We start from the raw sequence: 144179 nt of genomic DNA on the forward strand, positions 1-144179 counted from the left end.
TGAAGGGCATTGGTGTTTCCATACCAGGCTGTGATGCAGCCAGTCAATATACTCTCCACTACACATCTATAAAAGTTTTTCAAAGGTTAGATGTCATGCCAAATCATTGCAAGTTCATAAGAAAGTAGAGGCGCTGCTGTGCTTTCTCCATAATTGCACTTGTGTGCTAGCCGCATGTCAGGTACTCCAAAATAATGATACCAACGAATATTACCCCGCTGGCCTTTCCTACCACCGATCCTCTGATGCGGACTGGCTCAGCAACTACAGGATTCTTGTTCCTGAAGTCACTAATCAGCTCCTTGGTCTTGTTGACATTGAGTCAGCGGTTAATGTAGGTAACACTCAGATAGATTTTCAAACTCCCTTCAATATGTTGATTTGTCACCACTTTTGATTCAACCAACACCAAGTGGTGTCACCAGCATATTAGAATATGGTATTGGAGCTGTGCTTAGCCCCTCTGTCATAAGTAGAGCAGAGGCTAAGCACACAGCCTCGTGGTGCACCTGTGCTGATGGAGATTGTGGAAGAGATGTTGTTGCCAATCTGCATTGACTGGGGCCTGCAAGTGAGGCAATTGAGGAGCCAATTAACTACTGAGGTATTGAGGCCAAGATCTTAAAGCTTGTTGATTAATTTTGAGGGAATAATTGCAATGAATGCTGAGTTGTAATCGATAAAGAGCATCTTGATGTATGGTGATTTAAAGTGTTTACAGAGCAAAGCAGTCCTCATCCACTATTGCAACATAATGCTGTCTAGTAACTGTGCTCTCTCATATTACTGCTGCTGGAAAGAGTAATGGAGAAATGTGTTCTTGTTTAAGTTTATGGGATAAGAGATAAAATGTGCTGTGTTTATGTATCTGAACAGAACAGCTCAAGAATGAGGTTTGAATGAAAGACTTAAATCAAGAGAGTAAACATTATTTGTGTCTTGGGACAGAAAAAGGAAGTGTTTGAGGTCAGTCACCGCCTGCTCTATAAAGTTGGAGGTTTATGATGTGTCCCATGTTGTAAACTGTCTGAGCACAATGCTAGCAGATGAGCCAAACCTCTAATGTGACTGGAAATAAGAAGCAAAACTATTGGAATCAGTTGGCTCACAGTGAAACCATGATTCTTCTAGTTAAGGCATCTTCATCATTTGAACCATGGAGCCTTTTAGATGAAAGAGCCCAATCGTCCTTTCCTGCTCCTCTGTTCTGTCCAGTGGATGTGGTCTTCACTGTATGCAGGAGCAGTGCCATGTACTTCATCACCTTCAACCTCTTGGAAGCTCCTGACTCTATCAACAAGATGGAGTCAGATGATCCTTCTCAAATTAGTGGTCCTTAAAAATGTGACGGCATTATCTTCTCCAAGAAGACTGAGGCGCTGTAACTTTTTAGCATCGCAGAGCCAATCCCAGTGCAGACCGAAATAAAACAAAGGTGTGGCTTCTCAACCTTCCTTTCTACACTATGGTATCAGCCCTTCAACCAACTTCTTGCTGGAATGGAATTGGAATAAGTTTACTATTATCACACGTACTAAGAAAGTATCTACTCTGATTTCCTTTACGGCAAGTGATTCCCAGAGAAAATGATTCAACGTGTCCATCACACGTCCTGAAAAATGTAATACTGCACTGATTGGTGGGAGTCCCTGGCCCAAGATAGGCTCGAATAGGGAAGAAGCATTTGGGATGGTGCCGAGCACCTTGAGTATTTGATGGCACAAGAGGGGCCAACCTACTCCCTGACCAACCAAGCAACAGAATCAAGTTCATTATCACTGACATGTGTCATGAAGTGTGTTGAATTGTGGCAGCAGTACAGTAGTACAGTGCAAGAACTAAAAGAATTGCTATAAGTTGTGAATTCTGTAAATAAATAAATTAATGCATAACTTGTGCAGAACAGTGCACTTACCCTTTGCTAAGATCTCTCATGAAATTAGCACACACGGAATGCTGGAGGGACTCAGCAGGCCAGGCAACATTGGTGGAAAAGAGTAAGCAGTCAAAGCTTCGGGCCAAGGGGTTCTCGGCCCAAAACATCGACTGCACTCTTTTCCATAGATGCTGCCCAGCCCGCGGAATTCCTCCAGCATTTTGTGTGTGTTGCTTGGACTTCCAGCATCTGCAGATTCTCTCTTGTTTACCTCATACAATTGTCTCAGACCCACAGAATTATAGTGGAATCAAGCTATCCTTGAACCCAAAGAGCAGAATGTGTCTTCATTACCACCACACACCTTTTGAACATATTTCCGCTTTATGTATTTAGTTGAAGCCCTTCTACTGCAGGGCTTGGTGTTGAGGCAATACTTGAAAGTAGTTTTGGGTCCCTTAGAGTGTGAAAGGGTTAATGTATGAGGAGAATTTGATAACTCTGGGCCTGTACTTGCTGGAGTTTAGAACAATGGGGAGCGGGGTGGTTGTTCTCTCTAAAACCTATACAGAATTAAAAGGCCTAGATAGGAGGACATGGAGATGTTTCCTAGAGCGTGAGAGTATATAATCAGAGGGCAGTCTCAGAAAAGAAGGACATTCCTTTAGAACAGAGATGAGGAGGAATTTCTTGATTAGTACAGATGTCAAAGGTTACAGGGAGAAGGCAGGAGAGTGGGGTTGAGATAGCTAATGGATCGCCATGTTGGAATGGTGGAGTAGACTCAATGGGCCAAATGGCCTTGTTCTGCTCCTGTGTCTTATGGCCTTACTGCTTTAAAGCTATTGGGCCAGATTGTTCTTTCTTTTTTTTAGAGCTGAGTAGCATGAGTTGTTGAAACTAATCCTCAGCACTTAAATTCAGTTTTGGTTATCTGCCATCAATCACCAGTGTAGAGTGGTTGAAGTTCAAGAGCAGTTCTTCTCCTCAGCACTGCTGGAAAAAGTGAAATACGATCTAGCTCAACAGGGCCAATTCACTGTAATCTCCTTCCAAAGCAGAACTTGGTGAACAGAGATACTGTTGTATTGGACTGTGATGCTGTTGTGGCAACCAGGAGCTGGCTGCTGCAATCTAATTTTAATTTCCTTTTGTGGTCTTCTTTAAGCCCAATGCTGCTTCATTTGAGTATTGACATTTCTTTATCTGTGTAATTTCCCAGTTTATAATTTGCACATCAATTTTCTGCAATCACCGTTTATTGCAAAACCATTATGGATTTATACAGTTTTCAAAACAATTTATTGCCTCCTTTTCTCAACTGCAAAAGCAATTATTGTTTTGACAACAGACTCTCATCACTTGAGCAACAGACTTTCTGTTTGCCTTATCACCTGTGTCATTTTGTTGTTTAATATATTGAAGCCAGACCATGTTTCGCTTATTTCCGGCTTGTGGTCATGTAGTAGCTAAAGAGATTGTTGATGGTTTTGGGCCTAATCCATGGCTTGGCTGGTGAACTTCATTTGGCGGACTTGGTAATGGTATTTCTGCTAGTTACCAAATTAAGCTGTTACTGAGTTACGATGTATATAAACTCTTGGTGCCAGACTAAAATTATTTAGAATGTTGTTACTGTAATACAAAAAATGAAGAAATTCATGAGGGGAGATTTGGGAGAGGTATACAGAATTATGAGGGGTATACTGTAGACAGGGTAAATGCAAGCAGGCTTTTTCCATTGAGGGTGGATGAGACTGAAACTAAACAATCATGGACTGAGATGAGGAGGAATTTCTTGATTAGTATGGATGTCAAAGGTTAGAGGGAGAAGGAAGTGGAGTGGGGTGGAGAGGGATAGTGGATTGGCCTTGACAGATTGGGCCGTCTCATTGCAAGTGTATGGTCCTTTGCTGAGACCTTGTCTGGAGAACAGTGTTGATGTAAATTGAAAAGTAGTGTACTTGTCTGAGATGTGGGCCAGTGAATGCTCACCAGATTGATTCCTGCCTTGAGAAGGTAATTTTTTGAGTAAAGATGGACCAGAATGAGCTTTTGGCATTCGTGATAATAAAAGACTCTCTTACTGAAGTGACTTGAGGGACAGAGTGAGATAGGATGTTCTTCCTGCTTTAGAGCCGGGGCGCTGTGCTGATCTGAGGAGGATGGCCTTCTCTCAGAGGTCTGCTAGTCCTCAGAACTCCCTCTCTCATTGACTTGGGCGAAAATGGAGTTGAGCTCAATGTTGAGTTAAACTATTGTCATTTTGATTACAGCAAGTTTGAGAAGTTATCATCAGTGACCACTGTATTGGGGACAGGAGATACCTAATAAAGTAGCCACTGAGTGAATATTCATGGTCTTCTGCTGCTGTAGCTCAATGTAGCTCAACAAAGTCCAATGTGCCGTGCATTCAGAAATACCCTACTGTACACTACTGTTATAATCGAAGGCTATTTGAGATAATGTCACTTTTCTGTCAGCTTGGCCATTCTCCTCTGACCTCTCTCATTAACAAGGCGCATTCTCCCACAGAACCGTCGCTGACAGATTTATTTTTGTTTTTCGTACCACTTCGTACCGTTTGTAAACTCCAGACAGTTGTGCATGAAAATCCCAGGAGATCAGCTGTTTCTGAGGTACTCAAACCACTCATTTGCGTGGCTTCGCACCTTCAATCATTCCACTGTCAATGTCATTCAGATCGTATTTCTTCCCCTTTCTGATGATTGGTCTGAAAATAAACTGAACTTCTTGACCGTGTCTGCATGTTTTTATATATTGAGTTGCTGCCACGTGATTGTCTGCTTAGATATTTGTGTTAATGAGCAGGTGTACCTAATAAAGCGGTCACTGAGTGCATTTGACAACTATGCATCCACATTAGATACTACATAGATATGTTCTCATGGGAAGGACATCATATAGATGGGCTAGAGTTGCAACACCATTATAGCAGTTGTCAATTAGTAGCCACAAAATCAGAGGCAATGTCAGGAACATTTATCATGCAGTGAATTGGTGTGATTTGGCGTCAATAGTCTGGAGAGATAGTGAGGCCAAATTAAAAAGAAACTCCCAACAAGCAGTATGGATAAATACTCGTTTTTTTTTTTGCAAAAGCAGAGGAGACGTGCCACCTGTTTATCGGTGCGACCCAGTGTAGATTGGGAGACTGCTTCGTCAAGCACCTACCAGAAAATGTAGGAACTCCCGGGGGCCACCCATTTCAATTCTACTTCCCATTCCTATTCCGACATGTCAATCCATGGCCTCCTCTGCTGATGCAATAAGGCAACACCTTGTATTCCATTTGGGTAGCCTCCAACCTGATGACATGAACATCGGTTTCTCCAATTTCTGGTAATTGCAACTCCCCCACCCCCCCAGTACCATTCCCCATTCCTGTTTCCCCCTCTCACTCTACCTCCCTACCTGCCCATCACCTCCCTTTGGTTCACCTCCCCTTCCCTTTCTATGATGGTCTTCTGTTCTCTCCTATCAGATTCCCCCCTTCCAACCCTTTATCTCTTCCTCTAATCAACGTCCCAGCTCTTCAGTTCACTCCTCCCCCTCCCAGTTTTACCTATCACTTACCACTTTGTACTTCTTCCTCCCCTCTCTCACCTTCTTCCTCCTACTTCTCCTCTTTCTGAAGAGGGGTCTTGGCTCAAAACGTTGTCCGTTTACTCTTTTCCATAGATGCTGCCTGACCTGCACTTCGTGTGTGTTGCTTTGGATTTCCAGTGTCTGCAGATTTTCTCATGTTTGAGATGATTCGAAGAATTGGCATTGATAAGAGGTTTCTTACTTCATTACTCCTTGATCCTCCAGGAGGCTGTGGAAAGATAGCGTCTGTGCTCCAACTAGATGTACATGACCAAGTCTGAAGGAAAAGTGCAAATCATTAGATATAAGCAGTAATTAAAATTCAATTATTTAATAACTGTTTTAGTCAGGAAATCATTATCATGTTAATAGCTGTCAAGAGACGGGGAAATGTAGTGCTAAATTAAACGTAAGTAAGAAAAATGTATAAAAATTATTAATTATCTGCTCTTAATGAGAAGACACATTTGTGAAGATCTTTGTATAATGGTAGGTTGGGGGTAGAATGCTGGATGGAATCAAATTGGATGTGAATGACTGAGTCATTGAAATGACTCGTGAAGATGGCTTTGATAATGCATATAAAGATTTCTCAAATGGCTAATCTATAATTGATTGCAGCCTAATAGTTGGAATATAAGCCTAAGTCTGATAAGAAATGAATTTTTTTATAATTAAAATTCTTGATGAATTAAAATGGTAACTTTTTCTTGGATACTCCTGAAGGAGGAGGTGAGAGTTGGACGATAATAACATTGCAGGGACTGGATTGTTAAGAAACTAAAGTTAGTTCTGCTTTGGCCACACTGATTTGAGCAAAAAACAATCTAGTAATGGTTGAAATTTAATTACATGCCAAAATCACTTTGATCACAATGATCGGGCGCTGAAATTTCTAAAAAGGTTTAACCAATGACACTTCTTTGGAGCTTGACGCACTCTCTGCTGAGACTCCAGTAAATGAGCAGAAAAACTAACTGAGCAAGAAATCATCTTACACTGAAAATGACTATTACAGTATTGATCTACAACTTGAGATGAAAACAACTTCAAAGCGATAAGGAGTGAGCCGGTTAGAGTTCTCTATCAGTTGGAGGAAGAAACCAAAAGGGAATCTTGAGACCAAATATAATTGCCTTGACATAATGGCCCATGTTTTGCATTTGCAATAATGATGAAACTGATGTCAGCAAATCAAAAACACTGGTCAATGACTTTGGCCTGAGCGGTGGCGCACTGTTCATGTCTACATCAAAGGTGCAGGGATTGAGAGGGTTGAGAACTTCACGTTTCTCCAAGCGAACCTCACCAATTGCCTGCCCTGTTGCAACTATGTAGATGTCATGGCTGAGAGAGGCATAGTAGTGCCCTTATGTCCTCAGGAGGGTCAGGAAATTCTGCGCGTTCCCGTTCAGTCTCACCAGTTTTTATCGATGCTCCATAGAAAGCATCCTACCCAGATGCATCACACTCGGTACGGCAACTGCTCTGCCGAAGGCCACAAGGGGCTGCAGAGAGGTGTGAGCACAGCTCAGCACATCAACGAAACCTGCCTCCCTTCCATGCACTCCGTCAACACTTCTCACAGCCTCAGAAAAGCAGCCGGCACAATCAAAGACCCCATCTGCATCGCGCATCCTCTCTTCTCACTCCTGTCATAAGGCATAAGGCCCAAAAGCCCGAAAGCATGTACCACCAGGCTCAAGGACAGGTTCTACCCCTTTTCGGGCCATCAGTCCTAGAACGTCAACTGTCTATTTTCATCCATAGATGCTGGCTGACCTGCCGATTTCCTTCAGCATTTTGTGTGTGTTGGGAACTCGGGTTCTAATTCCCAAAATCCCTTCACTCACAAGTACCTTCTTTCCCTTTTTCCCCCTCTTACTCACCAGGGCTCTACTTCCAGCACCCACAGTGGTTCTGTTTTTTATGGTCCTTTTACTCGCAGGGGCATTTCCCTGCACTCCATTTAGTGCCAGGAACTCGATTTCCTGTTCAGTCAAAGGCCAGTGGTGTGGACGTGGTCAGATGTTGGGCAGACAGATCAGCAAGGATGAGGACTTGTGTTCCTCCTGCAGGTTCTCCTTACTCGAGGAAGGATATACTGGCCTTGGAGGCGATGCAGAGGATGTTCACCAGAAAGATTCCAGAGATGAGGGACTAGACTGTGAGGACAGTTTGTGTCCCCTGGCACTGCACTCACTGGAATTCAGAAGGATGAGAGGAGATCTTATAGAAACATATAAAGTTATAAAAGGGATGGATAAGATCGAGGCTGAAAAGTTCTTTCCACTGGTAGGTGAGACTAGAACTAGGGAACAAAGCCTCAAGATTCGGGGGGAGTAGATTTAGGATGGGGATGAGGAGGAACTGCTTTTTCCAGAGAGTGGTGAATCTGTGGAATTCCCTGCTCAATGAAGCAGTGGAGGCTACCTCAGTAAATATATTTAAGACAAGGTTGGGTAGATTTTTGCATAGTAGGGGAATTAAGGCTTATGGGGAGAAGGCAGGTAGGTGGAGATGAGTCCATGGCCAGATCAGCCATGATCGTATTGAATGGTGGAGCAGTCCTCACTGGCCAGACGGCCTACTCATGCTCCTATCTCTTACGTTCTTATGTCAGTGAGCCATCAGCTTGTTCTATAACTGAAGTTCTGTTGTGGGCCAGTGATCTCCTGGGTATGTGAACTGGCAAGACCAGAGTTCGAGGCCTGGAATCTTCATTCCTTGTCATCAGTGAATCCTAGGTCTATATTGAAGATTGAAGTCCAAAAGTTGGTTGGAAGTCCAGACTGAAACCCGAAGGCCGAGCAGGTCCAGACTTCCAGACCTGATGGCTGGAGCGCTGAGTCAGTGAATCTCTGTGAGTCCGCTGGGGATGCCCATTTGCCTGCAAATCCATGAATCTTCTAGAGGCTGGAGGCCGAAGGCAGCGTGTTCCGGGGGTAGAGGACTGTGTGAGTCTGTGCCTGGGTGGGTTGGCGGTGGGAGGGAGGGTCAAGCCTTGCTCTGCTGGTGTTCTTTTGTAACTTAGTATGTTTTGTATTGTTCTGCCGAGCAATGTGGGCATGCTATATTGGCGCTGAAATGTGTAGTGCCACTTGTGGGCTACCCCCAGCACGTCCTGAGCTTGTGTTGGTTGTTAACGCAGGTGACACATTTCACTGTAGATTTGGTTGCACATCTGATAAGTAAATCTGAATCCTACAACTCGTTTTTACTCACCGAGCCTTTGTTACCCACCCACACTCCTTTTAAACTCACTGGCATTCGGTTTCCACTCTGTTTTCTTTACAGATATCCGAAAGGACCCAGTAACTAGGGTTAGTCAATGAACACTGTCCGTGTCTTGTGGATGAATTCCTCGAAATGCTCGCCTTTGAGATGTTTGTGTTCTTCAGGCTGATGAAGTCACACTGGAAAATATTAAAGGGAAGTGAGGATTGAAGGGGAGGATATAGCATCTGCGTCAACAATCAACACCAACCAAGTATGTGCTGGGGGCCGCCCGCAAGTGGCACCATAAATTACGATACCAATATAGTGTGCCTACATGACACCATATAGCATCCTTGGAATGATCAGATTGGGGTTCGATTCCCCCCACCGTCTGTAAGGAGTTTCTACGTTCTCCCTGTGATCGGGTGGGTTTTTTCCAGAAGCTCCAATTTCCTTTGACTTTCCAAAGGTTAGGGTTAATAAGTTGTGGGTGCACTGTGTTGGCACCAGAAGCATAGCGCCACTTGCTGGCTGCCCAGCACAATCCTTGCTGATTTGATGCAAACGGTGCATTACACTGTATGTTTCGATGTACACGTGACAAATTAAGATAACAATAAGATCTAAATCACTCTCTTTTCACGCCTCTCCCATCGGGCAGGAGATAGAAAAGATCGAGAACATGTACCACCAGGATCAAGGATGGCTTCTGTCCTGACTCTTAGATGCTGAAAGATGAACTCCTGATGTCCCAATCTGCATTGCTATGGCCATGCACTATTCGTCTGGACCCTCTCCATAGATGCTGCCTGACCTGCTGAGTTCCTCCAGCATTTTGTGTGCGTTACTCTAGATTTCCAGCATCTGCAGAATCTCTTGTGTTTATATTTTATTTTTTTGTTCTGCACCGCACTTTCTCTGTAACTGGAACACCCCAATGTGCATTCTGTTTTCCCGATTCACTACTTCAGTGTGCTATAATCCGTCTGGCATGCAATCCGAAGCTTTTAACTGTATCTCAGTACGTGCACCAATAATAAAACAATACTAAGGATACATTACAGGAAAATAAACCCTAGCAGTGGCTGTTCATTTTGAATGAATGCTCATCAACATGACACATGAGCTCTGTTTCTTGTTTTGTGGGTATCGCTGACCATTTTCTACCTTTAATTCAGAACCTTACCAGATGCAATACTCGTGCTTGTATGAGCTAACACATTCTGGAGGTATTTGGCCATTTGATGGCAGTGTTGGAACAGTTAGTCAGTTGAAGTGGATCACACAGATTTTTTCAGCCTAGCTAAATAAAAACAGTGCATTGAAAGAGCTGTTGCTAACGTTAAGAGGTGAGGTCCCCCCATATTAAGGTTCTCTTCAGTAGCATAACTGAACTACTGGACCTGCCTCAGGATATAGTTTCTATTGATTTTCTAGATATTCATTTTCTGAATTCTAAGACCTTGTAGAAAGGCTTTTAGAACGTGTGGATTGGTCAAAACATTTCCACTTCACTGATAATCAACACTGGCTCACCTCAGGGATGTGTGCTTAGCCCACTGCTCTGCTCTCTCTACCCATGGCTACGTAGCCAAACAGAGCTCAAATGCCATCTATAGTTGTTGGCAGAATCTCAGATGGAGATGTGAGGGCATACAGGAGCGAGGTATACCAGCGAGTTGAGTTGTGTCCCAGCAACAACCTTGCACACAGTGTCAGTAAGATCAAAGAGCTGTTTGTGGATTTCAGAAAGGGTAGGGCAAGAGAACACGAACCAATCAGGAGAGAGTGAGCAATTTCAAGTTCCTGAGCGTCAATAGCTCTGAGGATCTAACCTGGTCCCAACGTATCAATGCAGCGGGAAAGAAGGCAAGAGAGAGCAGCTATATTTCATCAGGAGTTTGAGGAAATTTGAGCAAACTACCATCTGTGTTTCTTTTTTGCATCCACAGAATCGCCTATCTGATCCCCTAACTATAGAGGCCCCTATTGCTGCTGCCATCCTCTTCTGTTCCCTACCCTTCTGAGGCACAGGGACAGACTCAGTGTCAGGGGCATGGCCACTGTTGCTTCCCCTAGCTAGGTCGCCCACCCTGCCCCCAACAGTACTGAAAATGGAATACTTATTGCTAAGGGGAACAGCCACTGGTCATCCCCATTAACAGTAAGTTCTTAAATTTCCATTTCCTTTTTTAAACTTCTGTTTTGCACTACTTATTTAATTTAACTATTTAGTAGACATATAAATATAATTCCATTTTTTTCTCTGTTTATCATGTACGGTACTGCTACCACAAAGTTAACAAATTTCATGACAGATGCCGATGATATTGAACCTGATTCTTATTATTAGTCGTACGAAAGCACCTCTCACCTTGTGTAGAGCTAATTGATTTAAATCATTCTGATTTTAGATTTATTTTATTATTTATTTAAAACTATTTATTTATTTAGAGATACAGCATAGAACAGGCCCCTTCTGGCCCACAAGCCACACTGCACAGCAACCCATCAATTTAACCTCTGTCTAATCCACGACAATTTACAATGTTCAAATAACCTACAAACTGGTATGTAGTTGGAACGGGGGGTGGGGGGGGAAATCTGGAGCATCTGGAAAGCTATGTCTTCATGGGGTGGGGGGAATGTACGAAGTTCCTTACTGGCGATGCCAGAATTAAACTCTGAACTCCGATGCCCTGTGCTGTAATAGTGTTGCACTAACTGCTAGACTACCAATATAGTGCAACATAGTGCAGGTCCACAATCCCTTATCCGAAATTCTGAAATCCAAAGAGCTTTGAAAACCCAAGTTTATTTTGCCAACAGCTGACGTTACTCAGGTGTGATGTGGCAGCACTAGCAGAGGTCGTTGTGGCTCAGCGCTCGTACTGGTTACACGTGCATTTGCTGTTTGCTGATATTTTGTGTTCACTGTTGACTTTGTGTTTAATTTCCCTGTGAAAATGTCAAAAAGAGCTGCAGATACCCCTATGGGTAACAATGAGCAAAAGAGAAGGAAGCATTTATCATTATCAGTAACGCAGAAAGTGGAGTTATTGCAGAAGCTTGATCGTGGTGTGTCTGTGCGGCATCTTACTGAAGAATATGGTGTCAGAAATACCACTGTATATGATTTAAAGAAACAGAAAGACAAGTTACTGAAGTTTTATAGTGACAGTGATGTTCTACATTTATTCCAATAAGTCATTTACCATTTGTTTGATTCGGTTCATTTGAAGCTGTATATTTTTATGTTTTATTGAATGTTTTTGTTGGAAATAAATTTTTTTTCTTGTCATTATTCCCTAAACAATAGAGTATAACAACTATTTACGTAGCATTTACATTGTATTAGGTACTATAGGTAATCTGGAGATGATTTTAAGTATACAGGAGGATGTGCATAGGTCTGGAGCTCCGCACTGAAACAGGTTCAATAAGGAAATAAGGGACTTAATCATACGTGCTTTTTGGTATTCATGGGGGGGGTCCCAGAACCAATAAGAAGGGATTCTAAAATCTGAAAAATTCTGAATTCTGAAATGCAACTGGTCCCAAGGATTTGGGATAAGGGATTGTGGATCTGTACTAACAAAACAGTTTGGTCAATTCATGAAACAATGCTTCATTAAATACAATTTTATCATTTGGAGTAGTGACATCACAGTCACCAAAGCTTCAAAACTGAAGCAAATTTTAAGTTAAGAAGATTACTGCGTTTATATGACATGCTTTTGTAGTTTTAAAGAAAAGGTTAACATGGGTTAATGATGACAGTGCATCATGATGGGTATTTACTCGGAACATAAAGTCAAGGGTACACCTTGTAAAGGCTACAATATCTAAGCAAAGATCCTCTCTTATTCTGTGAGAGGCGTTAAGAATCACAGCAGCATTTAGAACTAATATCTTAGAGCAATGAACAGTTTGTTGGAGGAACTCAGAAGATCAGGCAGCATCGGTGGGGAAGAAATTGTGTCCATTTGGACTCAAAGCATTGACAATTCCTTCCCTCCACAGATGCTGCTGGACTCACTGAGTTCCTCTAGCAAAACATCGCCTGAAATTCCAACATCTGCAGTCTCCTTTGTCACTTTGGAAATACAGAACACCCACTGTTAGGTTTCTAGACGGCCCATGAACACCACCTCATTATGTCTTCTTTTGCACTATTGACTTATTTTGTAATTTATCATACATTTATGTCTTTGCTGCCACAGAAGATCCAAGTTTCCTGTCTAATAAATCAGTGATAACTCCATAAATGGGCAGCCCCAAGCCCAGATGTGCAAGGAGGAAGGTTGGACACGGGGCTAGCTACACATCCAGTAAAAACCCAGTGCTACAGGGATGCCAACAGACGCTCCAAAGACCTCAACCCTGGGAGGGGAGGCTGCTGTCGGAGGCCTATGCCCCAGCTGGGTAAGGGAGTCAGTGATAATAAACCTGATACGGATTCATTCAATGGCCTCCTTGTGATAAGATATGGTAATTCTGAGAAATATAAGACATTTAACTTGAAGGAAAATAATTCTTAGAGTAGATATCCATTTAACAGCTTTTCCTCTTGCTTGTTAATGTTCTAAGACTGACACATTATTGAACAATGTGTGCTGCTAATTTTTGGAGACAAAAGAGTAGATTTTGTCAGTGTGAAGGTCGAAAATTAAATTTTATTGAGGATTTTATGTGGGATGCTGAATTTAGCTCCTTTTGAATACTCTGACATAAAGCCAAAATAGATTATAATTAAAAGATCAAACTACATTCAGCTACCAATGGGAACAGAGCCCTTGTGTGCTTGAGGTACTGTTTAATATTTCCTTACATTTGAATTAGCAAGTACTGTGCTGATTCATGATGTCCTAAACACAATTTACCTTTATTTAACAACTAAAAGCAGGGTGATATCACCACTCATGTCAGCACTTCCAAGCAACAATTTAGTTCTCCGGCGCCACAGCGCAATCGATCGGTTTTCAGTTCAGGTTCTCCTGAGATTAGCTTCGTAATTATGAATAACACAGCGTGCGAGGTTGCTGGACTTGGATTGTGCGTGATGGGCAAGCAAGTCTAGTTTGATTCATAGAAAGATCTTATCAGTGTGTTTGTCAAGTGGAGGTTTAGTCATGCAGCATTTAGTTGCTCCACTGGTCTTCAGCCACAGTAAATGGCTTTCAATCTCGCTTGCTGACACGAGTGAATCATTTCCCATCGTGTTTTGATGAACAAGTGATAAATAAATTGGAATCTGAATCTGAGTCATAACCATGTAGCAGTTGTGTTGAGAGAAACAAAGTCAAAGTCAAGTTTATCGTCGTAAGCACAAGTACAGTCCATGGGTGAGCAGAGACAACAGAAAACTGGCATGCAGCATCATCAAAGACACTTAACCTCATGTAAAATCAAAGTATATTTATTATCAAATAGTGTATAAATTATACAACCTCGAGACTGTTTGCGTACAGGCGGTCGCAAAGTAAGATCTGTGCAAGAACCCAATAATAAAAAAAAAGAGACCAACCTCCAATGTGCAGAGCAAGACAAAAAAAACAAATCATGCAAACACTAGAATGAGCAACAACAACAGTATTCTGAACCAAATTGAGTCAGATCAAAATCCCTGGAGCAGCTTGGAGTAGGCCCAAAGCCTAGGTATCAGTTCATCATATTAGTGAGGCAAACCATCGCTAAGTTTGCAGTCAAAGTTTCACAAAGAAAACATGAATTAAACATAACTTGTGCACAATTTTTACAAGAAGGAACATAATTTGAACAAGTAAACAAAGTTCGTTCCAGTGTGAAATGATCAAGTGGTCATAATGTTGCTAAACTTACGTTTAAGATTTTGCTGGTTGGTTCAAAGACTGAATGGTTAAAGAAAAGTAACTGTTCTTGAACCTGGTGGTGTGGGATTTCGGGCTTCTGTACCTCCTGCCCGAACAAAGCTGTGAGAAGATGGCATGGCTCAAAGGGTTGGGATCTTTGCTGATGGATGCTGCCTTCTTGAAGTAGCACCTCCTGGATTGAATTGAATCCGTTTTTTATTGTCAGATGTATTGAGGCACAGTGAAATGCTTGACTTACTGACATCATACAGATCAATTGTGGATGGTATTGATGGCGGGGAGGGATAGTCCCATGATGCATTGGGCAGAGGTTATACCTCTCTGCAGTTGCTTGCATTCCTGTGTCATGAAAACTGTGGCCTCTGTGGTTTTCTGCAGAGCTTTGAGCTTCTACAGCTTTTGAGCACCTGCATTTGTTAATCTTGTGCTTTTGGTTTAACCTTGTCAAGTTAGTTGTGACTGGCATGGGTTTCCTGCAGTCTATGTTTAAAGAGGACTCTTGTTTAGTGCCTCAGCGGAGTCATTGTGTTGGAGAGAATGAATTATCTCGTGGTGTCACTCAATCACTCCTCCGAGACTCTTCTGATGTTCCTATGTCTAGACTCATGTCTCCATCTCCTCCTGAGGATCCTGCCATTCCTCCACTCTTGGGTCGAGTTGTGAGCCTGCCGTCCACAGCTCCTGGGCCGAGTTGGTGCCAGCGACCTCTGTGACAAGGAAAGCCTGCTGTTCCTCCGCGCCCGGGTACAGTCCACAGGGAGCACGCTGTGACATCCTGTGCATTCAGACCATGATGCAACCAGAGCTAACAGTCTGACAATCGCCAGGGATAGACAAGATGTGCCATAAATGAGTGAGTGGAAACATCGCAAATGGAGCAGGGCAAAGCGATACGGATAGGATGTGTCTGAAGGTCTGTTATGGTGCTGTACTGTTCTGTATGGCATTGTCATCTTGTTGTGGTGGAGAGGCTCGTGAGTTCCTGAGATCCTGAGAGCGATGCCATCCGGTACTCAGCTCCTGGTAGGGTCACCCATAGTGATAAGGTCAAGCAGCTGGTTCTGGACAAAGAGAAATCCAGCCAATAGCTGGCAGAAGATGATGACAGCTCATAACGGCAATGAAGGTGGATGAAGATGGCAGAAGTAAAGAAGTAACGTAAAGTTCCATGCCAATGGATCCTGTCTGTGACCTGTTAAGGGCTGGTCAAGAATGTTCAATCGCTCAGCATTCAGAATAAGGTGTTAAATTGGATTTGACATTGGCTTTGTGGGAGAGGCCAGAGAGAGGTAGTAGTTGATTGCCTCTCTGACAACAGGCCTGTGACTTGTGGAGTGCTGGGTCCTTTGTTGTTTGTCATCTATATCAATGAACTGAATGGTAATGTGGTTAACGGGATCAGCAAATTTGTAGATGACACCAAGGTTAGGGGTATAGTGGACTGCAAGGAAGGCTATCACGGCTTCAGAATCAGAATCAGGTTTATTACCAACAGCATGTGACGTGAAATTTGTTAACTTAGCAGCAACAGTTCAATGCAATACATAATATAGAAGAGAAAAATAAATAAAATAATAATATATAAATATGTAAATCAGCTATAGTATACATACATTGAATAGATGAAAAAATCTGCAAAAACAGAAATATTGATATTAAAAAAGTGAAGTAGTGTCCAAGGGTTCAATGTCCATTTAGGAATTGGATGGCAGAGGGGAAGAAACTGTTTCCGAATTGCTGAGTGCTTCTGTACCCACTCATGGTAACAATGAGAAAAGGGCATGCCCTGGGTGCTGGAGGGTCCTTAATAATGGATGCTGCCTTTCTGAGACACCGCTCTCTGGAGATGTCCTAGGTAGCTTGTGGGCCAGTACCCAAGATGCAGCTGATATTTACAACTCTCTGCAGCTTCTTTTGGTCCCACCCCCATACTAGACAGTGATGCAGCCTGTCAGAATGCTCTCTACAGTACACATATAGAAGTTTTTGAGTGTACTTGTTGACATGTCAAATCTCTTCAAACTCCTAATCAAGTATAGCCACTGTCTTGCCTTCTTTATAACTACATTGATATGTTGGGACCAGGTTAGCTCCTCAGTGATCTTGACACCCAGAAACTTGAAACTGCTCACTCTCTCCACCTCTGATCCCTCTATGAGGATTGGTGTGTGTTCCTTCGTCTTACCCTTCCGGAAGTGCACAATCAGCTCTTTCATCTTACTGACGCTAAGTGCCAGGTTGTTGCTGCAGCACCACTCCACTAGTTGGCATATCTCACTCCTGTACACCCTCTCGTCACCACCTGAGATTCTGCCAACAATGGTTGTATCATCAGCAAATTTATAGATGGTATTTGAGCTATGCCTAGCCACACAGTCATACGTCTATAAAGAGTAGAGCAGTGGGCTATGCACACATCCCTGAGATGCACCAGTGTTGATTTTCAACAAGGAAGATAAGCAATCACCAATCCGGACAGATTGTGGTCTTCCGGTTAGGAAGTCGAGGATCCAGTTGAGAGGGAGGTACAAAGGTCCAGGTTCTTCAAGTTCTCAATCAGGATTGTGGGAATGATGGTATTAAATGCTGAGCTGTAGTCAATGAAATGCAGAGGGATTTGCATCAGCTGGAAAAATGGGATGAAAAATGGCAGATGGAGCTTAATGCTGATAGCTGTGAGGTTTTGACCTTCAGTAGGGCCAACCAGGGTGGATGAATGATAGGGCACTGAGGAGTGTGGAAGACCAAATGGAACTGTGAATACAGGTCCATAATTCATTGAAAGTGGCATCACGGGTAGATGTGATCACAAAGAAAACTTTTGGCATGTTGGCCTTCATAAATCAATGTACAGAGTACAGAAGATGGGATGGTATAAGATAATGGTGAGGCCTAATTTGGGATACTGTGTGCAGTTTTAGTCACTTACCTACAGAACAGATGTAAGTAAAATTGAAAGAGTGCAGAGAAAATTTACAAGGACGTTGCCGGGTCTGGAGGACACGAGTTATAAGGACAGGTTGAATAGGTTCGGACCTTATTCTCTCGATGTAGAAGACTGAGAGGAGATTTGATAGAGGTATACAAAGTGATGAGGGGCCTGGATAGGGGACATGCAAGCAGGCTTTTTCCACTGAGGTTGGGTGGGATCAGAGGTCATGGGTTAAGGGTGAAAGGTGAGAAGTTTAAGGGGAACATGTGGGGAATCTTCTTCACTCAGAGGGTTGTGAGAGTGTGGCATGAGCTGCCAGCACTAGCGGTCCATGCAAACTCAATTTGAAAGTTTAAGTGAAGTTTAGATAGGTACAGAGATAGTAGGGATATGGAGGATATGGTCCCGGTGCAGGATGTTGGGAGTAGGTGGTTTAAATGGTTTTCGGCATGGACTAGATGGGCCAAAGGGCCTGTTTCTGTGCTCTACTTCTCAATGACTCTAAGACTGTATGATGGCTGCTAGTGCATCAGCCTCCTCATGTTAAACAGAGTCCCACACAGGCGTTCTCCATTAAGGGAATCTATCTTAACATTACGCATTATGTGGATCTTGCATTGACCTCTACCACCTGCTGAGAGCACATCAAAAGATACCCCTTAGGAGAACATCATAGTCAACTTGAGTGATCACCTCAGAGATGAAGGGTGCTGAGGGACTGAGGAGATGCAGCCGTGGTGGGGCAGATTAATGGGTGGAGGTGTCGATCAGCCTGATGGCTTGGGGAAATAACTCTTTTTGAGTCTAGTAGTCCTGGCATGGATGTTACAAAGCCTCTTTGCTGAATGTTTCTTCTCCATGAATCACTGGTCTTTGGAGCTCACTGTCTCGAAGGGCAGTGTGCACAGAAATTTTGAATATGTTTAAGGCAGAATGAGATAGACTGGGTGTAAAAGGTTACCATGGGTAGACAAGAATATGGAAATAATGTTACTGTGGTGACACTATTCTTAGCACCCGATTTTCCATTCCATTACAGGAAGGATGTTGATGTTTCGGAGAGGCTGCTGAAGAAATTTACTAGAATGCTGTCAGGATCAGAGAGTATGGGATTCAAGGAATGGTTGAACAAACTTCATTTGCTTTCTCAGGAGCTGCAGAGACAAAGCGAAGACCCGATAGAGGTTTACAAGGTTATGAGAGGTGTAGAGTAGACAGCCAATATCTGTTTCCCAGTGTTGAATTGTCTAATATGTGAGGGAATGCATTTAAGGTGAGATGGGGTAAGTTCAAAGGAGATGTTTGGAGGGCAATTTTATTTTTTACACTGTAGTGGCAGGTGCCAGGAATGGCGGTGGAGGTAAATACAATAGAGATGTACCAGCTCTTAGATTTGGACATGAATGTGCAGGAGGTGGAAGAATAAAGAAATTGTATAGCCGAAGGGATTAGTTTAGTTGGACATTTGATTACTAACTTAATTAATTTGGCCCAACATTTGTACCAGCCCTTCTGCCCTTTATTGTTCTATATTCCACAGTATGTTAAATCCATTAAAGAACATCATCTGGTCTAGGGTCTTGTGGTTGCTGCCAAACATAGTCCAGGCACGTGGTCATTAGGAATGTGCTATATGCAGTATTTAGTGAAGGTCAGTTGCTATAAAAGCAAAAGGGATGCCCTTCTATTCTGAGGCTGTGCCCTCTGGTCGTAGACTCTCCCACCATCCTCTCTATGTCCACTCCATCTCGGCCTTTCAAAAGGTTCCAATGATACCCCTCTCCCCATTCTTCTAAACTCCAGCAAGCTCAGAAGGAGGTTTGGATCCAGTCAGACACAAAGAGGAGATTTTATTTATTTTGATTTATTTAAAGATACAGTATGGTAGCAGGCTCATCCAGCCCAACAAGCCCCACAATGTCCATTTACCCCCCATGTGACCAATTAACCTACTAACAAATGTCTTTGAAATGTGGGAGGAACTGGAAATATGAAATGAAAACAACATGGAAGGGAACTTTTTAGGAATACTGTACTCAGTAAGTCAGACAGCACCCATGGAGAGAGGAACCAAATTAATGTTTCAGGGTGATAATTGCATTGGCATTCTTAAATTGTTACACCAGTGGTCAAGGCTCAGTCTTTTCCAGCCTCAATAACTCTTTCAAATCTTCAACTTCAATTTGTCTCACTCAGTGAAGGTCCGGATGTAGCGGCTGATTTTTTTTTTTACGCAACTGTTTGCAAACTCCTGTGTAGCTCACATGCCATCCAATTTACAGCTTTGCCTATCTTTGTTTTGTTCAACCAAGTCAAGATTTGAAAAATTATAAGATGTTCATCAGAAGAAAATATCATCAAAGCTTTCTGTAATGTTTGGTGTGCCTTTCAGAATTAATCTGAGGCATTTTTTACTAAACTCCAAACAGTTCCATTAAAATGTTATCAGAATGGACAGATCGATATGCCCTAAGTTTTTAGTCACCTGCATAAAGCAGATAAAATACTAAACACCGTGACAACGTGACAAACCAGAGACTAACACCAATCTATATATTAGAAACAGTATTCTCAAGGAATGTAAAAAGATACACTCATTCAACAAAGAATCTCTGCGAAGTGAATGGACATTGAAGACAATGCTAGGTTCTAGGTTAGTTTTTGTTGATTTAGTTGGGTGATTTGAGGTATTCAGCCAAGGGTACGGAAGGATGGGTCACAGAGAACAAAACAGAGGGAGTCCATTCAGTTCATTATATCCATACCAGCTCTTTTAACTCATCCAGCAATTCCACTCCCCTGCTCTATTCCAAGTGATTCCCAGTCTTTAACACTTATCAACAAAATAAATTTGTTAATATTGAGATTTGGGCGCCATGGTAGTGTGGCTGTTGGCATAACGCTTTAGAGCACCAGTGAGCCGGGTTCATTTTCTGCCGCTGTCTTTATGGAGATTGTGCTGCATTGGTTTCCTCCTGGTGCTCCGGGTTCCTCCCACATTTCAAAGACATTTGTTAGTAGGTTAATTGGTCACATGGGGGGTAAATGGACATTGTGGGGCTTGTTGGGCTGGATGAGCCTGCTACCATACTGTATCTTTAAATAAATCAAAATAAATAAAATCTCCTCTTTGTGTCTGACTGGATCCAAACCTCCTTCTGAGCTTGCTGGAGTTTAGAAGAATGGGGAGAGGGGTATCATTGGAACCTTTTGAAAGGCCGAGATGGAGTGGACATAGAGAGGATGGTGGGAGAGTCTACGACCAGAGGGCACAGCCTCAGAATAGAAGGGCATCCCTTTAGGACAGAGATGAGGTGGGATTTCTTTAACCGGAGGGTGGTGAATCTGAGGAATTCACTGCCACTGGATGTATTTAACGCAGAGGTTGATAGGTTCTTGATTGAAAAAGGCATCACAGGATACAAAGAGAAGCCAGGAGAATGGGATTCAGAGTAAAAATAAATCAGCCATGATTGAATTGCAGAACAGACGGTGGGCAGAATGGCCTAATTATGCCCCTATGTCTTACTGTCTAAGGCTTATACGTCCAATCCAATATTCCCTGGCTACTAATCCTGGTTCACTTGATTGTTTTTGGATTTAATCAGTCCGGTACTGGCAGCCATACCTTTAGCTACCATGGGCTTAACTCCTCAGCCTCCCTTTGATCCTATAAGATTTCCCTCAAAGACTGCCTTAGTAACCAAACTTCTATGATCTGCCACAATATTTTCTTGCATTCAGTGCTCTCCCCAAATTGTAACATTGTGGAGACCAAGGATCTCAAAATCAAAGGACTCTACAACGATGCGCTAGATTATCTCACCTGTCAATGTGGCCTTTATCAGCGACCCCATTTGCTCTCTAGCCACTTTTGAATTTCCGTCCTTCCTCTCAGCAACTCTGAGGGTCCTCGCCCTTCCTCTCATTCACTTTGTGGGTCTCCATCTTTCCTCTCAGCCACTCTGAGAGCCTCTGTCCTCCCTTTCTGTCACTCCAGCAGTCTCCTATCTCATTCTCAGAGAGGTGTCCATTCTTCTCATTTTGTCTATCTGCGGTTGGGGCTTGTGGATCATTTACAAACTCCTGACCCTGGACCCACTTGTTCCCTTAGTAAACTTTTACATTGTGATGACATTAATTAAAAGTAAATATTATCTTTCCACAGTGATATAATTCTCATCTGCAGCCCACCACATCTTTTAGTTCTTGCTCCAATTTAGGTGAGGTCTCAGTTATGTAAATCAGATGGGTCACTCCTATGAAATAACTCGGGATATTTTACCATTAGGATATTACATAGAGACAAGTTGGCTCTTCCCATCACCCCCCACAATTTATGCTCCAGATATTTACCCTAGAGAGTAAGCAGTTAATGTCCCATTCTCCCAGTACTGCCCATCCTGTAAGCATACCAAATACTGTTCCCATTATAGCAATTACTGGTAACCCTCAAATGCTTCAAAGTATACCACTTGTATTAGAGCCCCATCCTGTTATGAAAATGTACTTTAGCACTTTTGTCTGTAACAAAATGGAATCTATATTGTACCAGGGTGCTTTGTCAATAGTGTTCGAGCAACATTATGCCGATGGACCTTGAGTATATGACAAACTACAGAAAGAGAAGCAGATATGTTACTGGAAGAATGGCAAGGACACTGATTAAGCAGATGAATGGAATGCACCCTATCCTTGAACTGACATGCAGAAGCTAACACTTGTGTATAAATGAGTGACTATGCTGCCCATTTTTTCAAAGCTATCGCTGGCTCTTGTGCCATGCTAGTCTTCCCTTGCTGCAAGTAAAATAAAAATGCTTATGATTGATCTACTCGGAGTTAATTGTTGTTTGTTGTAAGATATAGCAAAAGGGTGCTCCATGCTTTTGTCTACACCCACAATTCAGATTCATTTTCAGAATTAGATTAATTTTATTTATTTACAAGTACGTCAAAACCTACAGTGAGATGTACCATGAAAGCTAAGAATGTATACTCTGTGACCACTTTAATAGATTCACTTGTACCTGCTTGTTAATGGAAATACCTAATCAGCCAATTATGTTTCAGCAACTGAATGCATAAAAGCATGCAGACATGGTCATGAGGATCAGTGACTGATCACACCAAACATCAGATTGGGGAAGAAATGTGATCTAGTGACGTTGACCGTGGAGTGATTGTTGGTGCCATTTGGGCAGTAGGAGCATCTCAGGAACCACTGGTCTCCTCAGATTTTCACGCACAACAGTCTCGAGGGATTACAGAGAATGATGTGAAAAGCAGAAAAGTGAGCGGCAGTCCTGTGGGTGAAAACACCTTGATAGTGACAGAGGTCAGAGGGGAATGGCCAGACCGTTTCAACCCGACAGGAAAATGACAGCAACTCACGTAACTACACATGACAGCAGGGGTGTGCAGAGGGGCATCTCCGAATGCACAACATGCCAAAGCTTGACGTGGATGTGTTATCGCTGCGGACGTCCATACTGGGTTCCATTTCTGTACAGAATAAAGTGGCTACTAAGTGTAGAACTCCCAAACTCTTGCAATAGGTGAGGCAGGTAGATCTGATCTACTGAAGGGAACTCTAGGCAAGTGCATAAGGAAGAAAGGGATAAAGAGATGAGGTTTGGTGGGTGGAAGCTTGTGTATGGCATAGGCAGTGACACAGATTATTTGGGTGATTGTTTCTGTGTTGGCAGTTCTACTTAGCATGTGGGTGTTGAATTGGGTGTTGTGGAGAAGCAATAGAGAGATGTAATGAGATTAGCTTAGCAAAAGCATTGACACAGACCAATTGGGTGAATGCCTCCATGTTGTAATTTCTATGTAACATGTGATTGTTGGATTGGGAGCAGCTGAGAGGGGTAAGGCTTTAAACAGAGGAGGATTACTTGTATTAAATATACTGAGTGTGCACCAGGAGAGATTTAAACATCTGTTTCCCAAGAAGAAGCACAAAATACAACAAGCCTTCCAGCTCTAGAATTCCTTGTGGATCCCAAGCGCCAGCTGTTTAAAAAGTGATCTTGCCGCTGTTTAATTGCGCACGAAGGCTTCTTTTTCTCCCTTCTGAGTTGGTGCATCAGGGCAAGGCAGCTTTCCGAGATCAAAACCATCTCCTGCTCCAGTGAGAGTGTGTTGCACTCTCAGCCAGTTGCTTGTAAATCAAAGCAGCAGGGAGAGCAATTCGGCCACCATGCAACTAACTAAAACAACCCACCAATGTTCAAAAGGGATTGGTAGAAGCAGATACCCTGAAAGATAGATTATACATTCACCGTCCACTTTATTAGGTACCTCCTGTACATAATAGAAGCCACCGAGTGTATGCTTGCTGTCTTGTGCTGCTGTAGCCCATCCACTTCAAGAAACGATTTGTTGTGCTTTTACACAGCGCTCTTGTAATGCATGGTTATTTGAATCACTCTCACCTTCCGGTCAACTTGAACCAGTCTGGCCATTCCCCTCTACCCTCCCTCATTAACAAGGCTTTTTTATCCACAGAACTGTTGCCCACTGTTTTTCTGTTTTTTTTTTGCACCGTTCTCTGTCAACGTTAGAAACTGTTAGGTGTGAAAATCCCAAGAGACCAGCAGTTTCTGAGATATACAAACCTCAAAATCTGGCACCAACTGTCTTTCCATGGTTAAAGTCACTTAGAACACATTTCTTCCCCATTCTGATGCTTGCTCTTGACCATGTCTGCATGCTTTTATGCACTGAGTTGCGGCCACATGATTGGCTGATTAGATATTGGCATTAACAAGCAGGTGTACAGGTTTGACTAATAAACTGGCCTCTGCAGGTATAATTGAGAAGGATGCAGTCTCAGTCCATTTATAGTCCAAGTAGCCAGGGTTGTTGTGATATCCCATTAGAGAATTTCACTTGCTGTTTGTTAAAGTGGAGGCTTAATGTCGGTTTAATAATTCATTAAGTGTGGAAATTTAAATTTGCTTTGCAACTTGAGAAGAGAAGCATCTTCCATGGATTCTAAGCAATGAAGATAAGCAGGCAGATGAAGAAAAAGGATGTTACTAAGCGGTAGCAGAAGGCAGAAAGGTACGAGGATTTTGTAAACGTGTCTTGGCTGTCATTGATGGATTGAGGAAACCATTTTATTTTTTGTGCCATATAGCCCCTGGGTTTGTGAGAAACATTGTGAAAAAGGCACTTTGAAAGCTGTGATATACAAGGGAGAGATTTAAGTGTGAATATGAGCCAGATAAGTTTAAGGTCAAAAGTAAGATCTACGGGGGAGATTAAAGCACATTGGGCTCTCTGAGAAAGGATATAGTTTAGATTGTAAAATTCTATTGTGTTTCTTTATTTCCTCTAAATCCCTGCAGAAAAATGAATATGCAGTATATGTACTTTGATAATAAATTTACTTTAAACTTTGGAAGAATTTGCCTGAGCGGTGATATTCTAGACCTGAAATCTGCTTATCAGGTAACATTGACTTCTGCCATCCACTATACTACTGAGATTAGGGCTACCTATCTCAGACATCTCAAGGCATTGGAGAGGAATCACCGTCTCTGTCGCCACAAAGTTCTCCAAATCTTCTGTCAGCATAACTGGACCAATCCCACAATCCTCTCAAAGGTCAACGCCCCCTGATCCTGGTTACACTTCCAAGAGCAGACCATGTTATTTACAAGTGTGGCACCTCCAACATACTATTGTGACCTTTGTCATGGGAAGGATTAAAGGAGATTTTCAAGGCCTCCTTGGACATGAGTAGCATCCCACTGACTTTTGCGCACATCTTGTTCATAGCTGCTCGTAAATGATTGATTCCACGTGCTAGCAGCACACCAGTTGTGATGACCAGACAGAACAGGCCAACTCCCAAATTATCTAATGTCCACTCTGCCAAACTTCTCCTGAACCTCCTGTGAAAGAGATAACGAGTTTCACATTGGACGTTGGTCACCTCTAGTCCAGAGAGGAAAACAAATCATCTTTCATTTTGAGGCACTGCTTATGACGAAGAAAAGACTCTTAGAGAGAAATCTGACACTGGATAAAAAGGCAAGGCCTCTTTGGAGTATGACTGAGTTTGTTGGGTCCAGCTAGGAATAACATTAAAGGTTAATTTATTATCAAAGCATATATCCATATACAACTCTGAAATTTGTATTTGTTCAGTTGTTCAGAGAGAAACATCAAACCCCCGCACCCCCATAAAAAAGAACAGCAAACCCGATCATCAATCCCCCAAACCACAAGATGAAACAGGATCATCAATCCCCAAAAACAACCCCTCCCCACACAAAAAACTAACAGAACATCAACCTCCAAACACCCTCCCCCGCACAACAAAACAGAAAAGGAACGCATAACTTAAAATCACTGAATATAAAAGCCAGGCCTGAAAAAAAGTCCGCAGTCCATAAACACAATAGTCCAATCCACAAACGCAGGTTCTGTCACTACGATATCATCGACATTCCTCTTAGAGAGGGACACCACACGAGGCAGAGGGGCCACACTGAGTCACACAGCGACAGGCCGCTCACAGACTCCTTCTCTGGCACTGATCAAAGGGCAGGCAGACGACGCTGAAACTCTTGCTCGCCTTCTGCATTCGCCTCGATGTCTCAGTCTTCCTTGGTGCCTCGAATGGCAATTTCTGGGCGCTTTAAACGGTGAAATGGAATCGAACATCGGCTCACGGCCTGTCTCAAAGTTTCTTCGCATCGAGTCCATCCGAGTACGTGCTTGCTTCCCGGGATTTTCTCGGGGAAAGCCAAGTACTGGATCACTCAAATGATCTCCAGACTGTAAATCCTGGGTTCTAACAGTCCCAGAAAGACATTTAAGGTGAAAAACAGACACCATATGGAATGATTCTGGCTGGGGTAGAGCTACGATGGCAATTATTAGTGACTGCTTCAAGCTCAACTGTGGAAACAGAGTAATTTGTACCTTTGCTATCTCTCTTTTTCCCTTTTCAAGGTGGATGTGGTTTTGTCGAAACCCCTAACCTACAGTTACACTCAGACTTCAGTTTCTTGTGATGGTGGGACACACTCCTAGGGCCCATGACTGGCTGTTGTTTGAGATCCGAAGGACACGGCCTAGAAGGCGAACACAGCTTCAAGGTTCAGAGGCTTTGAGGCCAAGTAGACAGCTATCTGCTGGTGCCACCGACTGAAGCGTCATGGGAGAAAATGGAACATTGGGGAACAGTGGATCAGCTGTCGGGGGCTCTGTACTCAGTGAATCGCGCACTCTCTCTCTCGTTGGCGGGGCAGAGTTTGTTGCCAATTCTCGAGTCAGAGAGCTCAGAAACAAAGCGACACGGAAGACTTCAGCATCGGAAATCAGCGGGTTGTTTTATTTATGTCTCTCCTCTCGCTGTGAAAGGATGACACTTCTCTGTCCCTATAAAAAGGAGAGAGAAAGAGAGCCTGTGGTATGTCGAATTGTCGGGTGAACAATCAGGTTTTGTCGTACGGCAGATCATGGTCTTTCTTGGGGGCTTTGCATTTGTTTGGTGGGTGGAGGGTGCTGATACTTTTTGCTGAGGTAAGTGGGGAGGGGGAGGGTCGATGCTTTGCTGCTGCTTGTGAGTGGGAGGTGGTGGAGGGGGGCTTTGGATTTCTAATGTTTTTACTGTCACTCTTTCTTTGGGGCACCCTTCTGTTTTCATGGATGCCTGTGAAGAGCAAGAATTTCAGGTTGTATATTGTATACATTCTCTGATATTAAATGGAGCTATTGAAACTATTGAATTATTGAAGATAAATAAACAAACAGATGGAAGCTCCATGTAGTGCCAGGTTTCTATGAAATATTTTAGGGAATTAATATTTGCCTTCATAACTTGCCATAGACATTACCTATCAACAGTTTTACAGTGCTATTAGGTTTTTGAGGTCACTTATTGTTTTCATATCTTCCACTTAATTCAAGAGCATGGAGGCAATGACTACTGAATTATGATTACCAATGATAAAATGTCACCTTTTGTAATATGACTATGCATTTCAAAGGTAAGATTAAAGAGTAGATTAAATGGTCAGCACAGCATCATGGGCCGAAGGGCCTGTACTGCGCTGTGGAGTTCTAAAAGTGGAATTTCTTCCTGGTAGAGTGGGTTTGAACATGGTTGATGCACTGTTCTCCTTCATCATCCTTACCATGTGAAATGTTCACCGCTGGTCCAGCTCATTCCAACATAACTCAGGGATGGACAAGACAAGCCGTAGGAAGAATGGGTGATGGTGTCCTTGCCGCAGATCCTACAAAGAAAATTCATTGCTCATCCACGTGTGGCCCAAGAGGACTCCAGACATTCCTCTTTCCATTCCCCACATGGGTAAATACCCTGCAACTCTCAAGGATTACGACAGAGCATGGAAATGCATTAGTGATCTCATGCTTGAAGGCACACTCATTATCAAGCAAGCTGTCCTGCCATTTAGACTTATTATTTCTGAATTATCTGGTTACGATTTAAGAGTGATCCTGATGGTAAATTGAGGCAGGCTGCATGCAGCAACGTCTGATAGAATTCCATCACGACACAGTCTAGTGGCTTTATTATATTGTGTGACAGCCACTTCCATTACCTTTTCTCCTTTGTGGTCTAGGTATACAGCGCTGTACATTCTAACCTTGCTTTTCAACGTGGATTTCCTCCAATTATTTGCTAAGATTTACAGTACCGAGGTATGCTTTATCTCCTAGATTTCATAATTTTATTTACTTATTTAGTGAGATAAAACACAGAATAGTCCCTCCTGGGCCTTCGAGCCATGCTGCTGAACAACCTCGATTTATGCCCAGCCTAATCACGAGTCAGTTTACAATGACCAACTAACCTACGGACTGTGGGAGGGAACCAGAGCATCCGGGGAAAACACGGTCACGGGGAGAACATACAATGTCCTTACAGACAGGGGCGGGAATCAAACCCAGGTCGATGGTACTGTAAAGCATTGCGCTAACCGCTACGCTACCGTGTCGTCCCAATAAGAGTGCTCATTTGTCTGTTGTCTTCAGGGTAGTTATTGATTTATTTTATCTTTATTTTCTTGATACAATGCAGACCAGACACTTCTGGACCACTCAGTGACCCACCTATTTAACCCCAGCCTAATCACAGGACAATTAACAATGACCGATTACCCTACTAACTGGTACTTCTTTGGGCTTTGGGAGGAAACCAGAGCACCCGGAGGAAATCTGTGCTCTCACAAAGGGAGAACATGCAAATTCTTTACAGACAGTGCCAGAATTGAGCTCCTAACTCCAGCGGCCTGAGCTGTAGTAGCATCACGCTAACCTCTACGCTACTCTGGTGCCCTAGGGGTGCTATTTAATTTGAGGAGAGGAAGCATCAAGACCTCTTTAGAAGAAGGCAAGACCCCTTCTTTCTTTTGTTTCCTTGTTTTATGTGGTGCTTTTCATTGGACAAGCATCTAAAGGTGGTGAATGGGGGGAGGGTATCCGTTCTTCTGGTTTCCCCAACACTCATAGTCACAGATTAACGCCGCATGGAAACAGGCCCTTGTCTGAGCCGAACGTATTGCCTACGAAGCCAGTCTCATCTGTAGTAACACATACAAAATGCTGGAGGAACTCGGCAAACCAGACGGCATCAAAGGAAATGGATAGACAGTCGACATTTCGGGCCGTGACCCATCTTCAGTCCCATCTGCAACGATTGGCATATATTCTTCAAGTATCCTCCTTATGTATTTTAAATACTGTTAATTTTCCAGCCTCAATCGCTTTCCTTCATTCCATTCACGAACGTCCCTCTGCATGAAAAAGTTGCCCCTTGGGTCCCTTTTAAGTCTTTCACCTCTCACTTTAAGCTTATTCTGTCCAGTTTCCCTCTTCCCTGGGAACAGAGACTACATGTGTTTATCCTATCAATACCCCCTCACTTTATACACTATAAGGTAACTCTTCCATTTCCTTTATCCAAGGAATAAAGTCCCAGCTGCAAGAAACTCCCTATAGCCCAGGCACTTGAGTCCAAGCAGTGTCCTCATAAATCTTCTCTGTGCTTCTACCAGCTTAATGACGTTGGTTCAATTGGAGGCACCGTCTTTTGATCGAGACAATGAATCGAGGCGATGCCTGCTTCCTCAGGCAGGACAGTGACAGGACACAAGAGGGTGAGTCCTCCCTCCTGACAGGTTCCACAGCAAGAAAAGTGGAGGCAGGGCAGGGAGCTGTTGCTGCTACCCTGGATGATTTTACTTCACCTGATTACTTGGCTGCGACCTCATTGCTGGGAGTTTGCCGTGCACGAGTTGGAAGTTGATTTGTTTTCCCCCAGCATAGTAACTGAGCCCACAATGTCCAACGATGTGACTAATTTACCACCATCGTTAGAATGTGGGAGGAAACCGGAGCACCCGGAGGAAACCCAAGCGTTCATGGGGAGAAGGTACAAACTCCTTACAAAAGAAATGCAGGTGACTGGTATTGTAATGGCAGCACACTGGACTTGGGGGGGGGGGTGGTGGGTGTCCCAAAAGAGGAGTGAACAACACTTGGAAGTGGCACAATGGTGCAGCTGCAGCATTTTCCTCCCTGCTCCACCGAGTCGGGTACAGTTCTGACATCCAGTGCTCTCTGTGTGGAGATTGTAAATCCTCCCAGTGCCCAGGTGAGTTTCCCCAGGTGTTCCCGTATCCCCTTGCATCTGAAAGGCATGCGGGCTGGTAGATCAATTGGCCCTTGTGTAGGTGGATGGTGGAATTTGGGAAAGCTGAGCAAATCTAGGATTTTGAGAGATAAATCACAGGGAAATTTACAAAGAAGACAGAACAGTTGGTCCACAATTGTGCCAACTTATATAGTCAGTTCACAATCAATCTCATCCTTCCTTTCTACACAGCCCATAACCCTCCAATAGCCACCTACAACAACCTTCCGTACTCTCTATAACACCACCAACCAAACTCAGTGGGGGATGGGATGTAATTTCACCCTCCAATTTTTTTCTTACACTCAGGTGCCTGTCTGAGAGTCTCTTCAAATGTCCCTACTGTATTGATCTCTACCACCAACCCTGGCAGAGGGTTTCAGGCAGCCACCGTTCTCTGTGTAAAAGAAAACACCCCTGATATCTCCCCTAAACTTTCTTGTGCTCAACTTAAACAGATGTCCTCTGGTATTAGCCATTGGCTCCCTGGGGACAAAGGCAATAGCTCTCTATTCTATCTATGCCTCTCATAATCTTATACACCCGATTATCAAGTCACCTTGCATCATCCTTTGTTCCAAAGGAGAAAGCCACAGCTCCCAGCTCACTCAGCCTTGACTCATAAACCATAATCTTTAATCCAGACAGATTCCTAATAAATCTCCCGTGCACTCTCTCTAATAAAGCATCAACTGGAATTCAATAGGTTTCAATAGGTACGTTTAATGTCAGAGAAATGTATACAATATACATCCTGAAATTCTTCTTCACAAACATCCACGAAAACAGAGGAGTGCCCCAAATAATGAATGACAGTTAAACGTTAGAACCACAAAGCCCACCCCCCAGCTCCCCTTCCCTGCAAAAGAAGCATCAGAACAACAACACCCCCCACCAGCAAAAAAGCTTCGGCACTCCCCACCGAGCACCCAAGCATGCTGCAAAGCATCAATAAAGACACAGACTTGCAGCACCCCAAAGACTACTTGTTCACCCGGTAATTCGATGTACCACAGGCTTTCTCTCTCCCTAATAAGGGCAAAAGAGGTGCCCCCATTTCACAGCAAGAGGGGAGACTTAACAAAGTAACTCACTGATTTATGGTGTTAAAGGTCTGTTGCGTCGCTTCTTCCGAGCTCTGTGCCCAAAGAGCTTGAGTCTCTGGGCACCCAGCCAGCTCGCTGCTTCCGATCTTCCGTCTCCCACGATGCACCAGGTGGCGGCGTCACCGGCCTGGAATCCGCCTGTCTCCAGAGCCATGAAAATCCGGCACCCTGAAGGTGCACTAATCTTCCAGGCTGCATTCTCGGTATATCGAAAAGCAGCCGGTCGTGAGGCCCCGAGAACTGAAGTCAGTGTGTCACTCCAGGTCAGGGTCTTCAGAAAAACCTTGAAAAGGAAAAAAAAAGAGATATCAAAGATAGAAATAGAGATATTTTCAAGGATGCAAGCAAAGGAGTTGCCGTTAGGCGCCATCGTCCTCCTAGGCTAACTGAAAACAATGCTCTAAGTGTGGTCTAACCAAAGTTCTGTGGAGTTGTAACATGACCTTGTGGCTCATGATCTCAACCTCCCACATGGCCAACACATGATACACTTTCTTCAGTACCCAATCAATTTGTGCAGCAACTTTGAGGGGTCTGTGGAACTTGACATTGAGATCCCTCCATTCCCACTGCTAGGAATTCTGCCTGTAACCTTGTATTATGCCTTCAAGTTTGATCTTTTAAAGTGTATAACTTCATACTTTTCCATTTGAACTCCATCCACCATATCCCTGCCCAGCTCTGCTTCTCATCCATATCCCTTCGTAACCTACAACAGCTTTCCATATTATCCAAATGGAATGGGATTGTAATGTGAGCCCTGAAGGGCCAAAAGGCTCCTAATGTCTTAAGGAAGGACTGAAAGAATATACTTGTGAATAGACTTTTTGATAACTGCACTTGGTGGTGGCATCCGTCGGTCTCGAGAGACCATGGATTTGCACCTGGAGTTTCCAGGGCGCAGGCCTGGGCAGGGTTGTATGGGAGACCGGCAGTTGCCCAAGCTGCAGGCCTTACCCTCTCCACACCACCGATGTTGTCCAAGGGAAGGGCACTAGGACCCATGCAGCTTGGCACCGGTGACATCGCAGAGCAATGTGTTGTTAAGTGCCTTGCTCAAGGACACAAACACACTGCCTCAGTGACCTTCAGGTTACTAGTCTGATGCCTTGCCCACTAGGACACGTACCAACACATTGCACTAACTAACGATAACTGCACTAAAAGGGGAGTAATTAGTCAGCACAGAGAACTGCGGTTAAAACAATGAACTTTGATTGATCAAGTAATTTTTTGGTGATCAACAGTATTGGATTTAACCAGCAAACACCTCATACAGTCAAGTGGTACTGGAACAATATTAGATGGAGACTTCTGTGGGATGTACAGAAGTGTACATGGGTTGATTTCAGAGAAAAAGATGGATCGACTAAATGCCACTAAGTTTGTTTTTTATCCAAGTCATCTTTGTTTGAAAGTGTGTAGCTCCTGGATGCTACTTTCTTGTGGCATTGCTCCTTGTAGAAGTGTTCAGTCCTGTCGATTCTGGAAATCCAGAGCATTACACACAAAATGCTAGAGGAACTCAGCAGATTAGGCAGCATCAATGGAGTGGAATAAACAGCTGACATTCCAGGCCAAGACCCTGCATTCCTCAAGCACTTGTGTGTATTACTAAGGCCAAGGTTGACCTAGTTTATTGTTCAGATCCTTCACATGGTTTGAACATTGCTGACAAGGCCTACATTCTCTTTTCTTGTGCAGAATGGCTTCCCAGGCAAATCCATAGCATTCTTAGTTGAAGTTCAAGTTCAAGTTTACATGAATATAGCCAATGTTTCTCTGGGACCAAGATGCAAAACACAGTACCAACAGTACGCAGAACACTGTGAATACAGTAGCACATATGGTTATGATTTCAGAAAACCATACAGTCACAAAGAAAAAAAAATGATATAGCCCAATTCCCTGAGTGGCATCACAGTAGATTATCCTGGTCCAGCTTGCTCTTCCACTGAGCAAACACTGGAGGACAGCACTGAGCAAATACCAGAGAGCAGCACCGAGCGAACACTGGAGAGCAGCACTGGCAGAAGGGACCAGCTCTAGCCCAGCATTGATTCGAGTGCACCCATCAGAGATCCTTGCTCTATCCCACACTGCCTCGGCTTCACCTTCCCTAGATGAATGCAACAGGCCACTGCGTCTGTGGTGACTCCATGGCCTAGGGTTAGTCCTCGCCTCAACCTAGGCAATGCAGTTTCCTCGCCGTTGGTCTCACAATGAAGCAGTGAACCGGACTTGCAGTATCTCTTGCTACTAATGTCCAACAGAGTCTTGCGATCCTATTAAAAATATCCAAAACGATCACTTGCTATGTTTGTTGAATTGGGCACCATCTTGGCACAACAGTATGCAACAAGTTCAGGCGACACACCAACAACGTGCAATAAATCCAGTTTCAGCACAATTGAGCACCTTGCTGATGCTATAGTCCTGCAATACTTGGTGTTCTCAGTATCCGACAGTGGCTTGCGATCGTAAAAATCTTACAGGATGAATAAGTGCACCTTTGATTAGACCTGGAGTTACAACTGCGTCAGAGCACGCTGCCATCTAACTGGAAACAGGCTGCAAATTTTGTAACACATCCCAGTGCAGTGTTGTTATTTCAGAACTTTGCAATTGAAATTCTTCTTCCCATAGCGTGCCGACTATTCCCAATTTATTTTGCATTACTATAGAAATTTCTTTTCAATCAAGATAATAGCTCCAGCAAACGTGCAGTAAATTACAGCCTTTATCTTCAATGCTCTTCTCATTGTATGAGCAATTAGATCCCAATCTCTGTTAACAGTATGCCTATTGTTAAGCAGTCCCGGGGTAACTAGGTTCTTGTAGATTGGCTATCCACTCAGGTAAATGCAGACACTGGGAACATGATGATGTTCCTGTCTCACTGGGGCATGAGGCCTGCTGGCTACCCTCATCTGGTTTACCTGTTGAAGCGGTATACTCGGGAGTGAACTGCTATTGCATGCAAACAACTAATTGGAGCTGCAGGTGAGAGCTGAATGTCCGGTGGGACCAGAGATGAATGAGTGAATACGATAAGTCCGTTCATCAGACACACTATCCTTCCAGGGACACCTCATAAGACCATAAGACATAAGAGCAGAATTAGGCCATTTGGCCCATTGGTTCTTCTCCGCCATTCCATCATGGCTGATTTATTATCCCGCTCAACCCTATTCTTCTGCCTTCTCCTCATAACCTTGACACCCTTACTAATCAAGAACTCTGGTTTAACTACTGTATACCCAATGACTTGGCCTTCACTGCCGTTGGTCCCACAGATTCACTATCTTCTCGCTATAGAAATTCTTCCTTATTCTGTTCTAAGGGACATTTTTCTATTCTGAGGCTATGCCTTCCGGCTCTAGACATTCCAACTATTGGAAACATCCTTTCCAATTCTACTCTATCTAGTCCTTTCAATATTTGATAGGTTTCAGTGAGATCCCCCAATCATTCTTCTAAACTTTAAGGAATACAGGCCCAGAGCCATGAATTACTTCAGCATCTTTCTTGTGAGCCTCCTCTGGACCCTCTCATACAGCTCATTTGCATCTAAAACAAGTATTTAGAATATCTTTAAATTATTAACCCTCCTCAAGGAAATTTTAAGTATGTGAAGCAAAGGCACAATACGACATGACACTGGTTCTGCCAGTCTGCCAATTCGAAGGTACTTACCACTGTGCTCCTTGAGTGTGCCACCAAGAGTTTTGCTCTCCAACCACCCAAAGGCACACTCCTGACACATTGCACAACTTCCACGGATAGATGAATTCAGACAGATTTCTCAGCGAAGACCTGCTCACTTTTATTGACGAGGGGTGTGTGAAAGGGAAGGGAAGAGATGATTTATAAAAATCAATGGTTCCACCACCTTGTCCATAGTAGATAAACAGAGCTAGCCCTTGAGAGAAAATTGTACTTGATATGTGTTCCTACAGAAACAGACGTACAGTTAATGAACTTGCACACACATAAATGGACATATATACAGTACTTTGGCACATCTGCACATTTACACAGACACTTGCAAACAAGGACATACAAAACCCTGTAAAAACACAGAATTATAATCAGATTCAGGTTTAATATCACTTGCATTTGTCATGAAATTTGTTATTATGCGGCAGCAGCGCAGTGCAATACATAATGAAAAAATAAATTACAGTAAGAAATAGTGCAAAAAGGTAAGTGGCAGGGTGGAGATACATCTTTACCAAAGGAGGTGTTCGGTGCTCATTCCCTCTGCTAGCCTGCAGGTCACACTTGGGCGAGGTGTGGCACCTGCTTAACCCCCCGATCAGGATCATATGAAGCCATGGGAGCAGCTGGTGCATGGTCATATGGGGCATATCACGTCCAGGTTATGCGATCGCTGACACTAGGCAGACAGTCTCTGAAGAGTTTCTTCAAGGCATCATTTCTTGAAGATGTCCGGATGCTGGGGAGGCCATTGCCCATGATGGAACTGACTGAGGCTACATCCACACTACACCGGATAAATCCATAACCGAAGCTTTTTCTCTTCATTTTTACCCTTCGTCCACACTAAAACAGCATTTTCATCCCCCGAAACCAGAGCTTTTCAGAAATGCTCTCCAAAGTGTGTAATTTTGAAAACACCAGATTGGCTGGAGCAGTGTGGATGGGGTAATCAGAGAGATCTGAAAATGTTGTCATGACTTGCCGGAACAGATGCTGACGGCAGCGCGCCATTTCATTGTTTTCTCAAACGCAACCTAACAATTTTAGAACAGACGGCAACGAGACTGCAGCCAGAAGAGTTAGAAATGTACTCACCAAATACTTTGGCCCATAACTTACTGAATAAATAAATATACTCACTTTGCCCTGTTTTCTGTCCTTGCTTATATGAAGGTGGTTTACCTATTTATGCAAGTACTTCTCTGACAATAGATGTGTAACAACCTAATGTAACATTGTATGGAAATACAAGATAACACTGACGCAGACATGTTTTACACATTTAACAAGGTGCTTTATTAATGCAACAGAGTTAGTCAGTTTTTTAATGTTCATCGTCAGCCGGGTCAATCTGTCCGTGAACTCCCTGCCGGTTGCCTCCGTACACTCGAGTATTTGTTTTTTTTTAACTTTTAAGTTCTCCTGTGCGAGAGCCAACAGCTATCCGTCGTACACAAACGCACACTTTCACAGCGAGACTCGACACCAAACCTGTCGCTTGTTTTTGGTAGATGCGTCCTGCGCATGTGCAGTAGGAGGAGATTGGCCAAAATCTCCGTTTCAATGTGGACAGAGATATTTTAAAAAAACACATAGTGTGGACGCCTATCATTATTACACGAAATCGGCGTTTTCAAAATTATCCAGTCAGTGTGGATGTAGCCTGAGTCTCCAACTTCCTGCAGCTTATTTCAATCCTGTGTGATTCCCCACCACCCACACCAGATGGTGATTCAGCCAGTTAAAATGCTTTTCATGATACATCTGTAGAAATTTGCATGCGTCTTTGTTGATGTGCCAGATCTCCTCAAACTGCTAATGATGTATAGCAGCTGTTGTGCCTCCTATGTAATTGCATAAATATATTGGGCCCAAGATGGATCCTTAGAGATGTTGAGACCCAGGAACTTGAAATTGGTCACCCTTTCCACTTCTGATCCCTTGTTGGGGACTGGTGTGTTTTCCCACATCTTACCCTTTCGGAAGTCCACAATCAGTCAATCCTTTGGCATACATATTCAGGTTCGCACACTTCGATGCAGGCATACACACAGCCACACGTGCTCAGAATCAGAATGGCAAAGAGCAGTGTGTTGTTAACAAGCAACAGTACTCCGACAGAGGAACTGCATCTGCAGAGACTGAGAGAAAAACATAGCATCACAACTCTGTCTGCCTCAAGCTCTGTGGATGTTGTCTTTCATGCTTCTGCCAAGAGACTGGTTGCCAACAAAGACTGCTGTGCCTGAAATTTGACTGCTGATACGGCAATGTGTTTGATGATAGACAACATCGCAGGAATCCGATTAGGTCTGAAAAGACTTTACAAAGGAAACATTACCCTCATTAGAAAATTCGGATCATTCCTTGCTCTCCGTGTTACAACAGTAAGCTAAATGACATGATTATTGAGTTTATATAGAATCACACAGCACAGAATGGGCCCTTTTTACTGACAGTGATGTTTATCTACATTAATCCCTTTTGCCTGCATAATGCCCATTTCACTCTCTGCTGTTCCTTTTCAAGAACTTGTCCAAATGCCTTTTGCAATTTGTTAATGTCACATGAACTGAGATACAGTGAAAAGCTTGTCTTGCATACTGTTCGTACAGATCAAGTCGTTACACAGTGCACTGAGCTAGAATAAGGTAAAACTAATTGTATCTGCCTCTACTAATTCCTCTGACAGCTTGTTCCAGAAAACCATCTGCCTTCACCATGTGGAAAAACTTGTCCCTCGGTTCGTCTTTAAATTTACCCCCCCCCTCACCTTAACCTTGTGCCCTCTTGTCCTAAACTCTCCCGCTGATGCACAAAGACTTTGAATATCAGTCCCAAAGAAGGTTCTCAGCCAGAAGTGTCCACCTTTTATTCATTTCCACAAATGATGCCTGACCTGTTGAGATCCTCCGGCACTTTGTGTGTGTTGCTTTGAATATCTATCCTATCTGTGTCCCCCATAATTTTATAAACCTCTATAAGGTCACCACTCAACATTTTATGTTATGATATGAATAAACCAAGACTATGTAACCTCTCCTCATAGTCACAGCTCTCCGTTCCAGGTGACATCCCTGATGAATCTCTTTTTGCACTCTCTCTATTGGTTCCATTGCCTTCCTGTAGTGTAGAGACCAGAAGCGTACACAATACTCTAAGTGATTTCTAAACAATGATTTGTATAGCTGAAACACGATGTCACAACTCATACTCAATAAATGAACTTATGAACCGTTTGTTTAGCAGTATTCATAGGTATTCAAAGTCCAAAAGTTCAAAGTACATTTATTATCAAGTTGTATATACAATATACAACCTTGGGATTTGTCTCCTTACGGGCAGTCTCAAAGAAACCCAACAGAACCTATTAAAAAAGTGAAGACCAACGAACACCCAATGTACAGAGAAAAGTAACAAACTGCGCAAACAAGTGAGGTAGTAGCATTCAGAACTGAAGGTCATGGAACCGAGTCCACAGACGCAAAGCCAGCCGCTGATCCGATTGCAGGCCACATCTTCAGACGAGTAAACCTCGTGGAGCAATGAGTTGAACCAGCCTGTCCCGCTGTCTCTTGCCTTTGACCCCGACACTCTGACCTTTTCAGTCTGGCCCATGCTTAAATCATCCAATCTTCAGGCTATTCCTCACTCTCGAGGCTTCTATACGCTCTTGGGCCTGGACCCTGCCTCCTTGATTCGCTCTGTACCCGACCTTTCCAATTCGGCCTGGCGCTTAAATCGATCAAACTTCCGGTCTTTCCTTGCACTCAAGCCCGGGCTCCACCTCGATTCTGCTTCGCCTCGGTTCTGCCGCATCGAATCACCTCCAAGTCCACTCCAGCAACGGTCAAACATTGGCTCATTCCCCGCTCTCGTGCCCGGGCCCCATCACCTCAATTTGGTCCATACACATCACACGGCAATCGTCCTGTGCCTTTAAGGCTTCAGTTCCCACCGCAATGATAGCAGGTCCTACAGACGGATCAAAAGCATGTGACAATTAAACTGGAACTTAAACAAACATAAACTTGCAAAAAGAAATAAAACTGCTTACGTTTCTTCATCAGATCAATAGCAAAAGTCAGCAGCTGAATTGGAGTCAGAGTTAGGTTTATTATTACTGACATATGTTGCGAAATTTGGCGTCATGTTGCAGCAGTACGGTGCAAGGCATAAAAAATTACTCTAAGTTACAATAAATAAATAAACAGTGCAAAGTGGAATAATGAGGTAGTGGGGATGGGTTGATGGATCATTCGTAGTGGAGGGGAGAGAGCCCAGGACAGATCAGCTGTTGTGCTATATAAAACTCCGGTTAGACTGCATTTATGTACAGTTCTGGTCACCTCATTGAAGGAAAATGTGGAGGTTTTAGAAAGGGTGCAGAAGAGGATTCAGCCTGGTTTCGAGGATATGACCTGTAAGGAGAGGTTAGACAAACTTAGATTGTTTTCTCTGGAGTGTCAGAGTGTGAAGGGAGATCTGAAATAAGGGAAGCCCCCTGGTTTCCTTGTCTGCGTAAGTCTAGGGAATCTACACTCCGGTCCCGCCAAACCCATCAGAATGAGGTGGCTCTCCCACCCCAAATCTTGGTTTGTGTGGATGCTGTGTAATTTGCTACCCTGATACAAATTAGTGCTGTGAAATGACAGACAGCATCCCTCATACAATGAAAGGAATTATATCTGTGAATCTTAACTAAAGGGTTAGTAAAGAATAACAAAATGAGGTGGGCCCATTTTAATTAAACAGTCAAACGTGCACACGTTGGAGCTCATCTTGAACCTCCCTGTCACTCACACACTGGCCCCTCGGTCAGCGTGAAAGCCCACACCACCTTCTGAACATCGCTCACAATCCACCTCGAGCAAACGGGTCTCCCACCAGGTCTTATCCCACCGACTTCCCCCTTCAGCTCCTCTCGAGCAAAAGGGCCCAGCTCACACCAGGCACACAACACAAAAACATGCTCCCCTTACTGGACGGCTCACCCGTAATCTCTAACTATAACCCAAACACTGCTTCTACAAAAAGACCATTACCTTAGCAGTGAAACCTGGGTGCGACATAAGTTTATAACATTGTGAGAGGCATTGATGGGGGTGGACACTCAGAATCTTTCTGCCAGCGCAGAAAAGTCAGGTACTAGAGGATATGCATTTAAGAAGAGAGGGGAAAAGTTTAATCGAGATGTACGGGGCAAGTTTTTTTTTACCCTGTTATGGATTCGGCAGCAACAAATATATAACTGAGGCAGGTTTTTTACAACAAATAAAACATTTATTAAACACTGAAAAAAAACCCCAAAAGTAAACAAAACTAACGCAAGCGGAAGTCAGCTGCTCTGCGGCAGCTCAAAGAGTTCTTAAAGTGATAATGCAAAAAGAGTTCTGAGAAGTAGTAGTGCAAAAGTCCAAAGTTTTACTCAGTTCCTTAGGAGAGACTACTTTCCTTTGAAATAACTTAAGTTCTCTTTTGTGGCGTTACTGCTGATTCCCGTCGAAGAATACTTACCCCGGAGGACATACGATCAGAGAAAATAAAACGGCTTAAAGGCACTGACCTTTCCTTGGCGACACTTTACCCAACCTTCTATTCTTCTGGCAGAACAAAGGTTATCATGGGCACAGCTAACGACTTCCTTCCGAATGAGGATTAAACAAGGTCGACCCTGCTTCAGCCGTCGAAATCAACCTTCCCGATTCTTCTGGATTTCCGAACTCCAACGAATCTTCACTCTCCACTTCTAAAATGGCAGTATTATAGCGAAACTGCCGGCAACAACCTTTTAAAACTTAAGGCAGAAAATAAAACTCCATTTTTAAACAAAACTGTGTCATAACATCAGAATACACAGCAGCATGGCGTCACCGGTGAGGTCAACCACTGACTGCCCCACCTCACAGGGAAGGGTCCTCCTTTTACACCATGTTGAAAAAAACCTATCACATGACCTCTCACTAGCGGGAAAATGACGTCACTCCACCATCACATGCCCATTACCTCACCTCCAGCAGCTCAACACCACGGTCACGTGACAAGTACATGATACCCACGAGTACGTAACAACCCACAGTGGTAGGTGCCTAGAAGGTGCTGACAGGGGTGGTGGTGGAAGTGGATACAATGGTGGTGTTTAAGAAGCTGTTAGAGAGACACATAAGTGTGCAGTGATTGGATGGATACGAATCATGTATGGAGGAGAACTGGTTTAATCTGACATCATTTTCATCGCAGATATTGCAGGCTGAAAGGCCTGGGCTCTGTGTGGTACTGTTCTATGTCATCTTGCATTCCATATGTTACGCCTGTGCCCAACACTGAGGGGCTGAAGGGTCCAAAGTAGCCCCCTCCTTTTTGAGAATCAAAAGATCACTATTAATTCAGGTCAGGAGACTCAGGAATTGAGAGAGAGATGTTTGGAAAGTCCTGGCCCTCAGTGATACAAAGCCACAGAAAACGGCCATTGTCTCTTGGAGACGGAATTGTGTATTGAGTACTGTACTTCATGGAAGCCCTCAGGGAATGATCAGAGGGGGGTTGGTTGAGGGATTGCATCATCCCGACCTGATTGACATCTGAGACCCTGTGAGTCAGGATAAAAGAGGGTCTGGGGAACAGCCCCGTTAGACGCACCAGAATAAACGCTAGAAATCCTGTAACAGCGTAATAGCGACAGCCAGTGGAAAGCCCACGTGTGTCCTTTTCCATTTGCTTTGGAATTGGTGGGCCTTACCACAGAAGAACGGTTTTAGCTAAAACAAAGGAGAAATCAGCCCCAACGACTCTCGAAGGATTGACATCCTAAAAGGAATGGGCAAGTTTTAAACTCTCTCTCTTGACTCCAACCAAAGGCTGCAGCCTGCATGAATTTGAGTGACTTTTATATTTCCATCGGACAATACATTATCCCCTAGACAATGACAGAGCTATTTCTTAGTGATTATTATTATACCCGTGCTTTTAGACCTAGTAGTGACGACGTATATTATCTGTATGTTTGCATTGATATTCTTTTTGTGCATTTTTATCAATAAATACTGTTAAAAATAGTACCATCAGACTTCAACGGACCTCTCTATCTTTGCTGGTAAGTGACCCAGTTACGGGGTACGTAACAACTTGGGGTTCTCATCTCGGGATTTGACACCAAATTGGGAGGCCAGTGAATTGGGCTTGTAAGTCCAAACTTGAATCTGGTACGCGGGTAGCCAGATGGGAAACCAGCAAAGATGGATGTGGATGAATTTATAGAAAACCTGACACTGAAGGCACTAGAGGCGGCCACCAAATCGGACTTAATAAATATGGCGAAGGGACTAAACCTCGCAGAGTTGAGGTTGTCAATGAAAAAGCGGGAGGTGTAAAGGGCCATAACTCAGTATAATATTGAGAAGAATGTGTTTGCAGCTGAGCTATTGGAAAATATCCCTGAAAAGGTACCAGCTAGTGGGACGGCTCAGTTAGAGTTGGAGAAATTAAGGTTGGAACATGCAATTAAGTTAAAGCAGCTGGAAGCGGCTGAGAAAGAAAAGGAAAGAGCTGAGAGAGAGAAAGAAAGGGCAGGGAAAGAAAAGGAAAGAGCTGAGAGAGAAAAAGAAAGGGCCGACAAGCAAAGGGAGCATGCGCTCCAGCTAAAGGAGTTAGAGGTGAAACGGGAGCAGGACAGAGCTGAGAAGCACAGAGAGCATGAAATTCAGGTAAAACAGCTGGAAGCAGCTGAGAAAGAGAAAAAGAGGCAACATGACTTGGATATGGAGAAGTTAAGGCAAGAGCAAAGAGTTCAAGGGTCAGAGGAGCGGTTTAATGTTAGTCGGGAGTTAAGGTTAGTACCTCCATTAGAGGAGACAGATGTTGATAGTTATTTCTTGCTTTCTGAAAAGGTGGCAGTGAACCAGAAGTGGCCCAAAGAGCAGTGGGTGGCGTTGTTACTGTTACGAAACCCCATAACTGGTTCACTTACCAGCAAAGATAAAGAGGTCTGTTGAAGTCCGATGGTACTATTTTTAACAGTATTTATTGATAAAGTTGCACAAAAATAAGATCAATGCAAACATAGAGATAATATACGTCGTCGATACTAAATCTAAAAGCGCGGGTATAATAATAATCAATAAGGAATAGCTCTATCGTTGTCTAGGGGATAATGTATTGTCTGATGGAAATGTAAAAGTCACTGTTAGTTCCTTCAAGCTGCAGCATTTTGGGGTTGAGAGAGGGATGGGTTAAACTTACCCAGTTCTTTTATGATGCCAATCCTTCAAGTCGTGGGGAGTTGGTTTCCCCGTTGTTAGCTAAAAGCCGTTATTCTGTGGTAAAAGCCACCGGTTCCGGGCAAATGGAACCGAATGTATGTGGCCTCCTCTCAATGGCTTCCGCTATTACAGGATCACTATTGTTTCTTCTGGTGCGTCTGAGAGGCTGTTCCCACAGACCCTCTTTTATCCTGACTCACAGAGTCGCAGATGTCAATCAGTTTGGGGGTGATGCAATCCCTCCCTCAACCAGCCCACTTTGCCTGAGGGCTTCCACGTAGCACAGTATTGTAATACACAAGTTTGGCTTCAAGAGACAATGGCCGTGTCCCGTAGCTTTATATCGCCGGGGAACGCGACATTCCACACGTCTCTCTCTCATTTCCTGGGTCTCCTGACCCAAATCAATAGTGATCTTGCAATTCTCACAAAGGAGGGGGCTACAGGCGTAACACCCCCTTTCTTCAATGCATTTTCACCAGCGGTTAAAACGAAGTAGTACAGAGTCTTACAGGATTGTGGAATCTAACACAATACAAAAGCTTTTCCTTTTCACTACAGAGTAATACAGTTATACATTCAATTCAGCATCTAAACAGTTAACGATCACAGTGTCACTTCCTTTAATATCTTAACATCTTGTACCTTACTAAAGTCTTGTAGCATCAGACTTCAATTTAATAACCACCTATTTTTATTTCTTTCCTTCAGCAAACAAAAACTAAGGAGTGGTGATCTTAGCTTATGTGTATCCACAAAAGTTCATGCAAATACTAATCCTTCTGTTGCTTTCAAACTTAACAGGCAGGCTTCCATGGGGTTGTCTTTATTATTCACATGCTTTGTCGAAACCCCGTAAAACCGGCTTTTGCTATTTAAAAATGGCGTCCCCATTAACTGTCATCTCTGTTCCGGTGCGAAATAAACTCTCACTCACTTCTTTCATAGGAGTTATTTTATCAACACCGTGTCCCAAACAGACCATCTTCTGAATTTCCACCCAATTCTTTAATGTTACACAGGTGGCTAGCCCTCTCTTCAGGACCCTTCGGGCTATGTGTTTTCAGTTCGAACTCTTTGTTCAAACAGCATTTCAAATTCTGCCTTTTCACACCACACTCTGGAATAACAATAGCACGCCCCCCCCCCCCCCCCCCCGTCATCTCCTGACTTAATCTGTAAGTGATCTGCAGGTTTTAAAATTTCTTCATTCCATTTGGGAACTACATATTTCCCATTTCCTTCAATAATAATATTTATCTCCCCATTTTTGAGCTCCACACTAACCTTTAACACACCTTCGAGCATAAACACCTGGGAACTCTCACTTCCCACTATTACCAAGGTTAACCCTTTCTTCACTGAACCAAGTCTATCTGACCCACAAGGACGGCCTTCCCTTTCAACTGAATCAAATACCTCAGACTTTTTCTGAGCTCCGTTACTAGGTTCAGTATCATGTGCATCCCCATCTTGGACACACTCAAACGGGACATTGGCCTCTTTCAGGCTTTCAATAACCGTACCAGGTCCACGTTCTAAATTCCCCTGATTCTTCTAGCTACTCTCTGGGCAACTCCCTTCCAGAGTAAACTCAACCTCATCTGCCAACCCAGCAGACTTCTTCAAGGTAAGGGCACCCTTTTCATCTAGGACTGCCCTCATTTCATTATCGGGAACACCTCTAGCATTTTCAACTTCTTCAAACAGTTCTGCCAACCCAGACAGATCATCCAGGTCCAACCCTGGACCTTTTAACAGCTCTAGGTGTTTCTCATCTTTATCTTCTGCCTCTAAAACTTTTCTCCTCACTAAGGGCAGGTCTACCTCCTCTCCCTTACCCTCTTTCACTTTACTACTCTTCGTTTTACCACCCTCTAAACCCTCGTGGTACAGGGTCGGTAAAAACGTCTCGGCCAAATCGAAACTGGCCGGATTTGACCTGCTCTCGTTCTCAGCTGCCTCGCTCGACATGCTGCGAGTGACCGTGCATGCAGGATAGATATTGGAACCTAGGGGCGGGGCCGCAACACTCACCGGCCGGCTTGTCAACGTCATTGCTGCCCAAACCTTACCACCTGCTAAATCGTTACCAAGAAGGACGTCCGCGTCAGTTCTCCGGAATTCTGATCGCACCCCTATTTCAACTGGTCCAGACACCAGCTCACAATCCATAATGACCTTATGTAAGGGCACCATTTCTGTCCCTTTACTTATTCCCTTTCACAGCTACCATTCCCGTCTTGCGACCAAAATCGAGTACCTTACTGCTGATCAACAATAGCTCAGCCCCCGTGTCTCTCCAGATCCGTACTGGAACAGGTGTGTCTCCCTCCCTCACAGACACGGTTCCGTTTGACAGACAAGTCTCGGACCCTTCTCGTACTCTGTCTACCCGGGGCTCTCTTGTCGATTTACTGATTACCACGGCACATCCAATAGGGACTGCTGCTTTCCCTTTTCCTGTCTCTTTCCTCGGAGCAAAGCACCTAGATGCAGTATGCCCCCCCGTTTCCACAATTAAAACAGGTCAAGCCTGGAAATCTCTGGCCGTCTGGCCTTACCCCCTCAACCTTACCACTATCTCCCAGCGGGACCTCTGCCTCAGCCGGCGGACTTTCTTGATTGTTCCCATGGTCTCTCTGGGAACTTTTATTCTAGGAAAACTTTGTCTTGTGGGTTAGGGCATATTCATCTGCGAACCTAGCAAATTCTGAGATGGACTTATTCGGCTTCTCATTCAAATACATCCGGATATCCTCCGAAACACAACCTTTAAATTCCTCAATCAGAATTAACTCCCTGAGATGCCAATAATCCTCCCCCACTATCTCTGCTGTGCACCAACAGTCCAAGAGCAAAGGGATACGTCTGATTCCACCCTTTCTTTAAAGTTCTGAACTTTTGTCTATACGCTTCAGGTACTAGCTCATAACTCTGGAGAATGGCCACCTTTACTTTGTCATAACTCTCCTCCTCTTCCTTCTACATGGCCAATGCCGTATATACCCGCTGTGCCTTCCCTTTTAACACACTTTGTAACAGCACTACCCACTGATCTTTGGGCCACTTCTGATTCACTGCCACCTTTTCAAAAAGCAAGAAATAACTATCAACATCCGTCTCCTCGAACGGAGGTACTAACCTCAACTCTCGACTAACATTGAACCGCTCCTCTCGGTCTGACCCCTGAACTCGTGGCTCTTGCCGTAATTTCTCCATCTCCAAGTCATGTTTCCTCTGTTTCTCTGCCTCCCTCTCCTTCTCAGCTCTTTCTTTCTTTCTCTTTCTCAGCTGCTTCCAGCTGTTTTAACCGAAGTTCATGCTCTCTTTGTTTCTCAGCTCTTTCCTGCTCCCGTTTCACCTCTAACTCCTTTAGCTGGAGCGCATGCTCCCTCTCTCTCTCGGCTCTTTCCCTCTCTTTCTCTCTCTTGGCTCTTTCATTCTCCTTCTCAGCTGCCTCCAGATGCTTTAACTTAATTGCGTGTTCCAACTTTAATTTCTCCAACTCTAACTGAGCCGACCCACTAGCTGGTACCTTTTCAGGGATATTTTCCAATACCGCAGCTGCAAACACATTCTTCCCGATATAATACTGAGTTATTGCCCTTCGCACCTCCCGCTTTTTCATTGACAACCTCACCTCTGCGAGGTTTAACCCTTTCGCCAAATTTATCAAGTCTGATTTGGTTGCCGCCTCTAGCGCCTCCAGAGACGGGTTTTCTATAAATTCACCCACTTCCATCTTTGCTGGTTTCCCATCTGGCTACCCATGTAACCAGATCCACGTTTTGGACTTACAATCCCGATTCACTGGCCTCCCAATTTGGTGTCAAATCTCGAGACGAGAACCCCAATTTTGTTACGAAACCCCATAACTGGGTCACTTATCAGCAAAGAAAAAGAGGTCCGTTGAAGTCTGATGGTACTATTTTTAACAGTATTTATTGATAAAGTGGCTCAAAAATACGATCAATGCAAACATACAGATAATATACGTCGTCAATACTAAATCTAAAAGCGCGGGTATAATAATAACCAATAAGAAATAGCTCTATCGTTGTCTAGGGGATAATGTATTGTCCGATGGAAATATAAAAGTCACTGTTAGTTCGTTCAAGCTGTAGCATTTTGGGGTTGAGAGAGAGACGGGTTAAACTTGCCCAGGTCTTTTATGATGCCAATCTTTTGAGTCGTGGGGAGTTGGTTTCCCTGTTGTTAGCTAAAAACCGTTTCTCTGTGGTAAAAGCCACCGGTTCTGGGCAAATGGAACTGAACGCACGTGGCCTCCTCCCAATGGCTTCCGCTATTACGGGATCGCTAGCATTTCTTCTGGTTCGTCTGAGGGGCTGTTCCCACAGACCCTCTTTTATCCTGACTCACAGGGTCTCAGACGTCAATCAGGTTGGGGGTGATGCAATCCCTCCCTCAACCAGCCCACTTTGCCTGAGGGCTTCCACGTAGCACAGTATTGTAATGCACAAGTTCGTCTCCAAGAGACAATGGCCGTGTCCCGTAGCTTTATATCACTGGGGAACGTGACATTCCGCACATCTGTCTCTCATTTCCTGGGTCTCCTGACCCAAATCAATAGTGATCTTGCGATTCTCACAAAGGAGGGGGTTACAGGCATTACATTACAAAGTATGCTAAAAGGGAAGGCACAACGAGCATATGCGGCGTTGTCCATGGAGGAGGAAGAGGCGGAGAATTATGCCAAATTAAAGGAGGCCATTCTCTGGACTTATGAATTGGTACCTGAAGTATATAGACAAAAGTTCAGAAATTTAAAGAAAGGGTGGAATCAGATGTATACCAAGTTTGCCTATGAGAAGAGTGTGCTCTTGGACCGTTGGTGCACAGCAGAGATAGTGGGGGAAGATTATTGGCGTCTCAGGGAGTTAATTCTGATTGAGGAATTTAAAGGTTGTGTTTCGGAGGATATCCGGATGTATTTGAATGAGAAGCCGAATAAGTCCATCTCTGAATTTGCTAGGTTCGCAGATGAATATGCCCTAACCCACAAGACAAAGTTTTCCTTGAATAAAAGTTCCCAGAGAGACCGTGGGAATGATAGAGAAAGCCCGCCGGCTGAGGCAGAGGTCCCGCCGGGAGCTAGTGGTAAGATTGAGGAGGAGAGGCAAGATGGCCAGAGATTTCCAGGCTTGACCTGTTTTAATTGTGGAAAGGGGGGACATACTGCATCTAGGTGCTTTGCTCCGAGGAAGGATACAGGAAAATGGAAAGCAGCAGTCCCCATAGGATGTGCCGTGGTAATCAGTAAATCGACAAGAGAGCCCCGGGTGGACAGAGTACGAGAAGGGCCTGAGACTTGTCTGTCACACGGAACTGTGTCTGTGAGAGAGGGAGACCCACCAGTTCCCGTGCGGATCTGGAGAGACGTAGGTGCTGAACTGTCATTGATTAGCAGTAAGGTACTGGATTTTGGTTGCAAGACGGGAATGGTAGCTGTGAAAGGAATAGGAAAAGGGACGGAAATGGTGCCCTTGCATAGGATCATTATGAATTGTGAGCTGGTATCTGGACCAGTTGAAGTGGGGGTGCGATCAGAATTCCCGAGAACTGACGCGGATGTCCTTCTGGGTAATGATTTAGCCGGTGGTAAGGTTTGGTCAGCAATGATGCTGATGAGACAGCCGGTGGAGGTCCCGCCCCTAGATTCCAAGATCTATCCCGCATGTGCGGTCACTTGCAGCATGTCGAGAAAGGCAGCTGAGAACGAGAGCAGTTTAAGTCCGGCCAGTATCGATTTGGCTGAGACATTTTTACCGACCCTGTACCATGAGGGTTTAGAGGGTGGTAAAACGAAGAGTAGTAAAGTGAAAGAGAGTAAGGGAGAAGAGGTAGACCTGCCCTTAGCGAGGAGAAAAGTTCTAGAGGCACGAAGTAAAGATGAGAAACAGATAGAGCTATTAAAAGGTCCAGAATTGGACATGGATGATCTGTCTGGTTTGGCAGAACTGTTTGAAGAAGCTGAAAATTCTAAAGGTGTTCCCGATAATGAAATGAGGGCAGTCTTAGATGAACAGGGTGCCCTTACCTTGAAGAAGTCTGCTAGGTTGGCAGATAAGTTTGTTTCAGCCCGCAGGGTTGAGATTACTCTGGAAGGGAGTTGCCCAGAGAGTAGCTGGGAGGATCAGGGGAATTTAGAATTTGAACAGGGTACAGGTATTGAAAGCCTGGAAGAGGCAAATGTCCCATTTGAGTGTGTCCAAGATGTGGATGCACATGGTACTGCACCTAGTAACGGAGCTCAGAAAAAGTCTGAGGTATTTGATTCAGTTGAAAAGGAATGCAGTCCTTGTGGGTCAGATGGACTTGGTTCAGAGAAGAAAGGGTTAACCTTGGTAATAGTGGGAAGTGAGAGTTCCCAGATGTTTGTGCTCAAAGGTGTGTTAAAAGTTAGTGAGGAGATCAAAGGTGGTGAGGTGAATATTATTATTGAAGGAAAAGGAGAATGTGTAGTTCCCAAATTGAATGAAGAAAATTTAAAGGCTGGACTGATACCAGAAACAGCAACCAGGCTACAGAGACAATGGCTTGGTACCACAAAGCCTGTGAATCAATTACAGGTTGAGTTGGAAGGTAAAGGGGCCCCACACGCTATTGTTATTCCAGAGTGTGGTGTGAAACCGTAGAATTTGAAATGCTGTTTGAACAAAGAGGGATCGATGGCATTGAGACCTAATAGCCTGAAGGGTCCTGAAGAGAAAACTAGAACCTTGCATTAAATTAAAGAATTGTGTGGAAATTTGGAAAATGGTCTAAGTTTGGAACACATTGTTGATAAAATAACTCCTATGAAAGGAGCGGGTGAAAGCCTATTTCGCCAGGGTGCACAAGCTCCCCACGTGGTAATTAACCGGAAAAGAGGCGAGGGTTAATGGGACACCATTTTTAAATAGCAGAAGCCGGTTTTACGGGATTTTGGCAAAGCATGTGAATAATCAGGACAACCCCCATGGAAGCTTGACTGTTAAGTTTGAAAGCAACAGAAAGATTAGTATTTTGCATGAACTTTTGTAGTATACACATAAGCTAAGATCACAACTCTTTAGTTTTTGTTTGCTGAAGGAAAGAAAAAATAGGTGGTTATTAAATTGGAGTCTGATGCTACAAGACTTTAGTAAGGTACAAGATGTTAAGATATTAAAGGACGTGACAATGTAATTGTTAACTGTTTAGATGCTTAATTGAATGTATAACTGTGTTACTCAGTAGTGAAAAAAAAACTTTTGTATGGTGTTAGATTCTAAAATCCTGTAAGACTCTGTATTACTTCGTTTTTACCGATGGTAAAAACGCGTTGAAGAAAGGGGGTGTTACGCCTGTGCCCCACTCTGAGGGGCTGAAGGGTCCAAAGTAGCCCCCTCCTTTTTGAGAATCGAAAGATCACTATTAATTCAGGTCAGGAGACCCAGGAAATGAGAGAGAGACGTTTGGAAAGTCCTGGCCCTCAGCGATACAAAGCCATGGAAAACGGCCATTGTCTCTTGGAGACGGAATTGTGTATTGAGTACTGTACTTCATGGAAGCCCTCAGGGAATGATCAGAGGGGGATGGTTGAGGGTTTGCATCATCCCGACCTGATTGACATCGGAGACCCTGTGAGTCAGGATAAAAGGGGGTCTGGGGAACAGCTTCTTCAGACGCACCAGAAGAAACGCTAGAAATCCTGTAACAGTGTAATAGCGACAGCCGGTGGAAAGCCCACGTGCGTCCTTTTCCATTTGCCTCGGAATTGGTGGGCCTTACCACGGAAGAACGGCTTTAGCTAAAACAAAGGAGAAATCAACCCCAACGACTCTCGAAGGATTGACATCATAAAAGGAATGGGCAAGTTTTAAACTCTCTCTCTTGACTCCAACCAAAGGCTGCAGCCTGCATGAACTTGAGTGACTTTTATATTTCCATCGGACAATACATTATCCCCTAGACAATGACAGAGCTATTTCTTAGTGATTATTATTATACCCGCGCTTTTAGACCTAGTAGTGACGACGCATATTATCTGTATGTTTGCATTGATATTCTTTTTGTGTATTTTTATCAATAAATACTGTTAAAAATTTTACCATCAGACTTCAACGGACCTCTCTATCTTTGCTGGTAAGTGGCCCAGTTACGGGGTTCGTAACACATGCCTCTGAACGCCAACCCTGGTCTGTCAAGCATCATGCGGTGCCTGCCTCTCCATGTTAAACCACGTCAATGGCCAGTTATATGGACCCTGGATCGACCTCTACAGTCATCTAAAGCCCACCAATAGCAAATCTCTTAGGAGAATGTTGTCCCTGAATCTACAGAATGCATGACTACTACGATTCTATTTCCTTGGAGTTGTGTGCGGAGGCTTTCCTTTGGTTCCTCATCCAGATGGTAGTCAGTGGAAACAGAACTTGGTCAAGGAGAAAGTGGGTAGCCTGCCCACCTCTCACGCTCTGCACCTTCACTAAGGTGACTTTCAATCCCACTAAATCAACACAGATCATTTGTTATGGAATCCTATAGCACAGAAACAAGGACTTCAGCCCATCATCAACCACCCAGTTACACTTTGAGGTCCTCCACTGGCTGGGGTTGACTGTGGATATTGTGTCCTAGCTGTCTACATGATACACAAGCCAGGCCATAATGATATGGGGAGCAAGCTGTTGCCCATGCCGCAGGCTCCCCTCTCCATGCAGCTGAGAAATCCAAAAGAACGGCAGAGATCAATACGGTTTGGCACCACTGGCAATGCCAGAGCTGTCAGTCAGAGTTGAACTCAATGTAGGACAGCCTCAGGGACTCCAGCTCTGGATCTTTCCCTCGGGATTTACTCCTAGAGCCATCCCCATGAGTGGGTGTGGTCACAAGGCAGTGGAACTTTGAGATCAGTGCTTTTCTTCTCCTAGATGAGCTGCCAATCAAGCAGACGAGCCCCATCTGCTTGAAGCCACTGGTTTTAAGGCACCAGTAACCCGCTTTCTCTCCCCACCCTTCCCTTCCTCTCCAATCCCCACCCTTACCCTCCCCTCCTCTTGTCGTCATCTTATCAGAGAAGTTCCCTTTCCCCCTCTCCCCAGCTTCTCTGCTATTCGGACAAATCAATTTGCTACATTCAGTGAAGGGCCTCAGATCTGCAAAGTTAACTGTCCATGGGTTTTCAGCTTTTTGTGCATTTTCTATTTTTATAAACGTTTCTCTTGTTGACAATAAAAGGTGTCACTAGTTAAATATTCAATAATGTCTAAAAAAAGAGCGATTAATTTTAGCTGGAAATTCCTCGGTATGATCTAATGCTGACAACGCAGTTACTCCATCACTGTAATATGCTATGAATAAATCTTCCCACATGGCAATTTTCAAATAGCTCATATTGTTAGGGTGCTAATTAATTGTGTTTACAAAGCAACAAAACCACAATGTATTATGCTTATTTTTGCTTGGCTGCTTATTCAGATTAATAAATCTTAAAGATTTTAATTAACATGTTGGTAAGGCAAAGTGTAAGCAATGCATCATTATTGACTGGAAACTGACTTAGCAATTGAAAATCTTAAGATAATCAACAGAAAAGGTTTAATTTGAAGGTCACTTAATTGTGAGGTTTGCAGATCTACACATTAGCTATATATTGTTTTGTAAGGGACACCAGGTTATTCATAATATTGTCCAAAATTCTAATTCTTCCACATTCTTTCAAATGAGGAAGTTCAGATAGCACTTTTGAAAGAACAGCTCTGTAATCGCAAGGGATGTGCTTCCATACTTTCAAATTGGACAGCCACAGGACATAATCAAACATACCGTGTGGGTAGAGCAGTATCGTAGCGTCTAGAGCGACGTTTTTTCTGCGGCAGCATTCAGGGTTCACCTCCGTAAGGAAGTCGTCCTTTTTCCCCTTGGCCATGTGGGTTTCTCCAGGTGCTCCGGTTTCCTCCCACGTTCTAAAGACTTAAAGGCGGGGCTATGCTATGAAGGTGCTGGAAGCATGGTGACACCTGCAGGCTGCCCCCAGAACATCCTCGGACTATGTTAGTCATTAATTTGCACTTCACTACATGTTGTGCTGTTTCAATGACCACGTGACAAATAGAGGTAATCTTTAAAATCTTAAATTCTTAAATGAAACCAAAACCTGGGAATAGAGAGCTCAAAACCAGAAGTGTCAAATGCAAAGTCCAAACTCTCCATGTGTAGTATGGGGGGATGGGTGCTTGGGGAGAGGGCTACCACTCAGAAGCAAGCTGTAGCGAGTTGTAAAACTAGTCAGCTCCATCACGGGCAAAAACCTCTGTCGTACCCAGGACATCGTCAAGGAGTGATGCCTCAAAAAGGTACCATCCATCATTAAGGACCCATCACCCTGGTCATGCCTCATTCTCATTGCTACCATCAGAAGGTACAAAGCGTGAAGGCACACACTCAACGATTCAGGAACAGCTTCTTCCCCTCTATTGTCCGATTCCTGAATGAACATTGACGCCATGAACACTATCTGACCACTTTTTTATTTCTATTTTTGCACTACTTATTTAATTTAGCTATTATATGTATATATAAATTCACTTTTTATAATTATGTATTGCATCGTACAAATTCCATGACTTATGCTGCTGATAGTGAACCTGAAAGACCCTCTGACTCTGAACATTCTCTCTTCACCCCCTCCCCACCCCACCCCTTCCCCTGAGCAGGAGGTACAAAAGCTTGAACATGTGCACAACTGGATCTAAGAACAGCTTCTATCCCACTGTTAGAAGATGATAAAGAGGACACTTTCATCCCTTGGATTACGACCTTGGCATCTTGTTGCCTGCACTGGAATTTCTCTGTAACTGTAACATGATATTCTGCATTTTATTATTGCTTTCTCCCTGTGCTACCTCAACATGATTATGTTTTGATATGATCTGTATGGGTGGCATGCAAAAAAAATGTTTCATAGTTTTTGGTACATGTGACATTAATAAGACAATTACAAATCTATGAACTGTTCTCAGGGACGCATGCTGAGGCAAACATCAGCTGTTGCTTGAAGACAATCAACGCAGCGAAAGATGTAATTTGCTCTGTCTGAAACCTGTTTACCTTCCAGTGTCTATGAACGAGTGCTGCCACCTGGCACATTTCAAGGTGTCGGAGTACCTGCCAAGAGATGCCTGGAGCTCAGTGAGGCCAGTTGAAGACTCTGTGGGAAGGGCCTCTGTTAATTACCTCACTTTAGCGTCCGAGCACTACAGGACACTTGGGGATTGGTTCCTCTCAGCACTTCATTAGAATATTATATAAAGATGAAACAAGGCATTATTTAAAGAGTGCACCATGGTGGTGCAGCAGTTAGTGCGACTCTATTTCAGCTGGGGCATCGGGGCGTGGAGTTCAGTTCTGCCGCTGCCTATAAGGAGTTTGTATGTTCCCCCTGTGACTGTGTGAGTTTCCTCAGGGTGCTCTGGTTTCCTCCCACAGTCCAAAGACCTACTAATAGTAGGTTAACTGGTCATTTGTAAATTGCCCTGTAATTCGGCTAGGCTTGAATATAGGTGGGTTGCTGTGTGATCATCTTGTTGGGCTGGAAGGATCCGTTCTGTGTTGTTTCTCTCAATAAACAGACAGAACCTGAGGTATAATTAATACATTGTAAATGGAGTACGTTGATTTAATGGCACAACAAATGTAAAGAAAGATGTATGCCAACTGCATTTTCTGTATACTTACATGAATAAAATATACATTATATGAAATAAATAAAGATTTGCGAACATTTCATTTAACTTAACCTGCACTTTTGATTTTGCTCTTTAGGAAAGGTGAGAGAGGAAACCAGGGAATCATGGCCCTTTTAGCATGGTATGTAAAGTTAGAACCTTTTTAGAGTTTTAAGGACACACCATAAGAGCATAAGACACACGAGAAGAATTAGGCTATTTGGCCCATCAAGTCTACAGTGCCACTCCATCAGGGCTGATTTATTACCCCCTTCAACCCCATTCTCCTGTCTTCTCCATGTAACTTTTGATGCTCTTATTCATCTTGGGACTTGGATTAATTTGCAGGTTGAGTCAGTGGTGAAGGCAAATGCAATCTTAGCATTCAAGACTAGAATACAAAAGCAAGGATGTAATATTGAGGATTTATAAGGCACTGCTGAGGCCTGACTTGTTATCTTGTGAGCAGTTTTGGGTCCCTTATCTAAGAAAGGATGTGCTGACATTGGAGAGAGTTCAAAGGAGGACCGCAAAGATGATTCCATGATTGAAGGGCTTGTCATATGAGGAGTGTTTGATGGCTCTGGGCCTGTACTCACTGGAATTCAGAAGAATAACGGGGGATCTCAGTGAATCCTATTGAATGTTGAAAGGCCTTGGTAGAATGGATGTGGAGAGGATGTTTCCTATGGTGGGGGAGTCTAAGAACAGAGGACACAGCCTCAGAACAGAATGATGCCACTTAGAATAGAGCTGAGAAAGAATTTCTTTATCCAGAGACCGGTGACTCTGTGGAATTTGTTGCCTGTGGAGACCAAGCCTTTATGTATATTTAAGACAGAAATTGATAGATTCTTGATTAAACAGGGCATGAAGGGACATGGGCAGAAGGCAGGAGATTGGGATGTGAAGGAAATGGATCAGCCATGTTGGAATGGCAGAGCAGATTAATTCTGGCCTAATTCTGCTCCTATGCCTTATGGTCTTAAGGTCTAATCAAGAAGCTATCAACCTCTGCTTTAAATATACCAAAGGACTTTGCCTCCACAGTGTCTGTGGCAATGAATTCCACAGATTCATCATCATCTGGCTGAAGAAATTCTTCCTCGTCTTCTGTTCTGTTCTGAACAGAAATCCTTCTGTTCTGAGGCTATGCCCTTTGGTCCTTGACTCCCCCACTGTAGGAATCTAAAGCAGGGATCAGGGACAGAATGAGAACTCCTAAACAATTCCAGTTAACCTGAGAATGCAAGCACAGGACTGATGAGACAAATATGAAAATAACTATGGACATTATTTGCATGGTCTCCTAGAAGATTTTATGGAAGCCTATATTGGCTGAAGTTGAAGATCATGGAAATGAAGAGTAATTATGGTTAATGCATGATAAAACTTTTGAATAGCAGGGATCATGGATAAAGACAGGTGGTCAGATTTGTAGGATGTAGCTTGTAGTATATCACAAGGACCTTACATTTCATAAAATTAACACAGTTACCTAAATCAATTAAGGATGCAAATAGAACCTCAGTCTCTATTGCAAGAGGTTGCAGAATGATGAGGAAAGTTTTACTAGAGACCTGAAGAAGGGTCTCGGCCCAGAGCATCCACTATTTATTCATTTCCATAGATGCTGCCTGACCTGCTCTAGCATTTTCTGTGTGTTGCTTTGGAGTTCCAGCATCTGAAGACCTTCTTGCATTTATAAGTACAGATCTAGTGGTTTCTGAGCACAAGAGAAATGGATGCAGAGCAGTATCGTGGAATCCACACTACAAATACACTAGGTCTCACTGGTGTTCTCTGATTTAGAAGCAGAAGAGATCCCGCAGATACTGGAGGAACTTGCACATAAAATGCTGGAGGAACTCAGCAGGTCAGGCAGCATCTATAGAGTGGAATAAATGGTTGACATTTTGGGCTGAGATCCTTCATCCCTTGTTGCACAGGCAAACTCAATAACTTTCAGCATCATTACAATCACAGTGTAACTGCATCAGTCCAATGAAATAATGGCCATGCAACATACAGATGCCCTTGAAGATTTATTTTTATTTCTCTCTCTTTCTTCTGTAGACACCATGAAAACTACAAGAAAATAAAAGTCATAAAATAGTCATAATAGTCACTGCTATTCTAGGAATAACAGTGCATAGTTCCCTGAAGGTGGAGTCTCATGTAGATAGGGTGGTGAAGAAGGCTTTTGGAATGCTGGCCTTTATAAATCAAAGCATTGAGTACAGAAGTTGGAATGTAATGTTAAAATTGTACAAGGCATTGGTAAGGCCAAATTTAGAATATTGTGTGCAGTTCTGGTCACTGAATTATAGGAAAGATATCAATAAATTAGAGACAGTGCAGAGACAATTTACTAGGATGTTACCTGGGTTTCAGCACTTAAGTTACAGAGAAAGGTTGAACAAGTTAGGTCTCTATTCATTGGAGTGTAGAAGGTTGAGGGGGGGATTTGATTGAGGTATTTAAAATTTTGAGAGGGATAGATAGAGTTGACGTGAATAGGCTGTTTCCACTGAGAGTAGGGGAGATTCAAATGAGAGGACATGATTTGAGAGTTAGGGGGCAGAAGTTTAAGGGAAACACGAGGGGGTATTTCTTTACTCAGAGAGTGATAGCTGTGTGGAATGAGCTTCCTGTAGAAGTAGTAGAGGCCAGTTCAGTTGTGTCATTTAAGGTAAAATTGGATAGGTATATGGACAGGAAAGGAGTGGAGGGTTATGGGCTGAGTGCGGGTAGGTGGGACTAGGTGAGATTAAGAGTTCAGCACAGACTAGGAGGGCTGAGATGGCCTGTTTCCGTGCTGTGATTGTTATATGGTTATATGTTATAAAAGCTTTGAAACATACATCTCTCAGTCTTTTAAAGTCTCTCAAGCTAGTGTCCACCGATAAATAGGCCCAAACAAGTTAGCACTTCAGAAGTGTGCTGAAATCAAATAAATCACTAAAAGCATATCACACTGTTCATAGAAAGGCACATCAACATCATTGTACACAATATAAAACAATAAACAGTTACCATGTGCGCCTCTTGGACCACATGCAGAAAAAGGTTATTCTAAGGCCATATGTCTTTCTCTGCTTCCATGTTGGTTCTAACCCATAATACCACAGTCATACTGTTATTAACCTGTGGTCATGTGACCTGTTAAAATCTGGTCACGTGACCTGTTAAACGCTGGTCATGTGACCCATTAAACTCTGGTCCTTAAATAAAACCTTACATAGAATATTTTAGGATGATAAAATAATCATGAATTTGTGACAAAAACATGTAAAATAAACAACTCAATGAAACATGTCTCTGAGACCTTAAACACAGCTTCTCACTGTCTTCCCCCTAAATGGACTTCTAGTTCTGAAATCCAGGTGAATTGTAATGGACATCAGCTCCATGAACCCAATTTCTCTCAAAATTCATCTCTCCTATCTCTCATTAAGTCCCACAGTATCTGTTGGTTACTCCCTAGTTCCTCAGCTTCCCCCCCTATTAAGATACAGATTTTAATGTTCTAATTAAACACTTTTCCCTTGGCATATAACCTCATTGTGTGATTTCTAATTTATCCACTCCCACATCCTTTCATTTGCTCTCTGTTTTTCCTTCTCTACCTCATTGTCTCTGGCAAATTATTCCCAGTTTCTAATGTTCCTTCTTGCTAATCCCGTTTCCTTACTGCTCTCCCAATCTTTATTTGACTATTTTTCAGCCCCCTCTTCCCAAGACCTGTTCTTAAAATCTCTCAGCAAAATTTGGTTTTCTCAACTCAAAGACATGTTGTAAATATAAATTTACATTATCGCTTTGGTGGGGGATGGATGGAGGAACTGCATGTAGTCAGCTCTTTGTGTACTTGGAATATTGAAAGTGGTTTGACTTTCATAGTTCAGTTGAGCATGTCCTACAAATGCTGAATGACAGCCTTAACATATTTGACTCAAATGACAGTCCCATCAGCATCATGTAGTAAAGCCTCTCAGCCATTCCATCAATTATGACTGCTAATACTGATCCAGTGGGGAAGATGATTAGTAAGATTAACCATCAATGTCACCTGGGATTTCAATGCTGCTAGGTACTTACAAGTTGCCAATTCATCTACTTTTAAGACAAATATGATATAACTGATTTAATAAATTAGTTTTAACCTAATTTTGCAGGTATGAATCCCAAAGACTGGACGGAAAGGTACTTTTTGCAGATTGCACTAAATAGAGTAAAAGCCAGTGAGGTGTTAAGCCAGCATTTGACCTTTATACTGTCCATTTCCCGATGAACAGGTACTGTTAATAAAGCCTGAGATTTTGGTCTGAGAATTTATGTTTAATATTTGATTTAGTTTTCACCAATGATTTGGAATTTCCCATAAGCAGGTCAAGCCTGAGCAAATGTGCACCATTATCTATTGCTTTCCTGCTACAGAGGGCTCAGAGAATATCTATTTTGTACAAATTGACAGATATTTGTAAAATCATAGTATAGCTCCAGCACAGAAGGAGGCCATTTTGTTTATCATGCTTGCACTGATAGTCTCTGTTTCCACCCACCAGTCCTTTCTCTGTCGCCTTGCAAATGTTCCTCCACCATATATTTATGCAGTTCCCTCTCAAAGTTGACAGTGAAACCTACAGTACCTCTTCCAGATCTGCAGGCATTGTGCTTCAAATCCCAACGACATGCAGCGGAAAAAAGAATTCTCATGCCATTTTTTAGTCCCGCCCCCCCCCCTTTATTTTATAGCTATGGCCTCTAGTCCTTGACCCCTTCATAAATATAAATGGTCACTCCCACTATCCTCTCTGTCCAAATCTTTTATCCTTTCACAGATTATCAAAGTTCCCCTCAGACTTTGCTTCTTCAAACAGGCTCAATCTCTACAATCTACACTTGTAAATGTAGCTCCTTGTCCCAGGAAGTACTCTCAGAAATCTTTTCTGGACCCTCACTAATGCCTGTGCATTCTTTTATAAAATGGTGACCAGCTTTTCAGCTTTAGTGGTTCAGAATATTTACAGAGGTGCAACAGGAAATGAAGTGGCATGGTAGATTAGCAGTTAACGCAGTCATTTTACAACGCCAGCGATCAGATGCTCTCTGTAAGGAGCTTATACCTTCTTCAGTTTCCTCAGTTTCCTCTGAGTGAGGGGTAGTCTAAAACCAGAGGACACAGCCTCAGAATAGAGGAATGTCCATTTAGAACGGAGATTAGGAGGGAATTCTTTAGTCAGAGTGGTGTATCTGTGGAGTTCATTGCCACAGGTGGCCAAATCTTTGGATATATTTCAGGCAGAGGTTGATAGGTTCTTGATAGGTCAGGGCATGAAGGGATACAGGGAAAAGACAGGAGATTGGGGCTGTGAGGGAAATGGATGAAATGGCAGAGAAGACTTGATGGGCTAAGTAGCCTGACTCTGCTCCTATGTCTTATGGTCTTATGATACAGCCGGCTGGTGGTGTAATGACATCTGCATCGGACTTTGAGGCGAATGGTCCAGGGTTTGACTCCCGTTGGCTCCTTGCATCTGTGCTGGGTTGAGTGTCCAGCCTCATAAAAAAACAGACAAACTTGTTGAAGAAATGGCAAGGAACGCTGCCCGATGCAATACAAGGCCTGGAAAGGAACAACAGTAATAAGGTAACATGTATGTACTTCGATTATAAACTTACTTTGGACTTTGAACATTGAACCTGTTCTGCTGAGGGACCCAATTATTTCAGTGATGGATGAAGCAGTCAATATCAGAGATTCAGTCCTCGAAGAAAAATGGGATGTGTTGAAGAAACAAACTTTTCACAGAGGTGCTGCTTTGAAAAGAGCCCCGAAAAGAAGCATTTGGGCTGAAACATCCACTGTTTAATCATCTCCATAGATACTGTCTGACCTGCTTGAGTTCCTTCAGAATTTTGTGTGAGTGCGTTACGCTGGATTCCAAGGATCTACAGAATCTCTTGTCTTTATGACTTTCATACAGCTTACTTTAGTCAAGGTTTTTGAATGTCACAATAATCAATCATTCCTTATCTGTCAAGACATGTTAATTCTGAGTTCATTAATCTGATGAATATTCTCACTAGCAGCTAACTATTACTAATTAACCAAAACATTGATGACTTTCTACAGGCAACATTGCAGTTTGAATTCTGGCAAGTTGTGGCCCCTTTCTCTCCAGAACACCATTTGACAGGAGCAGTATTAGGCCATTCAGCCCATCGAATCTGCTCCACCATTCCATCATGACTGATTTATTATCTCTCAACCCCATTCTCCTGCCTTCTCCCCGTATGCTTTGATTCCCTGACTAATTAAGAATCAGCAGACTTAGATGATTGTGTCAACTGCTCCGCCAGTAGGCCTACAGTAAGAGGGGCACAAAATAATTCATGAACTATGTAGTTAAACCAGTTGGCAATCAGTGAGCAAAGTCCATTGGGCAAAAGCTACGAGTCTTTTCCCAGAACATGGCTTTAGAAAGCTGGCATTCTACTTGCCAGTGGACTGCATTGGTTTTCTATGCCAAGTTCTACTCCGACTACGTGCAAATTCACTGACCTGGGGTGGCTCGCGTCCAAACATCCTCCTAATTACATGAACACACTGTGGGGAAATTCTTCTCTATTTTATTTCCAACGAAGGGTTAATTATTTAACGGTGAGGGGATTTACATAAGCTGAAAATATGTGTTCTATTTCAGTCCACTTTGAAAAGACTTGAAATAATGCAGTTTTGATTTGAGTTTCATTTCTGATTTGCAGGCAATAGTGCGAAGACGCTTGTTTAACTCATCATGTAAAATATGAACAATCGTTTTCAAGGGTCAGTGTGCCTTGAAAGAGGAATGATGGGGAAGTGCTCTTATTATCCTGATGTATTGTGAGCATTTTCATCTTAAAAATAGGCACCCCTCAGGGCTGTGTGCTGAGCCCTGTGCTCTACACATTCTTCATACATGACTGCACCCCCATCTACACCTCCAACTCCATAACTAAATTTGCGGATGATACCACAGTGGTTGGCCTGATCTTGAACGAGGATGAAACAGCCTACAGACTGGAGGTGGATCATCTGGCAGTGGTGTAAGGACAATGACCTGGTCCTTAACACTTCTAAAACAAAAGAGATATCATTGACTTCAGGAGATCAAAGGAGAGAGTACACACCCCCTCCATATACATGGAGAGGTAGTGGAAAGTGTGGAAAACCGTAAGTTCCTTGGAGTTATGTTGTCAAAACAGCTGACATGGACCACCAACACCTCGCTGACATGGACCACCAACACCTCGCTGACATGGACCACCAACACCTCGCTGACATGGACCACCAACACCTCACTGACGTGGACTAGCAACACCTCGCTGACATTGACCACCAACACCTCACTGACATGGACCACCAGCACCTCGCTGACATGGACCCCCAACACCTCGCTGACATGGACCCCCAACACCTCACTGACATAAACCACCAACACCTCGCTGACATGGACCACCAACACCTCACTGACATGGACCACCAACACCTCGCTGACATGGACCACCAACACCTCACTGACATGGACCACCAACACCTCACTGACATGGACCACCAACACCTCGCTGACATGGACCACCAACACCTCGCTGACATGGACCCCCAACACCTCACTGACATGGACCCCCAACACCTCACTGACATTGACCACCAACACCTCGCTGACATGGACCACCAACACCTCGCTGACATGGACCCCCAACACCTCGCTGACATGGACCCCCAACACCTCACTGACATAAACCACCAACACCTCACTGACATGGACCACCAACACCTCACTGACATGGACCACCAACACCTCGCTGACATGGACCACCAACACCTCACTGACGTGGACCACCAACACCTCACTGACATGGATCACCAACACCTCGCTGACATGGACCACCAACACCTCACTGACATGGACCACCAACACCTCGCTGACATGGACCACCAACACCTCACTGACATGGACCCCCAACACCTCACTGACATGGACCACCAACACCTCGCTGACATGGACCACCAACACCTCACTGACATGGACCCCCAACACCTCGCTGACATGGACCACCAACACCTCGCTGACATGGACGACCAACACCTCGCTGACATGGACCACCAACACCTCGCTGACATGGACGACCAACACCTCGCTGACATGGACCACCAACACCTCGCTGCTTGTAAATAAGACACAACAAACACTCTTCTTCCTCAGAAAACTGGAACAGGCCAAACTCCCACAAAAGCTGTTGCTTAACTTCTACAGAAGCACAATTGAAACCACCCTGACCAACAGCACCACAGTATGGTATGCCAGCTGCACAGCTGCTGAGCGTCAAGACCTGCATCGTGTGGTGAAGGCGGCCCAGCGAATTGTCAGGATGGAGCTCCCAGGACTGGACACCATCTACTCCAGCAGACTCAGGAGGAAAGCAATCAGCAAAACCAGAGACACCACACACCCCGGCCACTCCCTGTTTGACCCACTGCCATCCAGCAAAAGGTTCAGGATACTAAAAGCCAGAACAAATAGACTGAGGAACAGCTTCTACCCCAGAGCTGTGGCCTCCATCACACCACTCCCACAGAACAATGACTGAAACTGTGAGCACACACAAGGACTCAAATACTTGCACCAACGGCACTTTGTGCATTACTGCGATATTCTGGTGCTGCTGCAACTGATTTTCTGCTACTTATCTATTTAATACTGTTTTTCTATTACTGTCTTGTTTTTATCTACTGCTTTGTTTGATTGCCTGAGGGGAAGCCAAACAGAGTTTCATTGTATCTATGTATAATGACAATAAAGATCATTCAATTCAATTTTCAGATTCAGATATTGAATTTGTCCATTCTCGCTGTGACCAAGTGGGTTTCCTTCAGGTGCTCCAGTTTTCTGCCACAGTCCAAAGACATAACTGGTTGGTAGATTAATTGGTCATTGTAAATGGTCTCATAATTAGTCTAGAGTGAAATCAGGGGTTGCTGGGCAGCATGGCTTGAAGGGCCGGATGGGCCTATTCCGTGCTGTATCGCAATAATAAATAAATAATTAAAAGAAAATCCAGGTTTAGATTTATTTGTTACATGTACATTGAAACAGATGATGAAAGGCGTGTTAAGAACCAACACACCTAAGACTGTGCTGGGGGCAGCCCGCAATTGTTGCCACACATTCCGGCACCAATAGAGCATGCCCACAATGCCCAGCAGAACAACACAGAACACAACGACACAGGACACAATAAGTGACTAGACAACAACAGCAAAACAAGCCTCATTCACTCTTCCCACCCGCATGCCTACGCCGTCCTCTAAACACAGGACAGACTGTCTTTGAACTTGCAGCCCTGACTTCCCCGGTAAACTCACAGCGATTTACAGACTCAGGCTTTGGCTGTTGGGTCTCAAATTCCAGATTTCTGACTGACCTTCGGGGTTCGATCTGGACCCCTAGTCAAGGATGGTCAATGATCGTAAACACATTGTTTTTCATAGAATCAACCTCATTTGTCTCTCCTATATCAAATAAACCTGCTGACTTCCACTCTGTCTTGGATGGATGGATTAATAAATTTTTATTCACATCAAAGAATAGGTTAATATAGAAAATTATATGTTGCATTCCAGTGAACTGTTTAAGTCCAGTATTAGAATCAAAATCACACTTAATATCACTGGAATATGTTGTAAAATTTGTTGTTATGCGGCAGCAGTACATTGCAATACATAATAATAAAAACCTAAATGACTGTAATAATATATATATATTAATAAAGTTAAATTTAATAAGTAATGCAAGAAGAGTGAAAAAAAGTAGTGAGGTAGTGTTCATGGGTTCAATGTCCATTCAGAAATCTTATGGTTGAGGGGAAGAAGCTGTTCCCGAATCATTGAGTGAGCGTCTTCAGCCTCCATGATGGTAACAATAAGAGGAGAGGTCCTGGGTGATGACCTTTACCTTTGACTTGTTTATCTAAATATTGGTAGTAATGCTCAGTAGGTCAAGCAGCATCTGTGGAGTGAGAATTAATGTTCCATGATGAAATGCTAACTCCATTTCTCACTCCACAAATGCTGTCTGGCATGTTGGGCATTTTTAATATGTTCTGTTCCTATTTCAGATGTCCAAAATCCACAATATTTTGAGCTTGTGTCACACGGAGAGTAGTTAGTATAACACACATTCCAAAACAGGACGTATGTCCGTTTGTGGCACCTTGGAGAATCTTCTGTCATGGCCCCGCCTGAACAGCAGTAGGCGTCCACATCTCGGCGCTCCGGTTCCCTGGAGGACAGTTAGTTGCTGCTGCCCCTTTAAGACTCACACTGCCAATTATTGCCTGCCACTTTCCTTCATGGAAAGTCTGTACTTAAAGGCCCTGTGCTGAGCATTCTGTGTTTGATTGTAGGGCTCCCATTTCTAGTACTACTGGTTGTGAGTTTTGGCTTTGGATTTTGTTTGTGTTGTCATTTTTTATTTTGAGTCTGAGTTAGTTCTAGATCTTGCTCTGCCCTGGGGTTCACCACCATCCAGAGCTCTCCTGTAACAGGATGAAGCCCAAAGCCATAATGATCAAATAAAAAATTTCTTCTTCCACCACTAACAGGGAATTATATTAATTAATGATATGTGTGAAATATTTTGCTGTGATGTTTTCAAAATGAAAGTGCAGTGGCTCATTTGGTAGAGAGATCAAGGGAAGTATTTTTATTATCTTGATGCATTGTGAAGTTTTACAAAGAGGGGAAGTTGTGATGACCACGTTGTTCTTTATTGGATGCTGCTCATTTATCTGCTCGACAGCACCGGCTTCAATGCTAAACTCCAGAGCTCTTTGTGTGGAGTTTACATGTTTCTCCTGTGACCGTGTGGGCTTTCTCAAGAGACGCACACACAAAACGCTGGAGGAACTCAGCAGGTCAGGCAGCAGCTACAGACGGGAATAAAGGTGTATGTTTTGGGTCACTGACTGCTTCTTTCGCTCCATAGATACCGCCTGACCTGCTGAGTGCCTCCAGCATTTTGTGCGCGAGTTGCTCCAGATTTCCAGCATCTACAGAATCTCTTGTGTCTCAGGGTTTCCTCTCTGTGGTCCCCATTGCCGTCCACGTCCCAACAACGTGCAAGTTGGTAGGTTAATTGGCTACTGTAAATTGCCCCTGGAATAGGTGAGGGGTCAAATCTGAAGGAAGTTGAGGGGAATGTGGGAATAAAATTGAAATTAATGTAAGATTAATATAAACAGGTGGTGGATGTCGGCGTCTCTTTCTGTGTTGTATTTCCCTATGATCCTAACTGACCTAAAGACCATTGAAGTTGTTCTCAAATACGAGAGGTTATGCTACCACCATCTCATTATGCACATTGCTCTCTGTGATGGTAGATAGCTAGTTTTGCAGACTGGTGTGGATGGGTTGCAGTGGGCCTGAAACAATAATCTGCCAACAGGAGGCAGCCTACTGAGAGCTGCAGGACGGGCAGCCACCTGTTCCACACTCCCAGTGGTATTAAGGCCACGCTTACCCTCAGTACTTATGTGACAAGAGATTTTCAGTCAACCCCTGTTGGCAACTGAAGCTTGTTACAGAAACCTCAGTTGAAAATAATCCACAGGCAGACAAATAAATTAATCTGTCTCTCACTGGACACCATTGAACAGCAAAGCAATTAGAGATTATTGACTCTTTTGGACATATTTCCCATCAAGGACTGACTATTTGCTCTACCTTATCTTTGTAACATATTACGTATACTTTGTTTAAACAGTTAATGATTGATTTTCCACGCTAGGAAAGAATAATTATCATTAGAGCCACAAACCTATACTGTATTAGACATAAGGGATTCTGGCCAAGCTGGAAAACTTGAGCAACACTCACGAGAAGTGCTGGTGGAACTCAGCAAGGCAGGCAGTGGACAATGAATAATAGGAAGGAGATGGGGACCCAGAAGGAGATAATGGGTAGGTCATGAGAGGGAAAACAATGAGTAGGGAGGTGAGAACAGAGGAAAGTGTTTGGCAGAAGGCAGACAAATCGAGTTGGTGCCATCAGGTTAGGATGGAATCTGAGGTGTTGCTCCTCTAAGGCCAGGCATGTTATGGGGGGGGGGGGGGGGGTGGGGGGAGGCGCCATGACACAGGACCAGAAAAAGTTGCAGAGAGTTGTAAACTCAGCCAATTCCATCATGGGCACTTGCCTCTCCAGCATCAAGGGCATCTTCAAAAAGGCTGCATTCATTATTAGAGCTTCCCACCATCCAGGATATGTCCTCTTCTCATTACTACCATCAGGGAGGAGGTACAAAGATGCACACTCATTGTTTTAGGAATGCTTCTTCCTCTTTGCCATTAATGACCCATGAGCTATTTTTGCTCTCGTTTTGCACTAGTACTGTATTTAATTATATATATCTTACTAAATTATTAATATTTTATATACTTTAGTATAATTTATAGCATATCTTATGTACTGTACTGTTCTGCTGCCGCAAAATAACTAATTTTCACAACATATATCAGTGATAATAATTCTGATTCTGCAGCTGCGAGTGATTATTAAGTTTGGGTGGAATTTGATCTACTGAGTGATCTCTCATTTGTTTAATTTGGGGTCTAGTCCAAAAGGTCTCTAAGATCTTGGCTCCTTGACCACAGAACTCTGAAATGCCATTTGTAAATCCAGTGAGGAGAGAGAGCTAAAGCGGGATTATCTTCGGTTAGGGAATTTGGCTCAGTTTTCCTGTCTATCCCAGTGTGGGATCTAAACTCAGTGGCCACTGTATTGGGTACCTCCTGTTCCTAATAAAGTGGTTGCTGAGTGTATGTTTGTGGTCTTCTGCTGGTGTAGGTGATCTACTGTGTTGTGCATTCAGAAATGCTCTCCTGTACACCACTGTTGTTACACGTGGTCATTCGAGTCACCTTCCGGTCAACTTGAACCAGTTTGACCATCATCCTCTGATCTGCATTAGCAAGACATTTTCAGCCCCAGAACTGCTGCCCTTTGAATGTACTTTGTTTTTCTTTGCACCCTTTTCTGTGAATTCTAGAGGCTGTTGTGAGTGAAAATCCCAGGTGACCAGCAGTTCCTGAGATACTCAAACCACCCTGTCTGGCACCAACACTCATTCCACAGTCAAAGTCACATTTCTTTCCCATTCTGATGTTTGAACTGAACCCCTTGACCTTGCTCACATGGTTTTATGTATCAAGTTGCTGCTACATGATTGGCTGATTAGATATTTGCATTAATGAGTAGGTGTACAGGTGTACCTAATAAAGTGGCCACTGAGTATAGTTCCTCTGGCTGTAAAGGATTTAGAGCAGCATTTCCCAACCTGGGGTCCACAGCCCCCTTAGATAATGATAGGGGTCTATGGCATAAAGAAGGTTGGGAATGCCTGGCTTAGGGATACCTTGATAGGGATGTGAAAAAAGATATATAAATACAGATCCTTCTTTCTTTACATCTCAGTTTTTCTTTGGCTCCTGTCTCTTTCTGTTGGATCCACTGGCCAGGTTACCCAAAGTTACTTGGTCTTAACAACATAGGAGGAGGCCATTTGGCCCATCCGTTTATGTCCGCTCCAAGTAGAACTATCCCATCAGTCCTCCATAGTCCTGCAACTTTCACATACCCACCCACTCCCTTTTGATTCTTTTCTACCAATCAACATTGAGGGGATAATTACAGTAGCTGGTTAACCTACTCTGTCTTTGTGATGAGGGAGGAACCTGGAGCACTGGAGTGGGGAGGGACCCACACTGTCCACAGGGAACATGCAAGTTCGAAACAAAAAGCACAAGCGGTCAGGATGAAACTTGATTCCATAGAGGCGAACTGAGTCACAGAGTCACAGAGCACTATAGCAGAGTAGTTACCCCTTCAGCCCCTTTAGTCCATGCAGAAATATTATTCTGCTTGGTCCCATCAATCTTCACATGGACCTTAGCCCTCCACACCCCTCCCCTCCGTGTATTTATCCAAACCTTTCTTAAATGTTGAAATCAAACTCATGTCCACTTACTTCCCCTGGCAGCTCGTTCCACTCTTTCACCACCCTCTGAGTGAAGAAGTTTCTCCTCATGTTCCCCTGAAACACTTCACTTGTCACTCTTAACACATGACCTCTGGTTCTAGTCTCATCCAACCTCAGTGGAAAAAGCCTGCTTGTATTTATCTATAACCCCAATAATTTTACATGCCTCAATCAAATCTCCCCCCATTCTCCAACACTGAAGACAATAAAATCCTAATCTATTCAACCTTTCCCTATAACTCAGGTCTTCAAATTTCGACAATATCCTTGTAAATTTTCTCTGTTATCTCAATTATTGTGGAGTCCTTCCTCTGCTCATATTTTCATCGTGGTCCCTGATCTCTCACTTTATTTTGAACAGTTTTCTGGCTATTCATCAGTTGGATCCAACTGTTTAATTCATAGATTAGCCTGTTTAATTGTTACTTTTCTTTGCAGTTTAATAAATTATCTGCTTGTATTTTAAGTAGTTCTTATATGCACATAACAGTTTAATATGCTCTGGTGGCTATACAAAGTATAATTCTGGAAAACCCTGGAAGTTGTCCTGTCCAAGACCAGAAGAAGCTGCAGAAGATCGTGAACATAGCCCAGCACATCACACAAACCAATCTTCCATCCTTGGACTCACTTTACACCACACACTGTCGGAGCAGTGCTGCCGGGATAATCAAGGACACGACCCACCCAGCCAACACACTTTTTGTCCCTCTTCCCTCCGGGAGGAGGTTCAGGAGCTTGAAGATTCATACGGCCAGATTTGGGAACAGCTTCTTTCCAACTGTGATAAGACCGCTGAACAGATCCTGACCCGGATCTGGGCCGTACCTTCCAAATATCCAGACCTGACTTGCACTACCTTACTTTCCCTTTTCTATTTTCTAATTATGAGTTATAATTTAAATTTTTATTATACTTACTTCGATTTGTACATCAGGGAGCGCGAAGCACAGAATCAAATATCACTGTGATGATTGTACGCTCTAGTATCAATTGGTGACAATAAAAGTAAAGTAAAGTAAAGGTTTCTTTGTTCTGCATAACTTGAATAAATGCTTTCTAATTGTTTAATTCTTGTCTATAAATTTGAATGGGATTTTCCTTATCTCCATGGGTATAAGATAGCTGAACCCAAAGCAGTCCATCAGGCTCCTGAACTGCTGTGGATCAGAATCAGAATTCTTCATAACTTCATTCACCACTATCTGACCTGATTCTGCAGCCAGTAAGATTCACTTTCAAAGAGTCCTTACAAGTCATGCTCTCGGTATCATTTATTTTATTTGCACAGTTTTTCTTCTTTTGCACATTGGTTGTTCGTCAGTCCTTGATTGTTTTACTTCAAATTCTATTGTACTCTTTTTCTGAATATGCTTGTAGGAAAATAAATCTTCAAGGTAATATACATGAACTTTGATAATAAATTTACTTTGAACTTTGATGGAAGCATTCTCATGATCAGAATCAGATTAATAGTCACTGACATTATTTGCGAAATTTTTTGTTTTGTGGCAGTGGAAGAGTGGAGGTGTAGCAAATCAATACTGAGTTACAGTAAAGTAGATCCATACATAGTGTTAAAGAGGAATAGAGAGAGAGTGCTGATAAGTTCATGGACCTTTCTATGATTGATGACCATAGGGACATTTGGACCTCAGAGCTCCCTTCTTGGCCTCCTCCGGGTGGGTGGCATGATCGTGTAGCAGTTAGAGCAGTGCTTTATAGTACCAGCTGTAGGATCAGGGTTTGATCCCCACTTCTGTTTGTAAGGACTTTGTACATTGTCCCCATGACCGCTTGGGTTTCCTCCAACTACTTTGGGTTCCTCCTGCATTCCAAGGTTAAGGTTAGTGAGTTGTGAGCAGGCCATGTTCATGCCAGAAGTGTGACCACACTTGCAGGCTTCCCAGCTCTATCCTTTTGACTCAAATGATGCATTTCACTGTACGTGTTGCTGCTTTGATGTACATATGACAGATAAGGCTATTCACTCTTTTGTTACGGACCCCATAACTGGGTAACTTACCAGCAAAGATAGAGAGGTCCATTGAATTCTGATGGTACTATTTTAATAGTATTTATTGGTAAAAATACACAAAAATAATATCAATGCAAACATACAGATACTATACGTCATCAATACTAGATCAAAAGGTGCGGGTATAACAATAATCAATAAGAAATAGCTCTATCGTTGTCTAGGGGATAATGTATTGTCTGAAGGAAATATAAAAGTCACTTTAGTTCATTCAGGCTGCAGCCTTTGGTTGGAGTCAAGAGAGAGAGAGACTTTTAAAACTTGCCAGCTTTTCCTTTTTATGATGTCGATCCTTCCAGAGTTCAGTTTTTGTAGTCGGTCCTTTAGCTAAGCTGTTCTGTGGAAGCCCGCCAATTCCTAGGCCAAGGAAAAGGACGCATGTGAGCCCCACCGGCTGTCGCTAGTAAACGCTGTCATGGGATTTCTAGCGTTTCTCCTGGTGTGTCGAAAGGGGTTGTTCCCCAGACCCTCTTTTATCCTGACTCACGGGGTCTCAGATGTCAATCAGGTTGGGATGATGCAATCCCTCCCTCAACCAGCCTCCTCTGTTCATTCCCTGAGGGCTTCAATAAATGGTACAGTACTCAATACACAATTCCGTCTCCCAGAGACAATGGCCGTTATCCATGGCTTTGTCTTTCAGAGGCCCAGGACACATTCCAAACCTTGAGGATCCTGCGTGTCTCTCTCTCATTTCCTGGGTCCCAGACCCGAATTAATAGCGATCTTGCGATTCTCAAAAAGGAGGGGGCTACTTTGTACCCTTCGGCCCCTCAGAGTTGTGGCACATTCGTAACACCCCCTTTCTTCAAAGCGTTTTCACCAGCGGTGAAAACGAAGTAGTGTAGAGTCTTAGAGGATTTTAGAATCTAACACAATACAAAAGTTTTTTTTTCTACAGAGTAATACAATCAATTCAGCATCTAAACAGTTAACGATTACAGTGTCACTTCCTTTAATATCTTAACATCTTGTACCTTACTAATGGCTTGTAGCATCAGACTTCAATTTAATAACCACCTACTTATATTTCTTTCCTTCAGCAAACAAAACTAAAGAGTTGTGATCTTAGCTTACGTGTATACTACAAAAGGTCATGCAAATACTAATCTTTCTGTTGCTTTCTAACTTAACAGTCAAGCTTCCATGGGGGTTGTCCTGATTATTCACGTGCTTTGTCGAAATCCCTTAAAACCGGCTTCTGCTATTTAAAAATGGCGTCCCATTAACCCTCGCCTCTTTTCCAGTTAATTCCCACGTGGTGAGCTTGTGCACCCTGGCGAAATAGGCTTTTGCCCGCTCCTTTCATAGGAGTTATTTTATCAACAATGTGTTCCAAACTTAGACCATTTTCCAAATTTCCACACAATTCTTTAATTTTACGCAAGTTGCTAGTTTTCTCTTCAGGACCCTTCAGGCTATTAGGTCTCAATGCCATCGATCCCTCTTTGTTCAAACAGCATTTCAAATTCTGTGGTTTCACACCACACTCTGGAATAACAATAGCATGTGGGGCCCCTTTACCTTCCAACTCAACCTGTAATTGATTCACAGGCTTTGTGGTACCAAGCCATTGTCTCTGTAGCCTGGTTGCTGCTTCTGACATCAGTCCAGACTTTAAATTTTCTTCATTCAATTTGGGAACTACACTTTTCCCTTTTCCTTCAATAATAATATTCACCTCACCACCTTTTATCTCCTCACTAACTTTTAACGCACCTTCGAGCACAAACACCTGGGAACTCTCACTTCCCACTATTACCAAGGTTAACCCTTTCTTCACTGAACCAAGTCCATCTGACCCACAAGGACTGCATTCCTTTTCAACTGAATCAAATACCTCAGACTTTTTCTGAGCTCCATTACTAGGTTCAGTATCACGTGCATCCACATCTTGGACACACTCAAATGGGACATTTGCCTCTTCCAGGCTTTCAATACCTGTGCCTCGTTCGAATTCTAAATTCCCCTGATCCTCCCAGTTACTCTCTGGGCAACTCCCTTCCAGAGTAAACTCAACCCCACAGGCTGAAACAACCTCATCTGCCAACCCAGCAGACCTCTTCAAGGTAACGGCATCCTTTTCATCTAGGACTGCCCTCATTTCATTATCGGGAACACCTTTAGAATTTTCAGCTTCTTCAAACAGTTTTGCCAAACCAGACAGATCATCCATGTCCAACTCTGGACCTTTTAACAGCTCTATCTGTTTCTCATCTTTATTTCGTGCCTCTATAACTTTTCTCCTCGCTAAGAGCAGGTCTACCTCCTCTCCCTTACTCTCTTTCACTTTACTACTCTTCGTTTTACCACCCTCTAAACCCTCGTGGTACAGGGTCGGTAAAAACGTCTCAGCCAAACCGATACTGGCCGGATTTAAACTGCTCTCGTTCTCAGCTGCCTTTCTCAACATGCTGCGAGTGATCGCGCATGCGGGTTAGATCTTGGAATCTAGGGGCGGGACCTCCACCAGCTGTTTCATCAGCTTCATTGCTGACCAAACCTTACCACCAGCTAAATCATTACCCAGAAGGACGTCCACGTCAGTTCTCGGGAATTCTGATCGCACCCCCATTTCAACTGGGCCAGATACCAGCTCACAATTTATAATGATCCTATGCAAGGGCAACATTTCTGTCTCTTTTCCAATTCCTTTCACAGCTACCATTCCCGTCTTGTGACCAAAATCCAGTACCTTACTGCTAATCAAGGACAGTTCAGCTCCCGTGTCTCTCCAGATCTGCACGAGAACTGGTGGGTCTCCCTCTCTCCCAGACACGATTCCGTTTGACATGCAAGTCTCAGACCCTTCTCATACTCTGTCCACCCGGGGCTCTCTTGTCGATTTACTGATCACCATGACACATCCTATAGGGATTGCTGCTTTCCATTTTCCTGTCTCCTTCCTTGGAGCAAAACACCTAGATGCAATATGTCCCCCCTTTCCACAATTAAAACAGGTCAAACCCGGAAATCTCTGGCTGTCTTGCCTCTCCTCCTCAACCTTACCTCTAGCTCCCGGCGGGACCTCTGCCTCAGCCGGCGGGCTTTCTCTATCGCTCCCATGGTCTCTCTGGTAACTTTTATTCGAGGAAAACTTTGTCTTGTGGGTTAGGGCACATTCATCTGCGAACCTAACAAATTCGGAGATGGACTTATTCGGCTTCTCATTCAAATACATCCAGATATCCTCTGAAACACAACCTTTAAATTCCTCAATCAGAATTAACTCCCTGAGATGCCAAAAATCTTCGTCCACTATCTCTGCTGTGTACCAACGGTCCAAGAGCACACCCTTCTCATAGGCAAACTTGGTATACGTCTGATTCCACCCTTTCTTTGAATTTCTGAACTTTTGTCTATACGCTTCAGGTACCAATTCGTAAGTCCGAAGAATGGCCTCATTTACTTTTTCATAATTCTCCTCCTCTTCCTCCATGGACAACGCCGCATATGCCCGTTGTGCCTTCCCTTTTAACACACTTTGTAACAGCGCCACCCACTGCTCTTTGGGTCACTTCTGATTCACTGCCACTTTTTCAAAATGCAAGAAATAACTATCAACATCCGTTTCCTCGAATGGTGGTACTAATCTCAACTCCCAACTAACATTAAACTGTTCCTCTCGGTCTGACCCTTGAACTCTTCGCTCTTGCCTTAACTTCCCCTATCCAAGTCATGTTGCCTCTGTTTCTCTTTCTCCTCATACTCTCTCTCTTTCTCAGCTCTTTCCTTCTCCTTTTCAGCTGCTTCCAGCTGTTTTAACTGAATTTCATGCTCCCTTTGTTTCTCAGCTCTGTCCTGCTCCCTTTTCACCTCTAACTCCTTTAGCTGGAGCTCATGCTCCCGTTGCTTCTCGGCTCTTTGCTGCTCTTTTTCCTTGTCAGCTCTTTCTTTCTCTTTTTCAGCTGCTTCCAGCTGCTTTAATTTAATTTAATGTTCCAACCTTAATTTCTCCAACTCTAACTGAGCCATCCCACTGGCTGGTGCCTTTTCAGGGATATTTTCCAATACCTCAGCTGAAAACACATTCTTCACAATATAATACTGAGTTATGGCCCTTCGCACCTCCCGCTTTTTCATCGACAATCTCAGTTCTGCGAGGTTTAGTCCCTTCGCAATATTTATTAATTCCAACTTGGTGGCCGCCTCTAGCGCCTCCAGAGTTGGGTTTTCTATAAATTCATCCATGTCCATCTTTGCTGGTTTCCCGTCTGGCTACCTGTGTACCAGATCCAAGTTTGGACTTACAAGCCCAATTCACTGGCCCCCCAATTTGGTATCAAATCCCGAGCCGAGAACCACAAGTTGTTACATACCCCGTAACTGGGTCACTTACCAGCAAAGATAGAGAGGTCCGTTGAAGTCTGATGGTGCTATTTTTAACAGTATTTATTGGTAAAAATACACAAAAATAATATCAATGCAAACATATGGATAATATACGTCGTCAATACTAGATCAAAAGGTGTGGGTATAATAATAATCAATAAGAAATAGCTCTATTATTGCCTAGGGGATAATGTATTGTCTGATGGAAATATAAAAGTCACTTTAGTTCATTCAGGCTGCAGCCTTTGGTTGGAGTCAAGAGAGAGAGATTTTTGAACTTGCCAGAGTTTCCTTTTTATGATGTCGATCCTTCCAGAGTTCCGTTTTTGTAGTCGGTCCTTTAGTTAAGCTGTTCTGTGGAAGCCCGCCAATTCCTAGGCAAAGGAAAAGGACGCATGCGAGCCCCACCGGCTGTCGCTAGTAAACGCTGTCACGGGATTTCTAGCGTTTCTCCTGGTGTGTCGAAAGGGGTTGTTCCCCAGACCCTCTTTTATCCTTACTCACGGGGTCTCAGATGTCAATCAGGTTGGAATGATGCAATCCCGCAACCAGCCCCCTCTGTTCATTCCCTGAGGGCTTCAATGAATAGTACAGTACTCAATACACAATTCCGTCTCCAAGACACAATGGCCATTATCCGTGGCTTTGTCTTTCGGAGGCCCAAGACACATTCCAAACCTTGAGGATCCTGCGTGTCTCTCTCTCATTTCCTGGGTCCCAGACCTGAATTAATAGCGATCTTGCGATTCTCAAAAAGGAGGGGGCTACTTTGTACCCTTCGGCCCCTCAGAGTTGTGGCACATTCGTAACACTTTAAACTCAAGTTCACAGAAGGTGCAGTTTCCACTGGACAATCTGTTTGATTTGACTGAGTTGAAATTTAACTAAACTCATTCAATAAAGCAAGCCAGCTTGAGAGACAAGCCATTCCAGGCCTGGCCTCGTGGGCATAATTCAAAGAGTTTCATCTGCTCTGTAGCATTGGAATTTGTGTGAGATGAACCTGGAGCAAGATCAACACTGACAGGTAAGGTGGTAATGAATGTTTCCAGTCTGTGACAGACAAATGTTTAAGTGCCATCTTCAATAATATCGGAAAGTGAATCCTTTCTGCTTTTATCCTGTATTTAAATTTACTGATGCTGCTCTACCCATCAATTGTTGAAATTGTCAGCATACTTCAGGTAAAATTCAACTGCTTGATTGATGCAGATTTGCAGTCAAGGTCACCGTCTCACACTGATTTGTTGATGTCAGCCATTCTGAACCTTTTAACCCTGTCCAGAAGCAATCTCCCTTTTAATATGCAGGCCTGCAATTGAGCCTGGCCACGGCCATAAAATCTCACTTTACTTTACAAAGCAACAGAAAATGTTTGGATATGAGTGATTTCAAATTCACAGTAAAGATGGAATTAAAATTCAAAACTACTTATCCCAAGACTTCATCAAAATACAAATTGCTTTTCTTATTTTGCTGCATGAGCTTCAGCAATTGGTTGGCGTAAATTGGCAGTGGAGCAATGTGCGGTTCATTCTCTGGTTGAGCCATTCACTTGGTCCGCAAACGGCAGAATTTTCTGGAGGCCAATCATTTAAATACCACTCCCTATTCCCATTCTGACAAGTAGGTCTATGGCATCCTCTACTGCCACGATGAGGCCACTCTCAGATTGGAGGAGCAACTCCTTATATTCTGTTTGTGTAGCCTCCAATCTGACAGCACACACACTGATTTCTCTAACTTCTAGTAATTTCTCCCCCCTCCCAATTATACCCTCTTTTGATTGCTGCCATTAGGTAGGAGGTACAGGAGCCTGAAGGCACACACTCAATGATTCAGGAACAGCCCCTTCCCCTCTGCCATCAGATTTCTGAATAGATATTGAATCCATGAACACTAACTCACTTCATTTTTGCGCTATTTATTTAATTTAATTTAATACATATGTATGTGTGTGTGTCCTCCAGGAGGACCACAACCCAGTTGTTGCTGGAGGCTTGTGCGCGTCAATGACCTGGAGAACTATATCAGCTGGAGTCAGGGCTTTATGTTTTGGCTCTTAGCAGGGTCAACCATGCCAAACAGGTCAAAGGACAAAGGCCAAACTAAGAGTGGTCCACCGGTCCTCCAGGTTTGAGGGTTCAGTTCAGGGCTAACAACCCTGACTGGTGAAACAAAACTGTTATTGAAACAATAATGAAGAATCCTTCTACATCTGAATGTAACGGTAATCCTGAGTCTCTGACAGCAATGAAAACCAAAAGGAAGCTACTGACATGATGAAGGAAGCCCTGAACATGGCCAGAGATGGAGGACCTTCATTGCTGTCCTAAATACCAGTGGCATAACGGGTGGTAAATGTGTTTAAGTGTGTGTTCACAGTTTTTATTATTACATATTGCAATGTACTGGTGTTGCATAACAACAAATTTCATGACAAATGCCGATGGTCTTAAACCTGATTCTGATTCTGATTCGGAGGAGTCGCAGTGAGCCTTATATCAGCAAATTCATAAGTAATTAGTTCTTATGATACCAGTTTCATTTTCTTCAGATCGAATTTCTCATATGAGGCTGCATTTCCCAATCTTTGGTATTGGTATCAGTGCATCATTGTCCCATAGACCAAGATACAGTGAAAAGCTTGTCTTGTGTACTGACCACGCACCTTCACACTGACTGAGTACAAGGGGATATGATCAGTACCAACCTCATTTACAAGTCTGATCGATTCTCTCCAGGTCCTCCCAAGACCACTGGACTTCAGAAAAGTTCATCAGATAAGAGAATAACCACTTCATGGCTAAGGCAAAACTAATTCTCAAGGACACCAGAGATTCTGCAGATGCTGGAGATCTTGAGCAATGCACACAAAATGTTGGAGAAACTCAGCGGGTCAGGCAGCATCTATGGAGGGAAATAAACGGTTGACCTGTCAGGCTGAGACTGTTCATTAGGATTTATGATGACCCGCTGAAGAGTCTTGACATGAAATATCAAATGTTTATTTCCGTCCATAGATGCAGCCTGACCTGCTGAGTTCCTCCAGCATTTTGTGCGTGCTACTAAACTCCAAGGGACTGACTGAGAGATTGGCATATCGAGTCATATAGCTCTATGCTTGGGATCAGTATTTGTTCACTATTTATCCCTGCTAAAGGTATCACAAGTTATTTTCTTCCCTTCATTTTGTTTGAGGTACCCACTTGAAATATAAATATGAAACTTTCCCCACAAGCTGAAGCACTGTAAGTGTCAGTTTCTTCCAATATTGAAATTCAACATTTGCCTGGTCATAGCTATGCTTTGTTGCATTTCAGTCACTACATGGATTTCTGTATATGCTTCCATTGAGGTGATGGCCCCAATAAAGAGGCATTCATCATTAAAGCCTCCCACTACCCAGGAGATGCCTTTTTCTCATGACCACCATCAAACAGGAGCCTGAGAACACACACTCAACGTTTTAAGGAGAACTTCTTCCCTTCTTCCATCAGATTTCTGAACAGACAATGAACCCTTGGGCATTAACTCTCTTTTTTTTAGTTCTCTATTCATACTAATTATTTAGATTTTAATTATACAATGCTGTGCAAAGGTCTTAGGCGCATATATTTAGCTGGTGTGCCTCAGTCTTTTACCCTGTGCTGTATTTGTCAATGTGGAGCAGAGAGCGCGTTAGTAAATCTGGCAGGAGCAACTGATGTTGGGAATGGAGAGGATAGAGCACTGCGGAAGAGTGTGGGACAAGTGGCAGAGAAGGAACGCTGGGGCAGGGGATGGTGCGGGTGCAGATACACTCAGCTCTGAGACCCCAGACAAGGTGATTTGGTTCCAAACAGTTGCTTTATTGCTCATTATAGAATATCTGTCTGGTGCTTCTTGCTCCCTCCCCTCTCCCTTCCCCTTTTCTCAACCATGATTCCCCTCTCACTGCCCCCTTCTCACTCTCAGAATCAGGTGTATCATCACTCACTTATGTCACGATTTTTTTTTTGCAGCAGTACGGTTCCGTGCAAATGTTTGAGGCACCCCAGCTATATACTTGTGGCTAAAACTTTTGCACAGGACTGTATATGTTTCTTATTATAATTTATAGTAAATTTTATGTATTACACCGTACTGCTGAAGCGACAAAGCTAATTTCATGACATATGCCGGTGATAATAAATCTGATTCTGATTCTGATAAGCTTTTTGAAGCTCAGTAAGTTGACTTTCAGTTCCCTAATCAGGTGGATGTCGGATTAAAGCTGTCACTGAAGACCTGAGTGCCAAATGCAGGTTGATTGTTGAAGCACTATACAGAGCACTGGAGTACTGCATCTGCATTCAGATGAGATGTTAGATCAAAAGTTTCCTTTAGTCCCTGGAGCTGACACGAATGATCCACTTTTGAAGACAAGTAGAGTGTTGTTCCTGGGTCCCTGGACATTATTCATCCTGGATTTAAAATCTCAAAATCAGATTATAAACAAGCTGTTTGTACATCTAACTGTATGCAAATTCTCTGCTGCATTTCCTACATCATAGGAACACTTCCAAAATAGTTTCAAAGTTCAAAGTTCAAAATAAAGTTTATTATCAGAGTACATACAACCCTGAGATGTATACAATCCTGTGGGTAAACTCAGAATAATAACTGTAAACAAGATCAATGAAAGAGTAAGAGCATGGAAGACAACAAAGTGTGCAAATGCAAATATAAATAAATATTTAGGGCATGAAATATCATGATAAAGAGTCCTTAAAGTGAGAACATTGGTTGTGGGAACATCACAATAAATGAGTGTAATTATCATATTTTGCTCAAAAGCCTGATGGTTGAGGAGTAGTATTTGTTCCTGAACCTGGTGGTGTGGGTCCTGAGGCTCTTGTACCTGCTACCATCAGGCAGCAGTGAGAAGAGAGCACGGCCTGGGTGGTGAGGATCTCGGATGATGGATGCTGCTTTCCTTTGACAGCGTTTCATGGAAATCAAAATAAACTGCAGACACTGGAAATCTGAAATAAATAGAGAAAACACGAATCTGTTTTGACAAAGGTCTTTAATGTGACACATTAACTCTTCTTGTAACATGTGCTGCCTGATCTGCTGAATTTTGTGTTTTCATTTATTGTATGCCCTGAGATTACGAGAAGCCCACTGTATAACCGTGGCGGTTTGTGGGACTCTGTTACTGTCTGGGGTGTTGGAGTTCAGAGCTCAGTTCCAACGCCATTTGCAAGGTTTGTATGTTCACCCTGTGACTGTGTGGGTTTCCTCCGGGCGCTATGGTTTCCTCCCATGGTCCAATGACATACAGGTTAAATAGTTAAATAGTAGGTTAAATAGTCATTGTAAATTGTTCTGTGGTTAGGTTAGTATTAAAATACTGTGTCTCTAAATAAATAAGTAAATTGCACCAGTTGTGTTGCAATTGCATCAAATTGCTTGTGTTATGTTATCCATTTGGCAGACGGATGTTGATTCAAAAAGCAGCGATTTTTGATTTTTTTGTTATGAAGGCAGTCTATTATCCACACTTGCTATCTGTGCTGACTTTGCTCATTTCCAGCCAATCAAAACATGGCAGTGTACACTGGATAAATTCTCCGTCGATAACTATTATGAACTAATACACAGTTTTATAGTACCGTAGTAGTTTTGGTAATTTTCTAATTTATTCTGTATGTCATTTAATTACATAATTCATTACTCAGATAAACATTAGTTTGTTATTTTTATACATTTTTAATTATTTCCAAGAAACTCTGGCTAATTGGGCGGCCATTTAATTGAGCCAAAAAATACTGGTCCCGATATGCCCCAATGAATGGGATTCCACCGTGTATCTAATTGTTTCGTGACTTCTTCAGTGGTTACAGTTGCCTCAGTATTTTTTTAGAAACTTCTTGGTTTCAGTGGTAGGTGTCACATTCCAGGAATCTGTCTATTGAATTGGCTAACTGCTATCTGTTGGAATTGCAATGGAATCAGTGGTCTGGTATAAGAAGATTCACTCCCTTTCCCTCTTAGTCTCTCACCATGCTTCTTCCCCCTTTGTCTTCTTTGTTCTTGTAACCCTTAATAAAATGATCGGCTGCTACACGTTTTATGCCTCATTCTTACCCTTGGATCCCTTGGATCGCAAAGGCATCCAACAAGAGCTTGCAGCAACAGTGGACAGCTTTTGGAGAAAGTCTATCAAATGCAGCATTTCCTCTGCTCACCCCTTGTGTGTTTTACATAGCTGCTGCAGAGAGAAAGTGCTGGTATCGGAGAGCATCCAGAGGAAGTTTTATGAGAATGATACTGGGAACGAAAGGGTTGACGTTTGAGGGTTGTTGATGGCTCTGAGCTTGTTCTTGCTGGAGTATAGAAGAATGAGGGGGGGATCTCATTCAAACCGAATATTGAAAGGCCTGTGTTATGTTTTGTAACTCCAAAGCATTTAACTAATTCAAAGGGAAACAAGAGATCTGAGAAGTGCAAGTATAACTTTGTTCTTTAAGCGAGGCGCGCATGTATCACGTGGTAACGTGATTACATATGCAATTCATGTATTTTTACATGTAACCCATAATGAATTATTTAAATGAAAAAGAATGCTTAATCAAGCAATATATATACACAAGATCAAATATTACTGAAATATTAAATACACAACACTCTTCCCTGCTATGCTATAAACTCCACATCAACAAAGAATGCATCTCAACTATATTCAGAGTGTACTATAAAATATAACTACTATGTATAGACCATTCACAACATAGTAAATGTTAAATTGTCCCATTCAGGCCCAAAGCTTTAATTGCTGTGTAGGCTTTCTTACTTTTGAGGGATAATGTCTTTCCTGACAAAGGGGATCCCTCTGTATGAGAGGTGAGACTTGTGGCTGTGAAACAGTTTCAGGCTCTGGGGCATCCTCTGTGGTGGTTTTAGGAATTGACTCTGAGACTGCAGGAAGTGGCTCTGACAATGGTGGCCACTTTTCTTCTCTAACAATTGACCCTGCTCTCCTCAGATGATCGCTGTATCACCTCCAGATGATATCAAGCACAATCTCCACTGTGTCGGTGAGTGGTCCAGTTCTATCCTTAATCTTTTTGAGCACCCACTTTTGTTCACCTCTGTAGTCCCTCATAGGATTGATTGTCCAGGAGTGAAATATCGAACCTCCTGGAGTGAGGAACCTTGAATTTGTCTCAGCTGTTTGGCCTGCTTACTCCTTCTGAGATTGGGTTTGAGGAGATCCGAGCGTGAATGCAAGAGGCGACCCAGGAACAACATAGCTGCCGAGTTGGTGTGGAGTGTGCGGCATTGTGATATGCAAGGAGGAAATTGGTGAGATCTGGTTCCGTTTCAGTATAGTGAATTCCACAGGCATTGCTTGCAGTGCGCTCTTTAGTCTTTGGACAAACCTTTCTCCAAGCCATTTGCTGCAGGGCAGTGTGGTGCAGATGCAACATGTCTTAATCCATTCATTTTCAAGAATGACTGAAACTGTTTTATATCAAACTGTCCTTTGGTCCATTGTCATTGACTAAGTGTTCAGGAACACCAGTCCAATGAATCAACAGTGCACGTAGCTGTAGTGGAGGCACCTCTGGCCATATTGTAGCTGTATCCACTACTACCAAGTAATTTGTGCCTATGAATGGTCCAGTAAAATCTATGTGAATCCTCTGCCAGAACAATGCAGACTATTCCCAGGGATGGAGAGGTGCTTCTGGACATGTTGGAATCTCCCACAGTGCATGGGAAACTGTTCGATCTACTGATCTATGCCAGGCCATCAGACTAAACTTACAGCTAACGCTTTCATTTTAACCATGCCCTAGGTGACCAGCATGTAGCTCCTCCAACACTTCAGCTCTCAGCTTAAATGGTATAACTCTCAATCCCCACATATGGCAACCCTGATAACCCTGGCAGTGGTAAAAATAGGGGATCTGGAATTTCTGCTGCATATTCCAGCAATTTTGGGTGAGAGTGTTGACCTGAGACAGTGTGAGGTCTTTTCTGGTGTTCCTTTGGGTCATCCCTGCTGTAATAGGGGAGACTTTCGACTTATGTTGGGGAGAATACATCAAATGGATTGTCTTTTTTTTTTGTAAATTTTTCAGGTATTTCCTTTACCAAGGGTAAGCAGGACAATCCCTGATTAGCTGTTCTCTTGAATTCAGTCTTGTAATTGTGTCCTCCAAGAAACAGAGCCCATGTCTGCATTTATGTTGCTACTGTTAGTGGAACATCCTTCTGTAGATTGAAAATGGTCAGTAACGAGGGTAAACTCTCTCCCGTATAAGTACTGGTTAAAACATTTTACACCCCATGCCAGACTCAGGGCCTCTCTGTCAATCTGTGCATAATTTTTCTCTGCATAGTAAGAGAATGTGAAGCAAAGGCTATGTGGCGTTCTCTTCCATCACTCATAACATGTGACATGACTTCACCTATACCATAAGGATACCAGAAGTCACAGTCAAGCTTCACTGGTCGGTATGGATCATAACGTATGAATTCAGTGTCTGACATCAACATTTTCTTTACCTTCTTCAAAGCTACCTCACCCTGCTTTGCCTAGTGCCGTTTCTTCCCTATCAAGGGGTGGAACACAGTAGCCAGGTTCGGCAAGAACCTGTTATAGTAGTTGACAAATCCTAAGAAGGACCACAACTGTGACACATTCTTGGGTTTTGATGCTTCCACCATTGCTTACATTTTCTCGGCACACTTGTGTAATTCTTGTGCGTCAATAGTGTGACCACAGTAAGTGATGCTTGTTTTAAACAATTCACACTTGTCGCATTATGCTCTGAGCCCATAATCCTCTGCTCTTTTTAACACTGCCTTGAGATTTTGTAAATGTTCCTTGACAACCTTACTGGTAACAATCTTGTTATCCAGGTAACACTGAGTGCCTGGGCAACTTTGCAGCACCTGGTCCCTAGCTTTCTGCCAGAGTGCAGGTGCAGATGCTACTCCAAAAATAAGGCTATTATAGCAGTAAAGCCTTTTGTGAATGCTTATGGTAGAAACTTTGGACGCTTCCTCCTTCTCCATCTCTAGATAGGCCTCAGCTGTCCACTCTACTGAAATGTTTCCCTCCAAAAAGATTTGCAAGGATAACCTCTATCCTTAGCAGAGCATATTAATCTACTTTCAGTACTGGGTTGATGGTGACCTTAAAATTACCACTGATCCTGACAGACCCATTTCTCTTGGCTACTGGGACCATTGGCACTGCCCATAGGCTCCATTCAACCTTGGAAGTAATTCCTTCAGCCTCCATACAATCTAGCTCACTGGTTACTTTATCACAGATGGTACAAGGAACCAGATGTGCTTTGTAAAACTCAAGTGTTGCATTTTCATTTAACACTATTTTACCCTTGATATATTTAAGTTTTCCAATGACATCCTTGAACACTGCTGTGGCCTCATCTAGTATCGTCAGTGTAGGCAGCGGAGCGGGAGTAAGGAGTGCTCGTGATCGACAGACGACTGGAGATCGGAGGATCAGCCGTTGTAGGTAGGCCGAGACCCTCGGACCTACCTGGAGAATACCTGAGGAGGAAGGTAAAGCTGCGCAAGCGCGGGTGATGTCAGCGGCGAGCGCGGGCTTTAAAAAGTGACCCACTTTCAGGAGCGGGCAGCGTTGGTGCGGGCAGTGGCGTGCGCAGGAGCAGAGTGCTGGGTTTTGGCTCAGCGGGCTTTGGCGCAAGAGGACTTTGACAAGAAGTCTGCTTTTCATTTATTCTGACATCAGGTAATGGGGGAGACAGTTAGAGCAGTGGTGTGCTCCGTATGCAGTATGTGGGAGGTCAGGGTCAACACAGTTGTCCCTGATGACCACACCTGCAATAGGTGCATCCAGCTGCAGCTCCTGTCAGACCGAGTAAGGGAATTGGAGCAGGAGCTGGATGAACTACGGATCATTTGGGAGGCAGAGGCAGAGATAGATAGGAGTTATCGGGAGGCAGTCACACTGAAAAGACAGGAGGTAGGCAAATGGGCAGTCAAGAGAGGCAGGGGGAGCAGACAGAGAGAGCAGAGCACCCCTGTGGCCGTTCCCATCAATAATAAGTTGCCTGTTTTGGATACTGTTGGTGGGGATGACCTACCAGGAACAAGCTGCAGTGTCTCTGGCACTGAGGTTGGACCCTTGACTAGAAAGGGGAGGAGGGAAGAGAAGAGAGCGGTATTGATAGGGGATTCTATAGTCAGGGGGGCGGATAGGAGATTTTGTGGGGAAGATCGGGAGTCTCGGATGGTATGTTGCTTCCCTGGTGCCGGGGTCCAGGACATCTCAGATCGGGTGCAGGTTATTCTCGAGAGGGAGGGCAAGAATCCAGATGTTGTGGTCCATGGAGGGACCAATGACGTGGGGAGGATGAGTGAGGGGGTCCTGCATAGGGAGTTCAGGGAGTTAGGTGCGAAACTGAAGAGCAGGACCTCCAGAGTAACAATCTCAGGATTGCTACCTGTGCCACGTGTGAGTGAGGCAAGGAACAGAAGGATACGTGGCTGAGAGGATGGTGCAGGAGGGAGGGCTTCAGGTTTGTAGATAATTGGGCTTTGTTCCAGGGAAGGTGGGATCTGTTCCGAAGGGACGGTTTACACCTGAACTGGAGCGGTACAGACATTCTTGCAGGGAAGTTTGCTAGTGCTGCTCGGGGGGGGGGTGGTTTAAACCAAATTTGCAGGGGGCAGGGATCCAGAATGTGAGGGAGGATAGCAAGAGGAAGAATAAAGGACAGGTGGGGACTACACGGTTCCGGAATATTAAGTGTATAGTAGAGGAAGGTGGGGCGGAACAAGTGATAAGGAGGACTCATGTACAGAGGGATGGTCTGACGGAACATGGAGTTAAATGTGTTGAAAGAATAAGTAAATTTAGGAAGGACAACAAAATTCTAGGGGCATATAGCCCGATGGGAGTTCGGGGAGCTGGGTTAAGCACAATAGGCAGCGATTCAAACAGAGAGGAGAAATGGGTTAAAAATTCTATATCTGAATGCACGAAATGTCAGAAATAAGGCGGATGAGCTTGAAGCCCAGGTGCGAATGGGTAACTATGATGTTGTTGGGATAACAGAGACATGGCTGCAGGGAGATCAGACCTGGGAAATGAATGTACAAGGGTATACATGCTATCGTAGGGACAGAAATGTGGGCAGAGGGGGTGGGGTGGCCCTGTTGGTGAGGAATGAGATTCAGTCCTTTGCAAGGGGGGACATAGGGTCAGGAGAAGTAGAGTCTGTGTGGATAGAACTGAGGAACAGTAAGGACAAAAGGACCCAAATGGGTGTTGTCTACAGGCCACCAAACAGTAGCATGGATATTGGGTGCAAGTTGAACATTGGCATGTGGCAAAGGTAATGTCCCAGTAGTTATGGGGGATTTCAACATGCAGGTGAACTGGGAGAATCAGGTTGGTGCTGGACCACAGGATAGGGAGTTTGTAGAGGGCCTACGGGATGCATTCTTGGAACAGCTTGTACAAGAGCCAACCAGGGACAAGACTATTCTGGATTTAGTGTTATGTAATGAACAGGATTTGATAAACGATCTCGCAGTAAATGAGCCATTAGGAGGTAGTGATCACATTATGATAAGCTTTTATCTGCAATTTGAGAAGGATAAGGGCAGCTCGGAGGTGTCAGTGTTGCAGATGAACAGGGGAAACTATGGAGCCATGAGGGAGGAGCTGGCCAAAGTTGACTGGATGGATAGCCTAGCAGAAAAGACAGTGGAACAGCAATGGCAAGTATTCTTGGGAATAATGCACAAGGTGCAAAATCAGTTCATCCCTCAGAGAAGGAAGGATTCAAAGGGGGGAAAGGGCCCACAGTGGTTGACAAAGGAAGTCAGAGATTGCATAGCATTAAAAAAAAGGAAATATGATAGAGCTAAGGTTAGTGGGAAGACAGATGATTGGGAAGTTTTTAAGGAACAACAGAACTTAACTAAAAAGACAATATGGGGAGAAAAAAATGAGGTATGAACGCAAGCTAGCCAGGAATATAAAGGAAGATAGCAAAAGCTTTTTTAGCTATGTGAAGAGAAAGAAGATAGTTAAGAACAATGTTGAGCCCTTGAAGAATGAATTGGGTGAAATTGTTATGGGAAACAGAGAAATGGCAGAAGAATTTAATGAGTACTTTAGATCTGTTTTCACTAAGGAATCTCCCAGATGTATGGATGGGCCAAGGACATAGGGTAACAGAAGAAATGAAACAGATTGACATTCGGAAGGAAACGGTGATGAGAAGACTGATGGGACTGAAGGATGACAAATCCCCAGGTCCAGATGGTCTGCACCCTCGGGTACTAAAGGAGGTGGCCCAGGAAATTGCAGATGCATTGGTAATCATTTTCCAATGTTCCTTAGATTCAGGATCAGTTCCTGAGGATTGGAGAATGGCTAATGTTATCCCACTTTTTAAAAAAGGGGGGAGGGAGAAAACAGAGAACTATCGACTTGTCAGCCTGACATTGGTGGTGGGAAAGATGCTAGAGTCCATTATTAAGGATGAAATAGTGGCATATTTAGATAGCAGTGATAGGATTGGGCCGAGCCAGCATGGATTTACCAAGGGTAAATCATGCTTGACTAATCTGTTGGAGTTTTTTGAAGATGTAACCAGGAAGTTAGACAAGGGAGATCCAGTGGATGTAGTGTACCTTGTTTTTCAGAAGGCATTTGATAAGGTCCCACATAGAAGATTGGTGGGTAAAATCAAAGCTCAGGGCATCGGGGGGAAGGCATTGACATGGATAGAAAACTGGTTGGCAGATAGAAAGCAAAGGGTAGAGGTGAATGGGTGTTTCTTGGAATGGCAGGTGGTGACTAGTGGGATGCCACAGGGCTCGGTATTGGTACCACAGCTGTTTACCATTTACATTAACGATTTGGATGAAGGTATAAAAAATTACATCAGCAAATTTGCTGATGATACTAAGCTGGGTGGCAGTGTGACATGTGATGAGGATGTTAGGAGAATTCAGGGTGACTTGGATAGGCTGAGTGAGTGGGCAGATACTTGGCAGATGACGTTTAATGTGAATAAGTGTGAGGTTATCCACTTTGGGAGTAAGACCAGGAAGGCAGATTATTATCTGAAAGGTGTAGAGTTGGGTAAGGGAGAAATACAAAGAGATCTCGGAGTCCTTGTTCATCAGTCACTGAAGGTGAATGAGCAAGTGCAGCAGGCAGTGAAGAAGGCTAATGGAATGTTGGCCTTTATTACAAAGGGGATTGAATACAAGAGCAAGGAAATCCTCTTGCATTTGTACAGAGCCCTGGTAAGACCACACCTGGAGTATTGTGTACAGCTTTGGTCTCCAGGGTTAAGGAAGGACATCCTGCCTGGGATGTCTGGACTGTCTTACGCAGAGAAGTTTTAGAGACTGGGCTTGTACATGCTGGAATTAAGGAGATTGAGAGGGGATCTGATTGCAACTTATAAGATTATTAAGGGATTGGACAAGATAGAGGCAGGAAATATGTTCCAGATGCTGGGAGAGTCCGGTACCAGAGGACATGATTTGAGAATAAGGGGTAGGTCATTTAGGACAGAGTTAAGGAAAAACTTCTTCTCCCAGAGAGTTGTGGGGGTCTGGAATGCACTGCCTCGGAAGGTAGTGGAGGCCAATTCTCCGGATGCTTTCAAGAAGGAGATAAATAGGTATCTTATGGATAGGGGAATCAAGGGATATGGGGACAAGGCAGGAACCGGGTATTGATAGTAATTGATCAGCCATGATCTCAAAATGACGGTGCAGGCTCGAAGGGCCGAATGGTTTACTTCTGCACATATTGTCTATTAATTCATTTTTAGTTGGCTTCATAGCAGAGGATGAAGCAGGACAATGGTGGATGGATCTCCAATCAATCTGTAGATGTCTCAGCCAATCATATCTCCACAATGCCGGTCCTTTTGTTTTTACCACATATAAGTTCAATGGGGTTTGTTGGTTGTTGTATTTCACTTCTACGAATATCATTCCCACAGGAGTTACCTTTTTTCTAATATATGTTCTGAATTGGATATCTATCGGCTTCAGTTCAGTATCTTTGAAATGCTGCTCAAACTTATGTTGTGGAATGACTGAAATAGCTGAACCAGTTTTCAATTCCATTCTAACTAATTTGCTGTTCACTTCTGGCGAAAGCCATAATGCTTGTCTATTGTTAGTTTTCACCTTGTAAATCTCAAGGTACCAGTCCTGCATCACTCTCTTCATTATCAGATTTTTATCAACAGTGTGCAGATTAGCGCTCCTTTTAGAACTGCAGCCTGACTTTTTGTCTTTTTCTCTTCTCTGTGTAGACCATTTACTTTTGTCTGCCCTACATGCTCTTTGCATGGGGCCTGTTTTGTTGCATTTTCATCTTTAAATCTGCAGTGATTTAGCATATGTAAACCCCTGTCATAATGGTAACATAATTTGTTCAGCTAGGCTGTATAGATGCTGCAATTTTGTTCACGCACACTTTCATTCCTGACTGCAACTCAATTGCATCTCTGTCTGCTGTTTCTATTGATACAGCTATTTCAACTGCTCTTTTAAATGTAAGTTGTGCTTTACTTAGGAGACATGTTTGAATGCTTTCTGGTAAGATTCCACAAACTAAACAATCTCTCAGTGCATCATTAAGCCCACGCTTAGTTAGTCTTTTCAATTCAACCACGCATGCTGAAATGTGCTCCTCTTCTTTTTGATTCCCCTTATGAAACCTAAAACATTCTGCAGTCAACAATGATTTCAGTTCTAAATGTTCCTGCCTTCTTTTCATGGTATCAGCAAAGCTCATTTTGGCTGGTTTGGTTGGAACAGTTAAGCTTCGAAGCAAACTATATGCCTTTAAACCCAATGCACTGAGCAAAAGTGGTACTCATTTCTCATTGGTTATTCCATTTTTCTTCAAAATACTGTTCAATTAACTCGGTATATTTGAGCCAGTTACCTGTTAAGCAATCAAATTTGGTAATCTTCCAATGTAGAAGCCATTTTCACTTTTTTAGTGATCATTATCACCTGGTAATCACTGTCAATGAACCTGTGAATTCATCCATTTTCTGCTTGTTTTTAAACTCAAATGTCGCTGCACATGCTGTTCTCCTTTTCTTTAAACATGAATATCTTGCCGCACTTTAACAGGATGGTCGCAGTCTCAGGTTCATTTTAAAAATACCTCATTGCCAATGATATGTTTTGTAACCTCAAAACATTAAACTAATTCAAAAGAAAACAAGAGAGCCAAAAAAAATGTAAGTATAACTTTGTCCTTTATTTGAGAAGCTCACTTATCACATGATAGCATGATGACATATATCATTCACGTATTTTTATATATAATCCATAATGAATTATTTAAGTGAACAAGAATGCTTAATCCAGAAATATTACAGCCTGGTTAGAGTGAGTTTGCCGAGGATGCTTCCTGTGGTGCACATGTCTAGGACCAGATGACTAATCCTCAGAATAGAAGGACTTCTCTTTAGAACAGAGCTGCTACCCGACTTGCTGAGTTCCTCCAGAATTTTGTGTGTGCTGCTGTATGCTAATGATAGCTGCTTGCCTGGGTCGGTCTTTAAATTGTCTACCACTTTTTAAAATGGATGTGCTTTGGTTGAGTTGCCATTATTTCCACTAATGGAAATGTTGTAGTGGACGGCAGTTTCCATAGGACCATAAACCCATGAGACAATTCAGCCTATTGACTATGCTCTGGCATTCAATCATCATGTATTCAGATCTTGAACTTTCCAACATTTCCCAAAAGTTGAGAGATGCGTACATTTGGACTAAAAGAACTCAAGGTCACCTCCCTGAGACAACGTTAAAAGATCAAAGAAGGGACATCAGAGCACTTGCTTATATAACTTGACACTTCAAAACAGGTTTTTTTCTTATTCCAGTCCACATAGAACAAAAGTACAGTGTGATGGAATTGCTTTGAAGTAAGCTGCTCTCTGGAGGTATTTCATCTTCTCCACAAACACCATTTAATATGAGAAAGCAGTGCTGATTAGAACTTAGAGAAGGCATTTCATCTCCCTGACAGATTGTAGGAATTCCTTTTCTGAAATCAGACATTGTTGGGAGTACAGATGTTGTACATTAAAACTGTGGCCTGCTTTACTTCTCTCTTGTGCCATTTCTCTGTTCAATTCGAGCAGGAAGGTGGTAGACACTAGGGATTCTGTGGATGTTGGATATCCAAAGCAACACACAAGGAACGCTGGAAAAACTCAGCAGGTCAGGCTGCATCTATAGAGAGGAACAAACTGTCAATGTCTTGGGCTGAGAACCTTCATCAGGGCTGGAAAGGAAGGGGGCAGAAGCCAGAGGAAGAGGATGGAGTGAGGGAAAGGAATAAAAGCCATAGCAGATGATAGGTGAAACAAAGTGAGGGGCATGTGAGTGGGTGGAGGTGGTGGTGGTGGGGGGGGGGAAATGACAAGAGAAGCTAAGATGTGATAGGTGGAAAAGACAAAGGGCTGAAGAAGAAGGAATCTGAGAGGAGAGTGGACCACACAGGAGAAGAGGAGGGAAGAAGGACACCAAAGAGAGGTGATAGGTAACAGAGGATAAGAAAAGGAGTAAGAGGGGAGCCAGAATGGGAAATGGAAAAAGAGAGATGGAGGAGGGGTAAGGAATTACCAGAAGTTAGAGAAATCGAGTTTCATGCCATCAGGTTTGGAGGCGACCCAAATGGAATGTGATATGTTACTCCTGCAGCCTGAGAGTGACCTCATTGTGGCAGTAGAGGAGACCGTGTACTGACATGTCGGAATGGGAAGTAGAATTAAAATGGGTTGTGGCAGGGAAATCCTGCCTTTTGTGATGGATGGAGGGAAAATCCTTGATGAAGTGGTCCCCCACTCTATCTCGGGTCTCACTGATATCGAGGAGGCCTCTCTGGGAGCACTGGAGGTAGCAGACAACTCTGGCAGATGAAGTATCGCCTTACCTGGACGGACTGTTTGGGGCCTTGAATACTGGTGAGGGTTGAGGTGCAAGGGCAGATGTGGCACTTGTTCAGCTTGCAGGGTTGAGTGCCAGGAGAGAGGGGTGAAAGGGCAGAGGAATCATGAAGAGAGCAATCCCTGTGGAAAGTGTAGAGTGAGGGTGGGGATATGACGTGATTGAAGGGGAAGTGGATAGGAAAGGAATGCAGAGAATCCTAGAGCCGAGTAAGTACACATTTCTTATGTTCTGTACCATTAATATTAGCCTACAACCTCTAATATATTAGACAGATGATAAGCTGGTAGAATACTGTTCATTTTTCTCCATTTTAAAATCTTATTTATTATTTACACTTAAGATGAGTTGAAAATTACTTTGTGATTCATTACTGTTTTATAAAATATGCAGAAATCTAATTCAGCCAGCAGTGAAGAGGCTTAATTCACCATGAGCCTCCGATAAAGTAACCCTGTGGTATTACTCTACTTTTCCAATGGGACAACTAACCTTGCACCACCTAGAGAGGGGTTATAGTGGCAGCCGGTAGGTTGAGCAGCCAATTAGGTGGAATAATTTTCTTAGGGGTGATGCGTCTCTACCAAAGGAGGTGTAAGGCATTTTCTTTCCCTCCACTAGCCCCCAGGCCACCCTTGGGCTGCTTAGCCCCATGATCAGGGTCACATGAAGCCATGGGAGCAGGTGGTGGATGGTCGTGTGAGCAGCCGGTGCATATCACGATTCCTGGTTATATGACCACTGACGCCAGGTAGACAATCTCTGAAGAGTATTGATAATGGCTGGAGTCACCCATCTTGTAAAGACACTGCCCAGAAGAAGGCAATGGCAAACCACTTCTGTAGAAAAATTTGCCAAGAACAGTCATGATCGCCTACATCATACGACACAGCATGAAACAAATTTCACGACACATGCCAGTGATAATAAACCTGATTTTGATTCTGACAGTACATAATGAGGATGATGAATTCCCTTAGGCAGTAAATCTGGAATGAAAAGGAAGAATACATGGAATATACCGTAGATTCCGGACTACAGAGCGCACCTGATTAAAAGCCGCACGCTCTAATTTTAGAAAGAAAATCAATTTTGTACTTGTACAGGCCGCACCGGATTTTAAGCGGCAGGTGTCCCACGTTGTAATATGAGATATTTACACAGAAAGATATTACATGTGAGGATTTTTTAACTTTTAATTAAATCCGTATGGTAACATAAACAAATACATATTGCAAATGCTTTTTTTCGAACAGTGCCTGTAACACAGCTACTTTTAAATATACATACATATCGGTAACACACAAATTACGTTGCGTATACTTTTTTACAGAACAGTGCACGAACAACATTCCAATATCTCCTAACGACTGGTAAAAAAAATATATATACTGCAGCCTACCAGGAAAAGTTATTGATCGCCTTCTTCATCTTCCTCCTGCGCACTAAAACCATCAAAGTCCTCTTCTTCAGTGTCCGAATTGAACAACCTCAGGATCTCGTCACTCACTTCAGTCTCTTCGTTGTCGCTCTCACTTGAGCGCACGCAGTCCTCTTCATCACGCAGCAGTCCAGCCTTTCGAAACCGGCTGGTGATGGTGGATGTTGTGACACGGCTCCACGCATTTAGGATCCACTGGCAGACTTGAGTTAAAGATGCTCTTCGCATGCGTCCTGTTTTGGTAAAGGATTTCTCGCCGCTCGTCATCCAAGCCTCCCACTCAACGCGCAGCACCACTTTAAATGCCCGGTTCACGCTGATGTCCAGTGGCTGCAAGTACTTCGTGGTGCCCCCAAGAATCACAGCTGGAATTGAGTTTGTACTCTTGATGGCAGCTTTCACTGAACTTTCATTGTCAGCCGCTTAAAAATCACCATCGGTGGAAGCTTTAGTCTGGATGCTGTGCAGCTCAGAACACAAGTAAAATGCGTTCTCTCATGGCCACTTGTTTTCAGTGTCATGGACGAGTCACCTTTTTTATTAACAGTCGGAGTGAGAGGCAGGTCAAACGTCAAAGGTACTTCATCCATATTTATGATATCATCTGGCCCGATGGAATTCTCCGCTATCTTTGTTTGAGTGAATGTGCGGAAGTTAGCAAGTTGTTCCTCGTGGTCGGGAGGGAGCTGCTGACACAGAGTCGTGCGTACCCTGACGGACAGGCCTTTCCGTCTCATAAGTCTAAAACACCACGATGGCCCACCTCTAAAATCTTCGATTTTCATTTTGGTGGCGATTGCTTTAGCCTTCAGTCTGATCTGCACGGTGGAAACACCGCGGACGCCTGCTCTCTGTGTGTTAACCCAGTCTTCAAGAAAGTTTTCAAGTTCGGGCCATCTGCTATGATTACCTCTGAAAGCTTTTGTCGTCTTTTTGCATTGACTCAGTTCTTCACGCTGGCGTCTCCACCGTCTCACCATCGATTCATTTATGCCAAGATTATGTGCAGCAGCTCGATTTCCTTCTTCAACCGCCAGATTGATCGCCTTTAACTTAAAAGCTGCATCTTATGCTTTTCTTCGAGTGTTTTCCATGTTGATGAGGGTGAGTACAAATGACTGATTTACAATAATTTAATTGTGAAAGTGCGCTTGATTTATCGTACAATTTCATTGGACCTCTGAACTACTCATCAATTTTATTGGTCTACTGTTACGAGGCAAAATGTTTTTGGCGGCATGAAAAAAAAAACATGCATTAGCCGCACTGTAGTATAGGCCGCAGTGTTGCCGCAGTTTTCAAAGCGTGGGAAAAAAGTAGCGGCTTATAGTCCGGAATTTACGGTACTAATAATCATTTTGAAGAAAGCAAAATAGTTTGGGACATAAACCTGCGATAGAGTTAAAAGTTATAGTATTATTTGCAATCTTAAAAGATATTATTTCAATAATCTATAGAAACATTACCATGAAATAGAGGTAATGGTCAATGTTTACACAGTTTAGTGTTTCAGATCTAGAGAGGTTTCTCAGCAACTTTAGCAAGACATTTGGTAGGCTGGCCCAGAAGGCGAGATCATATGGGATCCAAGCTAAGCTAGCTGATACTGGGCTGGACTAATGAATGGCACTTTGGGCTACAAATACATAGCTCCCTGAAAGTGCTAACATAGGTAGGCAGGGTAGGGAACTGTCCCAATGCCTGCTGACAATAATTTAACCCAAGTGAAGAGTAAAGACAGGCTCTGATAGAGAGACAGTGACTAGAGTTTACTCATAGTAATTCCAGAAGAACATCAGTGGCTTGGTCAAGCAACACCCTGGGAAGTAACATTCTCGAAATTAGGACCCCGTGATTAGTACTATCAGGTATCCCCTTAGATAATACGAGTAACACCGAATCCCAGAGCCTATCCAAATAAATTTAACCAAGCTTAAACAGAAAGTACCCAGAGCCCATGTTACAAAGAGTGAGTCGCTTGAGAAACACGCAAAAATCTCTAAATGACTTAAAACTCTTTGTTAAAGAACAATTACCCAATTCAAGTGCTCTAAAAACTGTTGATATAACACAAAGTTACGGTCTCAGGTTTCTCAGAAATGTTGTGGTCCTTTGAAAATTAAATATTGAATTAAGTTCAGCCATATTAAGCCATCACAACAAGATATTAGTGTCATGGTCCGGTCAGTGAAATCTGTATTATCTGTATCTGTTCATGGTCTGTCCATGTTCCATATTCCAAGTTTTCTGGGTTTCCCATGTTTCTGTTGAGGCAGTTGATTCTTGTTTGGGCTGGCTTCATAAATAGCTTCAGGATTCAGCCTCTGGCTGCTGGATTGTTTTATTTCTCTCTCTCCCCCTCCCTCTCCCCCTCCCTCCTTCCTAATTGTCAACTCAGGGGAATTCAAAATAAGTGACGCTGCAGACTGTAACGTCGAAACAATGAGCTGTTGGCCTCCCTTCTCACTGTGGCAGGAGCGATACCTCTCTCTCCCTCATCAGCAAGAGAGAGAGAGGGCCTGTTGAGATGTTGAGGTGCTGGGATGGACAGAAGTTTTCGATGGTCTATAGATCATGGTCCCTAGGGACATGCTCTTGCTTGGTGAGTGGTGGAGGGGCTGATGCTTTCTGAAAGAAAAAGTGGGAGGAGGGGAGGGGGAGGACTGATGCTTTTCTGCTGCTAGAAAGGGGAAGGGCTTTGGAATTCTAACGTTTTTTCTGTCATTCATTCTTTGAGTTTTTTTCCCTGTTCCGTGGATGTCTGTGAAGAGTAAGATCTTCAGGTTGCATGCTGTATGCATTCTCTGACATTAAATTGAACCATTGTATTTCAGTGACATTGACCCGAGTTCAATTCCACCGCCGCCTTTAATGAGTTTATACATTCTCCCTATGACCACATGGGTTTCCTTCAGGTGCTCCAGTTTGCCTCCCATATTCCGAAGACATACGGGTTAGTAGGTTAATGGGTCACACCGGTGTAACTGGGTAGCACAGACTCGTCGGACCAAAGGAGCCAGTTGCCGTGCTGTATCTCTACATAACATAAATATCAGAGGGAAAAATGGCCCAAGGTGGAGAAGCTTTAAAATGCCCGGAAAAATCAGCCTGTATGTGGAACTCTGCCAGGTTTGATTGTATTCCCAAAGCTGTTTGTGCAGCTTGAGAAACAACATAGCCTGGTAGGGCATTAATCACCCTGTGGAGGCACATTGTCATAAATCAGAAGTCAGGTCAGGTCAAGTTGAGTTTCTTGTCATGTGCACAATTACATGAGGTACAGGTACAAAGAGACACATTATAGGCACTTAACACACAAACCCTAAATCATACATTGTGTTGCAAGAAAAAGTTTGTGAACCCTTTGCAGTTACCTGGTTTTCTGCATTAATTACTCATAAAATGTGGTCTGATCTTCATCTATGTCACAATAATAGACAAACACAATCTGCCTAAACTAATAACACACAAACAATTGTACTTGTCAATACAGAGTACAACATTTAAATAATCGCAGTCTAGGTTCAAAACAGTATGTGAACCTCTGGGGTAATGCCTTCTACAAAAGCTATTTGGACTCAGATGTTCCAATCAATGGGATGAGGTTGGAGGTGAGGGTTGTAGAGGTGCCCTGTCCTGTAAAACAGACCCACAAAGTTAGGTTACTGATAGAGCCTGCTCTTCTCAGGGAAGATCTGTTAATGTGCATCATGCTTTGATCAAAACAACTTTCAGAGGACCTTAGAAGAAGCATTGTAGAGATGAATGAAGCTGGAAAATGCCACACAGCATTTCTAAAGATCTGAGTGTTCGTCAGTCCACCGTAAGAGAAATTGTCTCCAAGTGCAGGAAATTCAGTACTGTTGCTCCTCATGTATTGTAATAAGCAAATACGTTGCTCTTTATGTTCTCCTGTAAGGGCAGACAGGTTTTGGTTTAATACTGTATCTGGCAATCAGTACCACAGATGGTAAAGTGCTACCCATTATGGCAACGATTATACCTGAGACCTCTTTTGCTTACAAGGAGAGATCCCTGAGGAATCATCTTGCCTTGTTCAGATATAGGCAGAACCGGCAGTGAGAGTTCTTGAGAGTCAAAGGCATAAAGCATATGGAATGCATCACCAGGTAAATGAGTCAATTCCTGGTTTAGAATAATTAATCAGTTCTCACTTGACCTTGAAGATAAAATGTGGCCAAAATGCAGGCAGGCAAAACCAACTATAAAGACAGAGTTCAATTAAATCTGATGAAATTTTAGATGAGATTTCATCTTCCCCCTTCCTTTCTAGTCTAGATGAAGGGTCTTGGTCTTAAACATCAGCTGTTTATTCATTTCCATAGATGCTGCCTGACCTGCTGAGTTCCTCCAGCAGTTTGCATGTGTTGCTCTGGATTTCCAGCATCTGCAGAATCTCTTGTGTTTATGATAAAATTGTAGGCATCCTTACAAATTACAACACAGCTGAAATTAGGCACACTATGGAGTTTCACATAAAGGCAGATAAATTCCACAATAAAATAAGATGAAAGTTAATGCACTTTGCATGGTAAGAATACATCATACCAAGTTTACAATACACCAGCTATAGACACTCAGTGGCCACTTTATTAGGTACACCTGTACACCTGCTCATTATTACAAATACCTAATCAGCCGATCATGTGGCAGCGACTCAATGCCTAAAAGCATACAGACATGGCCAAGAGATTCTGTTGTTGTTTAGACCAAACATCATAATGGGGAAGAAAAGTGATCTAAGTGCCTCTGCACGTGGAATGGTTGTTGGTGCCAGATGGGGTGGTTTGAGGATCTCAGAAACTGCTGATCTCCTGGGATACTCACACATAACAGTCTCTAGAGTTCACACAGTGGTGTGAAAAACAAAAGAAAGCATCCATGTGAGCAGTAGTTCTGTGGGTAAAAATGCCTTGTTAATGAGAGAGGTCAGAGGGGAACTGGTTCAAACAAAGTTTATACTGACACAGGAGAGGGTTCAGAGAAGATTCACAAGAATGATTCCAGGAATGAAAGGGTTCCTATATGAGGACTGTCTGGTAGCTCTTGGGCTGTATTCCCTGCAGTTCAGGGAATGGTGGGGGGTGGGGTTATCTCTTAGAAACATTCCAAATGTTAAAAGGCCAGAACAGATTAGATATGACAAAGTTATTTCCCATGGTAGGGGATTCTAGGACAAGAGGGGACGGCTTTAGGATTGAAGGACGTCCTTTTAGAACTGGGATGCGGAGAAATTACTTTAGTCAGGGGTTGGTAAATCTGTGGGATTTGTTGTCATGAGCAGCTGTGGAGGCCAAGTCATTGGGTGTATTTAAGGCAGAGATAGGTAGGTTCTTGATAGCCAGGGCATCAAAGGGTATGGGGTGAAGGCAGGGAGTGGGGATGACTTGAAGAATTGGATCAGCCCATGAGTGAATGGCAGAGCAGAAAGGCTTTTTCCCAGAGCTGAAATGGCTGCCACAAGAAGGCACAGGTTTAAGGTGTTTGGGAGTAGGTACCGAGGAGATGCCTGGGGTAAGTTTTTTTTACACAGAGAGTGGTGAGTGTGTGGAATGGGCTGCCAACAATGGTGGTGGAGGCAGATACAATAAGGTCTTTTAAGAAACTTTTGGATAGCTACATGGAGCTTAGAAAAATAGAGGGCTATGGGTAACACTAATAGTTACTAAGGAAGGGGCATGTTTGGCACAACTTTGTGGGCCGAAAGGCCTGTATTGTGCTGTAGGTTTTCTATGTTCCTATGTTTCATCTTATTGAATAGGGTAGTGGATTTGAGAGGCTGAATTGTTTGCTACTATTTTTTATGTTCTTGCAGAATAGAAAGGATAGTTTCTGGGCAAGCATCCATGCCTACCAAAGAGATGAAGAAATAAATGAGCCTTCTGGGGTTTTATAACTTATATACATCGCAGTTATCAACTCGAGCAGAATTCTGTTTTCAGGACCAAAATCTCTTCATGTCTGGAATCATTCACTGGCATTAATCCTTGGACAACATCTAAACAAATAAGTATTTAAAAGAGGGGTGAGAAAAAAAATCTCTGGTCTCTACATAGACTCAGTGTCCACTTTATTAGGGTACACTCCAAGTGGCCAATGAGTGTATGTTTGTGGCCTTCTGCTGCTGAAGCCCATCCACTCCAAGTTCAGGAGATGGTCTTCTGCACATCACTGCTGTAATGTGTGGTTATTTTAGTTACTGCCACCTTCCTGTCTGGTTGACCATTCTCCTCTGCCCTCTCTCATTAACAAGGTACTTTCGCCCACAGAACTGGCACTCACTAGATGTTTTATTGTTTCCCACGGCACTCTCTGTAAACTCTAGAGATGGCAGTGTAGGAAATCAGCAGTGTCTGAGGTACTGAAACCACCCTGTCTGGCATCAACAACCATTCCACACTCAAAACTACTTAGATCACATTTCTTCCCCAACCTGTCGTCTCAACAACGACAGAACCTCTTGACCATGTCTGCTTGCTTTTATGGATTGAGTTGCTGCTACATGATTGGTTGATTAGATATTTGCACTCATGAGCAGCTGTATGAGCATACATAATCAAATGGCCACTGAATGAACTTTCCCTATAAGAGATGTCGATAATCAAGAGCCATGGGTTTACATTAAGGTTTCAAAACACCTATGGCCTCTAGGATATTGTTATTAAAAGTGGAATTTCCATCTTCATCTGCATAGCTATACCCATGATCAAGTCAGTATGTGTTATTATGTAGGAACAAAGGATGCAATCAGTATCAATTTAAATTCATAGTTTGAACTGGAAATTCATCTTTCCAATTTGTGGCAGGTTTTGACTGCCTCTGTTATCAGTAATAACCTTCAGTTATTTATATTTTATGGAAACTTATTTAGTGTCCCGGATAAAATATTGTCAGGCATCAATGAGGCTTTTGAAGACAACATTCAGCAGGATCTAGAATTAAGGAACAGGGTGTGTTAGATTAAAGCATTCTATATCTAGGGTTTTGTCTTTAAATGTGTTGTAGAATTCTCTTTATAGCTGTTTCAAGGTGAGATAAAAAGGTACCAGATGTGTTGCAAGAGGTTGATATGAAAGTATGAATAATGCCTAAGAAAGCCTCATATTGAGTTTGATACGTGATAAGGACAAAGTTTTTAAAAGCACTTGCCCTGAATAGGCAAAGTTCTATATAATGGTACTATAAAGCCTTATTTCCTATGAAACCAAGATGTATAATTCTGCATTTTGTCTTAATTCCAGGGATATAAGTGACCAGCTTGTGTAGGTCATGTCCACAGCAGGGTTAATACTTAACAGTGACCATACATGCCTCTTTGATTGTATTTTTCTTAAGGTACTAAGGGCTTTTCGAGGATAATGCTGTAACTTTGAAAGAACTGAACAACTTTGCAAGGAGTATCAGACAATCTGAGAGATAGGGTAGATGGAAAGAAAATGTGTTCTACTCTTTCCTATTTATACAGGAGACAGACCTGGAGTGCAGGTGCTTACATTATTTACTCACAATTCAGGGGAAACAGTGCAATAAGGACGAGGAACTTGCTGCCACGGGAATTGTCGAAATACAAAAACATATAGGTTTAAGTGGAAACTCTATTTATATACCAGGATGAAAAGAAAATACAGAAAATATTAGATTAAGAGTGATGGGAAAAGGTTTATGTGGAGATGAAACATTGTCAGATTTGGCCCACTGTGTAAAGTCTATGTCATTTTGGATTTTAATAAAATCATTTTGGAAAATTGGAACTGCTAGATGAAAAACAGTGACTGAGACTTTCTAATTTGCAGTCATCTGATCCAGTGATAGCAAAGTGGATTGCACAGAGACCGTAAGACATACTATAGAAGCAGAATTAAGCCACTCAGCCCGTTCGATTATGCCTGATACATTATTCCTCTCAACCCCATTCCCCTACCTTCTCTCCACAGCCTGTAATGCCTTTATTAATCAACAACCTATCAATCTCCGCTTTAAATATTCCCAATGACTTGACCTGCACAGCCATCTGTGAAAATTAATTCCACAGATTCACCAAGCTTTAGCTAAAGAAACTCCTCTTCATCTCTGTTCTAAAGGGATATTATTGTATTCTGAGGCTAAGCCCTCTGCTTCTAAACTCCCTCACTACAGGAAACATCCTTGCTAACTAAGCCTATCAATATTTGATAGGTTGCAATATGATCTCCCCTTATTCTTCTAAACTCCAGACAGTACAGGTCCAGAGCCATCAAATGCTTCTCGTATGTTAGCTGCATCAGCTGTTGTAGCCTATAAAATGTGGTGAAGAACAGCCCATTGGTGGAGAGCGTTGAGATTCAGACATTTTCAAAGTTACCTGTTCTTCCTCAGCTTACAGTTTCCTTAAATGTACATTTTTTGTTAAACTATTCATATTATAGTAAGCACGCAAAGCAATGGGCTGAATTGTCTGAGCAATGGCAGCACCAATGCTTGGGCTAAACCCCTTTTCTCAGGAGGCCCTGGTGTACAGTGAACTAGTGATGAGATCTTCCCTGCTGCCTCAGCCACCAGGTGTCTTCATGGAATCCACAGAGTCATAGAATTGTACAGGCCAGAAGCAGGCTTTTTGGCCCATCACGTGCATGCTGACTGTTGCACCCATCTGTACTCATCTCTTTTACTTTTAATAGATCCATAGTCTTCTATACCTTGTTGATGAGTCCAATGGTGAACCTCTGTAATCTCTGTAGGCTTCCCATGTGTTCTGTATGAATGAAAGGGAGAAAACTGATCTTGACAGAAAAGCAAATGGAGTTTTATTATTTAAGATATTTTAATTCTTTAACTAATCTTAATAATCTTTGTAAGGGTTTGTGTGTGTCTGTAAATAAAATATATTGTGGCTTTGAGCTTCATTCTTTTGATTTATACTTTCTTGTAGCATTCTCAGTGTCAAAGAGGTTCACAAACATTCCTTAACAGTTTTGTCAGCTGATGGACTTTGGGATGACAAGGTTTCATCAGCCGTCAAACCCGTTCTTGAGTACCAGTGACTATCTACACTGAGATGGCCCCTAGGTCATACTGGGCCATGGCCAATTGCCAGGAGTTAATGGCTAGAGTCGTATTGGGAGACCCAGCATGGACCAAGAGCATGTGACCAGCTAGTCTCAGCCAATGGGAGATATGCCCTATTAGTGTCATAGAGCTATACAGCAGGAAATTAGGCCTTCAGCTTATCTTATTCATGCCAACCAAGATGCTAGTCTACCTGAGCTAGTCCTCCATGCTGTTATGGTACAGCAACAATGAATATAGAATTGAGACATATTTTTTATAAACAAATAAAACATTTATTAGACACAGCTCAATAAAAATGACAAGTAAACAAGCAACTAACTTTACCGGAAGTTAACTGCTATACAGCAACTCGAACAGTTCTTAAAGTGATAAATGCGAACACAGGTCTTAAAGCGATAAATGCGAAATGATTTCCACAGTCAATTAGGAGAGACTTTCCTGAAGTAACGAATTCCTCGACGGCGTGATGTTACTGCTGATCCCAGCTGAAATATGCCTTGCCTGAAGGATTTACAATGAAGGAAATTAAAAACGGCTTAAAGGCATTGACCTTCTCCTTGATGAAACACTGCATCCAACCCTTCCTGCTTTCACAAGACAGGGGCTATCTCAGATGCAGGTTACTACCTTTTTGAACAAGGATTCAATAAGTTCGATCCTGTATTACTGCCGACGACACCAACTTTTCTCGATCCTTCAGGTTTTCCGTACTTTGGTAAATTCTTCACTCTCCGACTGGACTAAAACTGGCAGCGTTGTGCGAGACTGCTGGCAATAACCTTTGAGACTTAAGGCAGAAAGTAAAACTTCACTTTAAAGCAAAACTGCGTCATGAGACAAATACGCAGCATAATGGAGTAACTGATGAATTAAACCACGAACCGACCTGCATCATAGCAAGGCTTTCCTGTTTTATACCTGTTGTAACAGGCCATCACATGACCTCTCACTGGCAAGAAAATTACATCATGTGACCTCACACTGGCAGGAAATTACATCAGCCCACCACCACAAGACCATTACATCATGCTCACCAGATACTCAATTACATCATGATCATATGACAGTCACAAGATACCCTCGGGGTATGTAACAATTTCCATTTTAGACCTTCCACTCCTTTCCTATCCATGTTCCTGCCCAAAAGACTTTTACATTGTAATGGTAAATGTTTTTAGTGGTGGGTTAGGGATATGTCTCTACCAAAGGAGGTGAAAGGTGCTCCTTCCCTCTGCTAGCCTGCAGGTCATCCTTGGGAAGGTGTAGTATCTGTTTATCCCCTCTGATCAGGGTCATGTGAAGCCATAGGAACAGGCAGTGGATGGTTGTATGAGCAGCTGGTGCATACATCAAGTACTGGTTATGTGACCACAGATACCAGGCAGACAGTCTTTGAAGGGTATTGATAATGGCTGGGGCCACCCATCTTGTAAAGGCACTGCCCAGGAGAAGGCAATGGCAAACCGCTTCTGTAGAAAAATGTGCCAAGTACAATCATGGTGATGGACATGGTCCCAACTGCTCACATCATATGACATGGCACATAATGATGATGACGAATTGTACCTGCCTCCACTGCTTCCTGTGGCAGCTTATTCCATAAACCCACGACTCCTGTTTGAAAAGGTTGCCTCTCAGATCCGTTTTAAACCTTTCCCCTCTCACCTTAAATCTATCTTGTATGCCTCCCAGTTTTAGGCTCCCCCTTCCCAGGCAACAATATCCAAATAACTTGCTTTGGAATCAATTGGTTTGAATTGCTTCCATTTTCTCCCTTGGGAATTTGTTCTTTGGTCCTATGTACGTTTGGTTGCATTTAATGCTTCAGAAGTGGATGCGTTGGGGATGATAAAGTCAGAGATAGTTTCAAACCCACTGCTCCATTGACTCTCAGTTTTCTGTATTGACAGAGGTGGAACATGGGCAGACAGGGGATTGATTAGTAATCTGGTTATTTCATTGAGGTCAACAAACATCTGGGAATTAGGCCTCATGGCCCAATGAATCTGCTCTGCTGTTTCATCATGGCTGATCCAATTTTCCTCTTTGCTCCAATATCCTGCCTTCTTCCCATTCATGCCCTGACCAGTTAAGAATCTAACATTCTCTACCTTAAATGTAAAGAAAAGACTTGGCCTCCACAGCTGCCTGTGGCAAGGAGTTCCACAGATTCACCAACCTCTGACTAAGGAAATTCCTCCTTATCTCTGTTCTAAAAGGACACTCCTCTATTCTGAGGCAGTGACCTCTGGTCTTAGACTCTCCCACCATAGGAAACATCCTCTCCATATCACTCTATCAAGGCCTTTCACCACTCGATAGGTTTCAGTGAGGTCACCCCTCATTCTTCTGAATTCCAGCAAATACAGGCCAAGAACCATCAAATGTTTTTCATATGACAAGCCATTCAATCCTGGAATCATTTTTGTGAACCTCCTTTGAAACCTCTCCATTTGTTGTATGCATACTCTTTCCCATCTCAGCCACTGAAGCTTGTAACCTCTCCAGAGTTGTCATAGGTCTCCCTCGCTAGTTCTCTTCTGGCATGGTCACTCAGTTTTTGAGGACGGCCTGCTCTAGGCAGATTTACAGCTGTGCCATATTCTTTCCATTTCTTGATGATTGATTAAACTGTACTCCAAGGGATGTTCAGTGACTTGGAAATTTTCTTGTATCCATCTCCTGACCTGTGCTTTTCAATAACCTTTTCACAGAGTTGCTTGGTGCATTCTTTTGTCTTCAAGGTGTAGTTTTCGCCAGAATACTGACTTACCAGCAGTTGGATCTTCCAGATACTGGTGTATTTTCACCATGATCAATTTTAACACCTTGACTGCACACAGGTGATCTGCATTTAGCTAATTATATGAGTTCTGAAGCCAACTGGCTGCACCAGGGATGATTTGTTGTGTCATATTAAAAGGGGTGAATACTTATGCAAACAATCATTTTGTGTTTTATATTTGTAATTAATTTAGATCACTTTGTAGGGATCTGTTTTCACTTTGACATGAAAGAGTCTTTTTCTGTTGATCAGTGTCAAAAAAAGCCAAATTAAATCCACTGTGATTCAATGTTGTAAAACAATAAAACATGAAAATTTCCAAAGGTGGGGGGGGGGGGTGAATACTTTTTATGGGCGCTGTATATGTAACTAAGAACTTTGCACAGTACTGTACATGTCAATGACCTCTGCACTCTTCATGCAGCTGAGTTCCTGCTGAGCTTAGAATCGTCTGACCCTTGCATCAGTGTTTGGCCTTTGCTGCCACTAGTACTGGAGACCTCTGGCTGACCGAGACCCTGGAAGGGATGGGGTGTCTACCTCCTTTTGTGTCTAAGGACAGAGAGTCGAGAGCTGCAGAATGGAAGTAACATTCGTCATGCAGATATAGTCGGAATTTTTTGGCTGCTTTTCGTGCACTAATGATGACAAAGATTCGCCTTGAACAGCTTAATAATATAAGAAAGCAAAACATCTGAGCCCTCGCATTAGACTGTGACTGTCCTCTCTCCAATCTCCAGATGCATTCTGCAGAAAAATTCCTTCAATTTGACACTGCGCAAATCTGTCATTTTGCAATGGCATTTTCCACAGCATGAAATAAGTTATTCTACAGTATTCTCAGCATTGTGAACCCATCCATGCTGAAACTGTAAAATTAATATCACTCTAACCCTTTCCTCCCAGGGCTACGTGGGAGGGAAGGATTAGGTTGATCTTGGAATAAGTTAATAGGCCAGTTAAACATCATGGGCTGAAGGGCCTGTTCTGCGCTGAAATATTCTGATATGAACGTGACTATTTTCCCCAGTGCTTCCACAAAATTTGTTCTGACCCACAGTTCGCAAATGTTCAGCTCTCTGGTATGTTTAAGAGGGTGGAATTCTGTAAGATACGTACAATCTTTGTAGTCTCAAAGGAAAATCACTCGAAGGTTTCACAAATGGCAAAGATAAGTGTTTCATTGCTGTCCATACAAGCACTACTTTCATACTCATGCCTGGATGACTGCAACTCCAGAAACATTCAAGAAACTGACACCACCCAAGACAAAAAAAAAACTGCTCTAATTGGCAGCTGGTCCACCAGTCTAAATATATACTTATACTCAGTGCCCACATTATTAGGAACCTCTTGTACTTAATAAAGTGGCCACTGAATATATTTTTTTTATCTTCTGCTCCTGTAGCCATTCCACTTCAAAGTTTGACATGTAAGTTCAGAGATGCTCTTCTGCATATCATTGTTGTAACATATGGTTATCGGAGTTGCTGTCACCTTCCTGCCAGCTTGAGCTAGTCAAGCCATTTTTCTTTGTCCTCTCTCATTAACAAGGTTTTCTCATCCACAGAATTTCTGCTCACTGGATGTTTTTTGTTTATCATACCATTCTCTGCAAACTCTAGAGACTATTGTATGTAAAAATGCCAGGAGATGAGCAGTTTCTAGGATACTCAAACCACCCTGTCTGGCACCAACAATCATTTCACATTCTTCCCCATTCTGATGTTTGGTCTGAAAAACAACTGAACCTCTTGAGCACATCTACCTCTACATGCTTTTATGCATTGAGTTGCTACCACATGATTGGCTGATTAGATATTTGCATTAATGAGCAGGTGTACAGGTGTAGCTAATAAATTGTCCACTAAATGTATTTTGTTGATATTTTATATTTCTTATGACATATTAGGAGTCCATTCAGCCCATCAGTTTTAAAACAGTCCCACCAATCCCTTTTCCCACCCTCCTTCCTGTGTTCCATTTGTCTCCCCTGCATCAACTCTTCTTCCCAGATTCTACCAGTGGCAAATTCAGCTATCAATTTGCGGGTATTTGGATTGTGGGAATAAACTGGTGCAGCTGGAGGAAACCCATGGTCACAGGGGAAATGTACAAACTCAACACAGACAACAGAACAAGTCAGGGTAGAACCTGGGCCTAAGAGGCATCTGTACTACCCAATTTCCCTCGGGACCAATAAAGTATGTCTGTCTGTCTACTACCTACAGCATCAGCATATTCCTGTTCCTAAATGCACCATCTACAAACAGCACAACAACTTTGGATAAATAACGCTTGTTATTTTCAAGGAGAGAGAGGGAGAGAGGCAAGGTGATAGGGTGGACAGCCAGTGGCTTTTTCTCCCCCAAAGACTAATACCAAAGGACACCAGGTTAAGTTGAATGCAAGAAAGTATCAGATGTCAGAGGCAGATTTTTTTTTAAACAGAGAGTGATGGTAGAGGTTGATATATTAGGGACAATAAAAAGAGACTCTGTGTATACTTCTCACTATTTTAGGAAAGCAGCCAGTAATACCAAAAATCTCACCCGACCCGGATATTCTATTTTTCTCCCCTCCCATTGGGCAGTAGATACAAAAGTTTGCAAGCACATTCTGCCAGGTTCAAAGGACATTTTCTGTCTCACGTTTGTCAGACTTTTGAACGGATCTATTGTACAATGTGATATACACTCTTGACCTCACCACCTGCCTCGTTATGGTCCTGAACTTTATTATTTACCCGCACTGCACTTTCTCTGTAACTTCTGCACTTTATTCTGCATTGTTATCGTTTCACCCTGTTCTACCTCATTGCATGGCGTAACGACTTTGATCTGTATGAAGACAAGCTTTTCACCATATCTTGCTACATGAGACAATAACAAAACAGTATCTATACCAATAAGCACATGAATGTAGGGAAAATGGAGGGTTGTGAACTGTGTGTGGGGAAGGGTAAGATTTATCGAGGTGTAGGTTGATTTAGATTGGCACAATATGATGATCAAGAGGCTTCACTGTGCTGTTCAGTTCTATGTTCAAAGTTCAAAATTAAACATTTCAAAGTAAATTTATTATCAAAGTATGTGTATGTCACCAACTTAGATATTCATTTTCTTGTAGGGATTCATTGGAGACAGATATATGATATATTCAATTAAAACCTAAACACAAAGACTGATAAATAATGAAAGTGTAAAAGACAAACTGAAAACATAAAAAAGGAAATATGTAAAATATTTGTGAAAGAAGGACTGGTTCATTCAGTAGCGCTTCAGAGTTTGGGAATCGGAGTAGGAATGTGAGTGGGATCTGCGACTGGGTCTTGGAGAAAGAGCTGAAGAGGGAGTGGGATTGGAGTGTAGCAAGGAGTGGGAGTTGGAGAGGGAGTGGGATTGGGATTGTGACAAGGAGTGGGAATATGAGTGGGACGGGATGGGAGAGAGAATGGGACTGGGAATGGGAGACGGAGTTGAAGAGGGAGTGGGATTGAGACTATGACAGTGAATGGGAATGGGAGTGAGAATGGGACTGAATGGGAGAGGGAGTTGGAGAGGAAGTGGGATTGGAGTGTGACTGGGAGTGGGAATAGGGCTGAGTGAGAATGGGAAAGAGAATGGTACTGGAAATGGGAGAGGGAGTTGGAAAAGTGGTGGGATTGGTGGGATGGGAGTGGGAAGAGGAATGGGAGGGAGTTGAAGACAGATTGGCATTGGGATTGGGACAGGGAGTGGGAGTAGGAATGGGGGTAAGAATGGAACTGGGAATGGGAGGAAGAACTGGAGAGGGAGTGGGATTGGAGTGTGACTGGGAGTGGGAATAGGAATGGGAGATGACAGGAACAGGCAGTTAAAGCAACTGGCAGCCGGAAGGTCTGAATTGGCCTTGCAGATCAATAAGTGATGGTCCATTTAGAGCCTGGTGTTGACAATGGAAAGGCTACTGCATTTAATTTTCTAAATACTTCCCAAACCATTTTAATTTAAAGGTAACTAAATGAATAACAACAACTGCCTTCAGATAGAAAAGCGGAACTGTTCCAGACAGTGAAAATGCCTAGAGTGCAACACAAATAATGCCTGAAAAACAAATACCCAGCTGCGCCCACTTCCCTCGCTCCTCCCATGAACAATTTGCCTCTGGATGGGGCATAGATTCTGGTATTATTCAGTCAAGAGGACATCCTTGTTTATCTATATATTACCCGCAAGAAAATGAATCTCGTTGTTTATGGTGACATATGTACTTTAATAATAAGTTTACTTTGAATTTTAAATGGCAGAGCTGGCTCAGGGAGCCATATGGCCATCTCCCGATCCTAGGTTTATATATTGTAACAGTTTCAAAACAGAGTTTATGGAATTGCTCAGCTCCACGTTCTGCCTAAGAACCCACACGGCAGCCAGTGTGCTTGCTGTTGGCTGTGGGCCTGGTGTGAGGACTCCTCTGCTTGCCATCCAGATGTGGCACAATATCACATCCCACAGAATAATCAAGCCAGTGCCTGCAATTACACTCGGCTAATTGCTGTAATAAACACTGCCAGACTAGCTCAGCCATTTAAAGAAACAAGCCGCCAGCCAGCCAGTTACTGCTCTCTCCAGCAGCTTGAAATCCATTAGGAACTACAGCAGCCAAAACTGGCAACTCACACAGATGCATCTGGCACCATCTTAATTTGTTACGGCTAAGACTTTACTATAACGCCACACGGTGACATACTGCTGGGCAAGAAGCTTCTGGCTTTGTGCAGGACCTGCTGTTGAATGAAATTGACAAAAAAAGTTTAACTGAAGGAGAGTTCCTTTTCTGACTTTCAGTTCTGTTATGGCAGAATGATCACTGTTACATTACACTGTTACAATTACACCATAGTTAGTTTCTGCAGTTTCCCCATTGGGAGTTAAGTGTTAATAGATAACAGTTCTGTGCTGATTGTGAGAAACGTGTCATTTGTGTCAATGACCGACACAGTCTGAGGATTGTGCTGCGGACAGCTCAGAAGTGTTGCCAGGCTTCCAGTGCCAACATAGCGTGCCCACAACCCACTAACCCTAACATTTTTTTGGAATGACAAATTCAATAGTTCACATTTATCAAGAGTGAAACCCATTTGCCAATGCTCAAGATTCAAAGTACACTTATTATCAAAATATGCATAAGTTGTCATATACTACTTTGTGATTAATTTTCTAGTGGTCATTAACAGGAAAAAAAAGAAACATAATATAACTTGTGAAAAATAATACATATACAGACAAAGACTGACAAACACGAATATGTAAAAGAAGACAAACTGTGCAAATATTTAACACAGTATTTAACACTATCATCTGCTCAAAACTAATCAGTAAATTCCCAGATCTGGGCATCAATACCCACTTGTGCAATTGGATCCTGGATTTCCCACTTGTAGACCCCAGTCATTTTGGTTTGGCAGAAAAATCTCCTCCACAATCTCCATCAGCACAGGAGCACTGCAGGGATGTGTATTTATCCCCCTACTCTACTCGCTTTACACCTGTGACTTTGTGGCTAAGCACAGCTCCAACACCATATTTAATGACACCACTGTTGTGGGCTGTATCAAGGGTGGTGATGAATCAGCATACAGGAGGGAGACTGAAAATTTGGCTGAGTGGTGTAATAACGACAACCTCTCACTCAATGTCAATAAGTCCAAAGAACTGACTGTGGACTTCAGGAGAGGGAAACCAAAGGTTGATGAGCCAGTTATCATCAGAGGATCAGAGATGGAGAGGATCAGTAACTTCAAATTCTTGTGTGTCACTATCTCAGAGGACCTGTCCTAGACCCATCATATAAATATAATTGCAAAGAAAGCTCAACAGTGCCTCTACTTCCTCAGGAGTCTGCGGAGATTTGGCATATTATTGAAAACCTTGGCAAACTGCCATAGATGTGCGGTGTTGACTGGCTGCATTACAGCCTGGTACGGGAACACCAATGCCTTTGAGTGGAAAATCCTACAACAGGCAGTGGATTCAGCCAGTACATCACGGGTAAAGCCCTCCCAACTGGTGAGCACATCTTCATGAAATGTTGCCATAGAAAAGCAGCATCCATCAAAAAAGATGCTCACCACCCAGGCCATTCTCTTTCTCGCTGCTCCCATCAGGTAGAAGGTACAAGTGCCTCAGGACTTGCACCACCAGGTTTGAGAACAGTTAATACCCCTCAACCATCAGGCTCTTAAACAAAAAGGGATACTGTACAGTAATTACATATATTACTTCTGGCGTTTCCACAACCGATGGTCTCACTTTAAGGACTCTTTATCTTGGTATTTCATGCTAGTTATTTATTGCTATTTATTTATATTTGCATTTGCACAGTTTGTTGTCCATTGATTCCGTTTACAGTTACAGTTCTATAGATTTGCTAAGTATGCCTGCAGAAAAAGAATCTTGGGATTGTATGTAGTGAAATGTATGTGCTTTGATAATAAATTTTACTTCAAACTTTGAACTTTGAAACAAAAATAATTCTGAGAACATGAGTTATAAAGTTCTTTTTTAAAATTTTAAAAAATTAGTTTTTACAATAAAAAATCCAGTGAAGAAGTTTGTACAATGCAAAACAAAGATATCGAATGTACAGTTCATAACAGTTAAAAACAAAGCACCCATAGTAGAATCATATATAGTTAGTTCCCACCCCACCCTCCCATTGCCCGACTCCAAGCCAACCTTACAATATATAGAAGAGTTAATCAGAACTTTTATCTCCACAGAGCTATATTTATAAAAAGAAGATATATTGCCTAACACCTGGACTATAATATGTTTACACATCAAAAACCACAAATCTCAGCTGAAAGAAGCTGGAAGTAAGGCATTTATATGCAGAAGAAAAAAAAAAGGAATGGACCTTTAATCTAAGCGGAAATTATGAAAATATTCAAGAAAAGGTCCCCACACCCTTTGGAACTTAATGTCTGAATTAGGAAGTGAATAATGAATCTTTTCAAGGTCTAAGCAGGACATAACGTCTCTGAGCCATTGAGCATGAGTGGGTGGAGCAGCATCGGTCCATTGAAGAAGGACTGCGCATCTGGCCAAAAGAGAGGCAAAAGACAATGTACGACGTTTAGTTGGACTCAGGTGTGTGTCAACCTCTCCCGAGGTGCCGAAAAGAGCAATCAGAGGATTAGGTTCCAAATAGTAATTTAGTATATGGGATAAAGTTAGAAAGACATCTCTCCAGTATTTCTCCAAGCCAGGGCAAGTTCAATACATAGGAATAAGGGAAGCCTCGCCCCCTTTACACTTGTTGTAACTGGGACTAATGTCTGGATAGATATGCAATAATTTAGTTTTAGACATATGAGCCCTGTGTACGACCTTAAACTGTAACAGGCAATGGCAAGCACATAAAGAAGTTGAATTAACGGACTTGAGAATTGAATCCCATGCTTCATCAGACAAAGGAAAATTTAAATCTTGCTCCCAGGCAGTATTAATTTTGTCAAGGGGGGCTCGCGTCAAAGTTGCTAACTTATCTCAAATAGTAGATATTAAACCTTTACACAATGGATTCATGTGAAGAAACAAGTCAACAACATTTTTATCAGGTACCTCAGTGAAGTTTGATAGTAAAGGGTTGATAAAATGTCTAATTTGGAGATATCTAAAGAAGTGAGTGTTGGGTAGGTTGAATTTTACAGACAGTTGTTCACAAGATGCAAAACGATTGTCTATAAAAAGATCTTCAAAGCACCTAATACTCTTTCTGTGCAGACTTGAAATGTTAAATCATGCATAGAAGGCTGAAATAGATGATTATGTAAGATAGGACTAGAGAGAGAGAAACCGCGAAGAGCATTATACTTTCTAAACTGAGCCCGTATTCTCAAAGTGGGTCTGATGACAGGATTAACGATTGGTTTAGGCGGATGGCAAGGAAGTGCGGATCCAAGAAGAGCAGAGATAGAGAAATTCTTATTAGAGTTCAACTCCATTGTCACCAAAAGGGCAGACAGACTGATATTGAAAATAAAGCCAAAAGATAAGACAACATATGTTGGCTGCCCAGTAATAGAAGCGGAAATTGGGCGTGGCCATATCCCCTACACTTTTAGGCTTTTGAAGGTGAGCTTTATTTAGTCAGGGACGTTTGTCCCTCCATAAATAGGACAAAATAATTGAGTCTAATGAGTCGAAGAAAACTTTAGAAATAAAAATCGGTAAAGATTGAAATAAGTATAAAAATTTAGGAAGGATATACATTTTGACGACATTAATTCGACCCATTGGGGACACGGACAGGGGTGACCACTGTACTAGACTCTGCTTTATATGATTTAAGAGATTAGTAAAATTTTCTCCAAAAAGACACCTATAGTTTCTTGTTACTGTAATGCCAAGGTAAGTAAGTTGATTATTCACTATTTTAAAAGGGAAGTTGTGAAACTCTAATATTTGTGCTTCTCTGTTTATTGGAAAGAGTTCATTCTTATGTAAATTAAGTTTGTATCTGGAAAACTGACTAAACTTGTTAAGGAGTGAAAACATTGGAGGTAGGGAGGTAGTTGGATTTGTTATAAAAAGTAAAAGATCATCAGCATAAAGAGAGACTTTGCGCTGAACACCCTCCCTCCAAATCCCCATCAGATCAGCGCAGCCACAAAATGCAATCATCAATGGCTCTATGGCCAGATCAAAAAGTAAGGGACTTAAAGGCAACCTTTGCTGGGTGCCATAAAGAGTTCTTACATATGAATCTATAGATCAAGTTATTCATGCTGGTTTAGGTGCCTGGTGCTGTAGGGTAACAATCGTTCCTGAACCTGGTGGTGTGGGACCTAATACAGCTATGCCACCTGCCCAATGGTAGTAGCGAGAAGAGGGCAAAGCCCAGATGGTGGGAGTGTTGGATGATGGATGCTGCTTTCTTGTGCCATTGCTTTCTGTAAATGTACATAAATGATAGGGGAGCTTCACCTCTGATAGACTGGGTTGTGCCCACCACATTCCTACATACCTAACTGATCAAGATCCCCCAGCATTTTTTCATAACCTCCTACACAATCTACAACATTACCTATTTTAGTATCATCTATAAACTTGCTAACATTCCTTTTACATTTATGTCTAAGTTGTTGAAATAAATTATAAACGACAAAGGTCCCAACCCTTGTGGCTCACCGCTAGACATAGGGCTTCAGTTTGAGAAACAATCTTCACCATGAGGAATATTGTCAAATGCCTTGCTAAAGTCCATATCAACAACATCCACTGCCTACCATCATTTACACTCTCGGTTACTTCCTCAAAGTCAGGCATGACCTCCCATGCACAAAGCCTGGATCAGACTGTCTCTCCAAACACGGGAAGATCTTATCTCTCAGAATCCCATTCAGCAACTTCCCTAACACTGCTGTAATGAGCTCTTTGGTCCTGTGCAGGGAGCTGGAGAGCACTCGATTCTGAGGATCTTAGAGCACCTGAATTGGTTAATTGTTATTTATTAAGAGTTGATAATTGCTTAGACTTCCTTGTGCTTTTCTTGAGTGATTTGCTCTTTGTAGTGCAGTCTCCTGGTGCCTTCTGTTTAAGCTTGTTAAGTTTATTTTGATAGGCTTGGGGAGTCCATGTAACCCTTATTATTTAAGCGGATGCCTGATTAGTGATAACTGTGGGGTCTGAGTTTTGATAACATTGTGTCTCATGGCTTTGCTTGGCTGAGCCACCGATGTTCTGTTGGAATTCTTATAAAGAAGCTCTGGTTGCTGTCCCTGTAATAGAGTCTGCCTTTCTTCTGCACTTGGGTTCTGGCATTTCCAGTGCACATTGTGATACACTGATCTTTGGTTTCCTTGCTTGTTTTTGCTAACCTTTTTAAGTTATGGTACCACATTAGCTTCTCTCCAGTTGCCACAGGTAAAGGAAGAATCCCTGCATAGGCCTCCACAATTTCTTCTTCAGCTTTCCACAAGATCCAAGCCTGCACCAGATCAGGTGATTTATCCGGCTTACTTCACTTTAAGGCCTCCAGTATCTCTTCCCTGCTAATATGTCTGTAGTCCAAGGCAACACCACTCATTTCCCCCATTTACTGAGCATCTATTGCTCTATCCATGTCAACAGCTCTCCAATTTCCTTTGGTACAAACATGGCCATGCCAATCTTCAAGGAGACAGATTCTTTCCCTAAGTACCCTTTTACTCTTAACTTCTACCACCTGGTCTTGTGGTTTAGTACAACTTCCCAGGACCCTGCCATTTGCTGTGTATGCCCTGTCCTGGTTTAACTCATTATTTAACAATGGAATAAGTAAACAGCAACTATATTATTTCACTTTCTGTAAGAGCAACAACAAGCACTTCCATCAGTCCATTACCAAATGTTAATATTTTTCTATTTTTTTTACTGGCTCCATCTTCAAAACCTTGGAGGCCAGCTAGACCTGGCCAGTCCTTCATGAATGGTGCACTGTTACAGATTGATCTGACAATGCTTCAGAGATAGTCAGAGCAGGTAATAGTGCTGGCACATTGGTGAAGGGCTGAATTAAGTCTCATTTGCTTAGTGTGCCTCCAAACTTGGTGGAAAAGACCCAGCTGGTCTAGCAGCGAGAAGCCATTTAATGTGACTGTTCAAGCCATCGTCATCTGTCTATTTGATGTTCAGTTATATGGATGCTGTGATTCCCTTTCCATCCACCCTGCTGTCTGTGCCTCACCACCTCCAAAACCTGAGCCCATTGCTGCCTGCTTTACACACATCGCCATCACCTCCTTTCAGTTTACTTCTGATGTTCATGTCATTCACCTTTAATGAATTAAGTTACAGAATTCCAAAGCTTTTCTCTACATCTACCCTCCTTCTTTATGAATCTTTCTGAAACCCACCTCTAAGAAGAACCAGTCCTCAGGATCTGCATCTTTCTTTCTTTTCTTTTTAAATCTTTTTATTAATTTTAAACAAACATAAATGAAACGTGAATACAAAGTGTTTGAGAGTACATAATTAATAGTTTAAATAGACATTCATATAATAATAAAATATATAACCTCCCAAACTCATAACATTGATGAACAAAGAAATAAAAAGAAAAAAAAAGACCCCAGAGAAAAAAAAGAGAAAAAAAAAACACGAACCAACATGGGCCATTGAATAATGTTAAGTACATCTACAGTAGTGCCAATAACTCCGAACCTCCATCCAAACAATTAAGGATAATAAAAGTAAGGTTTAGGACAAGACAATTCAACTCATATGAAAATGTTGAATAAATGGTCTCCAAGTTTCTTCAAATTTAACTGAAGGGTCAAAAACAACACTTCTAATTTTTTCTAAGCTCAAACAAGAAATGGTTTGAGAAAACCACTGAAATATAGTTGGAGGATTAATTTCTTTCCAATTCAATAGAATAGATCTTCTAGCCATTAGTGTAACAAATGCAATCATTTGTCGGGATGAAGAGGATAGACAACTATTATCCACCATTGGTAAACCAAATATTGCAGTAAAAGGATGCGGTTGGATATTAATATTCAAAACTCTTGAAATAATACTGAAAATATCTTTCCAGTAATTTTGTAAACAAGGACAAGACCAAAACATATGGGTTAGGATCTGTATCTAAGTTAATTGTTTATGTAACAATTTATTACATTTAATAATGTTTAAAATATTTAAGAGCTTCATGTGAGGGTAGACAAAGCTATGTACAGAAATAACCTAATTTCAAGATAAAAATAGTCCAAGAGACAATTTGTTCTTTTGATCATCTTCCATGCTTGACTAAAAGCACATGGTTCTCCGAAGTATTTAGTAACTAATCTAATTTACATATGCAAATGTGTTCAGTTTCTCAAGATCAATGTGACATTGTATCAACAAGATGAATCCACACAAGGCATTTTGAGTTACTGTGACCTATGTAATTTTTGAGTTCTTAAATAAAAATCTCACTTAACATCTGGTGCATGATTTCGATTTAGTATGTGTTTAGATTTTGTAAGAATTGACTATTACTGCACAAGGGTCGGGAGAGCTTGCATCGGGGAAGTTACTATTATCTGAAGAAATCAAATATTAAAGATACACTCAGCTCTCTACGTTCATTGTCTTCTTTCAGTAAAAGAAAATCAAAATGATTATATTTGTTGGTGTTCATGAATTCAAATAGAAGATGGGAACTTTGCCTTGGAATCCTTTCAATGTGATGTTGATTTTTGCAGTATTGAACAGTTTCTTTCTAAGTGAATTAAAGTTTAGATCAATAAATTATAGATCATGCCATTGAAATTGTCAACAATGCTTTACATTTGATAATTTCTTTCTATGAACTTACTGCTCATTTCCTGGAAAAAGTAAGCCATAAATTATGTACATGGGGGTATAGCTCAGTGGTAGAGCATTTGACTGCAGATCAAGAGGTCCCTGGTTCAAATCCAGGTGCCCCCTGTTTTTTGGGTGGCATTGGTTTCTTCCAGGTACTCTGGGTTTCTCCCAAATTCATAGATTACAGGTTACTAAGTTAACTGGTCACGTAGGCGTAACTGTGTTTCAACGGCTTGTTGGACCTGTTACAGTGCTGTATTTCTAAGTAAAGAAATAAAGCTTGAAAAAGAATTTAGTGGGTGCTTCTGTTCTGATTTAATTTTTCTGTGGTTAAAAAATAAAGTTTACATTAAAGATCTTCTGCCTGAACCTTTTTTGGTTATCAGCTGAGTCCCCAATGATCTACCTGCTTGTCCATTAATGGTGTTCATTGGGGAACCAGTGTTTTCCTTACTGGAAATCTGTGTAGAACCTGCATGTTGCAAAGCCCTGCTAGACCTGCAGGCTCCCACACAGTCAGCACTCTCTTTGTGATGATATTTCTGCAGCTCTTCAGCCATTCCTTCACTTCTATCTCTGATGGCCTAATCAGATCCTATCCACTCCCACAGAATCAGTCATCCGAGTTTCTCATGATCAGGTAGAAGGAAATTAGGATAACTGAGTTTCATCCTTGGATTTGGCTGGTGCAACTCACCTTTCATTTAACAACTACAGCACGGAAACAGGCCATCTCAGCCCTTCTAGTCCATGCCGAATGCTTACTCTCACCTAGTCCCATCGACCTACACTCAGCCCATAACCCTCCATTCCTTTCCTGTCCATATACCTATCCAATTTTAAAAAAAATGACAATATTGAACCTGCATCTACCACTTCTACTGGAAGCTTGTTCCACACAGCTACCACTCTCTGAGTAAAGAAGTTCCTCCTCGTGTTACCCTTAAACTTTTGCCCCTTAACTCTCAAATCATGTCCTCTTGTTTGAATCTCCCCTACTCTCAGTGGAAAAAGCCTATCCACGTCAACTCTATCTATCCCCCTCATAATTTTAAATACCTCTATCAAGTCCCCCCTCAACCTTCTACGCTCCAAAGAATAAAGACCTAACTTGTTCCAACTTTCTCTGTAACTTAGGTGCTGAAACTCAGGTAATGTTCCAGTAAATCTCCTCTGTGCTCTCTCTATTTTTCCTCTGCCCACGCAGTACGCTGGTCTGGGATCATTGTAGAGTGTAAAGTTTTCCTGGACTTTGTAAATCTGATACGATAATCTTTTTAATACCCTCTCCTCTACTCACTTCACATTTACCTTAGCATAGCAGTTGGCATAATGCTATTACAGTGGCAACGACCTGGGTTCAATTCTGTCGCTGTCTGTAAAGAGACCGTGATAACATTAAGATTTTCTCTGGGTGCTACATCCCAAAGACATATGGGTTAGTAGGTTAATTGGTCACATGGATGTAATTGAGTGTCACGGGCTTGCTCGGACCAGATGGGCCTGTTGCCGTCCTGTTGCCTAAATAAAAAATAAAATTAAATAAAGTTGCAGAGCATATTCACCATTTTTGCCACTAAGGTGGAGATCATCAGAAAGCTAACTTCATTTAATGAACTATTTGGTATATTCAGACTCACACAGCATAGAGGTCCTCAGCCTTTCACATCCCTGATGATTATTAGGCAGTCATCTATGCTAATCCCACTTCCTCCCCTTGCCTGGATTGTCAAGCCAATCATTCTCCAAATTTCCCCTGCCCTAGATCTGAACCCACCATTTCCTCTGGTTCCTCTCCTTTCTTTCACTGTTCATTTCCTTTCTCATTTGGTGAAATGAAGGTTCTCAGTCATCCAGGTCATTGAATATTAAGCAGTAGTAAATCAAGGCCACTGGACTTGCTGTGCTGTCTAGAAGATGTTTCGCCACTCATCCAAGAGGCTCCTTCAGTTCTGATCCATGGTGGGTAGTTCCCTGGTCACATGGGGGTCATTAAGAGTCATAGAGGTATAGACAATAGGTGAAGAAGTAGACCATTTGGCCCTTCAAGCCTGCACTGCCATTTTGAGATCATGGCTGATCACTACTATCAATACCCCGTTCCTGCCTTGTCCCCATATCCCTTGATTCCCCTATCCATAAGATACCTATCTAGTTCCTTCTTGAAAGCATCCAGAGAATTGGCCTCCACTGCCTTCCGAGGCAGTGCATTCCAGACCCCCACAACTCTCTGGGAGAAGTTTTTCCTTAACTCTGTCCTAAATGACCTACCCCTTATTCTCAAACCATGCCCTCTGATACTGGACTCTCCCAGCATCTGGAACATATTTCCTGCCTCTAACTTGTCCAATCCCTTAATAATCTTATATGTTTCAATCAGATCGCCTCTCAATCTCCTTAATTCCAGCATGTACAAGCCCAGTCTCTCTAACCTCTCTGCATAAGACAGTCCAGACATCCCAAGAGTTAACCTCGTGAATCTATGCTGCACTTCCTCTACAGCCAGGATGTCCTTCCTTAACCCTGGAGACCAAAACTGTACACAATACTCCAGGTGTGGTCTCACCAGGGCTCTGTACAAATGCAAGAGGATTTCCTTGTGAGGGTCATCAGTCTCATCTTTGCATGAATGGAAGTATGAACTGTTGTGGAGACACTGGGGTAGAGACGTTAGGACTGCATTGTAAGTAGCTGATAGGTGGTGTTGTACTCCAACCCCTCTGTTCAGGGATGGATTTTCCAATTTGACAAAGATGGCTTCTATAACTCCTCTTTCAAACCACCTGTCCTCCCTGTCCAAAATGTGCATATTATTATCATTAAAAGAGTGCCCCTTATCCTTATCTCACCAATTGTGCAGTTCTCATTGCATCGGATAGCATGTACTATATTACTCTGTTTATGTTTGGGTGTTGGATCCTTGGGGTGGAGGAGTTTTTGTCTGAGTTTGTCTGTAGGTCTGAAGAACCAGGATTTGGTGCGTGTTGAAAATCCTTCTGAGTTTCTCTGAAACCCCAGCCACATTTGGGATGGCTATGTTTTCTCATCTGCTTTGTTCCTTACCTCTTTCTGTTGGGATGATGTTCCTGCTGCACAGATCTGCAGATCGGTGAGACATAACAACCACTTCACAAGTGGATGGCCAACATCTCCCACAGAGGGTGACCAATATCTGGAATGTGCTGCCAGAGGAGGTGGTGGATGCAGATATCGTTAAGGGGCATGTAGACTGGTGCTTGGACAGCTGAGCCAGAGGACATGACAGACCCAATAAAGGACAAATGGGATTTCATTTGATAGGTGCAAAGGTTGACATGGATGTGATTGACTGAAGGGCCTCATTAGGTGCTGTACAATAAAGAGCATTATCAAACATTACTTGACATCAAGCCCCCCAATTGTTACCTCTCTCAGCTTGATATCAAATTGCTAATTTCCAAGAAAATTCCTGACAAAATAATGGAACTTAGGGTAAATTGGAAACAGTTCATTGCAGGAGGCAGCTGTATTCCATCAACATCTGACTAATTTCGAGATTACTGCAGACTGTGAGGATTATATTAACACATGGTACTTTCCTGATTTATTGCCTCTTGACTGATCTGTCAATGGGACACATCTGTCAAGATATTTTTTTAAAAGATGAGGAAACATTGAAATCTGCGGTTGCTTTATATCTGGATAGTTCACAGCTGTAGAGAAAAGTGAGCAAGAAGTTCTGAAGGAGCTTGAAAGCTGCAATTAGAATATGTCCTTGTATGAAATACACCTTTTATTAGAAACACCTGTTGAGATCTGAAGTTGAAATGCTACTACGAAGGCACAGAAAGATGGAAGTGCTGATTAGGGTGCTTTTTATAACTTTCATTACGAAATGTTCTCAGAGATATGACAATTATAAATTGCAGAGCTCTTTAGGAATTAAAATGAGTCACAAACTTTAGGCTGTTAAAGGCCTGGATGACTAATAAGCAAATTGGATGGGAGTTAGGCTGAAGAGAATATTGCCGGTGTCACGTTCTTAATGGTAGTAACTGCTGAAATCAGATGAATGATTAAGGTGATAGAATAATATGCACCCCGAGGGAATAGTCACTGCTCAGGGAATTGGCCATTCAGTCATACGGTTCTGGGTATCGATTAGCATCCAATCCTTCATCATAAGCATTCATTTCTGTCATCGATGCTCCACTGCTGCAGAATGTACTGTCCTTGGGAAGTGCCATCTTGAAGTATAGGAGCAATAAGTCTATGAGAAGAAAACTAAGTTTCTCTCGAAGTCACACTCCATTCGGGCTTGACTATACACCTAGTGACCACAACATTAGGTACATCTGTACACCAGCTCGTTAACACAAATATCTAATCAGCCAATCATGTGTCAGCAACTCAATGCTTAAAAACACGTAGACATGATAAAGAGGTTCATTTGTTGTTTAGGTCAAACATCAGAATCGGGAAAAAAATGTGATCTAAGTGACCTTGACCGTGGAATGATTGTTGCTGCCAGACAGGGTAGTTTGAGTATCTCAGAAACTGCTGATCTCCTGACTAGGACCCCATACTTAGCGCTAAATGGGCAACCACTTACCAGTTAATTATACATGTAACACAGAAAACACGAACATACCAAAGTAAACTTAACAACTTAGTTAGAACACACAAGGAGACCACATTACGAGAAAAGCACAAGGAACTCTAAATGATTAATGACGCTCGTTAAGCAGCAATTAACCGAGTGCTCAAAAAACCTTGGAGCCCGACACTCTCTGGCACCCCCCACTGGCCTGAAGTACTCATTACTATTACTGCAAATAAGATAAATAATGCCGAAAAGGAGTAGTGAGTAATGGTTCACGGACCATTCAAAAATCTGATGGTGGAGAAGGAGAAGCTATTCCTAAAGTGTTGAGTGTCAGTCTTCAGGCTTCTTTACCTAGTCCCTAATGGTAGTAATGAGAAGAGGCATGTCTCCAGTGGTGAGTGTCCTTAATGATGGATACTGCCTTCTTGGATGGATGCCCTTAATGGTCTCTAGAAAGGCAGAATCCATACTATGATTTAGGGTGCTGTGCGTCAGTCAGTGAAGAACACCCGTGTGCCTTTCCCTGCGACTGACTCCAGGAAGAGCCCTCTGTAGTTACCATAGTCATACTAGTTTCCTATCTTGAAGGTGGCTTTGATTCCAGTACTTCTGGTGTCTCCTGAAGTATTGTCCTCTTCCCAGATTTGGGTGATGACTGGGAATGGAAGTTCTTCGCTAATGAATCTCAGAACTTCAATAGATTGCCATCTGTTTCTGAGGCCTGCTTATCTTTTAATTGGGCTATGACCTTGTTCATGAGTGATGGAAAAGCTTAAGCAGTGAAGCAGTGTGCGATGCGGTCAAAGGGGTTCACATCATGGGGAGGGACGCAGGGATGATAATTGTGAAGTGTTGCTTCCAGTGAGCTTTGATATCCTCTCTGCCCTTGCCACCTCACATCCATTCTTGGTTCTTATCTTAGTGTAGATGTTTTTGACAGCAATAAAGAGCCTACACACTTCATGAGTACAGCAAGCTCCTGGCCTTATGCATTTTTCCAGCATCCACCTGTACTCTGAGTCAGGAGTTTTTAGGTGGATCTCTGCCTTCAGGAGTCTGTAAAAAGGTGCCTTTTCCAATGGAGTTTCCGATTTGGGTTGTTCCTAGTTTGAGATCATTTAATTCCTCAGTCTCCTAGTTATTCTCATAAAACCAGACCCGCTTAGAGTGGGGAAGAGATGTAACAAACAGGTAACTTTGAATTAACCAGCTCTGTTGTACGGCGTTCCCCATTTCCAAAGGAGGCTGCTCTCTCTTGTCAGCCAGGAGTTCCGTGGCAACTGATAACCGTGCGGTCATCAGGCTAACTAAACAGCCAATCGGTTTACAGGATTCTCCTTTCAATGAACCAAGAAGTCAAAAGCAGTGTTTTATTTGAATAATATTTTATTTACAAAATCAACAGTGCGATGTACACATGGAATATACAGTATTTAGAAACAGAAATTCTCTAAACACAACAACAAGGCAGCACACTGGTTAGCATACTGCTTTACGGTACCAATGACCCAGGTTCAATTCCCACTGCTGCCTGTAAGGAGTCTGTACATTCTCCCTCTGACCGCATGGGTTTCCTCCAGGTGCTCTGGTTTTCTCCCACAGTCCAAACACGTACTGGCTGGTTGGTTAAGTGGTCATCGTAAATTGTCTCGTGATTAGGCTGGATTAAATTCGGGGATCACCGAACGGTGCAGCTTGAAGGGACAGATGGGCCTAGTCTGCACTGTATCTCGATAAATAAAATAAAACAATAAATAAATAAAGGCAAAAATTTAATGTGACGATTAGAACTTCCAAGTTACTCTAAGGGAATGAGACTCCACACATAAAACTATTCATCAGTAAGTGTGACAAACAGAGTTAAAAACTCATTTAATTATCATTTAACAAGATATAAGGGTTGTAGTGACATAGCTCTCCTTCGATGGCTGACTGCTAGTCTCAGAGAGGGATGAAACACTGCCATATGCGGAGGAGTTGGGAGCTTTGTTGCCCTGCGCTTAATTGGACCATGTGCGGACACCACAGTTTGCTGCCACACTCACAATGCAAATACAAGTTCCAACCCCAGCCGTGGAGTGTCGCGTTAATCAGGAGGTGGGGCACGTGAGTCGGTTAAGCACTGTGAGGCCATGCATAGCATTTGTCATAGATTATTGCGTAACTGCAATTCAATGTTGATTTAAACCTTAGAATAAGGTGGCGGGGGAGGAAAGTGAAATGGAATTAAAATAATTTAAACTGACAGTATCTAAATTTAATGTGGTTGCCTTGTCTCTCCTCACAGCAGGTACTGAACATCATATGAGCCAAAGTTACTCGACAGTAAATTGTGCTCGATGCCATTAAAATTACATCCAGTTTTTAGCAATGTCCGTCGGCTAATATAAAGGTCACACATTTTGTCTGATGATTCTGTCATAAATCACTGTTCCATTACAATGTGATATTTTGCTGTAGAACAAATAATGCAAGGGAAGGCTTGTGGTTCTGGTTTAGAATCAATAGAATCAGAATCAAATTTAATGTCACTGGTATTACCAAATTTATTGTTATGCGGCAACAGTAGATTGCGATACATAATAATAAACACTGTAAATTATAGTAAGTGTACGTATGGAAATTATGGCAAGTATATATCTACCGAAAAAGTTAAATTAAATGGTAGTGCAAAAAGAGAGGAAAACAAAGTAGTAAGGTAGTGTTCATGGATTCAATGTCCATTCAAAAATTGCATGGTAGATGGGGAAAAAGCTGTTCCTGAATCACTGAGTGTGTGCCTTCAGGCTTCTTTACTCTATTACTTATTGCCACAATAGGTCTAAGGCAGCCACAATCTCACTGGCTCTCTACGTAGCCTTGGATCACCTGGATAATACAAATACATAAGTTAAGATGCTGTTCATTGAGAACAGCTCAGCATTTAATACCATCATTCCTACAGTTCTGATCAAAAAGCTACAGTGCCTGGGCCTCTGTACCTCCACCCTGATGGTAGCAATGAGGAGAGGGCATGTTCTGGGTGATGGGGGTCCTTTCTGAGGCATCACTCCTTAATGATGTCCTGGATGCTGGGGAGGCTAGTGCCCATGATGGAGCTGACTGAATGTACAGCTTTCTGCAGCTCCTTTCAGTCCCATGCACTGTCACCCACCACCCTCCCCCCATACCAGATGGTGATGTGGCCAGTTAGGATGCTCTCCATGGTACATCCGTACAAATTTGCAAGGGTCTTTGCTGATATACCAAATCTCCTCAAACTTTGAATGAAATATAGTTGCTGGCATGTCTTCTTTGTAACTGCATCAATATGTTAGGTTCAGAGATGCTGACACCCAAGAAAATGAAATTTCTCACCTTTCCAATTCTGATCCCTGGCATGTGTTCCCTCGATAGTAGATGATCAGCCATGATCTCAAAATGGCGGTGCAGGCTCGAAGGGCCGAATGGTCTACTTCTGCACCTATTGTCTACTGTCTTACCCTTTCTGAAGTCCACAATCAATTGATACTGAAGATTGTTGCCGCGACAGCACCCAACCAGCTGGTCTATCTCGCTTCTGTATGCCTTCTCATCATCATCTGAAATTCTGCTAACGATAGATGTGTCATCAGCAAATTGATAGATTGCTTTTGAGCTGTGCCTAACTGCACAGTCATGGGTGTAGAGAGAGTAGAGCAGTGGGTTAAGCACACATCCTTGAGTTGTGCCACTGTTGATAATCAGCGAGCTGGAGTTGTTGGTTCTGATCCTGCCTGCAAGAGTGGGTGCATTACAGGAACAAAATCCTCAATCTTTCTCAAACACTTAGCAGGCAGACGCTAAACATTCGCTTGGAGATTTGAAGTGACAGGCCTAATGTAAATTTGATCAGCAAAGATTCCTTGCATTGATGTTGGGTTTCTGTACAACTGACAGGTGCTTTAATTCACTAGCACAATGCTTCAAGACTATTTGTCATTTAGAGCAGCAAACCACTGCCGGTTCCCTGTGCTGGAACGGATGATGAGTAGGAAGAGTTTTAAGTTAGTGTAGTTTAATGTGAAGTGAATCCATGGCAGTAGAATTAATAACTTCTGCTGTAAATAACTCTATGAGTCACAGTCCTCTCCATATCAACTGCTCCCTTTTTATTGTCTTTCGAATGTATTGATGTGAAGCTTATTTAAGAGGAGTACTTACAAAGCAGAAACTCTTCGTATTTTTATTTCTGAAGACTTGTTGCAAACTTATGGCTAGCAGACTGAATATCTATGAAGCAGTCACTTTGTTCAGAAACAGACACCCTACACGACTCTTCATATAGAAGAAAACAGTTTAATGACACTTAGAATGACTTACTAACAAAAGCTAACATCTGAAGTCACAGTGCACTTGCAATCATTTATGAGGGGTGATTGATAGGTTCGTGGCCTCAGGTAGAAGGAGTCAATTTTAGAAAACCTACCAGATTTATTTTTCAACATAGTCCCCTCCTACATTTACACACTCAGTCCAGCGGTCATGGAGCATATGGATCTTGGACCTCCAGAAAGTGTCCACAGAGGGGTGATTGATAAGTTCGTGGCCTAAGGTAGAAGGAGATGAGTTATACAGCTCTCATTACATGCACGTGCAGTTCAACTCTGAGTGATTATACAGAAAGTTTGAAGTTAATAACTCATCTCCTTCTACTTTAGGCCACAAACTTATCAATCACCCCTGATGAGTTATTAACCATATTTTCTGCACAATCACTCAACGAGTTGAACTGCATATGCATGTAATGAGAGCTGTATAACTCACACAAAGTACACTGCAGATGCTGTGGTCAAATCAACACGTACAAACAAGCTGGATGAACTCAGCAGGTCGGGCAGCATCTGTTGAAATGAGCAGTCAACGTATCGGGCCGAGACCTGACGAAGGGTCTTGGCCCGAAATGTTGACTGCTTATTTCAACGGATGCTGCCCGACCTGCTGAGTTCATCCAGCTTAGCTGTATAACTCATCTCCCTCTACCTTAGGCCATGAACCTATCAATCACCTCTGCTGCAGACACTTTCTGGAGGTTCAAGATCCGTATGCTCCACGACTGCTGGACTAAGTGTGTAAATGTAGGAGGGGACTATGTTGAAAAATAAATGTGCTAGGTTTTTTAAAATTGACTCCTTCTACCCTAGGCCACAAACTTATCAATCACCCCTTGTAATTATGTTCAAAGTTCAAGTACACTTACTACACTATGTACACTATGGAAACATTATACAACCTTGAGATTCATCTCCTAACAGGCAGCCATGAAACAAGAAAGCCAAAAGAACCCATTAAAAAAAGCAAACACCCAATGTTCATAGAAAGAGGAAAAAACAAATTGTGCTAACATTAAAAGGAAACAAATAGCACTTAGAGTGACAGTGAGTCCTCAGACATGAAGGCCGGAGCAGCTGGAACAGGCCCATAGCTCCAGCCTCAGTTCAGCACGTAGTGGAGTAAACGTCGTGGAGCCACCAGATGCAAAGCTCAGTGCAGCCGGAGCAGGCCCATCGCCTCAGCCTCAGTGCGGCGAAGAGGGGAGGAAATCAGTGAGCAGGACTGGCTCAACTATTGCCTCTCGTCCCGACACCCTGCCTTTTCAATACACCTGGCCCGGTGTTTAAATCATCCAAACAGTGGGTTATTCCTCACTCTAGGGCTGGGCCCTATCGCATCGATACATGCTGAGCCTGGTCATTAAGTTTAATAAGACATCGTAAAATGTCGTTTGAGTATATATCAGATTCAGATTCACTTGCTCATAATGTAGAGTGAAATGCACCATTTGCCTTAACTGACACAACCTAAGGGGGTGGGGGGAGCAGCACATATCCCTTACCACACATTCTGCTGCCAACATTGTATGCCCGCAATATTTAGCAGAACGACACAAACAACAAACAGAACAACAGCAATAAAACAAGCCCCTATCTTTCCTCCCACCCACTGTCTCTCTCTCTCCCTCTCTCTCTCTCTCTCACACACACACACACACACACACACACACACACACACACACACACACACACACACACACACACACACACACACACACACACACACACACACACACACACACACTCTCCCTATCCCAAGATCGGATTCTTCTGGACCTTCAGCCTCCTGTGGACTTGCAATCTTGCAGACATTGGGCCTCTGACATCCCCTGTCTGACCTGCAGACACAGGGCTTTGGCCATTGAGCCTCAGCTTTCGGATATTGGCTTCAGGACTCGCTGATGACAGGTCTCCGATCTCCAAGCCTTGATCTCCAGAATCTCCAAATCTTGTTCCTAGGGGTGCATGTGCTTCATGGCTTTCGTCTCCTTGAAAAGTTGTTATCACCATACATCCAAAGCAATTACTCATTCAGCATCTTAAGTAATTTTATTAAAAGGTTGCATTTTGACATCTGTGTGATATCTTGAACTTTGTTGACCTGTGTCTTCTCAGTGGGCCATTCTAAGTCCACTTCTCTCTTGTTATGTTTATTTGCTGTGGAGGATTTTGGCCAACTGGGGTAAATACCTTTGTGAGACTATAGAATTGTGTGTCTGTATTGTTTAAGGCCTGGATGAGCAGAAGATTGTGGGGGCTGCTTTTTGCCCCACTGCTGTAGACGGAAGATTACATGGTGTTGCTCTGTAGTTTGCAACTGTACAGCACGATGCTAAGTGATTTAGGTGTTTTCCCTCTAGCGTGCTTAGGCCGATACCAAATATACCAAACCATACCTGTCAGAACCAACCATAAAGAGGGCGTGTGTACTGATTGTAAGCGGAGTCATTGCTTTCCGGAAAGATGGCTCTTCGTGTCATGTAAATAAAGAGTCTCCTAATGAATATCTGGCTCTAAGTCTTATGTGGAAAAGGAAATCCTTTAACATTTGCCCAGTGCAGATGCTTCTAGCTTGTTCTGCACCTCACTGCAAACATCAGATCAGACCAAGCACTTAAACCGTCTCATCAATTTCCCACTGCTGTGTGTGTCAAAGAGGCTTACTGCTCCTGATATTGTCACTGCATTTTCTAAATGATCAGCAGCAAGCTATGCCGTGGAGAATGTGTTTCTACTATCAGAGCAGAAAGCTGAAAGCTGATATCAGAAGCTTGCCAGTGAAAGGTGGTAAAGGGCTGGAGGGATGAAATCTGATAGGAGAGGAAAGTAGACCATGGGAAAGAGGTAAGGAGGAGGGGCACCAGAGGGAGATATTAGACAGGTGAGGAGAAGAGAAGAGGTAAAGTGGGGGGGGGGGGGAGTCAGAATGAGGAATGAAAAAAGAGATAAGGGGAGGGAGAGAAATACTTGGAAGCTAGAGAAATCAATGTTTCTATTGTCAGTTTGGAGGCTATCTACCTGGGAAAAATGAACTAGTTGACAACTATTTTTTGCATTAAAGGAGAGATTTGTGTGTGGCCTGAATCACAAGCAGATCATACCCAATAAGTACATTATCACACCCATTAAGTAAGTACATACCCATTATGTTTGACCCAACTTATCAAACTGCAAATCCAAGTGAAATGGTATCAAAAAATGCCAAGGAACTTGATCTACCACCTGATAAAATGCTATGCTTCTCAGAAGAAGGTCTATCATATAACCTCCTTCTGATTTGTAAATCCGAACTCACAATCAATTGTGGATTTTGCCATCAGCTCCTCTCAGAATCTGCCGGTCAGTAGTACATTAAAGGTAATTTAGAGTGTCTGTTTAGCCAACCTGCCTGCATGTCTTTGAGATGTGGGAGTAACGGGAGTACCCAAGTGAGAATACGGCATATTCCACACAATCAGCAGTTGAGTTCAGGATTGAACCCGAATCACTTGATGTGTGAAGAAGCAGCTCCACTCGCTGTGTCACTGTCTTGCTCCTTTTCTCTTGTATTCAGGAACAAGTGATCCCTGCTGGACCATGACAATGACAAACACATGAGTTTTGAAATGAATATGCTTGTGGACAGGGAGCTATTTGGGAACCATACAGGTATACTTAAAACAGAATTTGACAGGTTCTTGATTAGTCAGGGTGTCAAACGTTATGGGGAGAAGGCAGACGAATAGGATGAGAGGGAAAATAAATCAACCATGATGGAATAGCAGAGCAGACTTGATGGGCCAAATAGCCTAATTCTGCTCCTATGTCTTATGGACTTACAGTCTTATGATCTGGTTTCACGGCCACAGAATCATATCCGGAGTAACAGAACTCTGAGCTGAATCAGAAAGGCTGTGGTTTAAACATCCCGCTCATCTGGGAAAGATGAAATGATGAACAACCTGGCATGCCCTTGTTGTTTGCTCATATGGGAAACGAACACTGTGCTTTGAAAATCGTTCAGGTTACAGCGCAGCCAATAATATTAAATGGTTTTGTTGAGCTGCAATAACCTTGTCAGGCACAGTGTCTCCCAACATTAGTGTTCAATTATGAATACTGCAATTGTAAATAATTCACACATGGGCCACTCCATGCATTAATTATATTGTGTGGATTCTTTCCAACATTTTAATTAAAAGCCTTAAAAATTAAAAGTCATGAACATATCCATCAAAATTGCATGAAATACAATGTTGGAAAAGGCATGGTCATGCAGTAGAAAAAAAATGTGAAGGCTATTTTCTAAATGGGGAGAAAATCCAAAAATCTGAGATGGAAAGGGACTTAGGAGTCCTTGTGCAGGATACCCTAAAGGTTAACTTGCAAGTAGAGTTGGTGGTGAGGATGGCAAATGCAAATGTTAGCACTCATTTGAAAAGGTGTTGAATACAAGAGCAGGGATGTGATGCTAAGGCTTTATAAAGCACTGGTGAGGCCTCACCTTGAGTATTGTGAATTGTTTTGGGCTCCTCATCTAAGAAATGATGTGCTGGCATTGGAGATGGTCCAAAGGAGGTTCACAAGGATGATTCCTGGAATAAGAGGGTTATTGTATGAGGATTGTTTGATGGGTCTATGTCTGTACTCCCTGGAATTCAGAAGGATGGTGGGGGGGAGATCTCATTGAAACATTTTAAATGTTGAAAGGCCTAGACAGAGTAAATGTGTAAAGGATGTTTCCCGTAGGGAGTGGGGAAAGTTCTAGGACAAGAGGGTACAGCCTTAGGATAGAGATGCGGAGAAATTTCTTTAGCCAGAGGATGGTGAATTTGTGAAATTTGTTACCACAAGCAGCTGTGGAGGCCAGGTTGTTGGGTGTATTTAAGGCAGAGCTTTGATAGATTATTGATTGGTTACAGCATCAAAGGTTATGGGGAGAAGGCCAGGAAATGGGGTTGGGTGGGGGGGAAGAGAAAAGGATCAGCCATGATTGAATGGCAGTGCAGACTCTACGGGCCAAAGGGCCCAATTCTGCTCCTATGTCTTATGGTTGTCAGTGTTGGACTCCACAGACTGTATTTTGGACAACATAGTTTGTCTTTGAGGTACTCCAGGTGTTGTGGAATCTGTGTTTGCTTGGTTGCTGGTTCTCATTTTCAACCCAATCATGTAAATTCAAAATTACTCAGATATATAGAGCTACCGGAAGGAAAACTGCAAATTTCATGGAATTTAAATTAAATCCACTATTTTCCCAAGTGATAGAAATTGAATCATAATATAATATTAAAATTACCAGTGTGGATTTTCCCTTGGCCTTCTGAGTTCCTTAGGCAGGTCAGTAGATTAATTGGTCACTATAAATTGTACCCTTCCTGTAGATCAGTGGTAGAAATTTGGAGTTTGGATTAGGGGAGTCAATAGGCCTGGGATGAAATTAAAATAAGTTGGTGTGCTCATGGGGTCAGACAACATCTTTGTAAGAGAAAATAGCAATCAACTTTTTGGGCCAAGACCCTTCATCAGTCCTGATGAAGCCAATTTTTCCACCTTGTCCAGTTACTTCTGCAAGATTTGATGGTCTTCCTCACTGTCTGCTATGTCCTCAATCTTGGTGTCATCCACAAAATTGCAGATCCAGTTTACTACTACATCATCTGGATGGTTGATACAAATGACAAGCAATAACAGAGCCGGTAACGTCCCCTGTGGCACACCTCTAGTCACGTTCAGGAGAATGAGGTTGAGAGGTAAAGTAATCAGCTATGAACGAATGGTGGAGTAGACTTCATGGGCTGAATGCCTAAATCAGGTCTTATGGTCTTTAAAAACATCAAGTGCTCTAATTCTCAGCAGTTCTACAAACAAGAGAAGGAGAGCTAATGCTTTAATTGATTGAATTTTCATCAGATCATTAGTTCTGATCTCCTAATCACAGATTCTGCTGAGTATCTCCATCATTTATTTTTGCTTCTTTCTCAAAAATAAACTTGTAACTTTGCAGCCAAAAGTTAACGCAGATGTGCAATGTGACCAATGCCCTTCCGGGAAATTTTATTTGGCCATATGCGAAGGAAGATTTTCTCTGTGTAAGAGTGTGATTCTTGTTGAGCAATTGGGATGAGAATGAATAGCGTTTTGACAAGGCAACTCATCTAGAAAACGAAGGAAATGGCAGTGCAGTGCACTGGAAAGTCAGTGTATAGCCTCAGGAACTAATTCTCCAAGAATATCCTCAACTTGTAGATGGGCAAGATGAAAAGGCAGCTCTTATTGCATCTGGAATTGAGAATAAAGTTTTAGTTTTCTTTATTTTTCCATTTGCTGGTGAATTATTAAATGTGCAGTTTGCAGAATTTGAAAATCCAGTACTTTACATAGCTTACTGAAAGAAGGAGTCAAGCAGAATCAGTCAGTTTCATATCACTGGCATATATTGTGAAATTTGTGTGTCAGCAGTACATTTCACAATAAAAACTATAAAATAAAAAATAAAAACTATAAATTACAATATGTATAAAATATAATAAATCAGCAAAAAGAGTGTAAAGAAAAAAATACTGAGGAAGTGTTCATGGGTTCATTGTCCATCTCAAAATCTGATGGCGTAGGGGAAGAAGCTGTTCCTGAGATGTTGACTGTGTGTCTTCAGGCTCCTGTACCTCCTCCTTGATGACAGCAATGACAAGAGGGTATGTCCTGGGTGACGGGGACCTTCATGAAGGATGCGCCTTTTGAAGGTGTCCTGGATGCTGGGGAAGCTAGTGCCCATGATGGAGCTTGCTGCTTTCTGCAGCTTTTTCCAATCCTGTGCAGTGGTCCTCCATACCAGTTAGAATGCTGTCTATGGTACATTGTAGAAATTTGCAAGTGTCTTTGGTGACATACCAAGTCTCCCCAAACTCCTAATGAAGTATAGCTGTTGTTGTGCCTTCTTTGTAAATGCATCAATATGTTGTACCCTGGATGGATCCTCAGAGATGTTGGCACCAAGGAGCTTGAAACTGCTTATCCTTTCCACTTATGATCTCTTGGTGAGGACTGGTGTGTACAGTAAATTTCCCCATCCTGAAGACCACAATCAATTCCTTGGTGTTACTGGCTTTGAGTGCAGACTGTTGTTGTGACACGACTCAACCAACTGATCTATCTCGCTTCAGTATGCCTCCTCATCACTATTTGAAATTCTGCTAATAGTTGTGTTGTCAGCAAATTTATAGATGGAGTTTAAGCTGAGCCTAGCCACACAGACGTGGGTGTAGAGATAGTAGAGTAGTTGGTTGAACACACGTCCTTGAGGTGCGCCAGTGTTGATCATCATTGAGGAGGAGATGTTACACAGACTGTGGTCTCTTGGTGAGGAGGTCAAGGATCCAGTAGCAGAGGGAAGTACAGAGGCTCAGGTTATGGAGCTTGTTGATTAAAACTGATGGTATGATTGTGTCCAACGTTGAGCTGTAGTCAATAAACAATAGCCTGATGTAGGTATTTTCCATGTGATCTGAAGCTGAGCGCACAGCCACTGAGATAGCATCTGCTGTTGATCTTTTGTGGTGATAGGCAACTTGCAACTGGTCCAGGTCCTTGCTCAGGCGGGAATGGATTCTAGCCATGACTAACTTCTCAAAGCACTTCATCATAATAGGTATAATGCTTCTGGGCGATAGTCGTTGAGGTAGTTCACCCTGCTCTTCCTAGATACTAGTATGATTGTTGCCCTTTTGAAGCAGGTGGGAACCTCCGACTGCAGCAGTGAGAGATTGAAGATGTCCTTGCCAGTTGGTTGGCACAGGTCCCAGTAACAGATGAAAGATTTAAGTATTAGTTTTATTTATCACTTGTACATTGAAACAGCGAAACATACAGTGAAATACGTCATTTGCTTCAACGACTCATACAGTCCGAGGATTGCACTGGGTGCAGCCTGCAAGTCTCACTATGTCTCTGGGTCCAACATAGCATGCCCAAAAATTTGCTACCCCTAACCCTTACATCTTTGCAAAGTGGGAGGAAATGTGAGAACCCAGAGGAAACCAAGGCAATCATGGGGAGATCTTCCAAGTATTGAATAATGATAATGGCTGGGGTTACCCACCTCATAAAAACACTGCCAAATCTGCCATTGTGAAGTGTATCACATCAAAGGAGATAGAACTGAGGTGAATTTTGAAATAGATTATATATCCTGCCAGGGCCTTTCTGTAAAGAATGGGAAAGCAGGTGTTAATCTGAAATGCATTCTCTTCCAATGGCCCTGGGTTGCAGTTCTATCAATCAATTTGAAGTTTGTGACTGAGAGGAGGCTATCACTGAGTCCATAGATACAGCTTCATTATTAAGCAAAACCATGGCTAATCTGTGATTTAACACTGCAGACCCAGTTTATTTTTCTACTTATCCTTTAATTCCTTTGGTTTCAAAATTTTTCCATCCTGGGGTTTACATGAACAATCTATCCAGTATTAATTACCATCGGTAAAAGCCCTTTACATGTGACAAAGTTCTGCCACCTGGTGTAAGTTTTTCTGAACACTTGATCCTGATTTTTAAACTATACTTAATCCTAGACTCCTTAAGCAGCGGAAATAATTTCTCTCCATCAGCTGTGTTCCTTTTGATATCGTAGTACCTGCTATGGGGATTGCAATAAATACAAAACGCTGGAGGAACTCAGTGGGTCAGGCAGCATCTATGGAAAGGAATAAAGAGTCAACATTTCAGGCTGGGACCCTTCATCAGGTAAGGACAGCAAAATGGATTGTGGAAATTTAACTAATTGTAATATTTTCTTGTTGTTGCATGCTGGAGGGAGGCAACAGCATTTTGAAAATTAATTTTGTTTTGTTGTTGCACTTCGCCCGAGCTTTTATTTTGCAGGCATGAAATTGAAAGTGGTCTTGGTTGAAGCCAGATGGATTGCTCTGTGGAATGCAAAACACCTTTGGCTGATTTTGCTTTGCGACCTGCACTGATACAGTGTTAACTGCTCAAAAGAGGAGAGGCCAATTTTGGCTATACCTCTTGCCAATTGGAAACATACAGTACTGAGACTAATTGATTTTGAAGATTTTGGAAGTTGCTATATAGAAACCTTTAAGTCTACACGTTGAGTTAGATCCAGGAAGAATTGTGTCCCTATCAAGCAGGTGATTTCTGAAGTCAAGAATTTCATTGATTTTTTTTTAGTTTGTGGAACTGGTATATATTTACAAACAGCAATCTGGGATTGGTGGAGGTGGAGATAAGTCTCTAGCAAAGGAGGTGTAAGGAGCTCCTTCCCTCCGCTAGAATGCAGGTCACCCTTGGGCAAGGTGTAGATCCTGTTTAGCCCTCCGATCAGCATCACGTGAAGCCATGGGAGCAGCTGGTGCAGATCCCAAGTCCTGGTTATGTGACCACTGACACCAGGCAGACCATCTCTGATGAGTATTGATAATGGCTGGAGTCACCCTGCTTAGAGGAAGGTAATGGCAAACCACTTCTGCAGAAGAAAAACTGCCAAGAACAATCATGTTCATGGGATAATAAGACATGGCTCATAATGATAATGATGGAGATGAGTGTACTGTAGAATCTGAGGGTCATTGATGAGCTGGTGGAGTGAATAGGGTAATTCAGACAGCTGCATAGACTCGATAAACCAAGCATCCTTCTATGACATAAGAAAATATGGAAACCTAGAAAACGGATGGCTTTGCACCCGAGTTTGAAGTGCTACCAAAGTAGGTCATTTTAGAGATCCTTTCCGGGCTATATTACAGCATTTGTGCAATTCAATACCCAGCTACCTTTGCCCAGTATCAGATACACATCAAATTACATCAGTAATTATGGAATGCCGCAACCAACTGCATCAATATTAACTGGAACTGAAGGCACCACACCACGATGATTGCTGAACAGCCTCAGTAATGCTGGAAGCACATTATACTAACTTACTGTTTTTCTCACTGTTTAAAAGGACCTCCCACATTTCAAAGATGTACAGGTTAGGGTTAGGCAGTTGTGGGAACGCTCTGTTGCCACAGGAATCATGGTGATACTTGTGGGCTAACCTCAGCACATCCTTGGTCTCTGTTGGTCATTACCGGGAACAGCACATTTGAAGGTATGTTCAGTAGCCTCTTTATTAGGTACACCTATACACCTGCTTGTTGATGCAAATATCTAATTAACAATCATGTGGTAGCAACTCAATGTTTAAAAGCATGCAGACATGATCAAGAGGTTCAGTTGTTGTTCAAACCAAACATCAGAATGGGGAAGAAAAGTGATCTAATTGGCTTTGACTGTGCAATGATTCTGGTGCCAAATGGGGTGGTCTGAGTATCTCAGAAGCTGCTGATCTGGGATTTTCATGTCTCTAGAGTTTACAGAGAATGGGGTGAGAAACAGAAAATATCCTGTGAGTGGCAGTTCTGTAGGTGAAAATGTCTTATTAATGAGAGAGATAGAAACATAGAAAATAGGTGCAGGAGTAGGCCATTCAGCCCTTCAAGCCTGCACCACCATTCAGTTTGATCATGGCTGATCATCCAACTCAGAACCCTGTACCTGCTTTCTCTCCATACCCCTTGATCCCTTTAGCCACAAAGGCCATATCTAAATTCCTTTTAGATATAGCCAATGAACTGGCCTCAACTGTCTCCTGTGGCAGAGAATTCCACAGATTCACCACTCTCTGTGTGAAGAAGTTTTTCCTCATCTCGGTCCTAAAAGGCTTCCCCTTTATCCTTAAACTGTGACCCCTCGTTCTGGACCTCTCCAACATCGGAAACAATCTTCCTGCATCTAGCCTGTCCAATCCCTTTAGAATTTTATACGTTTCAATAAGATCCCCCCTCAATCTTTTAAATTCCAGTGAGTATAAGCCTAGTCGATCCAGTCTTTCTTCATATGAAAGTCCTGACATCCCAGGAATCAATCTAGTGAACCTTCTCTGTACTCCCTCTATGGCAAGAATGTCTTTCCTCAGATTAGGGGACCAAAACTGCACACAATATTCTAGGTGCGGTCTCACCAAGGCCTTGTACAACTCTCTAGATCAGAGGAGAATGGACAGACTGGTTCAAGTTGGCAGGAATGCAACAATAATTTAAATAAGGTGTACCTAATAAAGTGGCCACTCAATGCATGTTTCAATGTTTTGACATACATAGGACAAGTAAAGCTAATATTAGTATTAATCTCTGCTGACGTCTGATGTCCTGACCATATAACCATATAACAATCACAGCACGGAAACAGGCCATCTCGGCCCTCCTAGTCTGTGCCAAACTCTTAATCTCACCTAGTCCCACCTACCCGCACTCAGCCCATAATCCTCCACTCCTTTCCTGTCCATATACCTATCCAATTTTACCATAAATGACACAATTGAACTGGCCTCTACTACTTCTACAGGAAGCTCATTCCACACAGCTATCACTCTCTGAGTAAAGTAATATCCCCTCGTGTTTCCCTTAAACTTTTGCCCCCTAACTCTCAAATCATGTCCTCTCGTTTGAATCTCCCCTACTCTCAATGGAAATAGCCTATTCACGTCAACTCTATCTATCTCTCTCAAAATTTTAAATACCTCGATCAAATCCCCCCTCATCCTTCTATGCTCCAATGAATAGAGACCTAACTTGTTCAACCTTTCTCTGTAACTTAAGTGCTGAAACCCAGGTAACGTCCTAGTAAATCATCTCTGCACTCTCTCTAATTTATTGATATCTTTCCTATAATTCGGTGACCAGACTTGTACACAATATTCTAAATTTGGCCTTACCAATGCCTTGTACAATTTTAACATTACATCCCAACTTCTGTACTCAATGCTCTGATTTATAAAGGCCAGCGTTCCAAAAGCCTTCTTCACCACCCTTTCTACATGAGACTCCACCTTCAGGGAACTATGCACTGCTATTCCTAGATCTCTCTGTTCCACTGCATTCCTCAATGCCCTACCATTTACCCTGTATGTTCTATTTGGATTATTCCTGCCAAAATGTAGAACCTCACATTCTCAGCATTAAACTCCATCTGCCAACGTTCAGCCCATTCTTCTAACTGGCATAAATCTCCCTGCAAGCTTTGAAAACCCACCTCATTATCCACAACACCTCCTACCTTAGTATCATCGGCATACTTACTAATCCAATTTACCACCCCATCATCCAGATCATTAATGTATATTACAAACAACATTGGGCCCAAAACAGATCCCTGAGGCACCCCGCTAGTCACCGGCCTCCATCCCGATAAACAATTATCCACCACTACTCTCTGGCATCTCCCATCTAGCCACTGTTGAATCCATTTTATTACTCCAACATTAATACCTAATGACTGAACCTTCTTAACTAACCTTACATGTGGAACTTTGTCAAAGGCCTTGCTGAAGTCCATATAGACTACATCCACTGCCTTACCCTCGTCAACATTCCTCGTAACTTCTTCAAAAAATTCTGTAAGGTTTGTCAAACATGACCTTCCACGCACAAATCCATGCTGGCTACTCCTAATCAGATCCTGTCTATCCAGATAATTATAAATACTATCTCTAAGAATACTTTCCATTAATTTACCCTCCACTGATGTCAAACTGACAGGTCTATAATTGCTAGGCTTACTTCTAGAACCCTTTTTAAACAATGGAACCACATGAGCAATACGCCAATCCTCCGGCACAATTCACGTTTCTAATGACATCTGAAAGATCTCCGTCAGAGCTCCTGCTATTTCTACACAAACTTCCCTCAAGGTCCTGGGGAATATCCTGTCAGGATCTGGAGATTTATCCACTTTTAAATTTCTTAAAATTGCCAGTACTTCCACCTCTTTAATTGTCATAGGTTCCATAACTTCTTACTTGTTTCCCACACCGCACGCAATTCAATATCCTTCTCCTTAGTGAATACCAAAGAGAAGAAATCGTTCAAAATCTCTCCCATCTCCCTCGGCTCCACATGTAGCTGACCACCCTGATTCTCTAAGGGACCAATGTTATCTCTCACTATCCTCTTGCTTTTAATATAACTGTAGAAACCTTTTGGATTTGCTTTTACCTTATTTGCCAAACCAACCTCGTATCATCTTTTAGCTTTTCTAATCTTTTTCTTAAGATTCCTTTTACATTCTTTCTATTCCTCAAGCAATTCCTTTACTCCATGCTGCCTATATCTATTGTAGACATCCCTCTTTTTCCGAACCAAGTTTCTAATATCCCTTGAAAACCATGGTGCTTTCAAACCTTTAACTGACAGGGTAGTGTTAGAACTGACTACAGGATACTCATTAACAAAGTCCTCAGAGTGTGCTAAACTCACCAAAGAGCATTTTCCTCGACCATTTTATTTGCTGAGTTACTCAATGCTATGGCCATTTTAGTCGTGACAACCATGGGCTTGTGTTGTTATATCTGGCTGAGAATCAGGGTAAGCTTGGGACCTCAGAGGAGAAGGGGAATTCCTGCACTTCATAAACCTACACCCAGGGAACATTCGGGGAGCATAGCGAAAAAATGATTTCACCAGCTTAGATTTAGCTGAAGAGGTGGCGTCTTGGATACTGAGATTTGCCAGCATCACTGGCTTCTCTTGTGCATGGATGGCCATTCTCCACATATCTTGGTCGATAGGAGTTCCACTTAGTAACTTGGAACTATTTATGATTATTATTTAGATCTTTGAACTAATGAACATCCATAATTTATTCTGTTTGTTTTTGTAGCTTCTGGTAATTTATTTTTATGTCTTGCATTGTACTGCCACTAAGAAACAAATTTCAGGACACTTATCACTGATAATAAACCTGATACCAGTTCTGATCGTTTAGTTCCAGTTTCATTTGATCTCTGTGTAACGCGCTGTAAGGTTTCACTGCTAAGGTAATGGTTTCTCTGTCGCAGCAATGTTTGGGTTACGGCTAGAGATAATGGGGGCTTTGGAATATATGCTAGCCAATGACTCAGAGCGAGGGCCCGACGGTCAGTAATGCTCGGAGGACGATTCTGCGTGCTCCAACATGCGCTTTAGACTGTTACATTAAAATGGACCCTTTTACTTTTATTTTATTTACTATGCCTATAGTCACATTAAGATTTATAAAGTTCAGTCGTTTAATTGCAAATGGTGTACTGTCTGATATTTTGTGGTTTGGATTTGTAACTGGGCAACGCATCATGCAGCATCCACACAAATAAGATTTCTCAGTTTTGCTGGGCCAGAGGCTGTCCTACCCTAGACAACCGTATGCTGGCCGAACCTCAGGGTTACATCTGTTTTGTCTCACTCTGTAATAACTCTGCAAATTCACAAATCTATGATGCCATTCTTTCCAAAAAAACCCCACAAATTTTGAGTATCTGCTGGACACGGTACAAGAGCAAGAATTGGTTCACCAAAAGTTACAGGGAGACGACAAAGAACAAAGTTCAAAGTAAATGTATTATTAAAGTAGATATATGTCACAATATACTACCCTGAGATTCATTTTCTTGCGGGCATACTCAATAAATTCATAGAATAACAACAGAATCAATGAAAGACATCACCCAGTGTGCTAAAGAGAACAAACAGTGCAAATACATAAAGAAAGAATAATAATAAATAAATAACCAATAACTATCAAGAACATGAGATGAAGAGTCCTTGAAAGTGAGTCTATAGGTTGTGGGAACAGCTCAATGTTTGGGGCAAGTGAAGTTGAATGAAGTTATCTCCTTTGGTTCAAGAGCCTGATGATTGAGAGGGAATACCTGTTCCTGATCCTGGTGGTGTGAGTCCTAAGGCTCCTGTACCTTCTTCCTGATGGCAGCAGTGAGAAGAGAGTGTGGCCTGGGTGGTGGGCTTCCCTGATGATGGATGCTGCTTTCCTGCAACACCATTTCATTTTGATGTGCTCACTGGTGGGGAGTGCTTTACCCAGGATAGGCTGTGCCACATCCACTACTTTTTTGTGAGCTTTTCCATTCAAGAGCATTGGTGTTTCCATACCAAGCTGTGATGTAGCCAGTCAATATATTCTCCACTACACATCTATAAAAGTTTCTCATAGTTTTAGATGTCATGCCGAATCTTCGCAAACTCCTAAGGAAGTAGAGGCGCTGCTGTGCTTTCTTTTAATTGCACTTACGTGCTGAGTCCAGGACAAGTCCTCTGAAGTATTTACACTGATGTATTTAAAGTTGCTGACCCTCTCCAGCTCTGATCCTCTAATTAGCACAGGCTCATGGACCTCTGGTTTTCCCCCTCCTGAAGTCAATAATCAGCCCCTTGGCCTTGCTGACATTGAGTGAGAGGTTGTTGTTGTTGGCACCACTCAGCCAGATTTTCAATCTCCCTCCTATATGCTGATTCATCAGCCACTTTGATTCGGCCTACAACCGTGGTATTGTCAGCAAACTTGAATATGGCATTGACACTGTGCTTAGCCACACAGTCATAAGTGTAAAATGAGTAGAGCAGGGGCCTAAGCTCGTTGGAATTTAGAAGGATGGCGGTGGGGGGGGGGGGGGGATCTCATTCAAACCTTTCGAATGTTGAAAGGCCTAGACGGAAATGCAGTGAAATTTCTTTAGCCACACTGTGGTGAGCTTGTGGAATTTGTTATCATGGACTGTTGTGGAGGCCAGGTTGCTGTGTATTTAAGGCAGAGATTGATAGGTTCTTGATTGAACATGGCTTGAAAGGTAATGGGGAGAAGGCTGGGGAGTGGGGCTGAGGAGGGGAAAAATAGCATCAGTCATGATTGAATGGTGAAACAGACTTGATGGGCCAAATGGCCTAATTCTGATCCTATGTCTTATGGTCTTTGTGGTGAATCTGTGCTGGTGGAGATTGTTGAGGAGATGTTGTTGCCAATCTGATCTGACTGGAGTCTGCAAGTGAGGAAATCAAGGATCCAATTGCACAAAGGTTTCGAGGCCAAGACAGGAGAATGAGGTTGAAAAGGATAACAAATCAGCCATGATAGAATGGTAGAACAGACTTGATAGGCCAGATGGCTTAATTCTGCTCTTATGTCTTATGGCCTTGAGGTTTTATGTCTTGTTCTTTCCAAGGGATTCTGCATGGCTGGACATGTTTAACCACCAGAATTGCCATGTGGTCTAATGACACTTTCTAATGCCTGGCTTCTCATGACATGCATGACATGACAATTACAGCAGCCGAACACAGGAACAAGAGCCACCAAACCACGGGTTATAGAAACTCAGCAGTCCAGGCAGCATCCTATTTCCTCTTACTTATAAAGGAATTGCACTTATCAGAATCAGAATCAGGTTTATTATCACTGGCATGTGACATGAAATTTGTCAGCTTAGCAGCAGCAGTTCAATGCAATACATAATCTAGCAGAGAAAAAAATAATACACAAAATAAAAATAATAACAATAATAAATAAGTAAATCAATTACAGTATACATATATTGAATAGGTTAAAAACATGCAAAAAACAGAAATACTGTATATTAAAGAAAAGTGAGATAGTGTCCAAGGGTTCAATGCCCATTTAGGAATCAGATGGCAGAGAGGAAGAAGCTGTTCCTGAATCACTGAGTGTTTGCCTTTACTGCAGCTGTAAAGTTAACAAATTTCATGACATATGCTGGTGGAATGAAAGCAAATTAAGATTCTGATTCAGGGTCACTGGAACTGTAAGACAGCATTACTACTTGGCTGAACTACTGTGTCACCGTTATGCTGGTTATGTATAGTATAATAAAGTAGAAACTTTTAATAAAAATTGCAGCGGTAAGTAAGGCTTATGATATAAGAGTAGAAATGCTGGAAGCACGCAATGTGTTGGACAAGATCAGATGAGAAGGGAATTAAATATTCAGGTTGTTAGCTGGTTTCTGATGAAAGTCCTTTGGCCAGAAAAAAAGGTTAACTATTTTTTAATCAAGTAAGCTGGAGTAATATGTCTGCACAGTGATGAAGGAATACTGTGTTGCTGGCAATGTTGCTTTTCAAGTGATGATCTTAAACAAGGACTACAAACTGAGATATAACCACTGCAGCAGGGGTTCCCAACCTGGGGGGTCCATAGATCCCTAAGTTAATGGTAGGGAAGGAGTTGGGAATCCCTGCACTAGAGAATTTTCATTTGTGGGACTTGCTCTGCACGTTTTGATGTCTAAATCACAATAGAGTTTATACTTGAATTGATACTTCACCAGCTTTAAAGCAGCTTGTGAAACTCCCAGGTTGTAAATGGAGCTTTAACAACAAAAAGCCCACC

General features: G+C 42.7%; 1 non-coding gene across 1 annotated transcript; it reads left to right on the forward strand.

Moving 5' to 3' along the window:
- The first annotated feature begins 118079 nt into the window (after positions 1 to 118079).
- Positions 118080 to 118151, forward strand: trnac-gca (transfer RNA cysteine (anticodon GCA)). The gene has a single exon. It is a non-coding gene; the product is annotated as a tRNA-Cys (tRNA).
- Positions 118152 to 144179: the final 26028 nt, after the last annotated feature.

Source organism: Hypanus sabinus, chromosome 9, assembly GCF_030144855.1.
Source record: "Hypanus sabinus isolate sHypSab1 chromosome 9, sHypSab1.hap1, whole genome shotgun sequence".
NCBI classification, from domain to species: domain Eukaryota; kingdom Metazoa; phylum Chordata; class Chondrichthyes; order Myliobatiformes; family Dasyatidae; genus Hypanus; species Hypanus sabinus.